Source organism: Saccopteryx bilineata, chromosome 4 (assembly GCF_036850765.1).
Source record: "Saccopteryx bilineata isolate mSacBil1 chromosome 4, mSacBil1_pri_phased_curated, whole genome shotgun sequence".
Lineage (NCBI taxonomy): Eukaryota > Metazoa > Chordata > Mammalia > Chiroptera > Emballonuridae > Saccopteryx > Saccopteryx bilineata.
The window spans coordinates 41,849,022-41,993,200 of record NC_089493.1 but is presented as its reverse complement, the minus strand read 5'-3'; the positions used below and the strand labels follow the sequence as shown (position 1 = coordinate 41,993,200).

The 144,179-nt window shown below is 43.3% G+C and overlaps 1 pseudogene; it reads right to left on the bottom strand.

Moving 5' to 3' along the window:
* Positions 1-32,568: 32,568 nt before the first annotated feature.
* Positions 32,569-111,478, bottom strand: LOC136335413 (cyclin-Y-like protein 1; annotated as a pseudogene).
* Between the last annotated feature and the right edge of the window lie 32,701 nt (positions 111,479-144,179).

The following is a 144,179-nucleotide window of genomic DNA, read 5'->3' as shown; positions in this document are numbered from 1 at the left end:
ATCCAAAGTCATACTGTTTATCAGTCAGGGTCCAAACAGAATGTAGATGACACATAAAAATAGTTAACTTGGAAGGGTTCATTTACAAAATGGGCTAATTACAAATGTGGGTTTAGGGGAAGCATTGATGGGACAAGGAGCAGGCAAGTGGTTGCTGCCCCCAGGACTGAGCGAGCGAGAGGAGGAAGCAGTCAGCATCACTCCGAAGGAGAAGGAGGTGCTTGAAACCAACTGAGACTTGCAGGAAGCAGTGACCTCTGGTTAAGGGCACTGTTGGCCCAGGGCAGCCTTGCAGAGAAGGAGCCAAACAAGAGACAAAACACTCTAATTGCTCTTTCTTCAGTGGTAGACTTGGGCAGAACTTCAAGTTTATTGAAGCCTGTGCTGTTACTCACAGTCCAGTATCAGGGCTGATAGCAGGGTCTACCTGCCATACACCAGATAGTAAGTAGCAGAGCTGGGATTTGAACCCAGTCATTTTAACTCCAAAGTCTGTATTTTTGTCTGCTGTACCGTATAGTGCCTGTAGATTGAGGAAGCCGTACAGCACACTGTTACTAGCATATAATTGCAATGTGTGGAATAACTCATCTAAGAAGCAATGACTGGTTCAGTAGATCGTTGGGCAGGTTTACATGATGCTAATGTTTGTCCAGAGGACAAAAGAACCATAAGTATCATGTTGATTTCATTATTTACTTATTTTTATGTACCTAGTTTGATGTGGAAAGGTTTCTAAAGCAGTTTGGCTCAACTTCTTATCATTAATCATATATTGGCCTGACCTGTGGTGGTGCAGTGGATAAAGCATCGACCTGGAAATGCTGAGGTCGCCGGTTTGAAACCCTGGGCTTGCCTGGTCAAGGCGCATATGGGAGTTGATGCTTCCTGCTCCCCCCCTTCTCTCTCTCTGTCTCTACTCTCTCTCTCTCTCTCTCTCTCTGTCTCTCCCTCTTCTCTCTAAAATGAATAAATAAAAAAAATTAATCATATATTGATCTTTGCTTTATAGGTTGAGCAAAAATATACTTATTTCCCTCCAATTACATATTCTTTCCTTATGGAGTTGTATTTTTTTGGTCGATTATTCCAAAATAATTGGATTACCATTGATCTGTGGTTGAAAGTTGCTAAGAGTTAGATTGCTTCCTTTTAGTTACCAGTTTGGGAGGAGGTCACATAAATTGAGTTGAATACAGGATCAATTTTTTTTTTTTAATTCAGTGAGAGGAGAGGAGAGGAGGCAGAGACAGACTCCCACATGTGCTCTGACCAAGATCTATCCGGCAAGTCCCCTAGGGGGCAATGCTCTGCCCATCTGGGGCATTGCTCCATTGCTCAGCAACAGAGCTCTTCCTAGTGCCTGAGGTGGAGGCCATGGAGCCATTCTCAGCACCTGGGACCAGCTTGCTCCAATCGAGCAATGGCTGCAGGAGGGGAATTGAGAGAGAAAGAGAGAAAGAGAGAGAAGTGAAAGGGGGAGGGGTGGAGAAACAGGTGGGTGCTTTTCCTGTGTGCCTTGACTAGGAATCAAACCTGGGACATCCACACGCTTGGGCCAATGCTCTATCACTGAGCCAACTGGCCAGGTCCAGGATAAATTTTATAATCAATTGCCTATTATTTCAAGAATTACCCATCCCTGGGTTAAAATATTTAGATTTTAGTGCTATTTCAAACTTAGTTTCTATTTTACATAATGGAAAAATCCTGGGGCATTGTGTGTTCATTCTGGAATAGGAACACTTGGCTGAGGAATTTTTGGTTCTGTATGAAAAGTACCAGTAATTGAGGCGGAGCATGGCAGCGAGTTCCTTCCTGGGAAAGTGGCCTGAAGGCATATCTCATATCAGAGGCATCATCAAGGAGGTAGCCCCAGGGAACGCACAGCCTAAGGACAAAGGAAAGAAAACAGAGCCAGGAGGAGTACTCAGAGTGCAGTTTTGGAAAGATGTGTATGCCTTTGATTTTCTTTTTTAATCTTTGGGAGTTGAAAAATTGCCAACGGGAATATGAATGTATGGTTCAAATGCAACTATCTGAGTTGCAGTTTACTCTGCAGTTTCAAAAACATAGTGTCAGAAAAGCAGTGACAAGACTCCAGCTTCTGTAACTTGTACACACTGCCAGCCTCGGTCCAGCTGCTCCGGAGGGGAAGCACCCTGGCACTTGGGCAGCAGAGAGTTCTGTTTAAACGAAGGAACTCATTATATGAGAAAATAATAGGTAAGGTGCTAGACTCGAAGATCTTTCCTCTCAATTACTCACACACAAAGCATGGCATAGAAGCTTGATTCACTCTCCTTTTCTTTCTTTTGTGAGGTGTAAACAACATTCAATTGCCAAAGAATGTGGAGAACAGTTTCAGGGTCACAAACATGACAACTGGTGTGTTTTGTGGGTGGTGCCCTGTCACGGAGCTCTGCTGTGGGGAGCGTAGGCTCTGTGGGGTGTGGCAGGCTGCTCTACCAGAGATATTTCTGTGTTCCCATCCTCCTCTTCCCTTCCTTCAGGAAGAGAAAGTTGTCAGCTACATCACATGCAGGCAAGGACAGAACGTAATTTTAAAACACATTTCTCTTGCTCTTTTAAAAGTATCCCTTGGGCCCTAGCCAGGGAGCTCAATGGATTAAGCATCGTCCCAAAGCACCGAGGTTCGATCCCTGATCAGGGCATGTACGAGAAGCAATCAATGAGTACACAACTAAATGGCATAATGAGTTGATGCTTCTCTCTCTCTCTTTCTCTTTCTCTCTCTCTTTCTCTCTCTCTTTCAAATCAATGGAAAAATGAAAAGTAACCCTTGTGTGGCTTCCATTAGTTGTGTGCATGAATGAGTGCCTGTTCTGGACAGAGGGATAGGAGAGATGCTGGAGCTGGTCCTCACCCAGCCTTTCTGGGGTGTCCTGCTCACTTGAAAGTGACTGTTTACGTAAAATGAAAGAACTGATCATTAAAAGGGTAACAGCTGTGGCTCAGGGCTTTTGAGGAAGGAATCTGGTGCGGGATAACAGGTTGCTATGCCTCAAAGAACTACCACGAGTAATTCTCTCTGGCATTCTTGGTGGCGGCTAGAACGCAGGCCCAAGCTGTGGCACCTTGCTTTGGCCCCACGTTTTGGAGAGCTTTGCTGGTGCAGGTAGCACTTCGCCTCCCTTTGGCCTCACTCTTCCTGGATGGTCACAGCCTGCATTTCCACTTTCTCATGCTGGTGAGAACTGACCTATGAGGCCTTTTTACCTGGCTCAGCAGGGAGGAGTTGGCTCCTAGTCATGCGGCAGAATAAGGAAATGAAAAAGCCTGGATCCAAAGGGTCCTGGCTGATTTGGCAGGAAGCTTCTTTCTTGAACTTAAACATGGGGAGTGTACAGCCCGGCCCTGAAGTACGGCCACCATCTTAGCTCCTGTGGTTCCTATGGGAACTGGAGACATCGCCCAGTCTCTCTGCAGTTGGGAAATGATTTATCAATCGTACCCCACCAGCAGCCCTCAGCTTCATCTGTGCCTTGTGATGGGGCTCTGCTGGGTTGGACTTGCTCTCCAGACACCTGAAGGGCCTGAGCAATTCCATGACAGGACACAGAGCAGAAGGGGTGTTGGTCCTTGGATAAATCGGAAGTCCTGCTATTTACTGCCACATGGATGCTTCAGTCTCACTCGCTAGGAATTCCTGGTGAGTGTTATTTGCATCCCAAACCATATTGCTTAGTTGTGGTTTATAGAGCATATAATCTCACTTCCATAAAAGGTCACCTTATTTGTAAAATTGTTTGCAAAAAGTATAAAAGGCAGACATTTTATCCTGGGCCAAGTGATTTGAATACCTGGGTGCAAAGCACTGGATGAGTTCATTTTTTAACATATGTTTTAAACTAAAAAAACTATAGAACAGGGGTGCTGTCTTTGCAGACATTTATTTGAAATTGGAGTCAAAAGCTGTCAGGCTTCTCTTGGAAAGTCTTGTGCTGGGTCTGAATTTCTTCAACCAGCCTTTGCGGGGAGCTGGTTGGTGTTGCCTGGTACAGATTCCTGTGGCAGACGTGGCAAAGAGTGTGTATTCCTACTTGACCGAGTGGCTTAGGCACACAGTGTTAAGCAGGTGTGGCGGGGATACCCAGATTGGAATGGAGCTCTGCTTCATGCTTTGGGCCTGAGCAGCGGCGCAGTCTCCAAACAGGGCTCAATGAGAGGCTCCTGCATTTTTAGCACTACTGTTCTTTTCCACGAGATGTTTAGATCAGAGAGAAGCCTAGAGCATTAGGACTTCAGGGCAACGAGACTGGGCTAACATGTACAATTGCTCACTGGGCTGAGGGGAAAAAAAAAATCACCGGGTGTGCTCTGAACAAATGAGAGAAGATCACTTTCCTGTCGCTGAGAAGGGCGTGGGCTTGAGTCCCATGGTTCCTTCTTTTGTTTCCTTAAGTTAAAAGGGCAAGTGTGATCTCTTTGGAGGTGACCCAGAGGCTCTGTCCCTGGATTTTTATTAAATAAGAGCTTTTCTACATCAGACCACTCGCCCCAGACATGGGCATAGGATACTTTTTTTTTTCTTTGTAAAGTAGAGAGCTTATGAGAGATTGTAGGAGAGAAAATGTAAAGCCAGGGCCGGTCTGGCGAGACGGACAGGCTGTTCATTGCCAAGTCCCCGTGGAATGCCTGCTCTGTAGCAGGTCCCAGTGCGGCGGGCATTTATTGGTCCTCTGTGTGTCCCACACATCCATGTATCTGTACCTCTATGTGCAGATTATAATATACTGCCCTTGTCCCCAAGGGACTTATGACCTTTGGCTCTCTCCTTACAACTTTCTTGGAGACCAGAAGCCATTGCAGCTTCAATTTGGTGATATCAGGATTCAATTAAACTCGAAATATTGATTGGGTATCTGCCTTGTACCCAATTCTATGCTAGTACTCTTTAGGTACTTTATCAGAAATTATTCTAGCCTTCCAGAGACCCGAACACGAGACAAGAAAGGCTCAGAAAATAGGAGTAAATGTTATTGAATGCTCTAAGAACCAGGCACCCCAAGGCTGCTCTGCCTGAAGATTTTGTCCACGAGCAAGGCGATACCATACTTTGTTGAGGAAATCAAATCTCCTTAATCTTTTCTTCCTCAATTTGTTCTGCGGTTGCAGGGTTGCTTCAGTGGCTTTCTTTGTGTTGGTAATTGGTTCTGAATACTTTCTATTTATTCCTTAATTAATTTATTCTTGAATATGTTTAACAACTATCTACATGCCTCCCATGTGTGAGGTATGGTGGTAGGCATGGGAGGGGGAACAGAGGGCAAGGCAACGTTCCCCTGGCCCACGGAGTTTACTTTCACTCAGGAGAGATAGCTGTTAAACTAATTATGTATTGAGTTAATTGTACATGCTAAACAGAGGAGGCAAAACACATGTTAGAGGAACATATAACAAAGCATGCGCCCTGGTTCGAAGAATCAGAGAAGGTTTTTAAAGTGAAGGATGTTTGAACTGAGCTTTGAAGGATGAGGAGGAATTAATTAGACAAAGGAATAGGGAGGAGCATTTGAACCTGAAAGAATAGTATATGCCAGGGGTCCCCAAACTTTTTACACAGGGGGCCAGTTCACTGTCCCTCAGACCACTGGAGGGCCGGACTATAAAAAAAACTATGAACAAATCCCTATGCACACTGCACATATTTTATTTTAAAGTAAAAAAACAAAACGGGAACAAATACAATACTTAAAATAAAGAACAAGTAAATTTAAATCAACAAACTGACCAGTATTTCAATGGGAACTATGCTCCTCTCACTGACCACCAATGAAAGAGGTGCCCCTTCTGGAAGTGCGGTGGGGGCCAGATAAATGGCCTCAGAGGGCCGCATGCGGGGACCCCTGGTATATGCAAAGGCCTGGGGCGGGTAAGATCGTGGATGTTAGTCTTTATCTTTGCTTTTACAGTGAGAAGTGTTTGAAGGATTTTAAGTATCACAGTGACATGAGCTAACGTGCATTTGGAAGCTACGGTTTTGGGCACAGTGTTGAGAACAGGTTGGAGGGAGGAGAGAGTGGAGCCAATTGTGTCAGCGCAGGGAGGAGCTGAAGGCTTCATAACAGTGTGGTAGAGATGGAAAGAAGTGAACAGGTAAAATAGGACTTGGAGTCTAGGGGTGAGGGAAAGAAAGGCATCAAATGCCCTGGCTAGTTAGTTCAGTTGGTTAAAACATCCTCCCAAAATGATAAGGTTGTGGGTTCGATTCTTGGTCAGGGTACACACAGGAAGCAACTAATAAATACACGACTGAGCGGAGCAACAACTGAATGCTTTCCTTCCTGATCCCCTCTCTCTACCTTCTTCTCTCCATCTCTTTAAAGAATAAATTAAAAAATTAAGCCTTGGCCAGATAGCTTGGTTGGTTGGAGCACTGTTTGGAAGCACAGATGTTGCTGGTTCTATTTCCGGTCAGGGCACATACAGGAACAGCTCTGTGTTCCTGTCTGTCTCTCTAAAACAAACACACAAACAAACAAGGTATCAAAGAAGTCAGGCTGGGATGCACCAGGCTTGGTGTGAGGGAGGGGTTGATGAGTTCAGAGTGACACATGATGATTTGGAGGTACCTTAATCCTTAATCCTCACATTCATTACATATAGATTTGGCAACATGGCTCTATTTGCTTAAAGGTTACACCCTGTTTCCCTTTTCAGGCATTCAGCAGAGTGTTTTTAGAATCCAGCCATTCCACACTCAAGAAGTAAAACTAAGCTCAGTTCTCTTGAACCGAATGCTTCCTCAGTTACACCTGTTGACTGGTTTTTTGGTTTAGCTTTCACATATTTACCGCCAGATACTTGTTGTTCACGGTATTTCAGCATGGATGCTAATACCAGGGTTCTATGAGATCAAGAAAATAAAATAAGTTTGATTCCCTTTTGTGGTGGCTTTAGTCCATTCCTTGGAGACTGTTTTGGTAACTTCCTGGAGTACTGAGTGTCATGGTGTAGAGGCTTTCCCAAACTACGGCCCGCAGGCCGCATGCGGCCCCCTGAGGCCATTTATCCTGCCCCCGCCGCACTTCCGGAAGGGGCACCTCTTTCATTGGTGGTCAGTGAGAGGAGCACTGTATGTAGCGGCCCTCCAATGGTCTGAGGGACAGTGAACTGGCCCCCTGTGTAAAAAGTTTAGGGACCCCTGGTTTAGAGGTAAGCATGTTTTGTTTCAGTAACTGGATTGCACATTTCTTTGGTGTGATGTTTACAGCATATAACTCCTGATCAATTATTTAATTAGTGAGAGTGGCCAGTAAATCCTGCTAAGTTTTATACATTATTACAGGATCAAAATGGAACTCAAGGTCATTGACAAAAGCGAGGTGTTTAAATATCATTTGGGTTGTGTTCAATCAATAACCAAAGCAAACACACATAAATTTACACACATACAATTGGATATGCTTGTCATATATTAATTGAACATTTACCATTGAGCATAATGCTAGGTCCTGGGGATGCAAAGTTATGCAAGGCATACGCCTGCCTTTGAAAGGCTCAGTCGCTCTGGAGATGTGGAACCTACATGCAGAGAGATGACCATGTGAGGGAATGTAGTCTGTGTCATCTGGGTTCATGAGAAGTTCTGTTTCTAAAATCCTGGCCATAGAAGGAGACATCATGAAAGGAAAGGTTTGTGAGGTCTTTCAAGCAAGTGTGGGGCTTGGGTAAGGTAAGTCGTGAGGTATAAGTGGGAGAGTGGGAGAAAACCATAGGGCTAGGGGAGGCATTCTGGCATTTTGAGAGAGAACGAGGGAATGTGTTTGCCTAGTTTCCTGAAGGGCATTATATAAGAGGGAGTGGGAGAAATAGGCCTCAGATGCCTTTGACTTCTAGGCTGTGGCATTTGGAGCTTCATCTGGTATGTGGATGCTCTCTGATGATAGTTTGTAGATGGCATTTTGAAAATATCAATCTATCCAAAAAAGCTGTGGTATGTATATACAATGGAATATCACTTGGCCATAAAAAAATGAAATCTTACCATTTGCGACAGCAAGGGGGTAGACCTAGAGGGTATTAGGCTCAGTGAAGTAACTCAGTCAGAGAAGGACAAATACTATATAATTTCACTTATATGGAGAATCAAAAGAACAAAATAAATGAATAAGCAATTGAAACAGATTCATAGACACAGAAACTAGACTGGTGGTCACCAGAGGGAAGGGCAGTGGGGGGCTGGGAGAAAAAGGTGAAGGGATTAAGAAATACAAATTGGTCGTTTCAACATAGCCATGGGGATGTAAAGTACAGCATAGGGAATATAGTCAATAATATTGCGATAACTATGTATGGTGCCAGGTGGGTGCTGGAGATATTGGTGGGAACGCTGTAAAAAGTATATGGTTGTCTAGCCTAGTATATGTGTGGTATACCTGAAACCTATACAAAATATTATTTAGGGTAGACTGTAACTAAAAAAAAAAAAAAAAGACTATCTGTCAGTGTTTATTTGGCGTGCTGGAGAAACTAGATGTAGGGGAGATATTTAAGAGACATTTAGCTACAGCTGTCATTGCAAGACTTACAAAAATTAAATCTAAGGACAAAGAGGCAAGCTGATTGTCATTAAGCAGCTGGGATGAAGCAAAAGCCAGGTCGCCAAGAATTTATCACTGTGAAATGTAGTTTTTCTTTTTGATTTCCTATTGTGGAAAATAAAGAAGGATTGGGTCTGGACTGTGATAGACTTGCACATCCACAGATCATCTCTGGTTGCAAGTGGGTGTTAGTATGAGAAGAGAGGCATTCCTGTTCACTGGAAGGTGAGTCCTTCAGTGAGAGCACGCTGTGTCCATCTTATACCCTCTGAACACAGAATGCAGTGCCTGATGAACTGGTGGTTTTTGACAATCTTCCTGAATAATTGAAAGTCATTAAAGAGAAAAGTGGATAAACAACAGAATTGCCAGAGGAAAAGTAAAAGAAGAAAATAAGGAGGTGATCCAGAGAAACAGGAACTTTCTTGAAGTTTCCTTCGAGTGGGGGAAACTGGAGAAGAAAAATTATTATATAATGTGTCAGGGTCACTGCTTTGCAAGTGGCAAGGATGGAGCCAGACCTGCCAACCTCAGTTAAAAGGGATTTATGGTAAGGATTCAAGGGAGAGTCAAGGAAGACAGGAAATGACCTCGGGATAGTTAGTCCTGGAAGATCTGGTCACCTGCTCACTTATTCAGCAAAAGTAAATAACCTCTTACTCCAGGGAAACCGCGCAGTTGGGATGCTTGGACTGAGGGAGCGGCGTGAGCAAAGGCATGGAGGTATGAGAAGCAGGTGACAGCAGATACCGCAGGTGTTTGGGACTGGCTGGAGCAAACAGAAGTTACACACTGGCAGCTGGCCGAGGTGTAATATTTGGCTGGAAGGTGTTTTGTTTTGTATTTTAAATTTATATTAATTGTCAATGCTATAATTAGAGGATTTCACACAAAATACCCATTTTGTTTATCTATTATTGTATAAGAAATCATCCCATACTTAGTGATTTAAAATTTAAACCTACTTTTTTTTTTTGTATTTTTCGACGTTGGAAACAGGGAGGCAGTCAGACAGACTCCCGCATGCGCCCGACCGGGATCCACCCAGCATGCCCACCAGGGGGCAATGCTCTGCCCATCTTGGGGCGTCGATCTGCCGCAATCAGAGCCATTCTAGCTCCTGAGGCAGAGGCCACAGAGCCATCTTCAGCACCCGGGGCAAACTTTGCTCCAATGGAGCCCTGGCTGTGGGAGGGGAAGAGAGAGACAGAGAGGAAGGAGAGGGGGAGGGGTGGAGAAGCAGATGGGCGCTTCTCCTGTGTGCCCTGGCTGGGAATCGAACCCGGGACTCTTGCACGCCAGGCCGACGCTCTACCACTGAGCCAACCGGCCAGGGCCTTAACCCTTATTTTTTTAAACTTTCATGGTTCTGGGAATTGACTGGGCTCAACTAGGAGATTTTCATCTGGGTCTTTCATGTGGTTGCAGTCAGAGGGTGGCTGGAATTGGAATCATCTGGAAAGCTCACCCACATCTCTGGTGGTTGCTAGGACTTCAGCAGGACCTGTCAGCCAGAACTTCTACATATGGCCTCCCCATGTGGCCTGGGCGCCTTCACAGCATGACTGGTGGGTTCCAAGAGCAAGCCTCACAGAGACAGAAAGTGGAAGCTCCATGTTCTTTGTAGGTTGGCCTGGAAATGGATATAGCATCACTTCCACCATATTCTACTGATCAAGCAGTATTATGAGCTGAATCGTTTCCCCCAAATGTTAATGTTCTAATCTCCAGTACTTCAGAATATAAGTGTATTTAGAGGGAGACTTTAAAGAGGTTATTAAGTTAAAACGGGGTTGTTTGCATCATTCTTAATCCAACAAGACTGGTATCCTTATAAGAAGAGGAGATTAGGGCACACAGAGAGAAACCAGACATGTACACACATAGACCAAGGGGTGACTACATAAGGACACGAGCACACATAGACCAAGGGGTGACCACGTAAGGACACGTGCACACATAGACCGAGGGGTGACCACATAAGGACACGAGCACACATAGACCAAGGGGTGACCACGTAAGGACACGTGCACACATAGACCGAGGGGTGACCATATAAGGACACGTGCACACATAGACCGAGGGGTGACCACATAAGAACACGTACACACATAGACCGAGGGGTGACCACATAAGGACACGTGCACACATAGACCTAGGGGGGACCACATAAGGACACGTGCACACATAGACTGAGGGATGACCACATAAGGACACGTGCACACATAGACCGAGGGGTGACCACATAAGGACACGAGCACACATAGACCGAGGGGTGACCACATAAGGACACGTGCACACATAGACCGAGGGGTGACCACATAAGGACACGAGCACACATAGACCTAGGGGTGACCACATAAGGACACGTGCACACATAGACCTAGAAGTGACCACATAAGGACACGTGCACACATAGACCGAGGGGTGACCACATAAGGACACGTGCACACATAGACCTAGGGGTGACCACATAAGGACACGTGCACACATAGACCGAGGGGTGACCACATAAGGACACGTGCACACATAGACCTAGGGGGGACCACATAAGGACACGTGCACACATAGACCGAGGGGTGACCACATAAGGACACGTGCACACATAGACCGAGGGGTGACCACATAAGGACATGAGCACACATAGACCTAGGGGTGACCACATAAGGACACGTGCACACATAGACCTAGAAGTGACCACATAAGGACACGTGCACACATAGACCGAGGGGTGACCACATAAGGACACGTGCACACATAGACCTAGGGGTGACCACATAAGGACACGTGCACACATAGACCGAGGGGTGACCACATAAGGACACGTGCACACATAGACCGAGGGGTGACCACATAAGGACACGAGCACACATAGACCGAGGGGTGACCACATAAGGACACGTGCACACATAGACCTAGGGGTGACCACATAAGGACACGTGCACACATAGACCGAGGGGTGACCACATAAGGACACGAGCACACATAGACCGAGGGGTGACCACATAAGGACACGTGCACACATAGACCGAGGGGTGACCACATAAGGACACGTGCACACATAGACCGAGGGGTGACCACATAAGGACACGTGCACACATAGACCGAGGGGTGACCACATAAGGACACGTGCACACATAGACCTAGGGGTGACCACATAAGGACACGAGCACACATAGACCGAGGGGTGACCACATAAGGACACGTGCACACATAGACCGAGGGGTGACCACATAAGGACACGTGCACACATAGACCGAGGGGTGACCACATAAGGACACGTGCACACATAGACCGAGGGGTGACCACATAAGGACACGAGCACACATAGACCGAGGGGTGACCACATAAGGACACGTGCACACATAGACCGAGGGGTGACCACATAAGGACACGTGCACACATAGACCGAGGGGTGACCACATAAGGACACGTGCACAGATAGACCTAGGGGTGACCACATAAGGACACGAGCACACATAGACCGAGGGGTGACCACATAAGGACACGTGCACACATAGACCGAGGGGTGACCACATAAGGACACGTGCACACATAGACCTAGGGGTGACCACATAAGGACACGTGCACACATAGACCTAGGGGTGACCACATAAGGACACGTGCACACATAGACCGAGGGGTGACCACATAAGGACACGTGCACACATAGACCGAGGGGTGACCACATAAGGACATGAGCACACATAGACCTAGGGGTGACCACATAAGGACACGTGCACACATAGACCTAGAGGTGACCACATAAGGACACGTGCACACATAGACCTAGAGGTGACCACATAAGGACACGTGCACACATAGACCTAGGGGTGACCACATAAGGACACGTGCACACATAGACCGAGGGGTGACCACATAAGGACACGTGCACACATAGACCTAGGGGTGACCACATAAGGACACGTGCACACATAGACCGAGGGGTGACCACATAAGGACACGTGCACACATAGACCGAGGGGTGACCACATAAGGACACGTGCACAGATAGACCGAGGGGTGACCACATAAGGACACGAGCACACATAGACCGAGGGGTGACCACATAAGGACACGTGCACACATAGACCGAGGGGTGACCACATAAGGACACGTGCACACATAGACCGAGGGGTGACCACATAAGGACACGTGCACACATAGACCGAGGGGTGACCACATAAGGACACGTGCACACATAGACCTAGGGGTGACCACATAAGGACACGTGCACACATAGACCTAGGGGTGACCACATAAGGACACGTGCACACATAGACCGAGGGGTGACCACATAAGGACACGTGCACACATAGACCGAGGGGTGACCACATAAGGACACGTGCACACATAGACCGAGGGGTGACCACATAAGGACACGTGCACACATAGACCGAGGGGTGACCACATAAGGACACGTGCACACATAGACCGAGGGGTGACCACATAAGGACACGTGCACACATAGACCGAGGGGTGACCACATAAGGACACGAGCACACATAGACCTAGGGGTGACCACATAAGGACACGTGCACACATAGACCTAGGGGTGACCACATAAGGACACGTGCACACATAGACCTAGGGGTGACCACATAAGGACACGTGCACACATAGACCGAGGGGTGACCACATAAGGACACGTGCACACATAGACCTAGGGGTGACCACATAAGGACACGTGCACACATAGACCGAGGGGTGACCACATAAGGACACGTGCACACATAGACCTAGGGGGGACCACATAAGGACACGTGCACACATAGACCGAGGGGTGACCACATAAGGACACGTGCACACATAGACCTAGGGGGGACCACATAAGGACATGAGCACACATAGACCTAGGGGTGACCACATAAGGACACGTGCACACATAGACCGAGGGGTGACCACATAAGGACACGTGCACACATAGACCGAGGGGTGACCACATAAGGACACGTGCACACATAGACCTAGAAGTGACCACATAAGGACACGTGCACACATAGACCGAGGGGTGACCACATAAGGACACGTGCACACATAGACCGAGGGGTGACCACATAAGGACACGAGCACACATAGACCGAGGGGTGACCACATAAGGACACGTGCACACATAGACCGAGGGGTGACCACATAAGGACACGAGCACACATAGACCGAGGGGTGACCACATAAGGACACGAGCACACATAGACCTAGGGGTGACCACATAAGGACACGTGCACACATAGACCGAGGGGTGACCACATAAGGACACGAGCACACATAGACCGAGGGGTGACCACATAAGGACACGTGCACACATAGACCGAGGGGTGACCACATAAGGACACGTGCACACATAGACCGAGGGGTGACCACATAAGGACACGTGCACACATAGACCGAGGGGTGACCACATAAGGACACGTGCACACATAGACCTAGGGGTGACCACATAAGGACACGAGCACACATAGACCGAGGGGTGACCACATAAGGACACGTGCACACATAGACCGAGGGGTGACCACATAAGGACACGTGCACACATAGACCGAGGGGTGACCACATAAGGACACGTGCACACATAGACCGAGGGGTGACCACATAAGGACACGAGCACACATAGACCGAGGGGTGACCACATAAGGACACGTGCACACATAGACCGAGGGGTGACCACATAAGGACACGTGCACACATAGACCGAGGGGTGACCACATAAGGACACGTGCACAGATAGACCTAGGGGTGACCACATAAGGACACGAGCACACATAGACCGAGGGGTGACCACATAAGGACACGTGCACACATAGACCGAGGGGTGACCACATAAGGACACGTGCACACATAGACCTAGGGGTGACCACATAAGGACACGTGCACACATAGACCTAGGGGTGACCACATAAGGACACGTGCACACATAGACCGAGGGGTGACCACATAAGGACACGTGCACACATAGACCTAGGGGTGACCACATAAGGACACGTGCACAGATAGACCTAGGGGTGACCACATAAGGACACGAGCACACATAGACCGAGGGGTGACCACATAAGGACACGTGCACACATAGACCGAGGGGTGACCACATAAGGACATGAGCACACATAGACCTAGGGGTGACCACATAAGGACACGTGCACACATAGACCTAGGGGTGACCACATAAGGACACGTGCACACATAGACCGAGGGGTGACCACATAAGGACACGTGCACACATAGACCTAGGGGTGACCACATAAGGACACGTGCACACATAGACCGAGGGGTGACCACATAAGGACACGTGCACACATAGACCTAGGGGTGACCACATAAGGACACGTGCACACATAGACCGAGGGGTGACCACATAAGGACACGTGCACACATAGACCGAGGGGTGACCACATAAGGACACGTGCACACATAGACCTAGGGGTGACCACATAAGGACACGAGCACACATAGACCGAGGGGTGACCACATAAGGACACGTGCACACATAGACCGAGGGGTGACCACATAAGGACACGTGCACACATAGACCGAGGGGTGACCACATAAGGACACGTGCACACATAGACCGAGGGGTGACCACATAAGGACACGAGCACACATAGACCGAGGGGTGACCACATAAGGACACGTGCACACATAGACCGAGGGGTGACCACATAAGGACACGAGCACACATAGACCTAGGGGTGACCACATAAGGACACGTGCACACATAGACCTAGAAGTGACCACATAAGGACACGTGCACACATAGACCGAGGGGTGACCACATAAGGACACGTGCACACATAGACCTAGGGGTGACCACATAAGGACACGTGCACACATAGACCGAGGGGTGACCACATAAGGACACGTGCACACATAGACCTAGGGGGGACCACATAAGGACACGTGCACACATAGACCGAGGGGTGACCACATAAGGACACGTGCACACATAGACCGAGGGGTGACCACATAAGGACATGAGCACACATAGACCTAGGGGTGACCACATAAGGACACGTGCACACATAGACCTAGAAGTGACCACATAAGGACACGTGCACACATAGACCGAGGGGTGACCACATAAGGACACGTGCACACATAGACCTAGGGGTGACCACATAAGGACACGTGCACACATAGACCGAGGGGTGACCACATAAGGACACGTGCACACATAGACCGAGGGGTGACCACATAAGGACACGAGCACACATAGACCGAGGGGTGACCACATAAGGACACGTGCACACATAGACCTAGGGGTGACCACATAAGGACACGTGCACACATAGACCGAGGGGTGACCACATAAGGACACGAGCACACATAGACCGAGGGGTGACCACATAAGGACACGTGCACACATAGACCGAGGGGTGACCACATAAGGACACGTGCACACATAGACCGAGGGGTGACCACATAAGGACACGTGCACACATAGACCGAGGGGTGACCACATAAGGACACGTGCACACATAGACCTAGGGGTGACCACATAAGGACACGAGCACACATAGACCGAGGGGTGACCACATAAGTACACGTGCACACATAGACCGAGGGGTGACCACATAAGGACACGTGCACACATAGACCGAGGGGTGACCACATAAGGACACGTGCACACATAGACCGAGGGGTGACCACATAAGGACACGAGCACACATAGACCGAGGGGTGACCACATAAGGACACGTGCACACATAGACCGAGGGGTGACCACATAAGGACACGTGCACACATAGACCGAGGGGTGACCACATAAGGACACGTGCACAGATAGACCTAGGGGTGACCACATAAGGACACGAGCACACATAGACCGAGGGGTGACCACATAAGGACACGTGCACACATAGACCGAGGGGTGACCACATAAGGACACGTGCACACATAGACCTAGGGGTGACCACATAAGGACACGTGCACACATAGACCTAGGGGTGACCACATAAGGACACGTGCACACATAGACCGAGGGGTGACCACATAAGGACACGTGCACACATAGACCGAGGGGTGACCACATAAGGACATGAGCACACATAGACCTAGGGGTGACCACATAAGGACACGTGCACACATAGACCTAGAGGTGACCACATAAGGACACGTGCACACATAGACCTAGAGGTGACCACATAAGGACACGTGCACACATAGACCTAGGGGTGACCACATAAGGACACGTGCACACATAGACCGAGGGGTGACCACATAAGGACACGTGCACACATAGACCTAGGGGTGACCACATAAGGACACGTGCACACATAGACCGAGGGGTGACCACATAAGGACACGTGCACACATAGACCGAGGGGTGACCACATAAGGACACGTGCACAGATAGACCGAGGGGTGACCACATAAGGACACGAGCACACATAGACCGAGGGGTGACCACATAAGGACACGTGCACACATAGACCGAGGGGTGACCACATAAGGACACGTGCACACATAGACCGAGGGGTGACCACATAAGGACACGTGCACACATAGACCGAGGGGTGACCACATAAGGACACGTGCACACATAGACCTAGGGGTGACCACATAAGGACACGTGCACACATAGACCTAGGGGTGACCACATAAGGACACGTGCACACATAGACCGAGGGGTGACCACATAAGGACACGTGCACACATAGACCGAGGGGTGACCACATAAGGACACGTGCACACATAGACCGAGGGGTGACCACATAAGGACACGTGCACACATAGACCGAGGGGTGACCACATAAGGACACGTGCACACATAGACCGAGGGGTGACCACATAAGGACACGTGCACACATAGACCGAGGGGTGACCACATAAGGACACGAGCACACATAGACCTAGGGGTGACCACATAAGGACACGTGCACACATAGACCTAGGGGTGACCACATAAGGACACGTGCACACATAGACCTAGGGGTGACCACATAAGGACACGTGCACACATAGACCGAGGGGTGACCACATAAGGACACGTGCACACATAGACCTAGGGGTGACCACATAAGGACACGTGCACACATAGACCGAGGGGTGACCACATAAGGACACGTGCACACATAGACCTAGGGGGGACCACATAAGGACACGTGCACACATAGACCGAGGGGTGACCACATAAGGACACGTGCACACATAGACCTAGGGGGGACCACATAAGGACATGAGCACACATAGACCTAGGGGTGACCACATAAGGACACGTGCACACATAGACCGAGGGGTGACCACATAAGGACACGTGCACACATAGACCGAGGGGTGACCACATAAGGACACGTGCACACATAGACCTAGAAGTGACCACATAAGGACACGTGCACACATAGACCGAGGGGTGACCACATAAGGACACGTGCACACATAGACCGAGGGGTGACCACATAAGGACACGAGCACACATAGACCGAGGGGTGACCACATAAGGACACGTGCACACATAGACCGAGGGGTGACCACATAAGGACACGAGCACACATAGACCGAGGGGTGACCACATAAGGACACGAGCACACATAGACCTAGGGGTGACCACATAAGGACACGTGCACACATAGACCGAGGGGTGACCACATAAGGACACGAGCACACATAGACCGAGGGGTGACCACATAAGGACACGTGCACACATAGACCTAGGGGTGACCACATAAGGACACGTGCACACATAGACCGAGGGGTGACCACATAAGGACACGTGCACACATAGACCGAGGGGTGACCACATAAGGACACGTGCACACATAGACCTAGGGGTGACCACATAAGGACACGAGCACACATAGACCGAGGGGTGACCACATAAGGACACGTGCACACATAGACCGAGGGGTGACCACATAAGGACACGTGCACACATAGACCGAGGGGTGACCACATAAGGACACGTGCACACATAGACCGAGGGGTGACCACATAAGGACACGAGCACACATAGACCGAGGGGTGACCACATAAGGACACGTGCACACATAGACCGAGGGGTGACCACATAAGGACACGTGCACACATAGACCGAGGGGTGACCACATAAGGACACGTGCACAGATAGACCTAGGGGTGACCACATAAGGACACGAGCACACATAGACCGAGGGGTGACCACATAAGGACACGTGCACACATAGACCGAGGGGTGACCACATAAGGACACGTGCACACATAGACCTAGGGGTGACCACATAAGGACACGTGCACACATAGACCTAGGGGTGACCACATAAGGACACGTGCACACATAGACCGAGGGGTGACCACATAAGGACACGTGCACACATAGACCGAGGGGTGACCACATAAGGACACGTGCACAGATAGACCTAGGGGTGACCACATAAGGACACGAGCACACATAGACCGAGGGGTGACCACATAAGGACACGTGCACACATAGACCGAGGGGTGACCACATAAGGACATGAGCACACATAGACCTAGGGGTGACCACATAAGGACACGTGCACACATAGACCTAGGGGTGACCACATAAGGACACGTGCACACATAGACCGAGGGGTGACCACATAAGGACACGTGCACACATAGACCTAGGGGTGACCACATAAGGACACGTGCACACATAGACCGAGGGGTGACCACATAAGGACACGTGCACACATAGACCTAGGGGTGACCACATAAGGACACGTGCACACATAGACCGAGGGGTGACCACATAAGGACACGTGCACACATAGACCGAGGGGTGACCACATAAGGACACGTGCACAGATAGACCTAGGGGTGACCACATAAGGACACGAGCACACATAGACCGAGGGGTGACCACATAAGGACACGTGCACACATAGACCGAGGGGTGACCACATAAGGACACGTGCACACATAGACCGAGGGGTGACCACATAAGGACACGTGCACACATAGACCGAGGGGTGACCACATAAGGACACGAGCACACATAGACCGAGGGGTGACCACATAAGGACACGTGCACACATAGACCGAGGGGTGACCACATAAGGACACGTGCACACATAGACCGAGGGGTGACCACATAAGGACACGTGCACAGATAGACCTAGGGGTGACCACATAAGGACACGAGCACACATAGACCGAGGGGTGACCACATAAGGACACGTGCACACATAGACCGAGGGGTGACCACATAAGGACACGTGCACACATAGACCTAGGGGTGACCACATAAGGACACGTGCACACATAGACCTAGGGGTGACCACATAAGGACACGTGCACACATAGACCGAGGGGTGACCACATAAGGACACGTGCACACATAGACCGAGGGGTGACCACATAAGGACACGTGCACAGATAGACCTAGGGGTGACCACATAAGGACACGAGCACACATAGACCGAGGGGTGACCACATAAGGACACGTGCACACATAGACCGAGGGGTGACCACATAAGGACATGAGCACACATAGACCTAGGGGTGACCACATAAGGACACGTGCACACATAGACCTAGAGGTGACCACATAAGGACACGTGCACACATAGACCTAGAGGTGACCACATAAGGACACGTGCACACATAGACCTAGGGGTGACCACATAAGGACACGTGCACACATAGACCGAGGGGTGACCACATAAGGACACGTGCACACATAGACCTAGGGGTGACCACATAAGGACACGTGCACACATAGACCGAGGGGTGACCACATAAGGACACGTGCACACATAGACCGAGGGGTGACCACATAAGGACACGTGCACAGATAGACCTAGGGGTGACCACATAAGGACACGAGCACACATAGACCGAGGGGTGACCACATAAGGACACGTGCACACATAGACCGAGGGGTGACCACATAAGGACACGTGCACACATAGACCGAGGGGTGACCACATAAGGACACGTGCACACATAGACCGAGGGGTGACCACATAAGGACACGTGCACACATAGACCTAGGGGTGACCACATAAGGACACGTGCACACATAGACCTAGGGGTGACCACATAAGGACACGTGCACACATAGACCGAGGGGTGACCACATAAGGACACGTGCACACATAGACCGAGGGGTGACCACATAAGGACACGTGCACACATAGACCGAGGGGTGACCACATAAGGACACGTGCACACATAGACCGAGGGGTGACCACATAAGGACACGTGCACACATAGACCGAGGGGTGACCACATAAGGACACGTGCACACATAGACCGAGGGGTGACCACATAAGGACACGAGCACACATAGACCGAGGGGTGACCACATAAGGACACGTGCACACATAGACCTAGGGGTGACCACATAAGGACACGTGCACACATAGACCTAGGGGTGACCACATAAGGACACGTGCACACATAGACCGAGGGGTGACCACATAAGGACACGTGCACACATAGACCTAGGGGTGACCACATAAGGACACGTGCACACATAGACCGAGGGGTGACCACATAAGGACACGTGCACACATAGACCTAGGGGGGACCACATAAGGACACGTGCACACATAGACCGAGGGGTGACCACATAAGGACACGTGCACACATAGACCGAGGGGTGACCACATAAGGACATGAGCACACATAGACCTAGGGGTGACCACATAAGGACACGTGCACACATAGACCTAGAAGTGACCACATAAGGACACGTGCACACATAGACCGAGGGGTGACCACATAAGGACACGTGCACACATAGACCTAGGGGTGACCACATAAGGACACGTGCACACATAGACCGAGGGGTGACCACATAAGGACACGTGCACACATAGACCGAGGGGTGACCACATAAGGACACGAGCACACATAGACCGAGGGGTGACCACATAAGGACACGTGCACACATAGACCTAGGGGTGACCACATAAGGACACGTGCACACATAGACCGAGGGGTGACCACATAAGGACACGAGCACACATAGACCGAGGGGTGACCACATAAGGACACGTGCACACATAGACCGAGGGGTGACCACATAAGGACACGTGCACACATAGACCGAGGGGTGACCACATAAGGACACGTGCACACATAGACCGAGGGGTGACCACATAAGGACACGTGCACACATAGACCTAGGGGTGACCACATAAGGACACGAGCACACATAGACCGAGGGGTGACCACATAAGGACACGTGCACACATAGACCGAGGGGTGACCACATAAGGACACGTGCACACATAGACCGAGGGGTGACCACATAAGGACACGTGCACACATAGACCGAGGGGTGACCACATAAGGACACGAGCACACATAGACCGAGGGGTGACCACATAAGGACACGTGCACACATAGACCGAGGGGTGACCACATAAGGACACGTGCACACATAGACCGAGGGGTGACCACATAAGGACACGTGCACAGATAGACCTAGGGGTGACCACATAAGGACACGTGCACACATAGACCGAGGGGTGACCACATAAGGACACGTGCACACATAGACCGAGGGGTGACCACATAAGGACACGTGCACACATAGACCTAGGGGTGACCACATAAGGACACGTGCACACATAGACCTAGGGGTGACCACATAAGGACACGTGCACACATAGACCGAGGGGTGACCACATAAGGACACGTGCACACATAGACCGAGGGGTGACCACATAAGGACACGTGCACAGATAGACCTAGGGGTGACCACATAAGGACACGAGCACACATAGACCGAGGGGTGACCACATAAGGACACGTGCACACATAGACCGAGGGGTGACCACATAAGGACATGAGCACACATAGACCTAGGGGTGACCACATAAGGACACGTGCACACATAGACCTAGAGGTGACCACATAAGGACACGTGCACACATAGACCTAGAGGTGACCACATAAGGACACGTGCACACATAGACCTAGGGGTGACCACATAAGGACACGTGCACACATAGACCGAGGGGTGACCACATAAGGACACGTGCACACATAGACCTAGGGGTGACCACATAAGGACACGTGCACACATAGACCGAGGGGTGACCACATAAGGACACGTGCACACATAGACCGAGGGGTGACCACATAAGGACACGTGCACACATAGACCTAGGGGTGACCACATAAGGACACGAGCACACATAGACCGAGGGGTGACCACATAAGGACACGTGCACACATAGACCGAGGGGTGACCACATAAGGACACGTGCACACATAGACCGAGGGGTGACCACATAAGGACACGTGCACACATAGACCGAGGGGTGACCACATAAGGACACGTGCACACATAGACCTAGGGGTGACCACATAAGGACACGTGCACACATAGACCTAGGGGTGACCACATAAGGACACGTGCACACATAGACCGAGGGGTGACCACATAAGGACACGTGCACACATAGACCGAGGGGTGACCACATAAGGACACGTGCACACATAGACCGAGGGGTGACCACATAAGGACACGTGCACACATAGACCGAGGGGTGACCACATAAGGACACGTGCACACATAGACCGAGGGGTGACCACATAAGGACACGTGCACACATAGACCGAGGGGTGACCACATAAGGACACGAGCACACATAGACCTAGGGGTGACCACATAAGGACACGTGCACACATAGACCTAGGGGTGACCACATAAGGACACGTGCACACATAGACCTAGGGGTGACCACATAAGGACACGTGCACACATAGACCGAGGGGTGACCACATAAGAACACGTGCACACATAGATCTAGGGGTGACCACATAAGGACACGTGCACACATAGACTGAGGGGTGACCACATAAGGACACGTGCACATATAGACTGAGGGGTGAACACATAAGGACACAGCCAAGGAGAGAAGCCTCAGACGAAACCAAACCTGATGATTCCTTGATTTTGGACTTCCAGCCTCCATAACTATGAGAAAATTAATTTCTGTTCTTTAAGCCATCCAGTCTTGGTTATTTTGTTATATAGCAGCCTGAGTGGACTGATAAGCATACCACTGATGGGTTGGGGTCATAGGGTGACAAGACTGCCTCTCTCCATCCGCTCACCATCCATCTCTGTGGTAGCAGTGTAGAGGTTGTGCTGAAGGCTAGTGCTCAGAGGCAAAGGGTCCAGCTAAGGAGTCCTTTCAATAGTCAGATGAGTGGCAGGTGATGAAGAGGCATATTGGGAATGGGAGAAACAAAGCTTTAAAACTTTAAAGTGTAAAATTGGCTCTATTTAGTATTTGGGTATTTTGGGTGGGTAACACCAATGACTACCAGATGGGAGTAATACCAGATGGGTGTCCCACAGAGGGGGAGATTTGGTTGGCAACATTCCAACAGCACCCTTCACTGATAGGAATTTATCATGGCATGAAGTAATATAAGATGCATATGGCTGTGCCCCAGAAATTAGAGCCCCTTATTTTACCTTCTTTCTAGGCAAGGTGAGCTAAGGCTCTGTGCTGTGGGGGGATGGGAGAGGGTTATTGGCAAAGGTCACTCCCTCCTTTTCCAAGGGGGCCCTGGGCATACACACACCTCACCAGGGTGCACAGAGTAGCTCTGTGTCCAGCTGGGTTGGGCTCTGGCCCCACAGACATGTCCAGGACCAGGGACAGAGATGGTACCTTCTCTGCGTCCTGGCAGCTGCCACCAAGAAAGCCCTAAAGATCCCAACATCCTCATTCTCTTGTGCCCAGTGGACTTTGTTCCCAGGGGAGCTTGTTAATAAGTCACCTCTCTAGAACAGCTATGATGGTAAAACCATATGTGTGTGGGGCAATATTTGACCAGTGAAAATGGATTAATTTACAGTTTGTGATCATTTGTACTAGGAGCTGAAGTTGACAATTTCTTTAGAAATATCAGAGAGGAAAAAAGAGGGGGGAAATAACCAAATGAGAATAGACAAGATATCAAGAGAATGCTTACCTCCTTGAGGAAAGGAAGTGCTTCCTAGTGCTTTAGAAAAGTCATTTGCATATAAACAAGTCCTTTTGGGCTGAGGCCAGCACAGCTCAAGCTGCCCTCTCAGAGTTAATTATAAGTCATTTTTCTCCTTTAATTAAAACCATGTCTCTTCCACTGCACCTTCACTGCTGTGATGACGCGTGCACTTGAAATTAAGAAAATCACATTTCCTTGTTCACAATTACCATTTCAGACTTTCTTTATTTAAGCTGGTCCACTTTCTCAAATACTGGAATACAAATTGGGGGTGAAAAAAAATGGATGACAAGAATTTACAGCCTGACCAGGCGGTGGTGCAGTGGATAGAGCATCGGACTGGGATGCGGAGGATCCGGGTTCGAGACCCCGAGGTCACCAGCTTGGACCCAAGGTCACTGGCTCGAGCAAGGAATTACTCAGTTTGCTGTAGGCCCACGGTCAAGGCACATATGAGAACGCAATCAATGAACAACTAAGGTGTCACAATGAAAAACTAATGATTGATGCTTCTCATCTCTCTCCGTTCCTGTCTGTCTGTCCCTATCTATCCCTCTCTCTGACTCTCTCTCTGTCCCTATATGTAAAAAAAGAATTTACAAAACTTTAATACAAATGAATGTTGTTAGATCTGTTATCCTACCATCCCCATCTCCCTTAGTTTCTGTTTTCCTGCTGGAAGCCCGAGCTGGGCGAGGGCCCTGGGCTTCCACGAACATGTTAACAGCCAGCCAGAGTGGTCCTCTTCTCAAAGTGTATCTCCGGCAAGTTTCAAACCCTCCATGTCTTATATGGCAACTGTACTGGGAATTTTCCCTCTAAAAGATGCACAGAGATTATTTTGATTAAGAGAAAAAAGAAGTCTAGATAGTTTCATTTGAGATTACAGCACCCTCCACTCACGTCATGCACATCCACAATGCCACCGCTGTTTTCTTTCCCTGACCTTTGGGTTCCTGCTCTGGCACTTCCACTCTAAGGTTGGAACGTGAACACAATGGCTTCTTGAATCACCACGCTGGGCACACACAGCCCTCAAGCTCTCTCTATGTGTGTGTGTGTGTTTTTCTTCTCATATCTGTTTAAATATTTCAGCTCAGCATGCAACGTGTTTGAAAATGGCTCAGATGTAATTACTAACAGTGTTACTTCTCTGCTGAAGCCTGTAATTCCCTCTTGATTAAGACGGCGAAATTGATTTGGCTGCGATTGCATGCAAATAAACTGACATTGGGAGAGGTGTGGTTTTTCAGTTTGCAGTACGTCTGTGATTTCAGTCTAGTAGTCAAGTTCCCCCCACCCATATGGTTTGGCTACAGCATGTATGTGGATTAATACCTGTCTCCTAGGCTCAGATGGAAACTACAGCCTCAAAAGTTCTCATCTGGAGCCTTTGTTAGTTGTGCCTATCAACCACAGCCATCTCCGTTCTTACATTTATCAGAGTAATTGAAGAGGAATGGGCTCTCTCAGTTGAACTGGCTGACAAAAGGTCATGGTACTTCAGAAAGACACAAGTGGAGGAGGGGACTAGAAACATATTGTAAGGCAGTGAACTGATTTGATAATTCACTACCACAAAAGAGTCTGTGCTACATTCTCCAGTCAGGCATTGAAGACTATTGTTTCTTAAAGTAATTGGTCACCAGTTCATATTTATTTGGAACACAATTTGCAGCCACACGGCCTCTTAAGGCTAAGAAAAAAAATGCTTTTGGAGGACATATTCTTCCACCCAAACGGACTTTGTGTTGCCTGGAGTGCCCATGTAAGAGGGTTCAGAAGGCTGAAGGCTGAGGAGGGCAAATCTGGGGCAATTGGTTGGCAGGGATTTCTTGGCAAAATTAATATGGAAAGTGTATAATTCAAATGAATTGTCTGAATCAAGAGGAATGCCTTTTTGAGTGTGTGTATGTAATTATTCTGTGGAATTAATTTGTTCCAAATCAAAGGAGACTAAAGAGACCTGACAGCTAAGTACAATACCTGACTCCAGGCTGGATCTTGTGTTAGAGGAGAAAATTGCTACAAAGGACATTGTGAAATCACCAGGCAAAATTGGGATATGGAGACAATAGATTAAATAAAATTATTTCATCAATGTTAAAATGGCAGACATTGATGACCATAGTGTGATTACATAAGAGAATGTCCTGCCTGACCTATGGTGGTGCAGTGAGTTAAGTGTCAACCTAGAATGCTGAGGTCGCTGATTCAACCCTGGACTTGCCTGGTCAAAGCACATATGAGAGTTGATGCTTCCTGTTTCTCCTCCCTTCGCTCTCTCTCTCTTTAAAATAAATAAATTCATTTAAAACAAAAAGAAAAAGAGAATGTCCTAATTTTAGGAAATACGTGATGTGCTTAAGTGATTAACTTGCTCTTAAGTGATTAAAAAACTATATATATGTATGTTACATGTATATAGCTTATATATATGAGATAAAGGGGAAAAGAAAGCAAGTGGTTAAATAAATAGGTAAAATAGGTGAATTTGGTAAAGGGTATATGGGTGTTCTTTTCTCTGTTCTTAGATTTGCAATTTTTCTATAAGTTTGAAATTATTTCCAAATAAAAAAAGGGAGTTGTACCTTTAGATATCTGACCCAAAGCTTGTCTAATCCAAAGCTCTTTTGCCATGGGGTAAGTAAAAATGCTGACTTTGCTTTTCTGGTGTCATTGAACAAGTTTTAGTGTGCTATGTCTTTCCCGTGTCCTCTTTTCTACACAGACCCTTCACTGGGAGAAGATACCAAAACCTCGTTTGTTGATGAGATAGATGTTGAATTATCGGGATGTATGACAAGAGCAGCCGTATTTTGCTAAAGTCAAAATCCTGGCAGAATGAAAGAAACATAAATCATGGATGTGTATCCATGTGCCTGCTGACTCCACTGCCAGGAATGCTGGTTTAGGACAGCAGCCCTCTGGCTATTCCCCCTTTCTCTCCTCTCTCCACCAGGCTCCCTCCTCGCACTTAGAATTACCTGCATCCAACATCGGCTTCCCCTTGTGATTTCCTCTTTCAATCAGAATTCTTCTGTCCAGGCTTTGTCCATTCTCACGGTCAAGTTCCCATAGTTTCTCATACTCCATCCCAAACTACAACTTTCCTTAATTTCCATTCATCATTTCAAGCCAAACTTCATACAATTCAACCAACCAAATCTCTCTGATTACTTGTATTTTTTTTTCTTTTACATAATGTGACTTTTTTCTGATAACATGAAAATAATGCATGTTTGTCATAGATGATTTGGAAAAAACAGAAAAGTACATAAAGAAAATAAGTCACCGATAACACCACCAGTTAAGACTGATAATCCCATCACTCAAGACAATATTATATTTTGATATATTTGCTTTCCCTTTTTTGTATGGATATATTTGTGTATGTATATACATTGTATATTATATAAGGTCTTTTCTCTTTTTTCCCCATTTAACTTTCCACTGTAATGTCATTAAACATTATTTCAACACATAATTTTTTTAACAGTTGTATGATTTTCAGTTACATGGAGGAACTCCTATGCTAACATCCAGCTGTTACACAATATAGTAGCTATAGGGAGGGTGTCATTCAACAAGTATTTGCATCTTCAATCTAGTTGGTTGGTACATCTCTTATGATTGGTTGAGCTGTTGGTTTTGATTGGTTGATGTGTTGATTATAATTATAATTGGTTGTGCCTGTTTTAAAATATTTTGAATATCACTTTTACAGTTTTAAAATATTTTGAATATCACTTGAAGTTATGCTATCAAAGAGTTAATCTTTCTTATACCATTGGTCATTTAAATTGTATTTAATTCATGCTATTATTAGTAATTCTATTTAAAAAACTTACATGTAATTTTTTCTTATAAACAGCTGGTAATTTTCTCTTGTTAAATTTTTATAAATTCAATAACAAGCCAAATATATGATTATTTTAGAGGCTTGTTTCTATGCATATGTCTGATGCATATTTCCCTGCAGACAGATTAGTATACTGCTGCCAGAAGGACATGGGTTTCACTGAACCCTGCAAGCCTGAATGTTATCATTTTACAAATGTCTTTGCTAATCTGATAGCTGAAAATAGTATCTTCCTTTAATATATATTTCTTTGGGTTATATTCTTTTTGTTTTCATGATGGAGCAGACAGCTTTTTAAAAAATTAAATCTATTAGCCTGACCTGTGGTGGCGCAGTGAATAAAGCGTCAACCTGGAAACGCTGAGGTTGCCGGTTCAAAACCCTGGGCTTGCCTGGTCAAGGCACATATGGGAGTTGATACTTCCTGCTCTTCCCTCCTCCTCTCTCTCTCTCTCTCTCTCCTCTCTATAATGAATAAATAAAATCTTTAAAAAAATTAAATCTATTGGGGTGACATTGGTTCACCAAACCACACAGGTTTCAAGTGTACAACTCAACAAAACATCATCTGCACACTGCATTGTATGCCTATTGCTCCAAGCAAAGTCTCTTCTGTCCCCATTCCCCCCGCCCTTTGCCCACTGCCACCTACCCTCAACCCCCTTTCCCTTTGGCTAACACCACACTGTTGTCTGTGTCTATGTGACATATATGTATATATATATATATTTTTTTTCTTAATCTCTTTCCCTTCTTTTATCCAACCCCTTTCCCTCTGACAGCTGTAAGTCTGTTCCATGTATCCCTGCCTCTGTTTCTATTTTGTCAGTTTATTTTGTTCATTGGATTCCACATATAAGCGAGATCATATGGTACTTGTCTTTCTCTGACTGGCTTATTACCGTACTAACCTTCAGGTCCATCCATGCTGTTGGAAAAGGTAAGATTTCCTTTTGTTAAATGGCTGAGTTGTATTCCATTGTGTAAAGGTATCATGGCTTTTTATCCACTCATCTACTGATGGGCACTTGGGTTGCTTCCAAATCTTGGCTATTGTAAATAATGCTGCAGTGAACATAGGGGTGCATATATTTTTTCAAATTAGTGTTTCAGGTTTCTTTGGATATATTCCCAGAAATAGGATCATTGGGTCATAAGGCAGTTCTATTTTTAAGTTTTTAAGGAAACTTCATACTGTTTTCCACAGTGGCTGCACCAGTCTGCATTCTCACCAACAGTGCACGAAGGTTCCCTTTTCTCCACGTCCTTGCCAGCACTTGTTGTTTGTTGATTTATTGATGATAGCTATTCTGACAGGCATAATGTGAAATCTCATTGTGGTTTTAATTTGCATCTCTCTGATGATTGGTGATGTTATTTTTCATATGTCTATTGGCCATCTGTATATCCTCTTTGGAGAAATATCTATTCAGGTCCTTTGCCCATTTTTTAATTAGGTTGTTTGTCTTCTTGATGTTAAGCAGTATACATTTTTTATATATTTTAAAAATTAACCCCTTATTAGATGTATTATTGACAAATATGTTCTTGCATTCAGTGAGATATCTTTTCATTTTGTTCATGGTTTCCTTTGCTGTGCAAAAAGCTTTATAGTTTGATGTAGTCCCATTTGCTTCTTTTTTCCATTTTTCCCCTTGCTCTCTTCTGGTTATATTCTCAATGTGAACATTTGAATATTTTTTACAACCTGTTTTGCGATTTTTCTCTCCTCACTTTTCTGCTCTATATTTCATTAATGTTTCAGCTCTGTCTTTACTCTTTTATAGTAGATGTGACAGCTGTCCCTTCACTGATTGCCAGGATTTGTTTGGCTACTCTCCTTGGCAAGGCTGGTGCCACTTTCTTCTTTTACAAACCCAGTTGCAGGCCTTCTAAAGCAGTTCCTAGTTGGAAAAGGTTGTTTTTGCGTTTGGAGATGAGTTATGTTGTGGGGCAACTATGTTGCTTTCTGTGGCTGTGTTGCCGCCTCACCTATAATCTAAGTTCTCCAAGGGCAAGACCTTTGTCTTTTAGTAAAAAATAAAATATTTCTTTGGAACTGGTTAGATGATCTCTGTCAGTATAACAAATAGACCAAAACATAGAGGTTTACAACAATTCATTATCTGGCATGGTTTTGTGTGTGTGTATGAGTGTGCATGCTAAGTTTGTGTATGTTAGCTGGGCTATTCTTGCTTGAGATCTCTCTTGCATTTGTACTCAGATGGTGGAAGACACTAGAGTCATCTGAAGTTTGATTGGGTTGGACATAGAAGATAGTTTCATTTTCTTTTTTTTTTTTTATTAAGTTAGAGGTGGGAAGGCAGAGAGACAGACTCCTGTATTTGCCCTGACCAGGATCCACCTGGCAAGCCCCTTATGGGGCATGCTCTGCCCATCTGGGGCCATTTCTCTGTTGCTCAGCAACCGAGCTATTTTAGTACCTGAGGTGAGGCTGTGGTGCCAACCTCAGCACCCAATGCCATCTTCAGCATCCAGGGCCAACTTGCTTGAATAAGCCATGGCTGTGGGAGGAGGAGAGAGAGAGAGTGAGAGAGAGAGAAGGGGAGGAGGAGGGGTGAAGAAGCAGATGGTTGCTTCTTCTGTGTTCCCTGACTGGGACTTGAACTAGGGATTTCCACCCACTGGGCTGATGCTCTACTGCTGAGCCAACAGGCCAGGGCCAGAAGATAGTTTCTTATCTCACATGTCTGACTCCTCATATGAGATAGCTGGAACAGCTAAGGGCTGTCTGAGCATCTCTTTCTCTCTCTCTCCCTCTGTCATGTGGCCTTTCACATGGTTAGCTTGGGCTTCTTCAGTGCATGGAAGTCTCAGGGTTTTGCCTCTTTTACCTGGTGATTCTCCCAGAGCAAGCACTCCAAAGAGATCAAGGTGGAAGCTGCAAAGTTTCTGGTAATGTGGTCTTAGAAATCATGCAGCTTCTCTGCAGCTACATTCTATTGTTCAAAAGCAGTCACAGGGTCTCAAAAGTGAGAGCCCTAATTACAGAGGAGGGAATGGTGTAGGGGAGTAAAAACCAGGAGGTAGGGTTGGAGGGGTGTCTTTGGAGACAAGCTCTCACGGGTGGCTAGTGTTGATTATGTTAGGTCCATATTTAGCATTCAATAAATTCTTATTAAATGAAAACCTAAAAACTTGAGATAAATTGTTTTCTGAAAATGCCATTTGACCTTTAATTTCCTTTGCTGATGGGGTGGGCCCAGGGAGTGAGCATGAAAACTGAGACTTTGGCATAGCTGCGATCTCATTTCTGAAGACCAAGTAACCTCAAAGAAGTTCACTTATGGGTGTAATTATATCCTACTGACAACTGGATGTTTTATTCCAACGTTCTATTATCCTTAGTTATCTAACCAACATTTTCCTATTTATCCTCATTTTTTGCCTCTGAATAGGGAGGCAGCTGTGTCGATGCCAAATTGCCCATCACACACACTGTTCTTAAACATTATAAAGTTACTGCAATGCCATTGCATAGCCTTTCTAATGCATACCATTAGAAGTTGGGTGTTGGTTACAGTGACCGTCCGTCCACTCACAAGAGACCTGGAACTCAAGGTTTGTTTCTGAGTATGGGTAGGGGGCAGGGGACAACCATGTGTCTCTGCCTAACTCAATCAGGGATGTTTTTGGTCAACTCTGCTTTGGCCTAAAGTGTAAAATCGATCCATTCATTTCCCACACAATAACAACTTCTGATTGCCTTCAAATAGAAAACACATGTTACTTTAAGATTGTATTAATTCTGTTAAAGATGCTTCCTCATTAACCTCATTTAAGATTGCTGTATATACTACATGCCTTTCCAGAAACATACCGCAGAGGAGGGAAGGCCTGTATGTCTAGATGCAAAACCTCTCAGCCTACACTGAAGGCCGTATCCATAACATAGCTGTGAGGCAGGGATCCAGAGCTGGAAGAAACCACTCAGAAGACTTGAGTGGCATTTATGGACTTCTGAAAAGGGTTGCAATAAATAACTTTGTCTAGTTTCAGCACTAAGAACAGTCTCAACACCGTACCCACACAACTGGGAAAGGGATGGAGCGCCATTTCTCTGGCAGCATTTTCTGAGCGAGCTCAGGCACACCGGGAGACCAAAGTGGGTTAACCCCCTGCATGCCCTCTCCACGGAAATCAGGCAATCAGAGGAGGAGCCTCTGCGTAGGCCCATGGAAGGCGGCTTCACGTCCTCTACACGTGTGCCTGCCGGTATCTGAAACATCAGTAGGTGTGGCGGTTTCTCTGCTGTAAGCTTGCAGGTCTCCTGCTGCACGGGGAAGCCTGGCAGTGGAACAATTCTCGCACACATTTGGAAACAAACGCTCCCATGTTCCTTTGGGGGACTTGCACAGCACACATCGGTTTCAGCTCCGCAGCCTGCAAAGGCCCCTAGCAGGGAAGCGGTTTGTGTCACAGCCCCTTTTCAAAAAGCCAGAAGAATCTCACCACCCCTTCCCTCCTCTGGGGCTGGCTTCTAGCTGAGTGGAGGGGATTTGGAGGGGATTTGAGGTGGGTGTGACTCTGGTGGTTCGGTTTCTAGGAAATAAAACAATCCTTTCCTTTGACCTTAAATGCGATTCCGATCAGCCTCTCCCTGGCACGCAGCCTTCTCTGTGCAGCCTGTTTGCTGGCAGTGTAGCCTGGGCTTCAGCGTTAGGCTTCTTCCGTCACCAGCAGCTTGAACTCTGAGTGGGAAGCCCCGGGATTCAGAGCTCAACTTCTGACTCTGCTATTGGCTGACACCGGAGAAGTTCAAAACCCGGCTCAAAGCCTGGCTCCTCCGATAATTGCTTCTCCTCCCTTATCTGTAAATGAGGGAAGTGACTAGGTCTCCTTTAACACTCAGTAGATGGCAAAATTACAGGGGCTTAAGGAAGGACTTACACCTAGTGATTGGATGGTCTGGAGCCACGCTTTGGAATTATCACCTGATCCCAAATGGCACGCATCATACTCTCCGGAGGGAAGTTGAAAAGCAAGAATCAAAGAAATTAAGGACGAAAGGAATGTACAACAAACTCCCTCACAAACCAGGGATTTGATTAATCCCAATGGAGTCACGAATCCGAGGGGAGTTTTGTTTTTCACATACTCCACGACGCACGGTGCCCCTGTGCAGAAACAGAAATCCTGTCATTTATCTGGCGCTGCCTTTCCCCCTCTGATCTGAGGTTTCATAGATTTTGGCTGTGCAATTGGTAACTAAGAAAGCACACATTTTTATGTAGCACCTGCAGTAAAGTCTAGGCTAGGTTATCAGGTAGCTTTTGAAGTCTAAAAACTCAATATACGAATGATAATTCTTTTTTATTGTTAAGGAAACACAGATTTTGTTTAATCAATGGAGATAAACAAGTTTAACTACAAAATCAACAGAATTAGAGGCAGACAATCCATACGGAGTGATAATGAAGCGTGCAAACCGAAGTCGATGTGCAGAGGAGCGTTGTAAAAAGCAGGGAGGACTAGGCAGATGTCAGGAGGATGTAAGAACCCCCATGGGGCTTTGTTAAACATGTAAATTCCCGGAGATTCTGATTCAGCAAACCCGTTCTGAGGGCAATGAACCAGAGTTTTAAGTCAGTACCCCAGGACTTCTGATACTCTGGGGTCTGTACTGAGAAATGCACTAGGATTCTAAAGTGGATTTTGACCTAAGCAAAAAAAGCCAAAAACAGAGATTTAGAACCCAGGTAGTTTAAACTATACTCAGGATCCATTCATGAAATCCTATTGTCCTCAACGAGTGAAGCAATCTATGTATTTGTTAGGGAATGAGTTTGGCTGTGAGTTACAGAAACCTGCAAAACCGTGGCTTACACTAGTGAGGATTTTCATTTTTTTTGGAGGGGAATGGGTAAAGAAGAGGTGGGCAGTCTAGGTATGGTGGACCCCCAAAGGATATGTCCATATTCACATCCCTGAAACTGTGAATATTACCTTATATGGGAAAAGGGTCTTTGTAGGTATAATTAAGCTAAATATCTTGAGATCATCCTGGGTTATCCGGGTGGGCCCTAAATCTAATGACAAGCGTCCCTTATAAAAGTGAAACAGAGGTTGATAATGTTAGACAGGACAGGGTCTCAAGGTCTGGGCCATTCTTACTGTAAGGTATTTTTCCCCGCCGAGAAGGAAGGAAGAGGGCTCGGAGCCGCAAAGTGTGGAATAAGTAAATAGCTTTATTGAGTACAGAGCGCACACCCCGCCCACCCGGCAAGGTTCCCTGGCCCCGAGGAAAGAAACATGGAGGCTAGGGAAGTTGCACTGATTAAACCGTGTGGGAGATATTTAAAGGGTCCCTCTAGGGAAGTGGAGCTACTATGACGTGGTAAAATTTCACTGGCTGGCAGACAATCGCTTCTTTCCAAATGGTTCCTGGGAAGCTTCCTTTGGCGGGCTTGATTGTGGGCAGTCCTAGCCAAAGTGGGCGGGTCTGAGTCCCTACGCGACCATCCCTCCATCCACCGACCTTACACTTACTAAGTGCTCTTCTTGCTAAATGTTAAAATGTAGCATAGCATTTCTTAGATGGAGCTATAAACAGGATGAGCTGACAAAAACTCAAGGGAATGAAAGTAGCCAACTGTAAAGAAAAATCAACATGTAATTAACAGAATAGTGTATACGAGCAATGGGTAAGCCTCCCTTCAGGGAGGTAGGCCTCTGCATATATGTAAACCCCCAGGTTCCTCTACTTGCTGCAAGTAAATAAAACTACCTTGTGACAAGCTGTGTGTCATTCTTGAATAGAACACCCCAAGCAGTGAACCCCTGGAGTTTGGTAACAATTAAACTGAAGAGAAGGCCCTGATGTGACTACAGAGGCAGAGGTTGGAGCGATATGGCCACAAGTCCAGGAGCAGCCACCAGAAGCTGAGAGAGGGAGAGAATGGATACTCCCCTAAAGCCCCCGGGGTAACGGCCCTATTTGATTTCCCACTTCTAGCCTCCACAACTGTGAGAGAACAAATCTCTGTTGTTTTGAGTCACCAAGTTTATGATAATTTGTTAAAGCAGCTTAAGGAAACTAATACACCAGCATTGGTATAGAGGCTCTAGCAGGTCTCATGTTTCCTCATGTTTCCTCCTTTCTGCTAAGCCATCCTCAGCCTGGGCTTGTTGCCTCATGGTCATGAGACAGCTGTTACATCTTCTCTATGATGTCTGTGTTTTAGACAAGAAGAATAAGAAAGAACAAAGGGAAAGGCATAGGTAGTTAGTCTGGCTCTATTTTAAAGAGGTTTTTGGAAGCCTCACCTAATACTTTTCTATTATATCTTATTGGCCAAAGCTGGGTCAAATAGCCACCCCCACTGCAAGGGAAGTTTGGAAAAGTTCCTTTTTTAAATGTTATGTAAATTGTCAAATGCAACAAAATTGGGATTTTATTAGGAAAGGGGAGGATGGATGAATGGATGTTGCATGGTTAACTGGATTACTACCAAAGCAAGTGTTCCCAACTAACCCTCGTGTCCTGGTAAAGTGGTTCTTATTTTGAACCTGGGTAACAAGAGGCTAAAACTATCTGGTTTGAGTTACTTGAAAACACGAAATGAGGAGTAGATATTCCTTCTCGACCAATCCTTGGTGATTAATAATTCATATCTTATAGGGGTCAATCTAAAGTAAAGGAGCTTCTGTGGTCTATTGACTTCATTTTCTTCTTAAAAGAAATTTGTTTTTGTTCTGGCCGGTTAGCTCAGTTGATTAGAGCATCATCCTGAAACACCAAGGTTGTGGGTTTGATCCCTGGTCACATATGGGAGGCAACCAATGAATGTATAACTAAATGGAACAACAAATGAATGCTTCTCTCTCTCCCTCCTCCTCTCTCTGTCTCTCTAAAAAAAAAAAATTAATCAATAAAAAATAAAAAAGGACATGTGAGATAAGAAACATCCTACTGACATCTGCCTAGTCCTCCCTGCTTTTTACCACGCTCCTCTGCACATTGACTTCGGTTTGCACGCTTCATTAGCACTTCGTATGGATTGCCTCTAATTCTGTTGATTTTGTTTTTTACTTAACATGGCAATTTTCTTGCCTGTGACCTACATATTTTACAAATTTGGAGCCCTAGAATTCTTAATGAAAACATCTTTTAAAATCACAGTGGCCAATGCCCTGTCTGGATAGCTTGTTGGTTAGAGCATTGTCCTGAAGTGCAGAGGTTCCTGGTTCATTCTGGGTCAGGGCACATACAAGAACAGCTCAATGTTCCTGTCTCTTTCTCTCTCACCCTTCTTCTCTTGCTAAAATCAATAAATAAGTAAAAAAAAAAAAAAAATTACAGTGGCCAAGACATGGAAACAACCATAATGTCCCTTGATAGAAGATTGGATAAAGAAGATATGGTACAGCCTGACCAGGTGGTGGCACAGTAGTTAGAGCAATAGACTGGGATGCAGAAAACCCAGGTTTGAAACCCCAAGGTCGCTGCCTTGAGCATGGGATTATGGCCATGACCCCATAGCTGCTGGCTTGAGCCTTAAGGTTACTGTCTTGAGGAAGGGGTCCCTCACTCTGCTGTAGCCCACTGGTCAAGGCACATATGAGAAAGCAATCAATGAACAACTAAGGTGCTGCAACGAAGAATTGATGCTTCTCATCTCTCTCCTTTCCTGTCTGTCTGTCCCTATCTGTTTTTCTTTCTGTCTGTCTCTCTCTCTGTCACATACAAAGAAATAAAAAGAAAGAAAGAAAGATGTGGTATTGTTGGGCAAATGAGTTTATAATATTTGTATTTTTTGAGTTTGCTCCCTTTTAGTGTTAAAAAATGGCACTGGGCAGCCCTGGCCGGTTGGCTCAGCGGTAGAGCGTCGGTCTGGCGTGTGGGGGACCCGGGTTTGATTCCCGGCCAGGGCACATAGGAGAAGCGCCCATTTGCTTCTCCACCCCCCCCCCTCCTTCCTCTCTGTCTCTCTCTTCCCCTCCCGCAGCCAAGGCTCCATTGGAGCAAAGATGGCCAGGGCGCTGGGGATGGCTCCTTGGTCTCTGCCCCAGGTGCTAGAGTGGCTCTGGTCTCGGCAGAGCTTCGCCCCTGGTGGGCGTGCCGGGTGGATCCCGGTCGGGCGCATGTGGGAGTCTGTCTGACTGTCTCTCCCCGTTTCCAGCTTCAGAAAAATACAAAAAAAAAAAAAAAAAAAAAAAAAGAAGAAAAAAAAATGGCACTGGGCAGTGCCAGGTATGTGATCTGTGGAATTGCAAATTACCTTCCTGCTTGGGAAGGGCCATTGTCTTGCTAATGTTTGCTAGAGGAGAGAGAAGCCAGTTTTGCAGAGAAGGAAGCCATGTTTGCAGAGTTTGTGCGGAGAGAAGAGAGAAGGTGTGCAGCTGGGGAACCAGAAGTGAGAGGCTTTTGCGAGCTCCGCTGAGACTGATGAGGTCTTTGATTCTGGGAGAAACCAGAGAAGATTCTCCTGGTTGTGGAACCAGATAATGTGTCAGGGTTTTGTGAGCTCTGAATGAAGAAGGAAGTGTTTTTCCTCGTGTGTGTTGCTTGTCGACTGGTACAAGTCTTGAATAAAGGAATGGCCCACCATTTTTTGACTCCACTGTTTCTTTATCATCTGTCTGAATCAAATGGGAACCTGCATGTGCATGGCCATGACAGCAGCGACTACTGGCTGTGCGGGTATATACAAGGGAATACTACTTCAGCCATAAGAAACGATGACATATTGTCATTTACAACAACATGGATGGCACTTGAAAACATTATACTAAATGAAATAAGTAAATCAGAAAAAACTAAGCATTATATGATTTTATACATAGGTGGAATATGAAACTGAGACTCGTGGACATAGATAAAAGTGCAGTGGTTCCTGGGGGTGAGGGTGGGAGGGAGGGGCATAAAGAGGGACAAATATACAGTGATGGAAAATGATTTGACTTTGGATGATGGGCATGCAACACAATCCACAGTTCAAATGCTATAAAAATGTTTACCTGAAACCTATGTACTCTTATTGATCAGTGTCACCCCATTAAATTTTCTAAAACCAAACAAACACCTTTTTAAAACAAATTCTTTTTGTAGATAATCAATAACAAACACTTTCTCTTATTATCCCAAACATGCTAATATGCTGTAAGTAGTGCTTGCAAAGATTTTGAATAATGTGTTATTCAACAGCTCTTTGGTTTAAACTGATTGCCAGTAATGACAAGCGGTTTCGATGATGCAGTAGGAAGAATCCTTCAATACATAACAATGTCACAGTCTGTTCCTAACTGGTCTTATGAGTTGTTAGGAGTTTTATGTTTCAATGGTAATATGGCATTGATTTTAAAGGAATGTGCAGCAATAATGATTCTTTCTGTGGGGGGTTTCTTTTTCTTTTTTGAAGGGGGAATTTCAGAAAAATAGAAAGACATATAAGTTATAGAGTAAGTGTCTTTCAAGTCTCAAAATGTAAATTTTAGTTAAAAAATTCATATAGTTCACAGCTATCAGCCTTCATTGTAATCAAAGACCTGTGTGTGGATTTGGAGCTTCTGCTTGGGAGTGGCTTTTGTAACTGTTTATATTAAAAAGGACTAAGAGCGTTACATTGATACGGTCCCATTCTTTCCTGTGAGCACAGTCCCTGCTGTCCACGAGTCTCTTGAATTCAATGTCTGTCTTTTAGGTGAAAATACTAACATTGCTGGTTTTTGAGCAGGAGAGGTTATATTTCTCCAGGCCTGGTACATGAGGGGCTTGTGATGTTACATACAATGCCTCACGTCTCCCTTAGAGAAGATGGCTTCAGAGCACTGAGCGCCAATGAAATGATCAGCGCCGAGGCCTGCTCATAGCATCTCTGCACAGGTCTTTGTTTCCACACAGTCTGGAAATGGTCTCCAGGCTCTGTGCTCTTTCTTTGTTCAGAGGAACAAATACAAAAGGCAGGTCATTGTCACGTGCTAAGGAGTAAAGGTCAAAGTAGTATTTGGCATAAACACAGGCAGGGACATTAATATTAAACTGAAGTACTATAGCTACAAAACAATGTCTTTCCATCTCATTCATGTCCTCAACTAAAATGTCTTTGAGGATCTGGCAGTGGTCCACATTCCATATAGCCTCATCGTCCCAGACCTTGGAGGGAACAAGAATGCCGCCCAGACAATCTTTCCCAGTTAGTGGGGTAAACGTCAATCTCAGTGTAAGTCAAAAGCCTTTCTAAGTAAGCCAAAGCTACCACTGCACTTTCAGCCGTGAGCTGTGGGCGCTGAAAAGAGTTGGGACAAATCTGCATGTAAGTGTGTGTTCAGGATCACGCTTACAGTACTCCTCTGAAACGGTTTCTCTTATGAGTGAGTGTGATTTCCCATCAGACATATCCAATGGTCAGTTTGTGTCTGTTCTTTTTTTTTTTTTTTACAGGGATAGAGAGAGCGTCAGAGAGAGGGATAGATAGGGACAGACAGACAGGAACAGAGAGAGATGAGAAGCATCAATCATCAGTTTTTCGTTGCAACACCTTAGTTGTTCATTGACTGCTTTCTCATATGTGCCTTGACCGTGGGCCTTCAGCAGACCAAGTAACCCCTTGCTGGAGCCAGCGACCTTGGGTCCAAGCTGGTGAGTTTTTTGCTCAAGCCAGATGAGCCCGCGGTCAAGCAGGCGACCTCGGGGTCTCGAACCTGGATCCTCCGCATCCCAGTCCGACGTTCTATCCTCTGCGCCACCGCCTGGTCAGGCTGTGTCTGTTCTTTATGTGGCACTGTATTGCTAAGGTCACACACTTTGCTGGGATTCTAAGATTATGCTGGCAAACTGTGCTTTCATCTAGAAATACTGTTGAGCGTGAGCTATACTTTTTAGTAAGGCGCCTTGGAGAATCATGGTTTAAATAGTTGCTCTTCCTCTTTCCTTGCACAACCCTGTGAGATTTGCTTAGGAAAACTGTGTTTGTCCTCAGGCGGTCAGAAGGGTTAGATTCCCCAAAACGAACTCTTCTGGTCATAGATGTGCTGCACGTGGTAGCCCTGTCGGCTTCAGATCCAACTCAGTGGGCTCCAGGGCAGTGGGTGGCGGTGCTACCGCCACTGTGTCCCCTGCTGCCGCCTCATCCACCTCAGCGTGGGTAGCCCCACATGTAGGCACAGCTTTGCCCGCTGTTCACCTGTTCCCCAGCTGCTACCGCCTCACCTGAGCTAGGTAGTCTACAGAAACACTTCCTTTTAACTTTATTTATTAATTTTTAGAAAGGAGAGAGAGAGAGAGGGAGAAGAGGGGGAAGAGCAGGAAGCATCAACTCCCATCTGTGCCTTGACCAGGCAAGCCCAGGGTTTCGAACCGGCGACCTCAGTGTTCCAGGTCGAAGCTTTATCCACTGCGCCACCACAGGTCAGGCCGTTCATTGTTTCCTTTAAATTAAAAGATATGAACTTGGTACTGCCGTTGCCCAGTAGGGCTGATATGGTTGAAAATAGTAAGGTAGTCCTTTTCCCTCAGCTGTGGGGAAAGGACTGTGGTTTTAAAAGGAGGGAATGTGGTTAAGGAGCTTGTGTTTTTCAGAATTAAAGTTCAACGTTTCTGGCCAGCCTCTGCTTATGAAGCCCTGGGGTCCCTAAAGGGCCATTGCAGTGGTGGTACAAGCTCTGGTCCCATTGCGGCTGCACTGTGAGCAGAGCTGCCCAATCAATGCCCTGCTAGAGGCAATGGCTGCTGATGGCCCCTCACTGCCTCCGTTTCCTGGTTTGACAGCCATATTTTTATCTTGAAGAACTTTTTTTATATCAAACAGAATTTCTTGAGTCAAGTGTTTATGTTGAATGGTTCTCAGTGGGGAGACACTTGACAATGCTTGGAGACATTTTGGTTGTCACAGCTCCGAGCGGGAGGTGTTACTACTGGTTCCTAGGAGGCAGAAGCTGGGGATGCTGCTAACTCTCCTACAGTGCACAGGACACCGCCCATAACCAAGGATTATCCAGCTCTAGATGTCAGCAGGGCTGAGGAAGCCCTAACATAAACAATAACTCTTAAAGGTAAAAATAAAAAACTTTCAGTTAAACAACAAAACAAACTACTTTTCCTAATGTCCTTCCAATTCTTCCATGAAACAGAAAAAGGCAAGTGAGACGAAAGCCGGCTGCTGGCCGGGCATGAATTATTGTTGTTGCTGTCTAAACGAGGAAGATTTTATTTCTAAGTAAGCTGACAGCAGGTCAAGTTTTTCAAAAATAAGGAGTGGCTATTTTCACAGTGTTATCTTGCTTTACTTTTGTACAAGTTTTAAATGGAGAGCATTTGATCACTGCCTCAACGTTCTGCGTTAGTCATCCCGACAGCACTTCCTGGGAGGGGAGGGGCGTGGCGGAGAGCAGCCCGTCAGGATCTTCTGACAAGTCCCAGACCACCGGGAGGGGTGCTTCGCTTCCTACTCAGTACAAGGAACAATGAATTTTGAGCCAAGCAGTTATTAGTTATTATGAATGCATCAGCACATATTGGTCAAAGGGGTGAAGGCTGTTGCACAATAGAACCAGACGTTGTTGAGAAAACTTGTATAATGCCACGGACTAATGGTGTTAATCTATATTGTGTGATTCTTTTCTTTCCATTTGCTGGCCTCTTCAGTCCACAGTCCAAGTGAGGATCTGTTAAGTAGATCAATTTAAACCCAAGAGAGATACCATTACTGCTTGTAGCACTGCATTACAAACAAGCAGGAGATGGCTTTGTCTTTTAAGTGCCAGTTAATTTACAATAACAGTTGTATTCCAATGAGTTGATTGCATACAACTCAAGTGCATCAAACACTGTTTCCTTGACAGTTTTCCAGTTGCTTCATGATCTTTCCACTGCAGCTTTTGTCCACAGTTCTTCGGGTTTAGTAGACAGACAGTCCAATCAGATGCTTAAACATAGTCACACCTACTTGGATGCTTCAAGAGAAAAAGTTGGTAAAAACATCTGTGAAGAATCCAGTCCTTCACTGACTGGAAGGATTAACCACATGAGACAACCCTTATGAATCATATTTATTCCTCTTTTCGGCATCATTTGTGTCCAAGCTTTTCAAAGCTCAAATCCAAAAGATAAGTTTCTTTTCCTGAGTGTTGTTATTTACATAACTCTCTGGACCTTGGAGTTTTAAGCTCATAAAAAAAGTCAATAAGTAAATGTCCTTCTTAAGCATTTTAAAATTGTAGATGATCTTTGGCTACATTAGAACATTTGCATTTTGGGAAGAGAAGTCTATTAAACATCTGCTTTTGCCTGTAAACTCTAACTGAGATTGGCTAACTGCTTGATGATTAAGACTGAGTTCTCTCTGGGCAGACCTAAGTCTATTCGAGTCTCTGACCCATGGTCAAGAAATGCAAATATGTGTGAGCTTATATGGAAAATCATTTCTATACCAATGGAGACAAATGTGGAATTGATTTTTCCCCCTAGTCTCTAAGTAAATGCATCTTTTCTATTTTTCCTCCCCCCTTTTTTCTTCCTGTCTGTTTCCCACCGTTTCTGCTAACCTATTGACCTGATGTTGAGTGAACTCCTAGCTTTGAGAAAACAGACTCTGTTGCTGCTTCGAGTTGCAGAGGGACTTGATCAGCCACATTTTGACTCAAAGATAAAAACAGTTATGGTTTGGGGGACTTTGGTTTGATATAAAAGATTTCTTAAACCCCCTAGTACTTTGCATCCTTGGGTTATCCTACAAATTCCCCCACCTGGAACATTTTATAGTCTCAGTTCTCTGAACGCAAATGGAACAGTTTGTGCTGATTTAGGGCATCACTTCTCCAATTAACTACAAAAGGTCTGCATCTTAATCCCTAAGACTTCAATTGAGAAAGATTTTCACAATTTGCACAGCTAGAACCATGTAATTTGGGCAAGTTATTTAATCTCTGTGGGTCTGCTTTCTTATCTATAACATGAAAGAAATTGCACTAAGTGACCTTGAATGTTTTTCTTCAAGGTCTAAAATTATATGATTCTGTGATTTATTTTTCCATATGCACATTATCCTTTGTTGAATAGAAGTTCAAGGTCTGTAACACACACCATAAGTAAATAGAGTCCAGTTTACAGACTTGGGGTAATAGCCTAGCTTCCCACTACTTATTTGAATTTAAATTACTTATATACTTCTCTGGGATGGATTCTTTTATCCATGATATGGGGACAATATTAACCTAGCCCATAAGATTCTTATGAGAATCAAGAGGTAATTTTAGTTAAAGAACTCATTTTAATTAAAGAGATAATTTTCAAGTGCCTGAAATAGTGCCTGGCACTTAGTAGATCTTCAATAAATGTTACTTCCCTTCTCTTTTGGAGCATTATAATAAAACTCTCCTAAGTGCCCTGATTTCTTCCAAATTTGTAAATCATTCCTCATCAAATAGACATTGGCATGGCTGTGCCTATTTATTAACGATAGGCTAAGAGGGACACAGTGAAATCCAAGCCAAAGGGTCTGTCTCTTGCTGCAGACAAAACTTCCTCATTTTTGTCATTAAGAGCTCTCGGCAGTAAAAGCATCTTGGGATTTAACAGGAAACAGCTATCAGCCAGATTGACCCCTGTCAAAAACTCCATGTCAATAAACATTTACAAAGAGTGAAGTTTGATAAATGTGGCTTTACTCTAAGAAATATGTGGCAATGGCAACTTTGTGTCTGGTGTTAAGATCTTTCAAGGTTATTTTCCCATTCACCATCAGCTTCTTTCCAGCACCGAAGTAATTGAAACTGAGCATCTATGAAGAATTTTACACATAGCAACACTAACTCATTTTTAACCAGGAAAACAGTAACAAATTGGATAGCTCAGTTGGTTAGAGCATCATCCCAAAGTGCAGAGGTTGCCAGTTTGATCCCTGGTTATGGCACATACAGATCCATATTTCTCTCCCTCTCTCTAAAATCAATAAATAAACATTAAAAAAGGTAGCAGTTTCCTTCTAAAATAAGACAGTTTTCTCTGTGTATCTGAGACCTGAGAATCCTTGCCTTCCTGATGAAGATGAACCTACATTCTCCATGCTGGTCAAACATAGCTGAAATTTACTTTGGCCAAAGAAAACTTTGTTTAGGCTTTATTATGCTGAGGGAATTGTAGGATTCCAGAACTGAAAGAGAACCTGGAAATGGTGCTCTGAATCCTTCTCCTTCTCCCACTTGGAAGTGAGTGAAGTGAGCATAACTGGGATGTTAGTGTAGCAACCAGGGCCCAGCCTAGAGAATGGTCGTCGAGGGTGAATCAAACTCTTCATCCTTTTAGGAGAGTCAAGCAAAGTCAACCACCTAACCAATGAGGTCAAAAGAGAGGGTGGAGATGGAGCCAAGAGAGGGGAACCAAATGAGCTGGAAGAGAAGCAAGGAGGTTCCTGGACCATTGCTCTGAAGAGTGAGCATATATGTGCCTTACAATTGGCAGCTGTCTGGGGTGTAGGAGGGTTTGGCTGGCTTGAAAATTTAGGTGGATGACGTAAATCCTAACCTTGGTTTTTGAAGAGGCAACTGCTGCACAGAGAGGCTAAGAGTTAATGCTAACATTGACACAGCTAGTTGTCACCGCTAGTTGGTGGCAGAAAGGACTTGCTCTGGGATCTCCAGATTTCTTGTTTATCTCTCTTCTTATGTTTTCTTTGTTATTTAGTTTAAGAGCTGCCATTTACACTTGAAATGTTCTGCTTATTCCAGAGATTCTTGGTTTCATTCACATTTCTTGTTTAAGGTGAGTAGAGGATGATCTTCTGTGCAGGGAAGATCATCTCAAACTGTAAGAAAAAGTAGTTATACTGTGTTTGTTTAATAACCTTCCTATTTACAAGTGCATTCTTCACACAGAGCAGCATTCATAAAGATGGAGTGAGAGTGAATTTAGAAATCACAGAATAAGAGTATCTTTTTCTTACATTTTTCTACTATTCTTTCTCTATGACTTCAGAGAGAATTTTATTTTGTTTTTACCTTATACTTTTCTAGGCTCCAGAGTAAGTTATAAAATAAAATAAAAATCTTATCAAAATATTTTCCTTAATTTGTTTTAATAATATAGTTTTATTATTGACAATTTATAACTTTATATTTCAAAATAATTAGTTCAGAGAAGTCTGATTATATATGGTGGAAATTATATGTTTTTATATCCTCTTCCTCTGGACACTTCATGAAAGTGAGAGGAATATTTGAAACTAAAAAAGAGATAAAGCCAAAGAACAAAGATTATGGATGAGGTAACATCACCAGCTGAGAGATGACTACAACATTTGGAAAAATAGAAGCAGTTGAATGAATAGAAACTGACTTTGCAGTGTACAGAACACTCAACTCCTACGTGAGCGGTGGAGAAGCCAACAAGCAGCATCCCAGCTTGTGCTATGGAACCCCAGAAAGGCAGGAGAATTGAAAGCACCAGCTATCTCTGAAGGCAAAGAGCAGAAACCAGATTGGGTGAATATTTATGAGCTCTACCTCCAATATCTCTTAGTTAGTGAGAGCTGCTACATTTCCATCCTCTTTTTTAATTTTTATAGTGGCTCACTTTACATTTTATATAGGACTGTGTTTCCACACACAGAGATGGAATTTGGGGAGAAATTGGATTTAAAAATGCTTATTTTGGCCTGACCAGGAGGTGGCACAGTGGATAGAGCGTTGGACTGGGACAAAGAGGACCAGGTTTGAAACCTCAAGGTCACCAGTTTGAGTGCAGGCTAATCCAGGTTGAGCACGGGCTCATCTGGCTTGAGCGCGGGCTCACCAGCTTGAGTGTGTGATTATAGACATGACCCCATGGTCACTGGCTTGAGCCCAAAGGTTGCTGGCTTGAGCCTGGGGTCATTTGCTCTGCTGTAACCCCCCGGTCAAGGCACAAATGAGAAAGCAATCAATGAACAACTAAGGAGCTACAATGAAAAATTCATGCTTCTCATCTCTCTCCCCATTCCTGTCTGTCTCTCTATCTCTGTCACAAAAGAAAAAGCCCATTTTGGAATTAGTTTAATTTAGCAAACATCTGAGTGTCTACTGTGTTGAGCTGATCCAAAATGACTAAGCCCCAAATTCCTTCCCTCTGAGTCTCAGAATCTAACTGGGGAGACAGACAGCCCAGCTAATTATAAACACGGCAGAATGTGCATCAGGGCTGTGAGAGAGGTGGGAACTACTATAGGATGCAGAGGGAGAAGTCCACAGTCAGCCCGGCGGAGGCATAGCGACGTCAGAGAGAAGGGGTGTTGGGCCGATCCTGAAGTATGGGACTGGGGAGACAGACAGCCCAGCTAATTATAAACACGGCAGAAAGTGCGTCAGGGCTGTGAGAGAGGTGGGAACTACTACAGGATGCAGAGGGAGAAGTCCAGAGTCAGCCGGCGGAGGCATAGAGACGTCAGAGAGAAGGGGTGTTGGGCCGGATCCTGAAGTATGGGACTGGGGAGAAAGAGGCTTTTGAGGAGCAGAGGCCCAGAGGCTTCTGTGTTCCTGGGAATACAGACTTGTCAGATTGTGACTAACAAGCAGCACGAGGCACACTTTACGGAAAAAGTACATGTGAGGCTTATATTGTGAAATAGATATAGAAATTTATCACACTGGATCTAGAGATGGGAAACGGTGTGATGTTTAGCTTCCTCTCAGGCCATCCCTCTGAGAGCACCACGCTGTCTGAATGGAAAGGTCCGAAGGGACGTAAGGAGTTATGTTTATTGTTAGTGGGTTGCCATTGCCATGATCGTTTAGTCAGGGGGTGTAAAGGGTTCTCCCAGGATGAGCAGGCTGTCACAGATAACCTTCTCTGGGAGTGTCTTTCTTTGGAAATCTAGGAACTCATCTGAGGGTGAGTCCACCAGTGGAACTTTTGGACATCACAAAAGCTCTGAGGAAGATATCTTGGGGCACACGGGGCTGACTGCGAGGAACCCACTGGGGAGTCAGATTGGTCGGAACCTCCAGACTGCATTTCCCGGTGTAATGGAGGACAGTAACAAGAAGATAGTGGTCTGATGGAGCCCCATGATCTGCTGCAGTGACTCCTGGAGATCAAGGATCATGGCGTACATAGCTTGGTTGCCCGAGAGCCCATGTTGGTAACCTGCCCCCGAGGAATAGTAGATGTTAGTAGTGATCTTACCTACTCTACTAACTTATCCACTCCATAGTGATTATTGAATTCATTCAGTAAATAATTATTGAATAGCTTCCATGTGCCGGGCACAGTTATGACTCATTCTGACCTCTTAAAAACCACACCTGCCTCCATGGGTCTCATGGCTTTTGCAAGGATGAGCCCATTCCTAAATTATCTTGCTAAAAGGCCCCCAAACCCTAGATAACACAGACTCAAGTCACCATATTATACCTGCCAGATTTTATGTTCTAAAAATTTATTATTTGACCATTAAGTACTGTATTTTATTGGCTATTTACAATGATTTATGTTCTACCTATTTACCTAACCATTGGAGTCATGAGTTGTTCCATAAGTGTCTTAACTGATTGGTCTGGATTAAGTATCCACTTAAAAAGTTTTTAGTATTTGCTGCAAAATCCCAAACTTAATAAGGGCAAGGTTTATTTTGAAATCAGTTTCACATACAGTTTCATAGCAGGGAAACTGTATGGCCTTCAGTGTCCGTGGGGGGGGGGGGGCAGATTTTCCCCTGTGTTCTGGACCACAATTTATTATTGTTTAAATCAATGCATGACTCTTTGCATACCAGCCTGTACGTTGGGTCATACAGACTTAACCTCAGAACAAAATCACTTTGTTCAATGAAAAACAGGGCCCCTCCAGTCCTCTGGATGGACCCCTTTCCATGTATTCCATAAGAAAAAAAAGTTTATTTGACTGCATGATAACCTTAAACATAACTCCTCATAGAAATAAACCTGACCAATGTCTTCCCCACCCTGCCACAGAGGGGAACTTAATGCCAGCCTCAGCTTTATCTCCAGGGCCTTTGTGTCCTGCTAGGTAGACAGCACTCGAAAGAACAATGGCCGATGAGAGTGGGCACAAATTCTTCACAAAATTGCGATAAAGTAAAAATTCTCGTTGTGATCAAAGTTCTTTTATGTACACCCTCCAGTTTATCCTTTTAATAGTTCCAAGTCTTTCATGATTATCAGGCGACTGAAAACATTTTCTGGGATCGTGGAAACTACTGCAGTTTTAATTCCCCTAAGAGCAAGGTTAGTAGATGCGCAGGCTTCAAAAATCTCTGGAGTGTCTGTGGTTTACCGCCACTTTTGAAAAGACATCTGTTTGTCCCATAGCCCCATAGTTTCGGTGTTGTCTTAGAGATGGAGGTGCTGCTCCTTAAGGGGACACTATGTAAATGTGAGCCCACTCTTGCATAACATTTTGTAATTTTGCTTTGGTAAGGGGATCTCAGGTACTTAGGTGTGATGGAAAAAGACTTCCGTATGTTTTGCCTTTACTCTCACACAAATACACTCACAACACCTCTGACACCAGATATGTGGGTATTTCCCCTCACACCAAACAATTCTCTGTGGCACCAGCTGGGTGTCTGATCATTGAATTCAATTCTGACATTACCTGGAGTTGGAGCAGACCCCACAGGGTAAGGGCTCTGTCTCTCAGGACTGTCCCCCACAACTTCCATCTGACTTGACTATAAATTTAGGTCCCACGTACCTCTCCTCAGAGTCTGCCATGTGCTAGCACAGCTCACGGAGCTCAGGAGGACGTTGACTTGTGCCTGTAAGTTTATTCTAGAACAAAGGGCACGGATGAACAGCCGGATGTAGAGGTACATAGGAGAGATCGGGAAGGGTCCGGAGCCAGGAGCTTTGTCCCTGTGGAGCTGGGGTAGGCTACCCTCCTAGTCCGTGGGTGTGTTCACCAACCCCGAGTTCTCTGAACTTTGTACTTTTGGGATTTTTATGAAGGCTTCACCACAGTTTCAGCCCTTCTTGCCTCTCTGGAGAATGGAGGGGTAGGGGAAGGGGAGGACTGAAGTCCCAGGCTTCTAATTATAGCTTGGTCTTTCCAGTGACCAGTCCCTATCTACAGCCCATCAAGGGTCACCTTATTCAAACAAAAGACATTTCTATCACCCAGGAAATTCCACAGGATTTAGGAGTTCTGTGTTGGGAACCGTGGTCCAAACCAAATGTTAGACAAAGGATGCTCCTGGTGCTCTTATCACTTAGGAAATTCCAAGGGTGTTGAGAGTTCTGTTCCAGGAACTGGGAGCAGAAAACAATAGAAGTCTGTTCTGTTTCACATAGGGGAGGTGATTTTATTATTTCAGTTATTTAATTAAACCTTGCAGCTTGGAAGCGCCTGGGCTCGATATGTCTACTATGTCTACTGTTTTGGATCTAGTAACTCTGGGGTTAAGAAGCCAAGTGTAGGACCAGCACTTTATAACACTGCTGTGCAGGCATGGCCTGCTCCCTGCTCTCTCCCCCCGTAGGGGTTCTCAGTGGCCCGAGCCCTTCTGGTCTGGTTTCTCTGGTCGTCACTGTTTGTCACTATCTCTATCATTCAGAGCGTGTGTGTGTATAGTGGGCCCCTAGTGTTCTCTTTGTCCACTACTTTTTTTTGTCTGAGAATAGCACCCCCCCCCCACCCCTACTAAATTTTTTGAGAACCTCCCCTTCTGTCTCTTTCACCATGGGATTCCGGTGAAAGCTGCCACAATCTTTTATGTGCATGTACTGTGGCCCCCTTGGTCACAGCTGATTAGCCCGAAGTTGGCACTGACTGAGTTTGGGCGAATCAGAGTCCTTCCCTGGGAATTTTTAATGTTGGGAAGAAGAGAGTCAGTCTCTTTCTGGAGGTTCCAGTGGTGTGTTGTAAAGCTCGGGAGCGCTCTTGGGCCTTTGTGTCCTGCCAGATAGAGGAGGCTGATGTGCGGTGAGAAGTGGGCAGCTGGGTAGAGAGTGCAGAGATGGGAGCTGGGGCCAGGATTTGCGTTTCTGGTTCCAAGTGTTCCCTAGCAAAGCTGAGTTCTTGCCTTTCTCTCAGTTTGGTCCTTCAGCTCTTCCTTAGAGTTTTGTGAGCTAACAGCCCCCTCTTAATTCTGCTAGTTCAAATTGGATTTCTGTCACTTAGAATCAAGAAGAGTCCTGTCTGGTGCCCCTTCCCCTAAGCCACTCCTTCCATCATTTGAAAGATACCTTCCTGCAACTTGTCTTTTCTGTGCCCAGAACATCAACTATCTAATTTGATTCAGTATCTAGTTACTATGACTTAGAGGAAACACAGGCGAGCTCCCATGAGGTTCTGGAAAAATCTTCTGTGCTTTGTTATCTCATAGATTATTGACACTAAGGTGGGGTTGTCAGGCTTGGCCAAGGGTTGTTAAGAGACGTGGTGATGTGGCTCAAATCACACAAAATCAGCTTAAGGGGTACTAATGCCTCCTGCTCTTGGTTGACTTGGCATGGTTGGCTCACTAAAGTATTGAAGAAATATGACCCTGAACAAGTGAGTCTGACTTAGGTTGGCTAAACTGTGTAGCTTATCCCAATACCATTTCTAGATAATATCTGGCTCAGATGTTAAGGAAGTCCATCTGTTCTATCTGATGACTTTCTTTCTCAGCCTCGCTTACCTTTTTCTTGACCTGACTGTTGTCGCTTTTTAGGTTGACCTAACTTTCTGGGAGTAAAAACATTAATACCTCAAATGAAAGAAAGTCTTGGAAGGACTGAATCAGACAGAGAAGAGAGGAGATGTAGAACTTGAAAAAGACGAGGGAAGGAACACAACAAAGGAGATGGAAAAATGAGTTAAGGTGTGATCACTGTCGTGAAGTGGGGAAAAAGGTTAGAAAGAAGAGATCGGTGTAAGCCAAAAGGAAATTAAACAGGGAACTTGAATCCTCTTCATGTATTTTGAAAGAATTGGAGAGCTTCTCATGCTTCTAGAAGAGAAAAAAACTAAAAAGTAACAGCAAAGTTTCAACCCACGGTTTCCTGTCCATCTGGAGTGAGTTGGGAGCTAACGAATGAACGCCAGCAGTATTAGCCCGATAGAATTTCCCATTCATGGTGCAGGTTGGTTCTGATTGGGCTCTGGACATCCTACCTTGAGCCAAAGTAAGTTCTGTTCAACTTGGGACTGGATCCAATTTCACCTGGATCCTTTGGTCTAAAAAGATGCTGTTGGGAACAGCCTGGTATCCTGAAAGGGCCATTCCCTGGCCTTTCCCGGTAGGAATGATTTGAAGGAAAGGCCTTATGTAGCACCCTGGCAAGCTTCCTCCTAGGCTTAGACCTCTGGGCGTGTATCTGCCCAGCTCTCTGGAAACAGCTCCTAGAATAGGTTTGAAGCGAATGAGCAAAGTACTGGAAGGTGATGTATCTGTCTTGTAGGCTCCTTTTGCTCCTTTGTTTTCCATCTAGTGTGGGTTAGACGGGCTATTTTCTTACTTTTTCATTAATTAATGCCTCTACCAGCTTGTAAAGCACAAAGAATCAGCTGATTCATCTAGAAAACAGCTTTATGCTCCCTCCACACTGTGGATTCAGCATAAATGCAGTTTAATCCTATCACCTCCCAGACAAAGTCAGCCTTTCAGTCCTTGCTTTAAGGGTGAGCAAGAACAATGAGTGTGTTTCAGTGGTTTCGGAATACTTAAGAGCAAGAATGTTACACTCATGGAATATACAAAACCTTTGCCAGCCAATATATTTGATAGATGATAAATGTGTTTGTAGAATAAATCCACGCTTGGGCAGAGACCCATTATCAACAGCTGCAAAGCTTAAAGAGGATATCCTGCAGGGATATCTTTCACAAACACAAAAACACATGAATACCAGGGTTGTTTCAGATGGACTCTGTCACCAGTAAAAAAATCACTTTTCAGAGATAAAATGTCACCATGAGAATTTCATTGCTTCCAGAATGACCTTAGCTACGTTATTTATGGACACGCATAGATGACAAAGCCTTTTCCTCAATGTGCCACTTTATTGAGCTGGAAATGAAGTGGAGCCAAGATGGTGGAGAGGATTTGTTTGTTTTGCGTTGTGACAGAGCATGAGGATCCCAACTGCTTAAACAGCTGTGTCATAAATAACCCACATAGGACAGATGCAATGTGGGTGGGTGGGTGGGGGCCGCAGGATGCATTTGTGAATGGAATGGTTGGACACATAAAACCCTCTATAAATATTGAAAGGTAACTAAAATCAACCACACGTATTAAAAAAACAAAAAACAAAAAACAAAAACAGAGTTGGAATGTTCAAACCAAGGCTTAATGTTGATGAAATGGCCAATCTTCACGGAGTTGGTATTTTAGTGAATCTGCATTCCATTTTATACAGTCCTCCAAGCCAGAGATCTGAGCAGGAATCCTCTTTCTTCCACATCCTCCACATCCAGTCAGTCATCAGGTCCAACATTTCTACTGCCTAGTTATTTATTGAGTCTAGTTTTATCCATTTTTCTCTATTTAGTATTTCTTGACCATCCCTGCAGAAGTGGGGCAGCATAACGAATGTTTATTAACTTTGCCATTCAGCATTTGCACAACTTTTTTGAGGATACAGTTTTACTTTGACGGCACCCCCTTTCCCATTCTCAGTCCATGTGCTTCCTATGAGGCTGACTTCATCCCTGGAGCCTGTGACTTAGGTGAAACCAATCTGAGCAGTTTATTCCCTTGACCATAGCCATTGTTCAGGCATGAGCATGTGATTGAAAGTAGAACAAAGTCAAATGAAGTTCAATTATGGCCCTGTGTTTGATCTACAGGAAAAGCAGATTTTCTTTTTGTTGAACTAAGAGTTATGAAGATAGGAACCTGAAGTTCCTAAAAACCATCCTTTAGATTCAAAGATTGGAGCTTATCTAGAGGAAGAGCTAGAAGGAGGTGCCCAGAAACATTGTTTGTGACTAAACCAAGCTCCTCCAGGAGGCAAGATTAAACACGGACTCTTCAGTTTTGTGAATTCATGAAATACCCTTTTTCTTCTGCTTAAGCCATTTGGGGTTAGGTTTTTTATTACTTGCAAGCCAAAGCATCTCAACTAATACTCCAATCATTTCCCTCTACGACACAGCACCTTTTATATCCTTGTAATTTTTCCCTTGCCCTACTGTGAAGTTTTGACTAAAACCTAGTGACTGAGTAAAGATGACACACCTAGGACTTTTCTGTCTGAGGGACGGAAGTCAATCACCAGGGTCTTCCCCAGGCATGGGCAACATATGGCCTGTGGGCTGGATCCGGCCCGTGTAATGAGTTTATGCGGCCCGCGATTAAATTTGTAATGTTCTCCGCATGACGCACTGTAGAAATGAAATAAATGGTACTTTTAAATCATTATACATAAACTACGATATCTACAGTAATCTTCAGCTCAACTTATATTTGTGAACAAACTTTTTCTTTAATGAATCTAAATAAAGTACAAGATCAAGATCGAATGATTTACATTTGGAGGCTGTGTTAAAAATAGCTACTACAAGTATAGAGCCAGATATTAAAAAAATAATAGGCGATGCAAAGCGCCTCAACACATCACATTAGTTTCTTTGTTAATCTGTTATTCTAAATTACTTACATTTATTCATAAACAAATTACATAATAAAATTTTATTTACTTAAATGAGTCATTTTTGTATTTAGCATTTTTTAATTTTAATATTTCATCCGGCCCTTGATAAAAGTTTTCTTCCTAACCTGGCCTGGGGGCAAAAACTGTTGGCCATGCCTGGTCTTCCCTCAGTGCTAATGATTGAGCAGATTATATATCTGGCATAGAATTGTATACCTGGAGAAAGAATGGATAAAAACTAGAGAAAACAAAAACAGAAAGAAGTAGGACAAAGAGAGAGGTGGTTACCATAAAACATGGGAGAAGATTGTTCTTTGCTTCTATCCAGCTACAAAGGAAAGGAAGGACTTAGTTGGAGAGGGAAAGAGCATGAAGGTTACTATTCCAGCCACTCACAGTAGTGAGAACTAGGGGGAATATTGCCCTTCTGTTTATATTTGCAGAGAATATGGAGACGAGAGTCAGATGAACCCAGCCTTGACCTGTGGTAGTCATGGTTCCCATAGAAATTGACCATGAACATAGGCAATTTCACAGCTTTCACAAGGAGAGTCCTTGACTAAGGCGATATGATTTCCTAAGGTGGCGATCTAAATACCAGGGGCTGATTTAATAGGTCATTTTAAGAAAAATAGCTTAGTCTTTACGATGATGCTCAGGAGGGCCGTGATGGCCCTCTTCCAGTATTTGATTTGCTCCAGATGCCCTCAGGAGCTTTGCTTGATAGTCTTAAACTTCTCAAACTAAGCCCAGGATTTTTTAATTTGGGAATTATGAGTTTGGATGTATCCTCCACAGATCATATGGTAGATGCTGGAATAATAATAGCACATGAAGAGGAAGTATGTTATTTCAAAATTCCCTTGGATTAAAGAAGAGGCCAAAGACTGTTAGATGTCATTGCTAAAATATCCAATTAATATTCCATATTCTGGAAGGAAGAGGTACTATAGTTAATAACAAAGACTCCATAGTTAGCTAGTCAAGCACACACATGGAATCAGAAATACTTTTAATCGACCGTGTCAGATCCAAGTGCTCTTATTTTATTTCCTTCCAAGTCTTCAGGGTGCTGGAAAGTGGAAAATTCATAGTTTTAAATACTTGGGACACAATCATGTGGTCAACCACATGGGTAGCTACGACTCTCTCTTCTGCTCCCTCTCCCTTATGATCTCTCTGCCTCTTTCCCTGCCTTATAGCTCCTCAGTGCTCTGGCCCCTTGTTCTTCCTTTCCACCCACCTCTTCCTGTCTAATTTTGTGCTAGCTTCGGGGGAGGGCTGTTTGTTATTCTCTGCTTTTCTGGGGGTGGGAGCAAAAATAAATTGGGGGCTTTGGGTCCTAATTGCAGAAGTGAGATGGGAAATGTTCTTTTTGGTGATGAACTTAAGGCAGAGGAGTTAAGGGATTAGATGGCAAATATTTATTTTCGGCTAGCACTTTCTCTGTTTATTACATTAAAATAATTTTTTTTTTCCTACTCAGCCTTGAGTGATCTTACAGAAACACCATAATAGGGTAAGTACCAGGATCTAAGAGCAAGTATGGAAAAGACCTGTCCCATGAGAAAAGCACCTACACAGAGAAGAGGATCACCACATGCTGAGATTTAGGGCAGGAGACACTCAGAGACGCTTTCAGGCTTGCACTTGGCTGCATGGCATTTGCCGTGTTTTATAGCTTTTGTATTAAAATTCCTAAACTGAGAAATCAGGGCTGGGGTAACTTATCGTTTCTTGGCTTCCATTAGGAAAAGGAGTCAGGGTCTCTGCAAGGGTAGCCATAGTAGCTTGAATTTCTTCCATCTCAAAACAAATGGAGCCCTTGCACAACACTCTTCTTGACTGCACTTAGCAGTTAGTATATGGAAGGTGAATGTAGCTCTACTAAATATTTATCCCCCCCCCTTTTTTTTTGTATTTTTCTGAAGCTGGAAACGGGAGAGACAGTCAGACAGGCTCCCTTATGTGTCTGACTGGGATCCACCCGGCAGGCCCACCAGGGGCAATGCTCTGCCTACCAGGGGGCGATGCTCTGCCCCTCCCGGGGCGTCGCTCTGCGGCGACCAGAGCCACTCTAGCGCCTGGGGCAGAGGCCAAGGAGCCATCCCCAGCGCCCGGGCCATCTTTGCTCCAATGGAGCCTTGGCTGCGGGAGGGGAAGAGAGAGACAGAGAGGAAGGAGGGGGGGGTGGAGAAGCAAATGGGCGCTTCTCCTATGTGCCCTGGCCGGGAATCGAACCCGAGTCCCCTGCATGCCAGGCCGATGCTCTACCACTGAGCCAACCGGCCAGGGCCTATTTATCCCATTTTTAAAATTAGTTATTTACTTATTTGTCTCTTCCTATTAGACTATAGGCCACTGGAGGTCTGACTTTTCTCCTTTAAGTCCCATCTGCCCAGCACGATCTGTGGGGCATCCTTGGTGCTTAAATCTGTTGGATAAAAGGGTGAAGTAACCATACGGTAGGGAACATCAGGAATGTTTGAAATTTTCAAAAGAGATTTGGGGAATTTTGTTCGTTTGTTTGCTTTTCTCATGTGTGGAACATCTTTACTGGCAAAACTTTGGTTTAAAAGAAGCAATGATGAAAAATAAATATAAAGAAGTTGAAGAAGCTGATAAAGTAGTCACCGTTGAACATGCTTCTCAATACATGACCCGCAGACCACCAGCTTCTTCCGGAAAGCTTACTCTCTCATTCTATCTGTGACCCCATCCCCAAAATGTCCCCCTATAATTTATTACATTTAATTTCTTCTTGCTTCAAATCAAGTATCTACTTTCTGCTTATCATTTTTAGAGGAAAGAATTGATGCTGCGGAAGTGCAATGCCTGGCCCTAATGCCCAATGAATCCCTAGACTCGGACTTTCAGACCTTACTCTGTTCTTCACCACACTCTACCCCTCACCCCGACCCTATTTTAAACATCCTGTTTAAGATAGGGCTGAGTGTCCTCCCTGTACTCATTTTGTGGCAGATGGAAGAAAGGGAAGTGAGAATGATGTGGAGATATTTGAGTGTGTTTTCAGAAAAACGAATGTAACTCAAGGCTTTTTCTATTCTGTATTCTATTAATGCGATCACCACAAATGCCCATCTGAATCAATGAATAGTTATATTGCAAAGACAAAATAGTATATAAAAAAAAGAAGGATGAGATGTATATTTTATATTTTTACATACACATATTATTTGTTTCCTAAGTTTCTTCTTGGTGAGCGATAGAATTATTTTACTTGGCAAATTATTGGAATAATTGCTTGACAAGCTCACAAATGGACAAGATAACAGTGGAAAAGGATTAGTTCCCAGGCATACAAATTTTGCTTTAAGTAACAGTAGAGTTGAGCCTGACATTTTTAAGGATCAGTAATGACCAAAATGTGCCCCATCTGCTTAATGCTTGCAAAAATGAGTTAGCATTGGGAGAGGAATGCCCTTTATACCTTTCCCTTTTCTCTCTTTTCTTCTCCTCCTTTCTCTCTTTTTTTTCTTGTTTTCTTTTCAACAATGCAACATATATTAAGAAAACACACTCATCTGGTTATTCGTCTGCAGTAACATCTTTACTTATTTAAGGACCCCTTTGTGGCCCAGGCAGTTAGGCCGTCTCATGCCTTTCAAGTGCCCCCCCTGCCCTAGAAGAGAAGCATCCAGATTTTTCTATTTTCTATTTTTAGTGACTGTGGGGTTGAGTATAATGGGTGGGGTGAGAAATGTCCTTTGGCTTGAAACAGAATAGTGTTGGAAGGGATAAGGAATATTTCACTGATAACAATGTTAAGGTAGGGTTAGAACTTTATATTTTCATCAATCAATTAAAACAAAAAGTTTTGATAACTCAAGAAAGCAGTGTGTAACCTCAAGAAGCTCACAGTATCACTCTCTTCTATTGGTTTTATGTTTTCCTGGACAAGAGTTTCAATAAAATGTATGTACCATTGACCTTCCTTCATGGGTGTCTGGAGGAAAACAGAGGAAACAAAAGAGTTTTTCCATTCTTGCATGAAAAGTGCTATAATACTACAAAGTGCTGCTCTATTTTGTAGGGGGAATCACGTGATAATAGAAGCTTTATGGTGAGGTTTCTTGGAATTTTTAATGCATGTAGGATTGGAAGATGCAGATGGGATGTAAGTTATTAAACATCAAGATCATGGCAATAAAGATGCCAGTGTTCTTTTGATAATGTACAGAACTTTATATTCTTGTGTGTGTGTATCTGTGTGGGCCTTCATTTTAAAATATAAATATGCTTTTAAAGTTTTGACAAATGAAGTGTTTTTTGACTGTGAGTTAAGGCAAAAAAATAATAATAATAACCCCCTCCCAAATCAATGGCATAAAATCAATTATGTGCCCAGTGATTAAGTGAATTCCACAATCATATTGGGAGTCAAGCCCTCATAAGATGCCCCTATGAAAAAGTTATTCCATATGATATATTCAGAGTTATTTATATGTCTATATTTTTTATTTTACTCCTATAAATTTTTTCTCTTATAAAATATTTTTTGTTAACTTCTCTGTCTTGGAATAATGTTTAAAAAAGCATTTAGGTCCTGATTGGGTGGTTCAGTAGGTAGAACATAATCCCAGTGTGCCTAGCTTGCAGATTCAACCAATGAGCGCACAGCTAAAATGGAACAATGAAGTGGAAGAACTAGTTGTTTTTCTCCCTCTCTCTTCCACCTTCCTCTCTCTCTTTCAAATCAATGAAAAAAACTTAAAAAAAAAAACATTTACTATATAGGTATGGGATTTAAATATTTTGACATTTTCTTGTCTTTTTTCTTCTTAAAAATCAAGAAAACTCTAGAGATCAAAGGACTCTCTTTGTAGATCATCCAGGAGTAGAATTTGGGATTTTACTTTATGAGAAGTCCAGTTAGAGAATGTAAAAAGTAAAACAACAAAACTCCCAGCTGGAGTGATAAATATCAAACCCTCACAGACATTTTTGTGAGGCCAATCTCTGTGGCCAATTGGTGACTTTGGCCAATATGGTCTGTCTTTTGAAATCTGGTTTTCTTTCTTCAAAATTAAATCCCTGTTATGCTTTAAAAAGGAAGGGCTTCACCACTCTGTCCATCATGACTCTCTGTCAACTTCCTTTTATGAAGGAAAAGGAGAGTGTTCTGAGAGTCTTGGGCAATCAAGGTGAATTCACAGTTGAGTTTACATTCTCTGCATTTTCCCCTGTGATATTTCCTTAGCCTAAGATAAATTCTATATTGAAAGCTCAATAGTATCAGAAATCTTTCTTGAAACCAAGAAGTCTTAACTGTTCATGGTAACATAGAATGTTCACAGAGTGTTTACATGTTCCCTTTAAATTTTGTATTATTAATCATAACTGATGATCTGTTTGGTTCACCAAACTTTGGTCTAGTGAAATGTTTGAGGATATTCTGCTATCAGGGGAAGGTAACCAATCCAGCTGAAGAGAAAAAGCAACCAATCTATTTGTATGTATCATGTATATTCTCTGTATCTGCCAAAGTGCAGGGTCTATCGGGACTATAGCAGATGGCATAGTCCCTGTCTATGAGAAATTGTAGTCTGGAAGGAGATTCAAAGGCATAAGGTATTAGCATGTTTAGAGGCAGAGATTTCAGTTAATGGGAAGAGAAAGGAAGGCGAGAAACAATCCTCAGATGTCAGGAGACATATAACTGTAAAATATTAAAGTCTTACTTTGAATGTAACACTCTTTGAATTTGCTTTTAGAAATTAACAGTCACCACATTTGGCTTTTCAAATGGCTGCAGCTTCCTTTTGGCATTGTTATGAGTTGATCCCCTTATAGCTAATATTTTTCTTATTAAGGACCCAAGGAGCTTAGGTAATGAGTGTTTGCAAGTATCACCAGTAATTACTACCCTCCTTGCTTGATAGATCTGCTCTGCTGTAGGGCAGGTGAGGGGTTAGTAGAGACCACCATTATCAGAAATAATTAGCCATTTAGCCAGAGGGGAAGGCTTAATGGGCTAACTATGGGCTTTACTCATCCAGGGGCCCTATTCTAGGGGACCACTTTAGCCTCATAATCTAAGAACCAGCAAGTTTGCTATTTGTGTTGTTTGGCTAAGAATTTTTCCTTCCGCCAGAAATCTTTGAAAAGTCACCAGAGGACCAGCTAAGAGAAGCACACCTGACTTTGGAGGCACAAGAGCAGTTGCCTCCTTCATTAAGGTACTCAGCCTGACCTGTGGTGGTGCAGTGGATAAAGCGTCGACCTGGAAATGCTGAGGTCGCCGGTTCAAAACCCTGGGCTTGCCTGGTCAAGGCACATATGGGAGTTGATGCTTCCAGCTCCTCCCCCCCTTCTCTCTCTCTGTCTCTCCTCTCTCTCTCTCCCTCTGTCTCTCCCTCTCCTCTCTAAAAAAAAAATGAATAAATAAAAAATTAAAAAAAAAAAGGTACTCAGTGTGTGTTGTCTTATAGCCCCTCTTGCAGTGCTCAGTTTTCTGGTTTAACTGCTCCAACAGAGAAGCTTCAGGAGCCTGAGTGACTACAGTCATGCCTGCAAGGACAGCAGAACAGGAAAACAACGGGCAGCCTGTGGGACAGCTACAAGGAGACATGTGCCATCTGTACTAAGTCTTCAAGGACAGAGAAAATGAAGAATGGGGTCATAATGGAATCCCAAACTGAAAGGCATGCTGAGATACAGTAGTTCACTTAGCATCAAGCCATTTCTCCCATAGACATTTCTTTCTTTCTTTCTTTCCTTCTCTCTCTCTTTCTTTTCCTTCCTCCCTCCCTCCCTCCCTCTTTCTCTCTCTTTCTTTCTCTCTCTTTCTCTCTCTCTCTCTCCCCCTCTCTCTCTCCTTCTCCCTCTCCTTCCTTCCTCCCTTCCTTCCTTCCTTCCTTTTCCGTCCTTCCTAGATGAAAAGCATCAACTTATAGTTGCATCACTTTAGTTGTTCATCAATTGCTTTCTCATATGTGCCTTGAAGGTGGGTGGGGGTGGGGAGGTGCTTCAGCTAAGCCAGTGACCCCTTGCTCAAGCCAGCAACCTTGGAGTCATGTCTTTGATCCCATGCTCAAACTGGTGACACCACGCTCAAGCTGGTGACACCATGCTCAAGCTGGTGACTCCACGCTCAAGCTGGTGATACCACGCTCAAGCTGGTGACTCCACACTCAAGCTGGTGAGCCAGCGCTCAAGCTGGCAGCCTCAGGGTTTCGAACCTGGGGCCTTAGCATCCCAGACTGACCTTCTATCTACGGCACCACTGCCTGGTCAGGCTCCTATAGACATTTCTATGTGGGTGCTCCAGGGGGAGTAGTCACAAGTACTTATTTAATGCACATTAATCATTTTTAAGCTACCAATCTCCAACAGAAATAAAATGTGTACGACATAAGTAATTTTAATTTTTCTAGTACATGTACTAAAAATGAAAAAGAACGGTAAAACTAATTATAGTAATCTATTTCATTGAATGCAATATATTCAAAATATCATTTCACCATGCGATTAATATAAAAATTATTAATGAGATATTTTACATTATTTTTTCTTCTGTACCAGGTCTTCAAAATTTGATATGAACTTTACACTTACAACACATCTCAATTTGGTCATTTTAAATATTTTATATACTGTTCCCATCAGCTCAACTCTATTTGGAGGGTTCCTGGGTAACAGTAGCAATGTATTAATTTATCTCTGGTTGGAGGTTCTGGTAAGTGAGGTAGAGAAAACCAGCCTTCCATAGTCAGGCAGACACATAGGCCCCTCACAGTCAGTGGGAGAAGACTAAGTCAAGTTTATCTTCTTTTCTGCCCTGCGCTGAGATTCAACCCTGTCGACCAGGGTCTGTATGCCCATTGTCTTTGGCTGAGGGATGGCATGTTGTTGGAATCACTTGGGGGATGAAAATGGTGAGGGAATGTGGATTAAAGGATGTTAGCAGCCCTGGCCAAATAGCTTGGTTGGTTAGACCATCATCCCAAAGATGATGCAGAGGTTGCTGGTTTGATCCCTGGTCAGGGCACATACAATGGCAGATTGATGTACCTGTCTCTTTCTCTCTCTCTTCCTTTCTCTAAAATCAATAAAATAAACATTTGAAAAAAAAAAGGATGTTAGCAGTAGAATGAAAAATAGTTGTTGACTTGTTATCCTCCCCCGCCCCCATACCAAAATACCCAGAGTGGGTATTTTAAATTAGTTTGTAACCAGTTGGAGAGAGAGGAGCCTCATTAGGTAAGTTGTTGCAGCACTAATTCATTGGGCACCATCACATCGTGATTCTTCCTCAGAAAACCCAGATAGTAAAAAATGATAAAGTTGGTTTTTGTATTATTGCTGATTAAGAATTTGAGTTGTAGTAAAAAGTGTTCCCCTCTTACAAGTGAATTTTTGGTTTTGTTTTCCTGTTATAAAAGTAATTTTGTAGAAAACTGGAAAATTCTGCCTGACCAGGTGGTGGCACAGTGGATAGAGCATCAAACTGGGATGCAGAGAACCCAGAATCAAAACCCCAAGGTCGCCAGTTTGAGCACAGGCTCATTTGGTTTGAGCAAGGCTCACCAGCTTAAACCCAAGGTCGCTGGCTTGAGCAAGGGGTCACTCAGTCTGCTGTAGCCCCATGGTAAAGGCACATATGAGAAAGCAATCAATGAACAACTAAGGTGCTGCAACAAAGAATTGATGCTTCTCATCTCTCTCCCTTCCAGTCTGTTCCTTTCTCTGTCTCTGTCACAAAAAAAGAAAACTGGAAAATTCTGAAAAGAATAAAGAAAAAGAATAAAATAACTCATTATCTCACCATCCAGTGATTATGCCAATATGCTATCAGTCATTATTTTCTTGAGTTTTTTTCTCTCTGAAAATGTACATATATTTAAGAGTTGGTATTACAAATAAATTTGTGGTTTTTTTTTTCACCTGGCATAGCATAAACATTTGATCATGTTTGAAATCATTCTTTATAAATTTATGTTTACATTGTATGACAAGGTATTCATTTTTTCCCCTTATTGTTGGGGCTTTGAGACACTTTCTAATGTTTCCTAAGTGACATGAAGAAAAAACTTAACTGACTTGATTGAAACCTTAAATAGCTTTGTTTAAAAATCACTATTTGGCATTTAATAGTGAAGTAATAAGCTGTAAGGAGAAATAAAATAAAAAAACATCTTATTTCATAACCCTTGCCCTGTCTCTAGGAAATTTTCACTGAAGTCAAGTTGTACTGTGTCTTGAAAGAAGCAACTCCCAATTTTATGCAAATCAACGATAACTTTTTTTTTTTTTTTTGGTCATGGGCTTTTTGAGTCATTAGACAAAATAATGGTGGACAGCGTATGTTAAAAGGAAAGCACTTTGAATCATGACATGCTCTGCCTTGTGCCCAGGAGGTAGCTAGTTGATGGTACTTCTTCGTACAGTAGCCTTTGGTTCTTAAATGTACATTTTCTGGAAAAATACCTTTTTAAAAAGTGCTGATGACATTGAGTAAATGGCAAGAGACTTTTATTTATTCTCTAACCTTTTATTATAAAAAATTTCAAATAGATACAAAGTAAATAGACTAATATAATGACACTTATGTACTCATCATTCAGCTTCAGCAATGGTTAATCTTCTGCCATTCTTGCTTCATCTATACTTTTACCCATTATCCACACATTCCACTTGATACACTTCTGTTACTCACATCCCTGTCACAGTCTCCCCAGAAAATTCCCTCATGTTTTTTCCCATGCAAAATTCCTGCCCATCCGTCTCTCCCATGAGGCACCCACCATTCTGACCATTTTCATCTTAGCTTTGCTTTGTCTATTTTAGAATTTCATGCAAATGGAGTCATACAGTATGTGCTGTATATGTCAGTTTCTGTTTGTGGGATTCATTAGTAGTTTGTTCATTTTTATTGCTGAGTAGTATTCGATTGTAGAAACATATGACAGTTGGTTTATTCATTCTCCCACTAACCAATATTTGGATTAATTCCAGTTCAGGGCTATGGATATTCTTGTTTAAGTCTTAGTGTAGACGTATGTTTTTAGTTTTTTGGCATAAATAAATATGTAGGAATAGAATCGCTGGGTCAAAGCCTATGTATATTTAAACTCTAAAAGAAATTTCCAACTCTTTTTTCATTCCTGTCAGCCATGTATAACAGTTCCGGTTGTTCCGTATCCTTACCAACATTTGCTGTTGTCACTCTTTTTAATTTTAGCCATTCTGGTGGGTGTGTAATGGTATCTTATAGTAGTTTTATTTTGCATTTCCCTGATGATTAATATCAAGCATATTTATTTTCATGGGCTTATTGTCCATTTGTGAGGTGTCTGTTTAAGAAAGATTTTTTTTTTAAATCTGCTGGACCAAGCCTTTGTCGTAGGCACTGTTTCTTTGGCTGTACCAGGGTACAGGCTAGACATATATTTCTTTTTTTTTTTTTTTTTTTTTATTTTTCTGAAGCTGGAAATGGGGAGAGACAGTCAGATAGACTCCCGCATGTGCCCGACCGGGATCCACCCGGCACGCCCACCAGGGGGCGATGCTCTGCCCCTCCGGGTTGTCGCTCTGCTGCGACCAGAGCCACTCTAGTGCCTGGGCAGAGGCCAAGGAGCCATCCCCAGTGCCCGGACCATCTTTGCTCCAATGGAGCCTTGGCTGCGGGAGGGGAAGAGAGAGACAGAGAGGAAGGAGGGGGGGAGGTGGAGAAGCAAATGGGCGCTTCTCCTATGTGCCCTGACCGGGAATCGAACCCGGGTCCCCCGCACGCCAGGCCGACGCTCTACCGCTGAGCCAACCGGCCAGGGCCTAGACATATATTTCTGAAAGCAGGATGCATAGGAAAATCCTGTAGGTCACAGCTTGCTTCTATGCTTTGTTATAGATTTCTCTTTCATTTGGAGCCCCTCTTCCAACTCTCTGATGTTACTCATTTCCTAGTACTTACCTTCTGTGATTTCTCCTTTGGCTGGGATTGTGAATCCATTTGCTTTTGTTCTGTCTGCTTCAGGCAAGGTTCAGTGGGCAGAAATCAATGCCAAGATCTTTGGTGCTGTGTAGCTCTAACTCATAATGCATTAGGATCTTTAAAAAGTCCACTGAGAACTCAGGATCCCATTCTAATCCAGAGTCATGAGAACAAAAATACCTCAAAGAACTCTATTTTGAAACATTGGAATTGAATCAAGATGTAATATATTTTGGGATTGCCAAGTGACACCAACATTATTCATAGAAACTTAAGAGCATTTGAAGAAAGGTTTGATTTATATCTAAATCACTGTGCTTACGCTCCAAGGCAAATAATGTTCCTTAAATTCTGCGGCGAAGGATAAGATTTTTTTTTTTTATTCCCAATTCTTCACGGACCAATACTATTATAAATAAAAAAAAATGTTGCAACAATGTCAGCTTGCCATGAAGGTTTCTAGGTATGGACTTTCAGTTTCTCCCTGCAGACAGTGAAGAGTTTATAGACTGGAACCAGTCTGCAGGTTACTCTTTGAGAAGCCCTGATTCACAGCACTAGCTCTGCAGGTGGACTGCTTAAGTTTGAATCCTGATTTCATCAATTGTTAGTTGGGCAGCCAGAAGGCAGCTTTTTGTCTCAGTTTTCTCATTTGTAAAATGAAGATGATGTTGATAATAACAACACTTGCTGCATAGGAGCACGGCAAAAATTAAATGAGTTAATATATGGAAATAGTTTACAATAGTAAATGCTGTGTAAGCGTTAGCTATTATCATCATGATCATTTCCCAAGTCGTAAATCAGCCAGGATACTTTCAGTCATAACTAATAGAAACCCAGTTCAAGTTAACTTAAACAAATAAAAAAGCATATGTTGGTATTTGTAAACCATTGCTCACAGAGTATTATAAATATGATACTTCACTTCTTTCTTCTTTATGGGCTCTGCTCTCAGATGGGCTCTCTCTGTGGGTGCCAAGAAGACCCCCAGCTGGTCCTAACTTATATCTTACCAGCTTAGCCACCTAGTGAAGACAGAATCCTACGTTCTTACTCTCTTCAACTTTAGCTTATTACTTTTGTTGACCTGGTTCAGTTCATTTCATGAACTGACAAGGACCACAAGAACTAAGAATTCAAGACAGGTAACCCTCTGAAGAAAAATGTAGTACTGTTACCAGAATAAGAGATAATGGTCATTTTTATCAAGTAACTAAGGGTGTTAGAATTTACTAGCTCTGCGGGTGGATCATGGTTTTGATCCATGGTGGATCTTTTAGAAAATGATGCCCAACAAGAGGAGAACACCATCCTTCCTTGGGAGAAACCCCCACTATCTGAGGTAGAAGGGTGTCCATAGGAACCTAATAAGATCCATAATATGGGTTCTCTGAAATATGGTCTTCTTAACAACAGGACATGGTGTGAGTGGGAAATATTTAGTAAAAAATGCTGTTATAAAATCAGTCAACAGGATCCAGAAAAGCCGAACTTTTTACCAGTAAGAAATGTAAGAAGTTTTATTTTGGAAAAGCCGAGTCCAGTGGCCACAAACAAGGCACCTGCAATGTGAGGGAAAGGAAGACATGGACATTTTCTTCCTATGAGAAGGCGAGTGGGCGCCCTTCCCATCACATCATCCGTTAGGAAAGTCTGTGCTGAGAGCTCTGTGAGTTCTCTGTATGATGTTGTGGAGGAAGTGATCAGAGTTGTCTGTGTTCTTCTCACTTCTGCCCTTAGCACCTTGCCAGGTTATGAGAGGTTGGGAAAAAAGATTGATTGAGGCCTGACCTGTGGTGGCGCAGTGGATAAAGCGTCGACCTGGAAATGCTGAGGTCGCCGGTTCGAAACCCTGGGCTTGCCTGGTCAAAGCACATATGGGAGTTGATGCTTCCAGCCCCTCCCCCCTCTCTCCCTCTCCGTCTCTCCCTCTCCGTCTCTCTCTCTCCCTCTCTCTGTCCTCTCTAAAAATGAATAAATAAAATAAAAAATTAAAAAAAAAGATTGATTGATGCAGGGTATGGAAATTTAGTTTATTTTTTCTGTAGGCAGATGGCTAGGTGATGGAAACTTGTTGGAAAGATGGACTTTTTTTGAGCGATTTTCTTAGATCAAGGGCTTTTGGGGAATTGAGTGGCTCTTAGAAACATAATTTATTGGGTCTCAGAGACTCACAAGATTATACTTCCTTACTGATGAGAAAAGACATGTGAACACATTCAACTTGAAACCACTGAGGGAAAAACCAAGACTTGCCGATCTAGTTAAGATGTATAGGTGTGCACACTCACGTACCACAGCTAACTGGACACTAGCAGTTATTTTCCATTGCCAAATTGCTTTGAGCTCCCAGAATTACAAAATTTGAAAAACTATATTGGCTATTGAATAGCTAAAGGCCTATTTGCAGACTGATTTCACAAATTTTGATCCATTTGAATCCTATTTTAAAATTCTGTACCTGTAAATTGGAGTATAAACCTCAGGGTGTATCTGCATTATCACATGGAAAATACTGAGTGATTTTCAAGCGTGATTTAAGACTCCTTGCTACTCAAAGTATGGTCCGTAGACCAGCATCATAGGTGTAACCTAGGAACCGGTTAGAAATGCAGAATCTCAGCGTGTCCTTCTTTTCTGCAGAGCTCCTTGTTCAGAATCTGCACTTTAACAAGATTCTCAAGTGCTTCCAATGTGTGTCAGAGTTTGAGAAGCGTCGGCATATGCTTTTGTCACTTGGGATGATGATGAAAAGGAACTGCTTTAGGAGCTGCCAAGCTGATATATTTTTGGATAGTTAACAAGTAATATTTTAATAATGTTAGCAATAAAAATGTGAACCCCTTCCCACATCCCTCTATACATACATTTATGGTGATTACTATTGGAAAAAAAAATTGAGATATGTTGGCTACCATGAAAATTTCTGATCATAGCTACTTAGATACATTTCATCTTTGCTTCTAGATTCTAAGGAAGGTACATACATTTTATTGCAGGTTATTGTACAGTTATTATAAATAACTCAAGGAAGAAATTATTAAAGATGTTTTAAGTGCAAGCTCTGGGTATTCAAAGCGGAGAGAAGAAAGATCACTCCTGATTAGTGTGGAAGAACAGGAAACTGAGTTGGATGTTGCAAAGGACATTTCAGACAGCAGAACCATGAACAGAGACACAGAAGATGAAAGCATGATGGTTGTTCATGGAACAAAAAGCCATGTAGTGTGATGGCTGTATAATAAGGTATAAATAAAATAGGGTGGGATTTAGGTCGCGAAAAGTAAGTTAAGGTCATTTTTTAAAGAGTATATAACAATAGGATGAGGAGTGTGTACTTTATTTTTGGGCAGTTAGGAGCTGGAAGTTTTAGGGAGTGGCATGAGCAGTGGTCTGTCTTTGGAAAAATTTATCTGGCAAAAGGACTTTGGAAAAATGGAAGATGGGAAGAAATGGAGGAAGGAAGATACTGATATTATTGTAGTGTTGGAAGTGAGAATTGAAAAGAGGGAACAGATTAAAGGTCCACCAAGGATTTGAACTATGATAGTGGTAGTAAGAGTAAAAAGAAGGGGGGAGAATGTGAGACATATTAGGGGAGCTTGAAGCTATAGGATTTGTTGTCTTTTGGATTTCAAGGGCTAAGGGGGTGAGATGACATAATTTAACTGTGGATGAATGAAAAAAATAGTGATATCCTGAATAGAAATTGTAAAATCAGGGTTAAGACTTTGTTGGTTTGAAGGCATATTGCTACTTATAAAATCCTAAGTGGAAATGTGAGTCCGGAGTCAAGAAATTTTCTACTCAAAACATGATAACCACAGCAGGAAGAACTCATCAAAGGAGGGTGTATTTGGAAAACAGAAATGGGTCAATGATGAAAGTCAGAGGCCATCCACATTCAGGGGTGAGAGGAAGAGCAAGAATCTTCAAGAATGTGAAAGAAAGACCAGAAAGGTTGGAATGAGATGAGGCACTGCTATGTTTTGAAAGTCAGAGGGAGCTTTTCAAGATGAAGCAGGTGAGTAACAATATTAAATAGTGTAGCAAAACTGAGAAGGATCAGGCATGAGATCAAGTAGTTAGAGATAAAAGATGACTAAGTGATTTCCGTGACCAAGGAGGAAAACAGTTTTAACAGAGCAGTGAGGGCTGAATCCAGATCGCAGGGACTTAAAGCAATGAGTGAATACTTCCGCTGTGAAAGCAAAGAGCAAAGATGGCTACCTGAAGAAACTGTTGGTGAAGTAGAGGGGAAACAGAGGAAAGGAGAAGAAAATGGGACTACAGCACTGACATAACATTTTTAATGGAATAATTAAGAGTTTATTAGAAAATAGAGAAGAAGGACCTAAAAGTGGGAGAAAACTGATATACTCATTCTTGGGGTCCTTTATGGTGCACAGATCTCAGGTGACCTGGAAGGGTGGGAAGGGATGTAATGAAACTCAGGCTGAGCGCTGTTTCTCCTGCAGAGACAGGCTGCTCTCAAGGATTCCCACCTAGGAAAAGAGATCAGAGGTGCACCAATAACAATGCCAAAGAAGGGTTTCACTACATATCCTATACACTCTCCTCTCCCCTGTATTCATGAAGAGTCTCCCTTTGTTTTTTTTTTCTTTTTCATTTTTCCGAAGCTGGAAACGGGGAGGCAGTCAGACAGACTCCCGCATGCGCCCGATCGGGATCCACCTGGCATGCCCACCAGGGGGCGATGTTCTGCCCCTCTGGGGCGTCGCTCTGTTGCATCCAGAGCCATTCTAGCGCCTGAGGCAGAGGCCACAGAGCCATCCTCAGCTCCCAGGCCATCTTTGCTCCAATGGAGCCTCGGCTGCGGGACGGGAAGAGAGAGACAGAGAGGAAGGAGAGGGGGAGGGGTGGAGAAGCAGATGGGCGCCTCTCCTGTGTGCCCTGGCTGGGAATCAGACCCGGGACTCCTGCACGCCAGGCGGACGCTCTACCACTGAGCCAACCGGCCAGGGCCAAGTCTCCCTTTGTATCTAAAGCCATGAATGTAGCACACTGAGATTTATTCTCTTGGGTCACATCTGTTTTTTTTTTTTTTTTTTAAGCTTCATTAAAGACAGAATCTCCTTTCAACCTCTGGAACTCTTGCGGGTTCCTCTGTTTTTCCCTAGTGTTTTGGTAGCTTGTGTGATAACAGAGACCTGAGTTTATAGTGGGAAATGGTGAATGGAATCCTACTTATGAATTCTTTAAAAAATTTTTATTTATTAATTTGAGAGAGAGAGAGAGAGAGAGAGAGAGAGGAGAAAGAAGAGAAAGAGAAATATTACTTTGTTCTTCCACTTATTTATGCATTCATTGGTTGAATCTTGTATGTTCCCAGACTAGGGATCAAACCTACAACCTTGGCATATTGGGATGAAGTTCTAAACAACTGACTTACCCAGCCAGGGTTGACTCTTCTTTATGTGAATTGCTAATTGTCTTGGTAAAGTTAATTAATTTCTCTGAGCCTCAGTTCTGTTTGTAAAGTTGAAGGTGGCACTTCAAAAGTGGTCATGAACATTTCATAGGGTGTATATATGGAGAGAGTACCTGGCCCATGCACTTCATGTCAGTAGGCACTCAATAAATGTTCTTTGAGGGGAGATTCAGTAAGCTCCATGATGGCACAGCCTGTGTCTCTGTTCTTGTCTCCTGTGGTAAGGGGTTGCCCATCTTCCTTGCAGAAGTATTCTATCATGTTAGCCTTTTACTGGGTCACTTTCTCTTTCAACCATGGCCTCCCACTTCCCTTCCTTTTTTGGTGTCATTCTCTCCCTTTGCTTTCACTACTCTCAGCCTGCACATTCTGAAATTGTCACCAATTCACTATCCTGGATGAACTCCTGGATTCCTTCAAGGAGTGTTTTCATTTTAGGAAAGGATGGTGGGAAGAGGGCAGTGCTTGACACTGGCAACCAAAATGCTCATTGTAGGCAAGCTTTTCTCATCAGGTTCTTAATAACATAAAAGTCCTGCCCCTGTCCCAACACAAGCCAGACCTGCAAGTGTGGCCCCGGGGCATGTGTCTCTAGCACCACCTGGGAACTTGTATGAATGTTGATTTTCAAGCTTCATCCAAAACCACTGGATCAGAATCTGTATGTTAACAGGATCACGGGTGATTTTTTATGCACATTCAGGTGGGAGACAACTGTTCCAGGGAAAGAGCTATTTCCTAAGGTGACTGTGAGGATTTAATGAGAAGGCATGCACGGAGCACTTAATACAAACAGGTACATAAGTGCTTAATAAATATTCTTGGTAAATCCCAAGTGAGCAGAAGGAGTCTTTTGTCTCCAGAATCTATGACGTGTAATGCAGATAAAGAGAAAAAAAAATGTAGCCCTCTTTAGAAGACTGGGAAAAAAAAAAAGAAGAAAAGACGTTTGTGTGTGTGTTTTGCCAGAGGAAAGGAAAATAATAAAGGCAGGGAAGGAATGAACATAACTAGCAAATAAGAGCTATGGAATGGAAAAACAAGGTACTTAGGAATCAAATACTATGAGGTGGTAAAATAAGAAATAAACAAGGGGTAAAGGGATCTTAATATGCACACTGCTGAAAATCTGGTGAAGGGAAAACTGGGTTTCTGCAGACTGGCAGGGAGGTGTGAGCATGTGATGTGGAGAGAGGGACAGCCAAACCAAGTGATTTAGCAGAAGGCTGGCTTCAGCAGTTTAATAGTCCTCGTGTAACATAGTAAGCTTGTGTTTTGAATTTTCACTCAAGGACATCTTTGTACAGAAGAGCAGCGTGGTTTGGTTTTGTGCCCAGTTGACAGGAATGAGAGGGAGGCAAGTGGCCAAATGGAGACTGTGGGGTTGTGTTGAGGTGTCAGTAAACAGGCAGGGGAAGTGCTGGCCTTCAGCAGCAGACCCTTATGGGGGAGGGGTTCAGATGACCTGGGGAGTCTACTGTTAATCTCCTCCACACGAATGATGGGAACTAAATTACAGCCCCCCGCCCCCATCATGGAATGATGGCAAGCATAGGGTGATTTGGGGACATAGAGACTTCTCTATGTCAGCAGGTAGTGAGATAGGGTGGTCAGCATTTGGGAAGGGTGGAAAGAGGCATTCTGGCTCCCTTCTGTCCCACCTCAAGGTATCCCAGGGCGGGGCGGGGAAGAGGAGGGTCTGGAAATACAGAAGACGCGAGAGACGTGAGTTTTGGGCCCTGTGATGAAGCACTAGGTGAGGCACCTAACTTCTGACTCTCTGCTTTTCATCTGCAGGGGGTCATACTTCTTCAGGGTGTAATGAGATGAGTTAGTGTCAGTTCTGAGACATCTTAGACTTAGATCAAGATGGCAACTTAGACATCTTATAGAACCAAATTCCTTCCTGTTGCAGGTAAGAACTGAGGCCAGGACAGTCAAACAACTTGCTTAGGGACACACAGTTACTTTATAAAAGATCTAGGAGTACAACCCAGGTCTCCAGGTCTCCAGAGTCCCAGGACTTAAAACATTTAGAATCTTATTCTACTGTCTTCTGTGTTGCATTCTGGAGATAAAGGGACTTGCCTTTTAGTTTATGGATTGTTGACTTTTTGACCTGCAGAGCTAAGGCAAGAATGGTTTAATAATAAGTGTTTTAACAGCTAGTAATTCTGAGTCTGACTTTCCACTTTACTGGAAGAAATAACCTTTACATTTTACTCAAATTTTAACTTTTGGCTTGCCTCATTTTTTATTTTAAACTTCAGTGAACTTGGTGCAGTTTACTGCTGTGGGTCTTTGGTGGTATCTTGAAAAGAGTGTAGACTGGCTTTGGAGTCACATAGGCCTGGCTCAAAGCCTGCCTCTGCCTCTTCCTTGCTGGAAGTCTAGGCAAGTCCATTGATTGCTCTGAGCCACAACATTCTTTCTAATGGAGTATTAGTCAGGGTTCTCTGGAGAAACAGAATCTACAGGATTACATAATCAAGGAAGCTGAGAAGTCCCATGACCTGCGGTCTGCAAACTGGAGACCTAGGGAAGTCAATGGTATAATTCAGTCTGAGTTTGAAGGCCTGAGAACCAGGGGAGCTGATGGGATAAATCCCCCGCCTGAGGTCTGGGGAAGATGAGAGAAGATGACCCAGCTAAATCAGTGAGACAAGGAAAGGAATTGGCATGTTCATCCTTCCCCACACTGAATGATGCCCATCCATACTGGGGAGGTCTTCGCTTTACCGAGTCCACAAATTCAAATGCTAATCTCATCCAGAAACACCTTGGCAGACATACCCAGAAACAACTAATCTGGGTGCCTCATGGTCATTACAAATTAACCAATACAAATAGGTTCTATGTCATCTTATGGGGCTGTTTGGTAATTATTCACGATAATATTTAACAGTGCTTAGAAGAGGATCTGAAACATAATAGGAGCTCAATAAACATTAGCTATCACACTCAGCAAGTACTTTCTGAGAACTAACCTTAAGTGTGAGGGCTGATTGGGAGTTCAAGCTCACAGTTAGATATAAAATATCTACCAGGTTTCTGTCCTGATATGCCCGAGTGTTTACATTACAGGTAGCAAACCCAATATATATTTTTTAATTTAAGTGAGAGGAGGGGAGATACACTACTGCATATGCCCTGACCAGAATCTACCCGGTGACTCCCGTCTAGGGCTGATGCTTTGCCCATGTGGGGCCATCCTCAGAACAGAGCTATTTTTGGTGCCCGAGGCAGTGGCTGCATGGAGCCATCTTCAGTGTCCTGATCCAACACACTAGAATCAATTGAACCTGGCTGTGGGAGAAGAAGAGAGAGAAAGAAAGAGAGAAGAGGGAGGGGAATGGGGGAGAAAGCAGATGGTCACTTCTCCTGTGTGCCCTGACCAGTAATCGAACCCAGGACATCCATACACCAGGCCGATGCTCTATCCCTGAACCAAAAAACCAGGGGCGAACTCATTTAATAGCTACCATCAAACCCCATTCAAAAACTGAGGGTGAATCTCTGATTGCAGGTATTTTTTTTATTATTATTTTTATTTTTTTTTCTTTCTGAAGCTGGAAATGGGGAGAGACAGTCAGACAGACTCCCGCATGCGCCCGACCGGGATCCACCCAGCACACCCACCAGGGGCGATGCTCTGCCCCTCCAGGGCGTCGATCCGCCGTGACCAGAGCCACTCCAGCGCCTGGGGCAGAGGCCAAGGAGCCATCCCCAGCGCCCGGGCCATCTTTGCTTCAATGGAGCCTTGGCTGCGGGAGGGGAAGAGAGAGACAGAGAGGAAGGAGGGGGTGGGGGTGGAGAAGCAAATGGGCGCTTCTCCTATGTGCCCTGGCCGGGAATCGAACCCGGGTCCCCTGCACACCAGGCCGACGCTCTACCGCTGAGCCAACCGGCCAGGGCGGTAATTTTTTAAATACACACCATATACACATTTCTGTGGCAGTTTTGCCGCTTTCTTTTCCATAGTTCCTGCAGATTTTCCTCCTCAAGCTATCCTGGTGGCTCCCACATCAGGTTGGGCGATTGCTGTACCCTCCAAGAAGGAGGATAGGGTGTTGCTATTTTCCTGGGTCATCGTTGCTTTGTTGCTTTTTCTGTAGAGACATTTTCCTTGCATCTTAAACATCAGTTTCTCATTTCCATGGGAAATTTCCTGTTTGGTTCTGATATGGGTAGGCTGGACGTAAAGTTTAGGAGATAAAACTACAGAAGCAGCTGCCTTTACAGAAAAAAAAAAAGGGCAGAAGTGGTCTACTTGTCTGCTTTTATTTTTTTAAAAAGAAAGGCAAATTCCCTTTTACTACTTTGCATAAAGTGGGTAGTTTGGGCTTCATCCATATGGATAAGAGGCAAAGGGGCTCTTCATGTGGGACAACTGGGAAATGACTTTTTGTGACCGAAATAGGAAGAGACATGCTAATGTGACATTGAGCAGAGTGTGGATTTCCGTTTCACCCTGTGATTGGTCTCTCTGCCCAGGAAACACACAGATGCAGCCAAGAGTACTGGTGAACGGTAGCATTAGTATTCAGTGAAAAACCCTGATCTGTTGGTCTTGGAATAATAGTGTGAAGAGGGATATAGAATGAATAATTAGAATGTAATCTAATATTAGCAGCTATGGGCTAACTTCCTGTGAGGTGGATTTAGGGATGCTTCGATTCTTAATACCATCAACATGAAATTGAAACACACACACACACATCAGACACTGGGTCACAGCTGGTATGCCATTGGGTATTTTCAGGAAAGGAAATAAAGGATTTACAGGGGGCAGAAATAAGTAAGCCACATTTCCCCTTGTCTGTGTTGCACCAGACAGGGAGACACTATATTTGTAAAATAATCCATTTCACTGTATATTTCTTAATGTCTTAACGTGCACAGAGGAAACACTGCCCATTCCTTTTCAAATAAATGTTATACCATTTGCCTTCAGAACTTAGGGTAAAATGCTCTTTCACCCTCTAAGGCTGGGTAAGTGCCCCATTAACTCTGGGGAGGGGGCGGTTAATGTATCAAGATATATTCTCATCTGATGATCTAAGGACTCACAGACCCAATTTAAGAGTATCTTACTCATAATCAAAAGCTTGATTCAAACAGACACTTGAAAAATAGATGTTTGAATTTCAGAAGCAATTCCATTTGATATCCTAGATGACAGTGACAGTTTAAGGGAATACACAGACTTGCTTACGGGAGGCATCTAAGAAAAGAATTAGCTCTTGGTTTTGCTCTGCATTTAGAGAAGAGTGAAGGGGGCGCACCTCGGGCTCTCGTGTCATTTGCACCCAGCATCAGACACTCAGCACGCTTCAGAACGCAGGCCGAGTTGTGACTAGCATCCAGTGTGACTGATTTATGTCTAAATGAGGCCATGAAAACTGTGGTAAGTATGAGGCAATTCGGGAAGGATCAAAACAAAGTTAGCTCTCAGACATCTTGTCTCAGAAAATATAATCAGTTCTGCGACGGTTTTCTGTTCTGGCTAATGTATTGATTGTGCCAGTCTGATGTATTTCTGGAAAACTTGTTGATCCATTACTCAAGCAGGTTGCTGCTAGCCTTGATTAATTTGCTCTTTCCCAGACACATTCCACTGTTGCTCACTTATGGAGCTGTTGGAAAGCCTGCTTGGTGGGTGGTGAATACTCGAAACTCCAATCCATCAATCTCTTACTTTTAGGAGGCAGAAGATGCCCTGGCATTACCTTCTCTTCAACCGCCAGATTTTAGGAGGATAAGCCTGAGGACATCTTTTACCTGTGTCACCTGGAACTGATTCTGGTATTCTCCAGAAGTTGTCGTGGGGGTTGGAAGTATGATAGAGCATACCTGAGTGGAGCTTGTTTCTTAGGTGCTGCTCAGGCCATTGACATCCAGAACTCCATTTGTGGGACTGTAGCTTAGTGATTTCTCATGTCTTTTCCTGACTATAAATAATAGTTTACATAGTGACAGAACAAATATAAATGACCCTGGTGCAAAATCTAACATTCCCCTGCTGGGACAACCAAAATGCCTCCCTACCCTTTTCTCCTTGGAGCTGGGGTAGTGGCTTTGGCTAAGCAAAGATGAGGTTCTATATGGTGGGTAGGCTGGTTGTCCTTTGGGGAGGAAGGGAGTCTTGTGGGATAAGGAGAGACCTGGATGGGAGGGAGGAATGCTAAGATGGAGAGGACAGACTTGCCCTCCTCATTTCCATCCCCAGAGAGGGTGAAGAGGCCCCAGGATGATCACACAGCAAGCTTTAATCAAGGCCTCTCACCCTGACACTGTTGTCCCATTGCCTCACCGTCTGTGCCCAGGGCACTGCTGTCTTGGCTTGGTTTCATCCTTGGGTTTATGCAAGGCCCAGGCAAAGTTAAGACAGCTTACCAGCAGGTTTTGAATCTAGCTAGTTTCTGAGGCTGCTTCTGTTCTGGTGAAGTGCCTTGTTTGGGATCTACCCTTAGGGATCCTGTTGGAAATCTCTGTCTCTTCTTATTGTAATTATGTCATATGATCCAGAGAAGTCATTTGTACAGCTGTTCACCTCCTCTCCCTGGAAAGGCATAGTGGGAAATACCCAGGGGTGTCTCAGACTCATCTGGTTATTTATAGCAAGACATCAATTCAAAGTAGAGGCCACTGTGACTATGAATGGATCCCTTGCAAGAGATTTCAGGAAGATTGATAGGAACTTTTCACACCTCAGGGCTAAGAATATAGTCTCATTTGCTGCATTTGGCTTTCTTGGAGAAGTGACTTGAAGTGTATTCTATGCATAAGAAATGATAAGGATTTAGGTAGTTCACAGATTACAAAAGTGTCATCTGGGTTTGCAAGTATCATAGAATCCTAGGTGACAGTTGTCACTGCATTATTGTGGCTTTCATTCAAGAGCTTCACAGCCCCATCAGCTCATTATGCTCAGAGCATCTTGATGAACAAGCAGCACATAGGAATGCCCTGGTTTTGCAGATAAGATGAAGGCAGAAAAAGGAATTCTTTGGTCTAGGCAACCTGGATTTGGGCCCATTTCTTTCTCTTTCTTTTTAAAAATCTTTTTAATTTATTGATTTTTAGAAAGAGAGGAACCGAGAGAAGAAACAATCTGTCTGTATGTGCCCTGACCTGGGATTGAGCCGGTAACCTTTACATTTTGGGGTGATGCTCTAACCAACTGAGCTGTCTGGCCAGGGCTTGTGCCCATTTCTTATTAATCATAGATGTCCAGAAAGCTCACTTTCCTTATAGGGCTTCTTTGCTCCAAATAGCAAATATTGCCACTGGTAACATGGATTGCTAATAGTGCTTATATTATTCACATGGGGATTCACTGAGAGAAGATATCAAATTTCTGAATAGCAAATTGGCTCCTAAGTGGCAGAGACTAATTATATCCAGCACAGAGTCGGAGAGAGTATAAGAATTTCTATTTTTGTCATTAACATAGTACAAGAAATAGGTCAATTGGTCATTTTTTTATAAAGTAGACACAGACTAAACAGTTCTAAATCAGGCAATTATTTCTTTTAAAAAATTTTTATTTATTTTTTTTAGCAAGGGAGAGAGATAAGAAGCATCAGCTTGTAGTTGAGGCACCCTCGTTGTCCACTGATTGCTTTCTCATATGCTCCTTGATGGTGGGGGGTGGACGCTCCAGCCCCAGTCATGATCCCTTGCTCAAGCCGGCGACCTTGGGCTTTCACCAGTGACCATGGACTTCAAGCCAGTGACCTGTGGGCTCAAGCCAGTGACCCTGCTCTTGAGCCAGAGGCCTGGGACTTTGAATCTGGGACCTCATCTATCCAGGTTGATTGATGCTTTATCCACTGTGCCATCCCTGGTCAGGCCAGGCCAGGCAATTATTTTAGTAATGATAATTTTAGTTTCTTTGAGTGATTTAAAAATGTTTAATGAAACAAATATTTTTTCACAACCAATATTCTCCATTCAACCATAAGAGTATTCATGAATTTACTAACCTCTGGGATGGGGATGAGCAGAAAGGGGGCCCTGGTGAGCAGCTCTGGATGATGTGGGGGCTGGACAAGCCTTTCTTAGAGGAGCAACTTCCCAGCCACCACCTTGCTCCCTTCTGGGTTCGCTCACCCTGCTTTTATTCTGCTAGGTTTTGCCAACTATGCCAATCGTGAACAGACCTCCTTGAATCTTGAGTAGCCACCGTGGCTCAGAAGTCAGACACAGAAGCTGATTTTATTTGCTGCAAAAAAGCAAGAAGACTTGGGTTTATTGAGTGATCACTGAGTTCTGTAAAACGTGCTTTAACATTTCTTAAGACCAACAAAATACGCATAATGATAAAGAGTGACCGATTTTTCATTTTTCTGTGTTTGAGGCTGACAAAATTGTCATTGACAAAATTTCAGCTGGATAAGAGGTCTTGAACTGTTGGGGCCTTTCCCCGTTCTGTATGACAAATCCTGAATGTTAGTTTGATTTTATTGTAAAGGATGAATTCTGAGCACGCCAGGGAAAGAAACAGTGCGGAAACTACCTACTGAGGTTTTAACCTTTTTACCTTCTCTACAAAGATGTTCTTGTTAGATTTATATTCAACACAAAGGCTCATTGAGTATTTGCGGAGTAATTGCTTGCTTATTACTTATTTTACACATTATAATCATTTGTACATGCATGACCCTTTTAAACCCTAATTAATGCCATGAACTCCTGAAAAACCCTTACCCATGCCAGATCTAGGGCATAATCCAAACTTTCATCAACTCAACTACTTTTCCTTTTTGTGTCTTCTTCCTTCACCCCATGAGGTATTTCTTACTTGCTTGACTTTTTTTTTTTTGGTTTATGATAATGTATTATTTAATTTACTCATTTTTAAACTTTATATAAAGAGCACCACACTATATGAGGTCTTTTGGCATTTGCCTTATTCATTCATCATTGTGATACTAAAAATTTTCTGTGTATTGAACCTAACTATAGTTTATTTTCTCTGCTGTGTAGTATTATATTACATTGATACATTACTATTCATTTATTCATCCTACTTTTGACAGGTATATGATTATTTCCAGTTTTTTAGTATTACACCGTTTAATGCTATGAGCATTCTGTTTCTGTACATATGTGTGTTTCTCTTGGATATATAACTAGGAATGCAGTGCTGAGCTGCGGGGTATAGAAATGGTCGACTTTAAAAGATAAGGTCAGTGGTCTTCCAGGAGTTGTATTTTTTACTTAAGAACAAATCTTAACTTAAATTCTTCACAGCATGCAACAGATCTGTTCTTTCTGAGATCTCATGAGAAATGTGAATATAATGCTGAGGGTGAGTGCTCACTGGGTTATGGTGGTGGGCAAATAAGGCAGTACGGAAAATTTGGCAACATTTTCAAAGAGGTCTTGTCAGACAGATGTTTTCAGAGTTTAAATGAGTCTGAGTTGTTTACCTTTGGACCAAAGCCAATGTCTTCTGAGCCTGCAAGGACTGATTAGGATGGAGAGGGACGAGTAAAGCCTCTGACACAGAAGTTCTGGCAAAATGAGGGTTGGCATTGTGACATGAGTAGAGTCGGAAACAAGGGCTTCCACAGACTTGATCACCACAACTGACTACTCTTACCATGCAGTTAAGCTCCCTACTTTCAAGTCATAGGGATGCTCAGAGATTTATCACATACTCTACTGAAACTTCACAGCCTGCCAGGGACAAAAATCACATGAGGGGAAATCAAAGATTTATCTTCTTTTTTCTTTTCTTGTGAAATAGTTAGAAAAGATTTGAGTTAGTGAGGGGAACCTATAGCTCTATCACAACCTCCTTTTTTTATTGGTGGGTCTACTCTTTCCTCCTTGGTAATTACCTTTCCATCTCCTGGGGCCTTCTAGGGGTAAACATCAATCTGTAGGGCATTTTCTCTCTCTTTTTATCAATTTTCCATGGGTCAGTGGCCAATGGTCTGTGTATTTTCTGTCAAACAAGGGGACCAAGTTTCTTATTTTTCTCTGTGTCTTCTTCCCATACAGCAGACATCAGTGGTTCGGTGGTCCATGAACATTTGAAATAAAGGCATGTCATTGCAAATCCAGGTCGAGACCTGGAACCACTGGGCTGAAGTAAAGTTTGAATCAGGGGAAATAAGTAGGATTGTTGACTTCTCCCAGGGATCCGTAAGGTCTGAAACAGACCACCCTTTGGTTGGGAACGGTTAGAGTTAGATATAGTCCTGCTTGAAGACAAAGGAACTAAACGTGACCACTGATTTTTCCAGCTACAAGATTTAAGAGTTTCTGCATGGTCTGTTCTGAGACCTTCCTTGAGCCCAGCCAAGGAACTGCCTCTAGGTCTCCTCCTCCCCACTCCATGCCTGCTTCCCTCTCCCTTGCCTGCCTCCCTCTCCCACCCCTTCTTCTCACCCCCATCCCTCTCCTTGCTTTCATTTCCTCTGGAAGCTAGAGCAGAAGCCAGAAGAAAAAACAATTAGCTAAGACAGTCATCAGTTTGGACAGTATTCTGTTCACCTAATTGGGTCTTGTTTTGTAGTGTATGTGAGCCTACTCAGAGCATAAAAGAAATAGAAATGATGGAACACTTCTGTCCATATGTTGTTAGCTTTTAGGGTGTGTGTGTGTGGGGGGGGGAGGAGAGAGTAAAAGCTGTGAGACTGAGCAAATGGAATGGAATTTTCTCTGTGCTTAAGGCCAGGGGTATCGCCCAATAGCCAGCATCATACCATGCTTCTTTTCTTCATTCTGATCAGACCATCTTATAAGCACAATCTCATGAAACCCTCACAGAAGTCTTACAAGGAAAATATTAATATTGCAGCCATTTTACAGGTGAGGAAATCATCTGTAAAGTTAAGTACCTTTTCTGAAGTTATCTATCTGGGTAAGGGAAGAGCTAGTTTATTGACCTTAACCAAAGCCTGGCTTAGTAAAGTTCTCTCTGAGTGGGTTTCTGTTGTTAGGAGGCAAAGGAGCCTAGTGGTAGGTGGTGGAGAAGGATCCTTCTAGTTTACTTTTGAACTAGCAAAGGCTGGTCATGAGAGAGCTGGGGCCCGCCCTGATCCCAAGGCTGTTAACTCAAGCCTGCTTCAGTGTGTTTCTTAATTCAAATCAGGAATACTTTATTTTTCTCCATAAAACAAGTCCATTAAATTATGAGTGTACTGGTTCCATCTAAACAATGGGAAGGAACACCTCTTTCCCATTAAAGCAAATACAGTTGATCCTTGAACAATGAGGGGGGTTAGGGGTGCCGACCTCTTGCACGGTCAAAAAATCCATGTATAACTACAGTACTGTGTTTTGAGAAAAAACATTTGCCTCTTGTAAGCTAAATATACTAAAGAATGTGATCTTCTAGTGAAAACCTTAGTAAACACGCAACTATTATGAGTCCAGTGTTTATTCCAAGCTCCAAGTATGGCCCACACTCATTTGGGTTTTATTCTTACTTCCAGCCAAGTGCCATGAATCAAGGAGTGTTTCTGGCAAGGTCTAGGCTCAGTTACAGGCAACAACAGAAAACATGGTTCCAAGCAAAAGTCAGGAGCAAATGTGTTGCTGACAAAGAGCAGATTTGGCAGGCAGTGGCAGGGCACTTTCAGAAACTCTGCTCAACAGGCTCCACATTACACCCAGGGTCCCATGAGGGAGGCTCTTAAAACTGGAGGAGGGGACCCCACTTGGTCAGTGAGTCCACTGTGTGTCTGCTGAGGAAGGGCTATCACATGTTCTATGAAGGAGGCTCCTCCTTGTGCTACTAGTTCCTGTTTTTCTATTACGTGTTACTGTTTAACAGAACAACCTTCCTGGTGCTGACTTCACTAACAAAAATAAACAGGGAGCTCTTAAACTGTTAAGAGTCGAGTGAAGAAGAGGAGACAGAAATTCTTACAACAAAATGTGACTACCTGTAAGAGCAAGGAGGCTAGAACTTTGCATTTGAATATAAAATTTAAAAAAATACCTTTTTTCCCCCTTAAGTGAGAGGTGGGGAGGTAGAGATAAATTCTTCATAGGCCCCAACCAGGATCCACCAGGTAAGTCCCCTATGGGGTGATGCTCTGCCCATCTGGGGCCATTGCTCTGTTGCTCCTCTCTTGCTTGGCAACCGAGCTATTTTAGTGCCTGAGGTGAGGCCATGGAGCCATCTTCAGCACCCAGGGCCAACTTGCTCAAACTGAGCCATGGCTGTGGTAGGGGAAGAGAGAGATATATAGAGAGAAGGGAGAGCGGGAGGGTGGAGAAGCAGATGGGTGCTTCTCTTGTGTGCCCTAACTGGAAATCGAACCCAGGACATCCACACACTGGGCCCACTGTCTACCCCTGAGCCAATTGGCCAGGGCCAAAAATATCTTGATCTTGCAATTTTTCCAAGGCAGTTGTTACTTAATTCTGAACGCTTGCATTTTATAGTTTTAAATTATGTTTGCCTCACAGAAGCAATATTTAATTTACAAACATCTTCTGTTCTAAAAAATTATATGTAATCTGTTAGTTGGGAATGCAAAATACATTTCTCATAGAATGCTATAAAATAATAGTTACAGCCTGACCAGGCGGTGGCACAGTGGATAGAGCGTCGGACTGGGATGCAGAGGACCTGGGTTCAAGACCCCGAGGTCGCCAGCTTGAGTGCGGGCTCATCTGGTTTGAGTAAAAGCCCACCAGCTTGAACCCAAGGTCACTGGCTCCAGCAAGGGGTTACTCAGTCTGCTGAAGGCCCGCGGTCAAGACACATATGAGAAAGCAATCAATGAACAACTAAGGTGTTGCAACGCACAATGAAAAACTAATGATTGATGCTTCTCATCTCTCTCCATTCCTGTCTGTCTGTCCCTGTCTATCCCTCTCTCTGACTCACTCTCTGTCTCTGTAAAAAATAAATAAATAAATAAAAATAGTAGTTACAATCTCAATGGATCATTAATATAGTAAAACTTATCTTCATGGTAATATGTAATTATTTCTATAGGAAAATGAGTTCCCCCATTCTAATTCAATTAAATCTCCACCGAATTAATCAACTCATCAAAACAAACAAACAAAAATAATTAAATGTTTGTGTGCATTGCAACATAAGCTTAATGAGTGCCTCAGGGGGAGGCACAACTTCATCTAGGCTTTGGAGAATGGGTAGGATTTGAATTGATAAGGGGTGAAGGGGTGAGCATTTCAGGCAAAATGAGCAAAAATATGAAAATTGTAATAATCGTGGATAGGAAACAGTTCATATTAATGGGAAAGTTCTGGTGAAACCAAAGATTTGTATTGGAGAGAAGACCATACTTGGGATGGCTCAGGATTTGATCTGCTTCAAATGAGGAATCTGGAACTGAAGAATGGAAGAAGGTATATTACACTTGTTGAAACATTTAGTGAATGAATGCCTTACTTATATTCTGGTCCCTTCCCTTTTATCCCTTTGGTTTATTTCATCTGACTTCTTCTCTTCTTGGCTTATATAAGACTTTTCTCATCTTCCTAGGTAAGGGCGTGGGAGAATTTTAATTATTTTGATTTAGATCCAGTGGTTTTTTTTTTTTGTAAATCTTCTTCAAGATTTTTGTAAATCTTCCTCAAATAAATCTGGCCCTTTATTTCTCCAATGGACCTCTATTCCCCCTACCATGGATCTGTGCCCTGGGAGAGAGTGTGTGTTGACACCTCTGGGTTTATGAGCAGGTTGTGAGCAGTGGACCCTTCCTGCAGGTCCTCAGCAGTCCAGTGCTCTGTAGCTTTGCTTACACGGCAGATTTTAGTGGAACAAAGCTCCACTGACCTCAAAGGGATGCGTGCACTATCTTTTGATTCCGGCCATGACATTGGCAGTGGAGAATGTATAGGAGGAACTCTAGGACAATCTTCCCCAAGCGTCATCATGCCCCCACTGCTCCTACCCTGCTGCTACTTTCAATCTTTTTGACTCAGATGCCCAGCACTTTGCCTTTATCGCTACCCCCATATGTCTTGCTGCTTCTAGCTTCCCCCAGCCATGAACTCTATTGATTTGAGGTTTTATAAATTGGTTCATAGGGTCATCTTAAAGATATATGTAATTCATGATTGGATTACATGCATCTTGAATGGTATGTAATTCATGATTGGTTCCTCATTTGAGAAAAACAAGTCAATCTTTTTTTTTATTCTACTGTTTTTTTGCTTATTTGTTTTAGTTGTGGTTCTTGATTGCAGTAAAATATATTGATGGGAGACCTTAAGTAAATAAAGGCCACTTACAGGCATGGGAAACATACTTTCTATATTCCCAGAACCCACGGCTTTTAAGCTGTGAATGCTTCTGGGAACTTTGGAACAAAATATTTGAAATTGGGATGGTTGAGTTAAAGCTTACATGTGTCTGTGCTATATCTTCTCCGAAACAATCTCCATGCACCCTATAAAAGGGTCTGAGTTTCCACTTTTAGAGTCATTTCTTTCCTTTAGGGCAGAGTCCAGTTATAATTAGAAGCCTATATGTTTAAGCCTTATTGTTCATTCAATCCCAAATGTGAATTTGCTCTAGATGTTTTTAGCTGTTAGAAGTTTGAGAAACAGGCTCCAAGGGGTATGAGGGGCCACAAAAGTTCTGTGAATTAGCCCTAAGCTGTTGTGCTCAAACTGGGGAACTCTAAAAAATACAAATTCTTGGACCTCACTCTTGGATATTCTAGTTTATTAGGTCTGGGATATATGTGGGCATTTGTGTTATAAACTCCCCAAATGATTTCTGATACTTAGCTGAAGTGTAGCCACTGATCCAGTGCCTTTCCCTTAGCATAGTTTCATTGATTGATTGATTGAATGGTGGGCCACAGCCTGAATAGGTGGACAGACCTGTATGGGATTCTGTAACGGGGGGCTTGTCTTGAAGTGGGGTTCTGTGTTAAAATGAGAGTAGTCTTTTTTTTTTTTTTTTACAGAGACAGAGGGAGAGTCAGAGAGAGGGATAGACAGCGACAGACAGACAGGAATGGAGAGAGATGAGAAGCATCAATTATCAGTTTTTCGTTGTGACACCTTAGTTGTTCATTGATTACTTTCTCATATGTGCCTTGACCGCAGGCCTTTAGCAGACCGAGTAACTCCTTGCTCAAGCCAGCGACCTTGGATCCAAGCTGGTGAGCTTTTGCTCAAACCAGATGAGCCTGCACTCAAGCTGGCGACCTCGGGGTCTCGAACCTGGGTCCTCTGCATCCCAGTCCGACGCTCTATCCACTGCGCCACCACCTGGTCAGGCACGAGTAGTCTTTATGGAGGATTTCTGGCTAGTTTGGGCTATTCATATGGAGGATACTTTCTTTAGGAGAAGGGGAAGATTTGTTACTACTTCAGAGGATTCCTTTGGGGTGTGGCAAATTGAGCGATATTTCGGCTCTGTGCTCTTTAGAGCAGGTGGGGAGAGGAGGAGCTAGCAGCTAGCAAATGGCCCTGAAACTAGCATCAGTATATAAGTACAAGGTACCTATAAACCAGCAGCTTTGGTGCCTTTTGTCATAACCTCCTCTCTTGGACATTTCTACCCAGTGACTATTATGCCTGCTGGCTGCACATTGGTCCATTCATCAGGGCTCAGAGTCCCTAGACTTTTTTAGTATAGAAAGGACTTTTCCCTGCATAGAAATACCTGGTCAGAAGGGAGACTTGAGCAAAATTATTCAATAATCTCACTGGGGATGGCTTTTTGCTCGACCTTTCTCCTCTTCTTCCCCCATGACATCCATATTGCAAAAATAAAAACACATTCAGCCCTCTTTCTGGATCATTCTAATTGGGAGGGTTTGACCTGGCTGGGTGGAGACGGAGGGAAGGAATCCTGATTCAGAGCAGATGTGCTATTCTTATGTAACCTGAGCTTGGGGCACCAAAGGAGAACTTTTGCATCACTCTGGTGCTGCAACTGCACCTCTGAGGGTCTGTTTTCCTGACAACCATTTTTCTTCCTCTACTCCAACCCCACCCAGGCCTCAGGAGAAAAGGCAGTTGTAAACTGTTGCCAAGAGAGAATTCTGCAGGGAAAGTTCATCAGAGCTGGGGTTGGTTCTGCCTTCTGCACCAGCTACAGGGTGGGGGTATTGGTATGGCCAGCAGAGTGGCCCCCAGAGATGTCATACCTCCACCGTTCTCCTGCCTCCGTTTAAAGAACTGGCCTCCTTTCATTTGTGAATGTGTGTGTGTTTTTCAAAAACACATTCCACTGAAGGCTTAGGGGAGACATTCCAAAACTTTGGAGGGGGATGGTGGCATGTTTGTCATTGTTTCCCAACATCTACCATGGGTCTTGGCACATAGTAGGTGCTTTAGAATGTTTGTTGAATACATGGTAATAACTCATCTACCTTCTAGCTCCGGTTCTATTAAGGATGCTTATTTTTCTGTTTTATAGCTACTAAGGTTTCCTCCTTATCTCAGCAATGATCTTTGTGCCTTGCCCATTCCCTTTGAAGACCAAGTCTGGGTCCTTGGAGATGGAGTATAATTATTTTTATATGACCTTGAGGAAGGACTGCAACCTGTCACTGTGGGGACACGTGGATGCAAGTCTGATTTCTCATTTTACCTGTTTTTGTTTTTTTTAAGGAGCTCTTTGCCCACCACTGATAAGCTGAGACTTGTAAAACACTCCTTAAGTAAGCCAAAGCTGGCTATCCCCAGCACAAGAAACATGAGTTCCAGTCCCAGCCTCTAGCCAAGCTTCTTGGACCAAGACCAGGTGTAAGCACACATTCTATATCTGCAGAATGGAGGTAAAAATACCACTTCATTTGTGGTGAGAGGACAAATGTGTTTAACAATTAGAATACTGTCATGGCTGATCCAACTGCCAGGGTGTGAATATGGGCGCCATCACTTCCTAGCTGTGTGACTTTGAGCATGTGACTTAATCTCTTAGTGCCTCAGTTGCTACTGTAGTAAAACCAGGTTCATAATAAGGTTCATAATACTACCCAAAGGTCATAGAGCTAATATGTGGTTGAATGTAGATTTGCACAGAGATTTACCTGACTTTTAAGACCATGAATTTAATTTTTATTCCTATCCCAAGCTGTGAGCTGAAAAAAGAATTTGAGGCAGAGGTTGAACTATGAAAAAAAGAAAAGAAAGACGTTTGATGACTAAATAATACATAAAGTAATAAGAAAGAAAATATGACAAAAATTATATTTTTGAAACTTGGGACATCATCTCTCCCTTTATCATAAAATGAAAAATATTTATTTGACTCTAGAAGTGAAAAATAAGAAACAAAAAACATAACAAAACTTAGTCCTCAATAGGAATTGGTATTACAAGCTGGAGCTGATGTCATGATGGAGACATCCCAGGGTGATAGAACTTATGACTTAAGACCTCCCCCATCCCCCACTTCTTTCATGGTATGGATTCCCTCATCCTTGATGGGAATACATTTTGTTGGGTACATTTCAGAAAGAACTTAGGAGTTCAAATCAAAACTGATTTTCACTGGCATTTTAGTTGCTTAATGCCTGGGACTCCAGATTTCAAATCATTCAGAATCATTCCTTAGATAACCCTATTCTTTCCCCAAACTTTAATTTCCTTCTCTGACTTAATCTTTCTCATCCTTCTTTCCTCAACCTGTTTTTTTCTAGGCATACCTCTTCTTTCTTTCTTTTTTTTAAAATTAATTTTACTAGGGTGACATCAATAAATCAGGGTACATATGTTCAAAGAAAACATGTCCAGGTTATCTATAGTCAATCAATTATGTTGCATACCCATCACACAAAGTCAGATTGTCCTCCGTCACCTTCTATCTAGTTTTCTTTGTGCCCCTCCCCCTCCCCCTTTTCCTCTCCCTCCCCCCCTTCCTGTAACCACCACACTTTATCAATGTCTCTTAGTCTCGTTTTTATGTCCCACCTACGTATGGAATAATGCAGTTCTTGGTTTTTTTCTGATTTACTTATTTCACTTCGTATAATGTTATCAAGATCCCACCATTTTGTTGTAAATGATCCGATGTCATAATTTCTTATGGCTGAGTAGTATTTCATAGTATATATGTGCCACATCTTCTTTATCCAGTCTTCTATTGAAGGGCTTTTTGGTTGTTTCCATGTCTTGGCCACTGTGAACAATGCTGCAATGAACATGGGGCTACATGTGTCTTTACGTATCAATGTTTCTGAGTTTTGGGGGTATATACCCAGTAGAGGGATTGCTTGATGTCATAGGGTAGTTCTGTTTTCAGTTTTTTTGAGGAACCACCATACTTCCTTCCATAATGGTTGTACTACTTTACATTCCCACCAACAGTGAATGAGGGTTCCTTTTTCTCCACAGCCTCTCCAACATTTGCTATTACCTGTCTTGTTAATAATAGCTAATCTAACAGGTGTGAGGTGGTATCTCATTGCAGTTTTGATTTGCATTTCTCTAATAGCTAAAGAAGATGAACATCTTTTCATATATCTGTTGGCCATTTGTATCTCTTCCTGAGAGAAGTGTCTGTTCATGTCCTCTTCCCATTTTTTAATTGAATTGTTTGTTTGTTTGTTGTTGAGTTTTATGAGTTCTTTATATATTTTGGATATTAGGCCCTTATCTGAGCTATTGTTTGAAAATATCATTTCCCATTTAGTTGGCTGTCTGTTTATTTTGTTGTCAGTTTCTCTTGCCGAGCAAAAACTTCTTAGGCTGATATAGTCCCATTCATTTATTTTTGCCTTCACTTCCCTTGCCTTTGGAGTCAAATTCATAAAATGCTCTTTAAAACCAAGGTCCATGAGCTTAGAACCTATGTCTTCTTCTATGTACTTTATTGTTTCAGGTCTTATATTCAGGTCTTTGATCCATTTTGAATTAATTTTAGTACAAGGGGACAAAGTGTAGTCGAGTTTCATTCTTTTGCATGTGGCTTTTCCAGTTTTCCCAGCACCATTTGTTGAAGAGGCTTTCTTTTCTCCATTGTGTGTTGTTGGCCCCTTTATCAAAAATTATTTTACCATATATATGTGGTTTTATTTCTGGACTTTCTATTCTGTTAGATTGTTCTGAATGTCTGTTTTTCTGCCAATACCATGCTGTTTTGGTTGTCGTGGCTCTATAATATAGTTTGAAGTCAGGTATTGTAATGCCCCCAGCTTTGTTCTTTTTTTTTTTTAAGATTGCTTTGGCTATTTGGGGTTTGTTATAGTTCCATATAAATCTGATGATTTTTTGTTCCATTTCTTTAAAAAATGTCATTGGAATTTTGATGGGAATTGCATTAAATTTGTATATTGCTTTGGGTAATATGGCCATCTTGATTATATTTATTCTTCTTATCCAAGAGCAAGGAATATTCTTCCATCTCATTGTATCTTTTTCGATTTCCCTTAACAATTTTTTGTAGTTTTCATTATATAAGTCCTTTACATTCTTTGTTATGTTTATTCCTAGGTATTTTATTTTTTTTGTTGCAATCGTGAAGGGGATTATTTTTTTGAGTTTGTTCTCAAATGTTTCATTGTTGGCATATAGAAAGGCTATGGACTTTTGTATGTTAATTTTGTATCCTGCGACTTTACTCTATTAGCTTATTGTTTCTAGTAGTCTTTTTGTAGATTCTTTGGGGTTTTCGATGTATAGGATCATATCATCTGCAAAAAGTGATACCTTTACTTCTTCTTTTCCGATATAGATGCCTTTTATTTCTTTGTCTTGTCTGATTGCTCTGGCTAGAACTTCTAGCACCACATTAAATAAGAGTGGAGAGAGTGGACAACCCTGTCTTGTTCCTGATTGAAAGGGGAAAGCCTTCAGTTTTGTGTCATTTAATATGATGTTAGCTGATGGTTTATCACATATGGCCTTTATCATGTTGAGATATTTTCCTTCTATACCCATTTTGTTGAGAGTCTTAAACATAAAATTGTGTTGTATTTTATCAAATGCCTTTTCTGCATCTATTGATAAGATCATGTGGTTTTTGTTCTTTGTTTTGTTGATATGGTGTATTACGTTAACCGTTTTACGTATGTTGAACCATCCTTGAGATTCTGGGATGAATCCCACTTGATCATGATGTATTATTTTTTTAATGTGTTGTTGTATTCGATTTGCTAGTATTTTGTTTAGTATTTTAGCATCTGTATTCATTAGAGATATTGGTCTGTAGTTTTCTTTTTTTGTGCTGTCCTTGCCCGGTTTCGGTATGAGGGTTATGTTGGCCTCATAAAATGTGTTTGGAAGTATTGCTTCTTCTTCAATTTTTTGAAAGACTTTGAGTAGAATAGGAACCAAATCTTTTTTGAATGTTTGATAGAATTCACTAGTATAACCGTCTGGGCCTGGACTTTTATTTTTGGGGAGGTTTTTAATAGTTTTTTCTATTTCTTCCCTGCTAATCGGTCTGTTTAGGCTTTCTGCTTCTTCATGACTCAGTCTAGGAAGGTTGTATTGTTCTAGGAATTTATCCATTTCTTCTAGATTGTTGAATTTAGTGGCATAAAGTTTTTCATAGTATTCTACAATAATTCTTTGTATATCTATGATGTCCATGGTGATTTCTCCTCTTTCATTTTGGATTTTTTTTATATGAGTTCTTTCTCTTTTTTCCTTGGTAAGTCTTGCCAAGGGTTTGTCAATTTTGTTGCTCTTTTCAAAGAACCAGCTCCTTGTTTTATTGATTTTTTCTATAGTTTTTCTGTTCTCTATTTCATTTATTTCTGCTCTGATTTTTATTATCTCCTTTCTTCGGCTGGTTTTGGGTTGTCTTTGTTCTTCTTTTTCTAGTTCCTTAAGGTGTGAAGTTAAGTGGTTCACTTAGGCTCTCTCTTGTTTGTTCATATATGCCTGAAGTGATATAAACTTCCCTCTTATCACTGCTTTTGCTGCATCCCATAGATTCTGATATGTCATATTGTCATTTTCATTGCTGTATATATCTTTTGATCTCTGCGCTTATTTCTTCTTTGACCCATTCATTTTTTAAAAGTATGTTGTTTAGTTTCCACATTTTTGTGGGATTCTTTTCCTCTTTTTTGCAGTTGAATTCTAGTTTCAAGGGTTTATGATCAGAAAATATGCTTGGTACAACTTTGATTTTTCTGAATTTGCTGATGTTGATTTTGTGGCCCAAGATATGGTCAATTCTTGAGAATGATCCATATACACTGGAGAAAAATGTATACTCTGTCACTTTGGGATGATATGTCCTGTAGGTGTCTATCATATCCAGGTGCTCTAGTGTTTTGTTTAAGGCCAATATATCTTTATTGATTCTCTGTTTGGATGACCAATCTAGAATCATCAGCAATGTATTGAGGTCTCCAAGTATGATTGTATTTTTGTCAGTTTTTGTTTTAAGGTCAATAAGTAGCTGTCTTATATATTTTGGTGCTCTTTGGTTTGGTGCATATATATTAAGAATGTTATGTCTTCTTGATTCAGCATCCCCTTAATTATTATGAAATGACCATTTTTGTCTTTGAGTACTTTTGCTGTCTTGTAGTCAGCATTATCAAATATGAGTATTGCTACGCCTGTTTTTTTTTTTTTTTTTTTTGGATGTTATTTGCTTGGAGTATTGTTTTCCAGCCTTTCACTTTGAATTTGCTTTTATCCTTGTTGCTTAGATGAGTTTCTTGTAGGCAGCATACAGTTGGATTTTTTTTTAAATCCATTCTGCTACTCTGTGCCTTTTTATTGGTGAGTTTAATCCATTTACATTTACTGTAGTTATTGACACTTGTGAGTTCCCTATTGCCATTTTATAAATTGCTTTCTGTTAGTTTTGTGTCTTGTTTGATTCTTCTCTTTCGTTTTTCTTTTTCTTTTTTTTTTAATAAATTTTTATTAATGGTAATGGGATGACATTAATAAATCAGGGTACATATATTCAAAGAAAACATGTCTAGGTTATTTTGTCATTAAATTATGTTGTATACCCCTCGCCCAAGGTCAGATTGTCCTCCGCCACCCTCTATCTAGTTCTCTGTGCCCCTCCCCCTCCCCCTAACTCTCTCCCTCCCTCCCTCCCATGTCCTCCCTCCCCCCACCCCTGGTAACCACCACACTCTTGTCCATGTCTCTTAGTCTCATTTTTATGTTCCACCAATGTATGGAATCATGTAGTTCTTGTTTTTTTCTGATTTACTTATTTCACTCCTTATAATGTTATCAAGATCCCACCATTTTGCTGTAAATGATCTGATGTCATCATTTCTTATGGCTGAGTAGTATTCCATAGTGTATATGTGCCACATCTTCTTTATCCAGTCTTCTATTGAAGGGCTTTTTGGTTGTTTCCATGTCTTGGCCACTGTGAACAGTGCTGCAATGAACATGGGGCTACATGTGTCTTCACGTATCAATGTTTCTGAGGTTTTGGGGTATATACCCAGTAGAGGGATTGCTGGGTCATAAGGTAGTTCTATTTGCAGTTTTTTGAGGAACCACCATACTTTCCTCCATAATGGTTGTACTACTTTACAGTCCCACCAACAGTGAATGAGGGTTCCTTTTTCTCCACAGCCTCTCCAACATTTGCTATTACCCGTCTTGTTGATAATAGCTAATCTAACAGGGGTGAGGTGGTATCTCATTGTAGTTTTGATTTGCATTTCTCTAATAACTAATGAAGCTGAGCATCTTTTCATATATCTGTTGGCCATTTGTATCTCTTCCTGGGAGAAGTGTCTGTTCATGTCCTCTTCCCATTTTTTTTATTGGATTGTTTGTTTGTTTGTTGTTGAGTTTTATGAGTTCTTTGTAAATTTTGGATATTAGGCCCTTATCTGAGCTGTTGTTTGAAAATATCATTTCCCATTTAGTTGGCTGTTTGTTTATTTTGATATTAGTTTCTCTTGCTGAGCAAAAACTTTTAATTCTGATGTAGTCCCATTCATTTATCTTTGCCTTCACTTCTCTTGCCATTGGAGTCAAGTTCATAAAATGTTCTTTAAAACCCAGGTCCATGATTTTAGTACCTATGTCTTCTTCTATGTACTTTATTGTTTCAGGTCTTATATTTAGGTCTTTGATCCATTTTGAATTGATTTTAGTACACGGGGACAGGCTGTAGTCGAGTTTCATTCTTTTGCTTGTGGTTTTCCAGTTTTCCCAACACCATTTGTTGAAGAGGCTTTCTTTTCTCCATTGTGTGTTGTTGGCCCCTTTATCAAAGATTATTTGACCATATATATGTGGTTTTATTTCTGGGCTTTCTATTCTGTTCCATTGGTCTGAGTGTCTATTTTTCTGCCAATACCATGCTGTTTTGATTATCGTGGCCCTATAATATAGTTTAAAGTCAGGTATTGTAATGCCCCCAGCTTCATTCTTTTTCCTTAGGATTGTTTTGGCTATTCGGGGTTTTTTATAGTTCCATATAAATCTGATGATTTTTTGTTCCATTTCTTTAAAAAATCTCATAGGAATTTTTGATGGGAATTGCATTATATTTGTATATTGCTTTGGGTAATATGGCCATTTTGATTATATTTATTCTTCCTATCCAAGAACAAGGAATATTTTTCCATCTCATTGTATCTTTTTCGATTTCCCTTAACAATGCTTTGTAATTTTCATTATATAGGTCCTTTACGTTCTTGGTTATGTTTATTCCTAGGTATTTTATTTTTTTTGTTGCAATCGTGAAGGGGATTATTTTTTTGAGTTTGTTTTCTAATATTTCATTGTTGGCATATAGAAAGGCTATGGACTTTTGTATGTTAATTTTTTATCCTGCGACCTTACTGTATTGGTTTATTGTTTCTAATAATCTTTTTGTGGAGTCCTTCGGGTTTTCGATGTATAGGATCATATCATCAGCAAAAAGTGATACCTTTACTTCTTCTTTTCCGATATGGATGCCTTTTATTTCTTTGTCTTGTCTGATTGCTCTGGCCAGAACTTCTAGCACCACGTTAAATAAGAGTGGAGAGAGTGGACAACCCTGTCTTGTTCCTGATTTAAGGTAGAAAGTCCTCAGTTTTATGCCGTTTATTAGGATGTTGGCTGATGGTTTATCATATATGGCCTTTATCATGTTGAGATATTTTCCTTCTATACCCATTTTGTTGAGAGTCTTAAACATAAAATTGTGTTGTATTTTATCAAAAGCCTTTTCTGCATCTATTGATAAGATCATGTGGTTTTTGTTCTTTGTTTTGTTGATATGGTGTATTACGTTAACCGTTTTTGCGTATGTTGAACCATCCTTGAGATTCTGGGATGAATCCCACTTGATCATGATGTATTATTTTTTTAATGTGTTGTTGTATTCGGTTTGCCAGTATTTTGTTTAGTATTTTAGCATCTGTATTCATTAGAGATATTGGTCTGTAGTTTTCTTTCTTTGTGCCATCCTTGCCAGGTTTTGGTATGAGGGTTATGTTGGCCTCATAAAATGTGTTTGGAAGTATTGCTTCTTCTTCAATTTTTTGGAAGACTTTGAGTAGAATAGGAACCAAGTCTTCTTTGAATGTTTGATAGAATTCACTAGTATAACCGTCTGGGCCTGGACTTTTATTTTTGGGGAGGTTTTTAATAGTTTTTTCTATTTCCTCCCTGCTGATTGGTCTGTTTAGGCTTTCTGCTTCTTCATGACTCAGTCTAGGAAGGTTGTATTGTTCTAGGAATTTATCCTTTTTTTCTAGATTGTTGTATTTGGTGGCATATAATTTTTCATAGTATTCTACAATAATTCTTTGTATATCTATGATGTCTGTGGTGATCTCTCCTCTTTCATTTTGGATTTTTTTTATATGAGTTCTTTCTCTTTTTTCCTTGGTGAGTCTTGCCAAAGGTTTGTCAATTTTGTTGCTCTTTTCAAAGAACCAGCTCCTTGTTTTATTGATTTTTTCTATAGTTTTTCTGTTCTCTATTTTATTTATTTCTGCTCTGATTTTTATTATCTCCTTTCTTCAGCTGGTTTTGGGTTGTCTTTGTTCTTCTTTTTCTAGTTCCTTAAGGTGTTAAGTTAAGTGGTTTACTTCGGCTCTCTCTTGTTTGTTCATATAGGCCTGAAGTGATATGAACTTTCCTCTTATTACTGCTTTTGCTGCATCCCAGAGATTCTGATATGTCATATTTTCATTTTCATTTGTCTGTATATATCTTTTAATCTCTGCGCTTATTTCTTCTTTGACCCATTCATTTTTTAGAAGTATGTTGTTTAGTTTCCACATTTTTGTGCGTTTTTCTCCCTCTTTTTTGCAGTTGAATTCTAATTTCAAGGCTTTATGATCAGAAAATATGCTTGGTACAATTTCAATTTTTCTAAATTTGCTGATATTGTCTTTGTGGCCCAACATATGGTCAATTCTTGAGAATGTTCCATGTACACTAGAGAAAAATGTATACTCTGTCGCTTTGGGATGAAGTGTCCTGTAGATGTCTATCATATCCAGGTGTTGTAGTATTTCGTTTAAGGCCACTATATCTTTATTGATTCTCTGTTTGGATGACGGCTCTCTAGAGCCGTCAGCGGTGTATTGAGGTCTCCAAGTATGATTGTATTTTTGTTAGTTTTTGTTTTAAGGTCAATAAGTAGCTGTCTTATATATTTTGGTGCTCCTTGGTTTGGTGCATATATATTAAGGATTGTTATGTCTTCTTGATTCAACTTCCCCTTAATCATTATGAAATGACCATTTTTGTCTCTGAGTACTTTTTCTGTCTTGTAGTCAGCATTATTAGATATGAGTATTGCTACGCCTGCTTTTTTTTGGGTGTTGTTTGCTTGGAGTATTGTTTTCCAGCCTTTTACTTTGAATTTGTTTTTATCCTTGTTGCTTAGATGTGTTTCTTGTAGGCAGCATATAGTTGGATTTTCTTTTTTAATCCATTCTGCTACTCTGTGTCTTTTTATTTGTAAGTTTAATCCATTTACATTTAGTGTAATTATTGACACTTGTGGGTTCCCTACTTCCATTTTATAAATTGCTTTCTGTTAGTTTTGTATCTAGTTTGATTCTTCTCTTTTGTTTTTCTATCATTTGTTTTTGTTTGTTTGTGTTCCATACTTCTTCCCTCTGTTGCTACCTTTTTTAAGTCAAGTGTTTTTGTGGTGGTTTTTTCAAGGGTGGTTACCATTAAGTAATGAAAAGGGTACCTACCATATTCATCGTAGTACCCTACCTTATGAGTATTTCTGCACTTCATCGTCCTTTGCTACTGTTAATCTCCATCCTCTCTCCCCTTTTTTTCCTTTGTTGTCACAGTTTAAGTTTGGTTTTATTGTGTTCTTGGTGGAGCTGTTACTTGTGGTGTTGTTTTCTTTTGTTCTTTGAATCTGGTTGGAAAACCCCCTTTAGTATTTCCTGGAGTGGGGGCTTTCTGCTGATAAATTCTCTCATCTTTTCTGTATTTGTGAATGTTTTTATATCTCCTTCGTACTTAAAGGATAGCTTTGATGGGTATAATATTCTTGGCTGAAAGTTCCTCTCTTTCAGGGCTTTAAATATTGGGGTCCACTCTCTTCTAGCTTGTAGAGTTTCTGCTGAGAAATCTGATGATAATCTAATAGGCCTTCCTTTATATGTTGTACTCTTCTTTTCCCTGGCTGCCTTGAGAATTTTTTCTTTGTCATTGGTTTGTGTCATCTTTATTATGATGTGCCTTGGAGTGGGTTTGTTGGGGTTAAGAAAACTCGGTGTTTTGTTTGCTTCTTGAATTTGAGGCTTTAGTTCTTTCCACAGGCTTGGGAAGTTCTCGTCTATTATTTGTTTGAGTATATTCTCCATTCCATTTTCTTTCTCTTCTCCCTCTGATATACCTATTATTCTTATGTTATTCTTTCTGATGGAGTCAGACAATTTTTGTAGGGCTTTCTCATTTTTTATTATTTTTGAGTCTCTTTCTTTTTCTCTCTGTTGTGCCTCAAGTTGTTTGTTTTCTATTTCACTAATCCTATCTTCAATCTGGGCTGTTCTGTTAGCTAAGCTTGTTACCTCGTTTTTCAGCTCGTGAATTGAGTTTTTCATTTCTGTTTGATTTGTTTTTATAGTTTCAATTTCCTTGGTAATATATTCTTTGTGTTCATTGAGTTGTTTTCTGATCTCCCTATATTGCCTTTCTGTGTTTTCTTGTATATCTCTGAGTATTTTTAAGATTTCTATTTTAAATTCTCTGTCATTTAGCTCCAAGGCTTCCAATATGTTAAGTCTTTTCTCCATAGATTTTTCCACATCTATTTGTGTTACCTCTCTTTCTTTTGTATCCATAATATTCGATTTCCTCTTTCTTATTGGCATCTGAGGGTGGTCTTATTGATAGCACTAATTAGAATTAATAAAGAGTAAAAAGTAAAAAAAAAAAAAGGTAAAACACCCCACAAAAAAAAACAGTAATAATTTATTATTTCCCCCTTTTTTCTTTCTTCTCTTTCCCTCCTCTCCTCTCCTCAGGGAAATATCATGATGACCTGTGAATTATATTATGCTAAATGGAACAAAAACTGCCTATAATGGAGGGCCTGATTTGAGGTGAAGAGTTCAAGGGGCAAAAAAAGGGAGTAGGGACCTACTAAATGCAAAAAAAAAAAAAAAAAAAAAAGGAAGAAAATCTTAGACAAGCATAAGATGATTTGCTTGTAAGTGATGGTGGACTAAGAGATATAATGAGAGGGATAAGAGGGAACCAGAAAAAAGGAGGAAAAAAAGAATAATAAAGAAGAGAAAAATAAAAATAATAAGTAAAAATCTGTTGTATTAAGTGGAGCGAAGACTAAATACAATGGAGACCTTGGGTTGGGAGGAATGCTAGTGAGTTAAAAAGCAACGTAAAAAGTACCCAAAATGCCACAAAAATAAACAAACAAGAAAAAAACAAAAACAAAAGCAAAAAAGAAAAATAAAGCCCCAAAAAAACCTTGAGTCCCAAATTAACTAATTTGTTTGTGATTGAGGATTAAATGGGAGGAAAGTAAAACGAGAAAAGAAAAAACGAATAGAAAGGAAAAAATAAGAAAAAGAGAAAAACGAAGGAAGAAAAAAAAAGGAAGAGAAAAAAACAAAATAAAGCAAAACAAAAAAAAACAAAAGAGGAGAGAGTGAGACTTAAGTGTTTTGGAGTATAACCTTAAAGGAGGGTGAGGATGAAGAAGAGAAATAAAATGTAACACTCATGGGTAGTGTAGTTCAAGAAAAGGGAAGCATAAGATGGGCAGAGAATAGAAGGACTGAGGTGGAGGAAATAGAAATAATAATAATAAAGGCAATAAGATAGAAGAAACAAACAACAACAACAAAAAAATTAGTGAACAAGTTGTAAAGTCTATGGATTTTTCTTGATTTTGAGAGGTTAACTTCTTCCTTTTTCTTTTCTCTCCTTCTTCTTGGTCAGTGAGTCTGTACCCCAGGCTCTGCCCCTGTGTCACACTTAGGTAGGGATTTGCAGTTGGTGGGATTTTATGGCAATGTCATATAATTGGCTTTAGTCTTGCTGGTAGTCAAGGCTTGTTGGCGTTTGCAGAGTCCAACAATGAAAGAGTTTGCTTTCCTGGAGTCTCTCTCCTAGTTCCCCCTTCCTGAATTAGCAGCCTGGTGATCCAGCTATAAGGCTGCAACTGCTTCTGCCTGGGGAGTAAGAGGCTCAAAGAGCTGGGAAATCCCCACTCTATCCCCACTCAGCGCAAGGCTTTGGGAAAGGCTCTGGCAGTCAGAGCCTCCAGTGTAATCAGGCGGGGGTGGGAGTCAATTGTTGTCAAGGTGACTGTTCAGCGCCTAGCATTCAGTTGGACCACTCAACCCAGGCTTTCCACACTTTGTAGCCTGTTTTGGCTGGGAAGAAGAGGCACTAGTCTCTGCTTGCGACTAGTGTAGTATAGATCTTATTATCTGCCAAGTCCCTCTTGTTAGCGTTTATCCCTGAATATGGAGGCTCTATCAATCAGAAGTTGCCCCCGCCCCTTTAGCGAGAGGCACTAAAAAATATCACGCCTCTTGTCTTGGATCGCTGAACTGAGAGAGATCTTATCAATTAGAACCCGTGGGTGCGCAGATTTCATGGGTTAAGCTAATTTCAGTGATTGGGTCCGCAGCTGTGCTCCCGAAGGTATTTCAGGCTGCCTGCGCGCCCCTCCCCCAACGCTTGATTGTTAGCTTGAATGGCTGGGTGAGGTGCCCCACCCACGGAGAGAATCTCCCAAGTAGGGAAGACCGCCCTGGCGCCTCTCCCGCTCACCCCGCTGCTGGCGGCTGGGGCGCACCGGGCGCAGGATAATGGGGCACCCTGGGTGTGCGGGCCAGTAGGGCGCTCTGGGCACGTGGAATGCCCAGGGCACGTGTGCGAATGGGGTGCTCCGGGCACCGGTGGCTGGGGACTCTCACTCTCAGTGCGTGTGCCGCTGGGAACGTTAGCGGTGCTCGCTCTGCAACCGGACCAGGCGCGAACCGATGGCTGCTCGCTGCTCCCGAGTGTGGGCTGACTCACCACAGGCGCACTGCCTCCGCGGCTTGAATGAACGTCCCTGCGGTAGCTTCCTCCACACCCTCGTCTCTCAGATTCAAGTGATAACAGTCCTTTCGCTTTCAGTTTGTGTGGAACTCCGGAATGCTCCGAGGATAAATTTTTCTGTTTCTAGTTGATAAATTTGTTGTGATTTTGGGGAGATCTGTCGGACGCGCTGCTCACGGCGCCATTTCCATGACGTCACTTCTTTTGTTTTTCTATCTTTTGTTTTTGTTTGGTTGTATTCCATACATCTTTCCTCTGTTGCTATCTTTTTTAAATCATGTGCTTCTGTGATGGTTTTTTCTTTTTTTTTTTTGTATTTTTCCAAAGCTGGAAACGGGGAAGCAGTCAGACAGACTCCTGCATGCGCCCGACCGGGATCCACCCGGCACGCCCATCAGGAGGCGATGCTCTGCCCATGTGGGGCGTTGCTCTGTCGCGACCAGAGCCACTCTAGCGCCTGAGGCAGAGGCCACAGAGCCATCCTCAGCGCCTGGGCCATTTTTGCTCCAATGGAGCTTTGGCTGCGGGAGGGGAAGAGAGAGACAGAGAGGAAGGAGAGGGGGAGGGGTGGAGAAGTAGATGGGTGCTTCTCCTGTGTGCCCTGGCTGGGAATCGAACCCGGGACTTTTGCATGCCAGGCTGACGCTCTACCACTGAGCAAACCGGCCAGGGCCTGTGGTCGTTTTTTCAATTGTGGTTACCATTAAGTAATGAAAAGGGTTCCTACCCTGTTCATTGTAGTGCACTATCTTGTGAGTACTTTTGCATTCCATTGTCCTTTGCTACTGTTAATCTCCGTCCTCACCCCTTTTTTTGTTGTTGTTGTCACAGTTTAAATTTGGTTTTATTGTGTTCTTCTTGGAGCTTTTACTTGTGGTTTTATTTTGTTTTGTTCTTTTAATCTGGTTGGAAAACCCCCTTTAGTAATTCCTGGAGTGGGGGTTTTCTGATGATAAATTCCCTCATCTTTCTGTATCTGTGAATGTTTTTATTTCTCCTTCATATTTGAAGGATAGCTTTGATGGGTATAGTATTCGTGGCTGAAAGTTCCTCTCTTTCAGGACTTTAAATATTGGGGTCCACTCTCTTTTAGCTTGTAGAGTTTCTGTTGAGAAATCGGGTGATAATCTAATGGGCCTTCCTTTATATGTTGTATTCTTCTTTTCCCTGGTTGCCTTGAGAATTTTTTCTTTGCCTTTGGTTTGTGCCAATTTCATTATGATGTGCCTTGGAGTGGGTTTGTTGGGGTTAAGAAAACTTGGAGTTCTGTTTGCTTCTTGAATTTGAGGCTTTAGTTCTTTCCAGGCTTGAGAAGTTCTCATCTATTATTTGAATATGTTCTCCATTCCATTTTCTTTCTCTTCTTCCTCTGATATACCTATTATTCTTATGTTATTCTTTTTGATGGAGTCAGACAATTCCTGTAGGGCTCTCTCATTTTTTTTTTTAATTTTTGAGTCTCTTTTTTCTTCTCTCTGTTGTGCCTCAAGTTACTTGTCTTCTATTTCACTAATCCTACCTTCTATCTGGCCTGTTCTATTAGCTAAGCTTTTTACCTCGTTTTTCAGCTCGTGAATTGAGTTTCTGTTTGATTTGTTTGATTTGTTTTTATAGTTTCAATTTCCTTGGTAATATATTCTTTGTGTTCATTGAGTTGTTTTCTGAGCTCCCTAAATTGCCTTTCTGTGTTTTTTTGTATATTTCTGAGTATTTTTAGGATTTCTATTTTAAATTCTCTGTCGTTTAGCTCCAAGGTTTCCAATATATTAAATATTTTCTCCATAGATTTTCTCTCATCTATCTGTGCTACCTCTCTGTCTTTTGTATCCATGATATTTGATTTCCTTTTCCTTAATGGCATCTGAGGGTGGTTTTGTTGATAGTATTAATGAGAATTAATAAAGAATAAAAAGTTAAAAAAATAAAAATAAGAAAGAATAAAAAAAATTATTATCTCCCCCCTTTTTTCCCCTCTCCTCTCCTCTCCTCTCCCCTCCTTCTTGAGAAAATCTTGTGGTGAACTGTGAATTATATTGTGCTAAATAGAACAAAAACTACCTATAATGGAGGGCTTGAGTTGGGAAGAAGTGATAAAGGGGCAAAAAAGCGGGCTTGGACCCACAAAATGCAAAAAAGGAAAAAATTTGGGTCAAGAATAAAATGATTTGCTTTTAGGTGATGGTTGACTGAGCGATATGATGAGAGGAATAAGAGGGAAACAGGAAAAAGAGGAAAAAAATTACAAAATTACTATTGTATTTAGTGGAGCTAGGCGGACCTCTTCATTCACCATGTCTGCTCTCAGCACCCTTTGAGGATGTCTCAATGTTTTCCTCACCTTTATTGCATCTCATTTTAACCAGCCTCTGTTTCATTAGAAATCAGTACTTCTGGGTTTATGTGTGCATCTATTGCTTTGAATGATGCCTAATGTGGTTAAAATCAGAATTTTATCTGAACTATTTACCCAAGTTTGAATATTATCCTACAGGAGTGGGGAGGGGGTTATATATGGGATAGTTCATTCATTTCCTTGACTTTTCTGTCATTAAGAGCTTTGGTTCACCAGTCTGGCTTCCCTTTCTGCTGCCCTGTTATTAGTTAAAAGTTTTGATCACAAAAAAATTTCTAGCTTTTACCATTATACACACACAAATACACTAATTTTTGACTTAAGGTAGCAAACTTAGAAATTAAGTTTTATAATCTCATGCAGAATGCTATTTAAGGTCTATTTATATATTTGTGGTTTAAAAAATAACAGAACTAAAATGAAGAAAATTTGGACTTGAGAATAAGACACTATTCAGTTGATTGTAGAGGACCCAATTCTTTCATGTAGATATTCTCAGTCCTGATGGCTCTTCTGTGTAGGATGATATAGTAGGTATTTTAGTGCCTGGAAATGGATTTTCAATTGATCTCTAGTGGTGACCAAATGACACGGAGTCATAGAGGAGTCTGCAGACATCTCTCATGGAGATGGTGAAGCCAATAAAGTGTGAAGATGTGCTTACCTTTTCTTTAAATTAAAGCATTTACTTGAAAAGATCCAACAAGTATTAAGACCTTTAAACTTAATTTTATTTTAACATTGGTAGGAATAAGAGTTTTAGTTCTTCTTAGCCTGGAGGAAAATGTCTGATAAACTTTTCTGGGGACCTAAAGAGAATGCTTCTTATTGTGAACACAAAACGTGAAAAGGGATATTGGCCTGTTTTTCTACTTTGAACCAGAAATGTTTCCTAGACAATATCTAGAATTTCTTCTTGCCCCAATCCTGATTTGGTATAAAATTGAGTCTTTAGTGTGACATGCAGAGTCTGAATCTTGAGTGGCTATTTTTTTCTCCTGGCTTCTCCAGTTTATGATGGTCAGGAGGTGTCCCCTGTTCAGACTTTCAGGGATGTTAGAAACCAACCAACCAACCAGCCAGCCAGCCAACCAATCAACCAAACATACAACAAAATGGCCTCTATAGGCCTCCTTGTTCTATACAGGTTAATGCTGGCCTGATTTGGGAGAAAGGTGATTTACTTCAGAACTAGCCACCTGCAGGATAGGTAGAAGAAGATCTGATTGCATAATGAATTCCAAAGGGCAGTCTTAGGGTAGGGGTGGGGGGTGGGGGAGTGGGGACGGGAAATGCTTGGAACCAGGATGGTTTGAGGTCAAAAAGGCTGTGCAGATCTCACAGGGACGCTCTGGCAAACGGGCTATTGATCTGTTCCTCCTCCAGTCTACCACTCAGACTCCATCTGGCTTTTGTCTTTTCCCTCAGAGGCCATGTATAAATGATTTGTTTTTGCTTTCTAAGTGAAGTCCCATTATGCTAACTACTACGTACCTACTGAACTACTGTATACTTGAATACATGAATAAAAGACAAGGACCAAAAAAAGTATTTGGCCAATTTGAAAAGCCTTGATATACTTTTATGGATATAGATGAGCTAGGCAAACACTAACTGATATTAATGTATTAATATAGATATTCATCTATATTTAATATAATACATCTAAAATAATATGTTAATATTACTTTTTTCCATTCCTAGTTTTCCTAAACAATTTTATTCAAACTCTCTCTATATATATTTTTTCATGACTTTTCCTTGAGTGACCTAACAGAGCTTTCCTGAGTTCATTGTTCTCCCTTCTAAATTGTTTGAAAAATAGCACTTTTGAACCTCTGTTTAATATGATGACCACAAGAACCATTGTGCGAAGCCACAAGTGCCTACCTGGTGAATATTCAGTGGCTGGTTTTTCATTGTGATGTAGTATATATTTCTGATCTCCAAACTGTGATGGACCACTTACAATATTGCTTTTAAAAGTTATTTTTTAAAGGTCCTTCGGTTTATTTTTAAATACACTCAATAGTCACAAATATTAATCTTGAACTACAGGAACAAATGACTAAATCTGGTTTAAATTTCTTTTGTTTCCTTTTTTATTGACTCGGCACTGACAGATATCAGTGTCCCAAACGTGCATGAGCGGAGGCTGTTTGAAGGCTTTTGTGTTTCCCACACTTTGCACGGCACTTTGTATTCAAACTAAAAAAATGGGGAAAACACCTTGTTATTTGCAAGCTTTTGTAAGGAATCTATATAAGACAACTTCTTTTATAAGGGACAATCCTGGGAAAGTAAAAGAAAACACCCGCCTTGTAATAGGGCATTTGCAATATAACAAAGTGAGTTTCCTAACAAGAGATAGAAGAACTAGAAGAACTCCATTTTCCTACTTAAAATGTCCATTTAGCACTGACTGGATAGCTCAGTTGGTTAGAGCATTGTCCTGAAGTGCAGAGGTTGCTGGTTCAATCCCCGATCAGAGCACATACAGGGACAGATAGATGTTCCTATGTCTCTCTTTCTCCCTTCCTCTCTCACTAAAATCAATCAATAAATTAAAAAAAAAAAAAGTCCATTTAATTTGTCTAATATGTGGAAGTACCTGTTAATCCATTCCCTCATCTTACTTTCTACTTACAGGTTAGGCTGATAAACCAGTGGGATGAAACTTGGAAAATGCCTCTATGTTTACTTAATTCTTTTTTTCTTATGGATTCATCCAAAAAATCCCTTTAGAAAAGTGACAAGGAGGATTATGCTTGATCAGCAAACCCTTTTGAACACAGCACTTTGGACAAAGAAAGAAACTGGATCATGCTAAAAATATTAATTGTTGAAAATATGAATACAGGAAGTCCAGTGGTGCACCTGTCAGGTTGCATATAACAGTTTTCTACGCAATGTTTTAAAGTGACCTTGGACTATTTCTTTTTTTTTTTTTAGAGAGGAGAGAGAGAGACAGAGAGAGAAGGTGGGGAGGAGCTGGAAGCATCAACTCTCATATGTGCCTTGACCAGGCAAGCCCAGGGTTTCGAACCGGCGACCTCAGCATTTCCAGGTCGACGCTTTATCCACTGCACCACCACAGGTCAGGCCGGACTATTTCTTGATTCGATTCTCACCATTATTGTCATTATCATCCTCATCATTACTGTAATTCACTGATCACTTACAGTGCCAAGGACTGCACACATTGATTGACACTCGTCTTTCCTGGCTAGCACAGTTCCATTCCAGCTTGCCTAGGGTAGGAAGGTTTGGAGAGGAAAGCAGTTTGTATGTAAGAACAGTCTTGCCCACTGTGGTAGCTTGTTTTCAGCCCCATGTTAACCTTTGCAATATTAAAACCAATAAGGTTGTGAAAGAAACTAGCTTTATGCAGCCTGACCATGTGGTGGCGCAGTGGATCGAGCATCAGAATGGGATGCGGAGGACCCAGGTTCAAAACCCTGAGGTCGCCAGCTTGAGCGCGGGCTCAACTGGTTTGAGCAAGGCTCACCAGCTTAAGCCCAAGGTCACTGGCTTGAGCCAGGGGTCACTGGGTCTGCTGTAGCCCCCCTGGTCAAGGCACATATGAGAAATCAATCAATGAACAACTAAGGTGCCTTAACGAAGAATTGATGATTCTCATCTCTCTCCCTTCCTGTTTGTCCCTCTCTCTCTCTCTCTCTCTCTCTCTCTCTCTCTCTCTCTCACACACACACACACACACACAAACTAGCTTTATGCACAGTGACAAAGTAAGACAAAGGATTTATCAGTCCCCTTCACTCTCCTTTCCTTGTCCCTTGGGCTGCAGACCCAGCTGCAAGTCTCATCCTTTCTTAACTTTCCTTCCTACCCTCTTACTCTCAATTTTTTGGAGGGAGATTCTGTCCCTGTGAATCTGTGCCTATTGCTTTTTATGGAAAAGGTCTAAACTTGAAATTGTGAGGATTTGGTCTTGAAACCTGGCTTTCCCACTTAAGAACTGTGTCATCTTGAGCAAGTCACTTAAATTCTTTTATCCCTGTTAAAAGTGGTTGTGTGTGAATTAAGAAACTATTAGCTGAGGCTGGAGTGTGAGGATGGCTGCAGGCATCATTTACATTTTAATGTGGAGAGGTGTCTGTTGTGGGAATTTGAGCTACTAAAGCCTTATGAGGAGACAGGGTGTGTGTTTGGGAGAATGGAGCTGAGTACAACACCCTTAGAATAAATTATGGTTGGAAGGTAGTGTTTGCTACCTATCCATATCTGCTCTGTCTTCTTAATTTTCGGATTAGAACCATAGACTCTTATAGTTTAAACTTTTGAGGTTTCCTAGGCCCAGATTATGTAAGCGTGGTTTGGAGGGGTCAAAGGTCTTGGCCAACGTGACATAGTTTGCTAGCGGCAGGGCTGGGGTAGAATCAGATGTCATCTCTCCCTGTGGTGGAACTGACAATTAAATACCAGAGGCTTGCAAGTGTCCGTGTTTAGTCTAAAGGAAGCTTGTTAAATTCCATTTCCTCCTAAGGGTTCCTAAGGGAGGCTTTTAGATAACTAATGCCTGCTTTTTCGTGAATCCTCTGGGTAAAATGATTCCACAAGAGCTTTAAAAAAGGTCTCTGGCCCTGACACTCCTTACCAAAGGCTGGTTAGGACCTTGCGAGGTTGGCGATAGCATTTCTAGGGCTCCAGACGCCCTATCTGAAGTCCTTCCACGTATTCCAGGAAGAGTGGGAGCCCTATGATTGAATCCAGTGGATATCCAAAGTTGTACACTGACTTCCATATGAGGACAATGGTCTGAGATTCTTAACATTTTTATGATGACATGTTTCAAGTATGCAGTCAAATGTTCAAAAACAGTGATGAACACTGTTACTCATTGCAGCTTTATTTTTTGACATGTCTGTTTTATGTTACTTTTAAAATAAATAATACAGGTACAGTAGACACACTCTGAGTATTCCTTCTCCTGCCTTCCTCCCCTGGGGAAACCACTACTCTGAATTTGGCATTCATTTTTTTGCATATTTGATACTTTACATATGTATCCATAAACGTCTGTACTTATCCACAAATAGTATAGAATCAAGTTTTGCATGTTTTTAAACTTTCTATAAATAGCATTAGACTGTATGATTCCCATCTTTGCTTATTTTGTTAACACTATGTTTTAGGGATTTTCCCATGTTGAAACATGTAGTTCATAATATTTTAACTACTATAATTTACATTACATGGATACGCCACTACTTATTTATCCATCTTTTTGTTGCTCACTTGTCTCGCTATCTTCCCACTGTGCTTTAATCTTTGCTCAATTATTATTGCATTTTGTTACTCCGTAAGAGTTATATGCCATAAATCGGAGCTCACCATCATGACAGAAACACACAGGTCATGACGTGGGAGCTGAGGGTGAGGAGCTTGTAGGGTTTGGAATGGGAAAAATGTGAAATTCTATTCCGGATATAGTGAGGGCTACCTCTGTGATTTGTGAAAGAAAATTTGTTTTTATACTGCTAGGTTTCCTTTTTCCAAAAGCATATTTAAAGCAGACCTCAGAATGACTTTAAGATTGTATTTTTAAGAAATGTTTTTTTCTTCTCCTTTTCTTAAACAAACCATTTCTCTCCCTTATTCTTGTTTTCCTCTTCCTGCTCATGAAGGGGTCCCAGTTGGACCTAAATCATTGCCCAGGAACTTGGGGCTGATTCATTCTCTATTTACCACATATTCTTGAAAAGTCAATAAAAACAGGGGAAGAAAATGCTGTAGGAAGTTTTTTATGGTCATTTCAAGGAGGAGTGTCAGGAAGGACTGGTCTCCCTCCCATAGCCCCCACCAAGGAACTTCCCGCTTCTCCCTGACCCTGGTCCCCACTTTGCATGCCTCTCCCTGAGCAGACAGGATCATTTAGGTTAGCTTTATCCCCACAAGGTCCCCTGATATCCTCCCCTTGCTCTCTCTTCCTGGATCCAGGAACCCCGCTGAAGTTACCCATCTGGTTACGGCACACCCATGATCTCCATTATATAGATCTCTCTATATTTAGTGAAGCTGGAATCCTGTGTCCCATTGCTCTTTGGGGAGAGCTATTTCCAGGAAGGCAGAGGCGGGGTTGGGGCGGGGTGGGGGGGGGAGGAATAGAGCAGACAGCACAGCTGCAGGGATGGTTGTTAAAAAGATTAAACCCTCCCACAGCTGAGTGTATTTACCAGTGTAAATGTTGATCTCTCTTTTTTTTAAACCCTCAAGGGACTCTGAAGAGAGGGATGTGTCTCTGGAACCTTAACTAGGCAAAAAATAGTATTATGGTTGGGAATGCTGCTTACCCCAGGCCAGAAGCTGTAGGGGTTGAGAGAGGGTCACAGAAAGGTCAAGGGGAAGGAAGGTGGGGAATGAGGGGGCTCAAATGGAATATTTCAGGCACTGTAAGCTTTTAAATAAATATTCCCACCCCTGTCCTTGGCTTATCAAGTTCTCCTAGCCTTTTGAAGTTTACTGATCTTGTCACTATCAAACTCGCTGTGTTCTAGTTGATAAAGTCTGGATCTGGTTTGAGCTGTCACATTGTCCCAGAAACAAGGCAAATGAGTGCTGGGAGGTGTGTTATCAAGAGGGAGGTTTCTGTGAGGGCCTGGGGCCTGCTAGAAAGTCAAAGTAAAGGTAAACGCCCTTTTGACCTCCCAATCAGATCACTTAGCTCTTCTCTGGGGCTTAGAGACTGGGATGCTCGGATGGCCTCTGGCTGGGGTCTTAGGGCTCCTCTTACAACTTCTTGTTTTCTCTGACTGGTGTAAGCTAATGATTTATATATGGTATTTCATCAAAGATGCTCCTAGCTTAATTGCAAGATTATCAAAACCAAAATGACAGGATGCAGGTATGCTAAGGTAGTGGTCTAGAAATGGTCAATAGGATTGAAAATATTTGAGAGTCATTATTTTCAAGTGTTTCCCATAGATCATGTGGATGTCATAGTCCACTTCAGAGCACAGTGAATAGTATTTAAGAAGGGTTAACACTTTCTGAATGCTCACCACATGCCCCACGCTTTGCTAAGCCCTCTGTGTGTATTGTCATGTCATCTTTCCAACAACAATGTAAGTCCTTGTAAAGCCAGTAGCCATGGCCACCATCGCAGCCGCCTGGCCCATGCAGGTTCGCATTAGATTCAGACAGACGGTAGGGAAACAATGGAGCCAAGAACTGGTGGGCCATCATCTTTATCCTAGCTTGCACCCGGTGGGCAAGAAATACACACAGTGAGAAAACACTTCCCTTTCCATTCAGGGCTCCCAAAGCCACTGACTTATCTGAGTTTCCTAGGATCAAAGGTTTGTACCTCACCAGCCTTATTCACCTCTTTTTCTCATCTCCTTCTCTCTGCACAAACTGGCTTCTCCTTCAGCACTCCACCATCTTGGCTGCTTCTCCTCTCCTCCACATGGCCTCTCTGCTCTCCTTTCTCTGCTCCCTCCTCTAATGCTAATCTCAGGAACTGAGAGAGCAAGCTCCCGATCTGCCCCCATTTTATAGAGTAGAAATCAAAACCTTTAATCCAATATACAAAATAGGGAAGTGTCTAATACAAAGTCACCTATCAGAGACATGATGGGATTGTACCACCCACATCAAAAAGGGTGGGAAAGGCTTAATCCCAAAACCAAGCCCCAGGCTACAAGGATTCTGCCTGCCCACAGACTGCCCCCAACACACATTAATATCACCTGGGTGACAGCATTCACGTGGGCAGCGCCATCTTTAACAAAGTGAGCATAATATATTTTATCTGCCCAACAGCAAGCTAGGATTAAAGCTAATGGTCCATGTAGAGCCAGAAGCCACGGCCACTATCAAAGCAGCCTTCTGGCCCATGCAGGTTCGCATTGGATTCGGACAGCCAGTAAAGAAACAACGGAGCCAAGAACTGATGGGCCATAGTCTTTAATCCTAGCTTGCACCCGGCGGGCAAGTAAAAACACACACTGGGCTCCAAAACCCACTCACATTCAGTGCTCACAAAGCTACTGACTTATCCGAGTTTACTAGAATCAAAGGTTTCTAGCTCACCAGACTTATTCACCTCTGTTCCCCATCTCCTTTCTTCTCCAGCATCAAACTGCACAAACTGGCCTTTCACTCAATACTCCGCCATCTTGGCTGCTTCTCCTGGCCACATGGCCTCTTTCTGCTCTCTTCTAATGATAATCTCAGGAACCAAGAGAGCAAGCTCCCTTTCTGCCTCTATTTTATAGTGTAGATTCAAAATCTTTAATTCAATATACAAAATAGGAAAGTCTCTAATACAAAGTCACTTCTCTGAGGCATGATTGGATTGTACCACTCCACATCAAAAAGGGTGGGAAAGGCTTAATCCCAAAACCAAGCCCCAGGCTGCAACGATCCTGCCTGCCCACAGCCTGCCCCCAACACACATTAATATCACCTGCGCAACGGCCTCCACGTGGGCAGCGCCATCTTTAACAAAGTGAGCATAATATATTTTATCTGCCCAACAATCCACCCCTATGCTCACTTTACTACCCACAATTTACATCACCAGCATCCCCGTGCAAGGAAATTAGGCACATTACACAAATTACAACAGCACAAATCATACAGTTTCAACAATTACAAAGGTACATTTCAGCAATCTCTGAGCACTTTGCCAAAAAGCGCAAAATGTCTTCGGCCTTCTTTCTAGCCATGGGAAAAGCTTCCCGGGGCAGGGGAGTGCTTCCAGCAAAACCACCCCCACCCCCATCAAGGTATATCACATTGTCCAAAATCCGTAATCCGTAAGTCCATCCAACAAAGGAGTCAGTGCCCACTCCGGTCGTAGTCCAGGAAATCAGTCCATGCACATGGGGTCTCAGCCACCCCCCTCATCCTTGCCATCCTAGCAGGTCTTACACTGTCCCAAAGAGGAGCACGTGGCAATGGCAGTCAGCATTTCCATCTTGGCTCTGGAGAGCATGATAACGTCCATCCTATGTCCCCAAAATCGCAGACCCACCAGGAGCATAGTAATAACTCCTTGCTTCTGGGCTCTCACCTTCTGGAGACTGCGGATCACAACTCCAGTCCAATTCTCCTCATCCTCCAAAGAGGAACTGAAAACACCAGCTCCCGCTGCCAGGTTCAAGCCCCGGGCTGCTGCCGCCTTCTGCTCCGTAGACCTTGCAGCTCCGTACCCGGCCTCAGCTTCAGCCTCAGCCTCAGCCCCGGCCTTCTGCCGCTGCTGGCTCTCCACAAAGTCCAGGGCAATCTCCAACTCACGAACCTGTGAATCCACCTCCAGTAGCTGCTCTATTTCTAGGCGAATCTCGCAAACCTGGTCGGCCTCCTCCTCCAGCGCTTCCTCCAGCTCCAGGGTCAGCATCTCTTTCTCCCACGTTTGCTCCAGCTCCTTCCAATGCTTGGTTTGCAGGTCCCAGGCAGCCTCTTCCACAGAACTCTCGGTTTTCTCACGCATGGCTGTAAAAGTCAGCCAGCCTATAGTCCCCAAAAGGACAGCCATAGGGAACCCTAACACTAGCCAGTCCTTTACTCCACCACTCAAAGGCTCCTTGCTGATCTGTATCGAATCCTGCCACAGACTACGCCAAATGTAAAGCCAGTGGCCAGGGCCACTATCACAGCAGCCATTCCTCTATTGTTAATAATCCCAGGAACCGAGAGCAAGCTGGCGTTCTGCTCCTATTTTATAGTGTAGAAATTCAAAACTTTAATCCAATATACAAAATAGGGAAGTCTCTAATACAGTCACTTCTCTGAGGCATGATTGGATTGTACCACCCCACATCAAAAAGGGTGGGAAAGGCTTAATCCCAAAGCCAAGCCCCAGGTTACAACGATCCTGCCTGCCCACAGCCTGCCCCCAACACACATTAATATCACCTGGGCAACGGCCTCCACGTGGGCAGTGCCATCTTTAACAAAGTGAGCATAATATATTTTATCTGCCCAACAATTTGCTATTTATTTGTGTTGGCCAAATAAGTTTGTAAATATGATATATGTTTGCTCGCTTATAGTTTGCATTGGGTGTGGGGGACAGGCTGTAAGCAGGCAGGGTGGTTATAGCCTAAGGCTTAGTTTTAAGACTAAGTTTTTCCCCACACCCTTGACTGATTGCATGATGTGGGGTTGGTACACTCTCATGAGGAATCCCATCATGCCTCAGATAAGTGACTTTGTATCAGAGACTTCCTTATTTGTATTGGATTAAGGGTTTTGATTTCTACACTATAAAATGGGGCAGACCGGAAGATTGCTCTCTCTTGGTTCCTGAGATTAACATTAGAGAGGAGAACAGAGGAGGAGAGCAGAGAAAGGCAACTTGGAGGAGGCCAGGAGAAGCAGCCAAGATGGTGGAGTGCTGAGGGAGAAGCCAGTTTGTGCAGAGAGAAGGAAGGAGATGGGAAACTGAGGTGATTAAGTCTGGTGAGCTAGAAACCTTTGATTCTAGGAAACTCGGATAAGTCAGTAGCTTTGTGAGCACTGAATGAGTGGGTTGTGGAGCCCAGTGTGTGTTTTTACTTGCCCACCAGGTACAAGCTAGAATTAAAGATGATGGCCCACCAGTTTTTGGCTTTGTTGTCTCTTTGCCGACTGTCGGAATCAAATGCGAACCTGCATGGGCCGGGTGGCTGTGATGGTGGCCGCGGCAACTGGCTTTACAATTTGTAAAAGCATAATTGTAGGCAGCTTACAGTATAAAGTCTCACTGTGGTAGGCTGAATAGTGGCCCCCACAAAGATGTGTGTAAAGCCAGTAACCATGGCCACCATCACAGCAGCCTGGCCCATGCAGGTTCGCATTAGATTTGGACAGACGGTAATGAAACAATGGAGCCAAGAACTGGTGGACCATCAGCTTTAATCCTAGCTTGCAGCTGGCGGGCAAGTAAAAACACACACTGGGCTCCACAACCCACTCATTCAGTGCTCACAAAGCTACTGACTTATCCGAGTTTCCTAGAATCAAAAGTTTCTAGCTCACCAGCCTTATTCACCTCTGTTTCCCATCTCCTTCCCTCTCTCTGCACAAACTGGCTTCTCCCTCAGCACTCCACCATCTTGGCTGCTTCTCCTGGCCTCCTCCAGGTGGCCTTTCTCTGCTCTCCTCTCTAATGCTAATCACAGGAACCAAGAGAGAGCAAGCTCCCAGTCTGCCCCATTTTATAGTGTAGAAATCAAAACCTTTAATCCAATATACAAACAAAGAAGTCTCTGTTACAAAGTCACTTATCTGAGGCATGATGGGATTCCTCATGAGAGTGCACCACCCCAGGGTGGGAAAGGTTTAGTCTTAAAATTAAGCCTTAGGCTATAACAACTTTGCCAGGTTACAGCCTATCTCCCACACCAAAAGCGAGCAAACATATATATCATATTTAAAAACTTATTTGACCGGCCCTGGCCAGTTGGCTCAGCGGTAGAGCGTCGGCCTGGCGTGCGGGGGACCCGGGTTCGATTCCTGGCTAGGGCACATAGGAGAAGCGCCCATTTGCTTCTCCACCCCTCTGCCACGCTTTCCTCTCTGTCTCTTTCTTCCCCTCCCGCTGCCGAGGCTCCATTGGAGCAAAGATGGCCCGGGCGCTGGGGATGGCTCCTTGGCCTCTGTCCCAGGCGCTAGAGTGGCTCTGGTCACGGCAGAGTGACGCCCCGGAGAGGCAGAGCATCGCCCCTGGTGGGCGTGCCGGGTGGATCCCGATCGGGCGCATGCGGGAGTCTGTCTGACTGTCTCTCTCCATTTCCTGCTTCAGAAAAAATACAAAAAAAAAACAAGAAAAAAAAAAGTTATTTGACCAACAATGTGTACATCCTGATCCCAGGAACCTGTGACTCTATTATTGAATATATATATGGTATCTTAATCTGTTTGTGTATGGCCAGGGGCCACCATTGTGGCCATTCACATGCAAACATATAAATTATATTTACAAACTTATTTGACCAACAGGCTGCTATAACAAAACTTCATAGGCTGGTGACTTATAAACACTGAACATTTACTTTTCACAGTTCTGGAGGCTGGAAGTTCAACACCAAGATGCTGGCAGATTCAGAGAACTTGCTTCCTAGCTCATGGACAGTTGGCTTCTTGCTGTGTCCTCACATGGCAGAAGGAAAGAGGGAGCTCTTTCATAAGAGTTCTTAATTCATGAGTTTTGAGGAATCTTTGGATGCTCTAGGAATTTCTCGTGTGTTTTTTTTTGTTGTTTGTTTGTTTTTGTGTGTGTGTGTGTGTTTTGTTTTCTTAGTCAAGATTAGCACTTGTACCATTCACCCATTTATTCAATATTTATTAGGAGTCTGCGCTAAATGCTGGAGAGATGCTAGTAAGCAACAGGAGACATAAACCGTGGGCCCAAAGAACTAGAATCTAGTGTGATTAAAGAATGAGAAAATTAGGAAATTTTTCTCAGGACGACGTGCTGTGTGAGAGAGGTGTTTACAGGGCGTGAGTATTCAGAACACGGGGACACGACTCTTAAGAGAGGTCAGGGAAGGCTGCTTGGGATTGGCTTCAGGAGCAGGTGTTCCTGGGGGGATTCCAGGACTATTTGGGGTACTTTCTTCCGTTGTTCAGCAGAGGAGCACCCTTTGGGAAATTGCTTGGATTAGGCCTTGGCTTTTGGCCTGGAGGAAAAGAAGCTCAAGTTTTTCGGAAGTCCAGGCCTGTTAGGAAAGTGAGCCAAGCACAAATGAGTGCAGATGCCCAGGAGACAGGAGGCTCCCACTTGTCCAGCTTCAAAATGGACCTGAATATCTCTTGTCTGTTGGAGAGCGGTTATAACAGGGACCTGTACTGTAAACCATTCTCTCTAGAGTAATCTAATATTCATTCAGGTTTTGTGAAGATATGTCCGGTGAAATTTCTTCCACACAGAACAGCTATCACAGAATCCTGGAATGTTAATGGTGGAAGGATGTTTCTGAATATTAATGGAGAAGTATCATTTTTGGACTAGCTCTCCATTTGGCCAATGAGAGAAGTAAAAGGCAGTGGTCAGACTTACATAGCTAGGCTCACTCATTCATTCACTTACTCGCCTAGGTGCTGTGGCCACCATGGTGATCCAACCAGAAAAGAACCCTGCCCTTGCTGGGGTATAATCTAGTGGGTCTCCAGTTTCTCAGTCTCAGCCCAGTTCTTTTTCATGACACATTCACTTTCCAGATCTCACTCCTAACTGGAAATGAGTTAGTTCTCCCAGAGGCAAGAATGCAATATTTTGATCAACGACTTTTGAAATTTGAAGCTCAGAGTTAGAATGACTAAGGTAATGTCTGTGAGAATCTTTTATAGTAAAATGATGCCAACATTTTTCTTAATGAACATACAGTTGCTATCTTGAAAAAAAAATTTTTCCCCCTTTTTTCCTGAGAGTAGTGGAGACAGTGAAACAGACTCCTGCATGCACCCCGGCTGGGATCCACCTGGCAACCCCTTGTCAGGGGCTGATGCTTAAATCCGCTGAGCTATCCTCAGTGCCTAAGGTTAATGCTTGGACCAACTGAGCCACTGTCTGTGGGAGGGGAAAAGGGAGAAGGAGGGGGAGAGAGGCATATGGTCACTTCTCTTGTGTGCTCTGACCTGGAATTGAACCTGGATGTCCATATGCAGGGCCAATGCTCTATCCATGAGCCAACCTGCCAGAGCTGCTCTCTTGAAAATTTGAACATGATCACCCCATGGCAGAGCCATGCTCTTTTTTGACTCCTAGCATTTCCTAGTTTGAGCTTCAGCTGAAGATTTTTGGGGGGAAATACTGATTTTTTTCAATTGCTATTTAAAAAATTGCATCAATGACAAAAGAACGATTTCTAATGTCTGTTTTTGTTTCTTTTCTTAGAGTAAGACTAGTTGTCTCCACTGGAGGTTGAAAAGTCATCTATTTCTTTTTAGAGTCATCTAGGCCCTTTGCAGATATATTGTTTTTAATTTTATTTCTGTGTTAAGTGACGAGTCAGGTACAAATAGATTTCCCCCCATAAATGTCTATCCCTGAAAAGTAGTATAGTATGTACTGCTGAGTGATTATCACCAGTTTTAAATTAATATACTGTTTTCAATGAATGACTTTCCTGAGGAGGCCCATACATTTTTATATAGCTCATGACACTTGTGTGTTGGAACTAGATTCCTGGATATCCCCAATCAATGGATTGTCAGCTAATAATAATGATAAATTATACTTAAGTAGTGTTTGCCATGGGTTAGAAACTGTCTCGACTGCTTTAATAGAACTCATTTTCATTTTCATAAGAACCGTGGGAAAGATGTGGTTTATTTTTCCATGATGCGGATGAGAAGGATGTGGTAAAAGATTAAGGACAGGGTATTAGAACATCACCTTTAGCTCTACAATAACTCTCATCCCTTGCCTCATTCCCAAGTCTGCACTAAGTATGCAGAACCCGTCAATTTTTCAATCTCTCAAAGTCAGAGCTGATAATGACTTTGGCCACCAACAGGTCTCACTGCCCTCCTTCTGTGACTTTTCACCAAACTTTCCAGGGATATCCAGAGCTTCAGGGAAAAGCCCAGGACATTATTCATCCTGGTTCAGTGGCCTTTTATCTAAATCTCTCTAATGGTATGCTCCTAATGAGCTGATCTTTGCCATTGAAATTCTGGTTTTGTTTTGCTTTACGTTGTTGTGTTGGCTCTAAAGGGAGGTAATTTAACACATGAAAACACCTCTAAACCCCTTCAGGGCTACACACCATGCCACATTTTATCTAGTTAGGTTTCTGCCCTTTGGCAAGAAGAGATGGATGTGGTGGGGATTCCGAGGTCAAAAGTTCTACATCTTTGCTGCTCAAAATGTGGTCCACGGACTGGCAGCATCAGCATCTTCTGGAAGCTTGTGAGCCATGCAGATTCTCAGGCCCTGCCCTGCCTCTTTGAACCAGAATCTGCCGTTCACAGGTGTCTCATGAAAGTCAGAGGAGTCCGGAGGATGGGATTGGTTGGGTTAATTTCAGTATTCTACCCTTCTTTACTTCTGTTTATCTTCTGTATCCCCACCCCCAAGTGTCCAGGGCAGATCATACCTCCGATAATTTCTCTCATTAATATGCAGCACTCTAAGCCTTAAAAGTGAAAATGGATGTCCCTTTTTGAGTTTAACACCTGTTCTTACTTCATGAAGTCTAAACTGTCTCTTGGCAGCTTACAATTAAAAAAAAAAAATCTGAACTGCCATGTGTGTTTCACAATGTGTCCCTACTTATTTCTCTGAAGTTTTCAAGAAATATTACCCTTGTTTTCCCATGCTTCATATTGGTTGAAAAGAGTTGTTTTCTTTTCATAAGCCGACACTGCTTTTGATGTGAGATTAGAACCAACATCACAGAGCCAAATTATTTTGCTTTGAAGTCCTATAATTGCAGCTTGATTTCGACTAGATGTATTTCTTATCTAAACAAACCAACAGTTAATACTTCATTGGGAGTATTCTACTGTTATGATATGTTTGGAGTAGCACTATATTTATCAAACTACTTACAGCTGACCCTTGAACAACACGGTGGTTTAAACTGTCGGTTCCACTTATGTGCGGATTTTCTTCAATAAATACAGTAAATGTATTTTCTCTTTCTTATGATTTTCTTAGTATCACATTCTTTTCTCTAGCTTATTTCATTGTAAGAACACAGTATAATACATGAAACCTATAAGATATGTGTTAATCGACAGTATATGTTATTGTTAGGGCTTTCAGTCAACCGTAGGCTATTAGTACACTGTAGTTATGTTTTTAGAAGAGTCAAAATTTATATGCAGATTTTTGATTGGGGTGGATGTCAGTGCCAGTAACCCCCATGTTGTTCAAGGGGGTTACATCTTTAACAATATTTTAAAGTTCCCAAGATTTAAGTGAGAATTCTCAGGTTTTGGTTTTAAATTTAGTATTAATCTGAAAAAGGAAAGTGTACACAGTAAGGCACATAGAAAAATCAGCATAGTCCTGGAGCCTAGAAGAATTTAGGATTTAGAAACTCCTAGTTGCAGATAAGATTTTTGAAAAAAATTCAAGCCCTGGCCGGATAGCTCAGTTGGTTGGAACATCGTCCCAAAGCGCAGAAGTTGCCGGTTCTACCCTGGTCCGGGCACATACAGGAACAGATTGATGTTCTTCTCTCTCTCTCTCTCTCTCTCTCTCTTTCTCTCTCTCTCTCTCTCTCCCCCTTCCTCTCTCTCTAAAATCAATAAAATAAACATTTAAAAGAAAAAGAAAAGAGAAAAAATTCAAAATGCCTTGTGCGAAGCTGTTGTGGTTTTCAACACAAGCATTTTTTAGGCCCTGACTGTGTACATTGTCCCGGGTTGCTACAGCTCTGGAGAATGTATGTCCTAGATTTTCTGGAACAGTCATAATTTCATTGTTTTCAAGCAGACCGTGTGTCTCAATTTTTGGTCCAGCAAATATGTTCACAACAGAGGAAGCCCAGAGCAGAAGGTGAGAAAGCCTGAATTTCCTTCCTCAGACGAGACCTTGCTCCTCCTGACAAGGCAAGGGCATTGTTCAGAAAGCACACCAGGCTGGGTAAGATTTATGCTCATGGGAAGATTTTTAGGGACTCTACCACCCCCCATCTCAGACACTCCTTTCCAGAAAATGATGCAACCCCATTTTCTGCAAAGCTCCATGATAGGCCAGATTAAACTTCCGTTTGCGTTGGGCCTTGGAGATTTTTGCAAACAAATTGTGCCGTTAGTGAACCAGGCACCAGGCAGTAAAGTACACAATAAAATATTTCTTGTTAATTTATGTACAAGACTAACAGTTTGAACTTTTATAGCTTGATTTTATAGCCCATTTAGATTAGCGGGAACGAGAGTTTCAAGACAGCGTGGTTAGTCTAAATTTAAAGAAAATCATGAACATCTTTGGAAACACCGTCCTTTCAACTGTCTCCCCTGTCAGTACCCTCCTGACACTGCTTACTTCTTTAAAAACAGAAACAAACCTGGGCTTGGTTACAAACAGTAATAATTTCCTCTTTGAATTTGTTTGTCCATTTATTTCAGAACAGGGTTCTGCCAGATCTCTGCTGCCTTGGAATGTTCCAAACAGAAGGGCTAGGAACTTCCAGTTTGGACACAAATTGTCCTCACTTTCATTTTAAGTGGCTTTAGTTCCTTTTATTTTAGCAAAGTTCTTTTTTTTTTTTCTTTTAGTCTTTCTCCCCCCAGAGTTGAGATAGTCTGCAGCGTTTCTCAGAAGGAAGCAGACCCCTTCAGGTAAGAGTGTGCTCCGGAACCCAGCATCGTGGTCAGGATTGGGGCTTCCCTACTTTCTTGCTCTGTGTGTTTTGATAAGTCACTTAAACTTGATGCAACCCCATTTCCTCGTTGTAAGATGTGCACAACAGTGTAGATTTCACAGGCACGTTGTATTAAATGAGAGAACACGTACATATTAATGTACCTAGACAGCTACAAAAGAAAGTCCTTGTCAAAGGTTATTCTGTCCCCTTGCGAATGCACTTACAATGGCTATCTGCTGTGTCATTGGAACCACACCTCCCCTCCACCACCACCCGCAGCTGGGGCACATCCCAGGAGAGGCGGCTGCGTGGGAAAGCCTGTAAATCATTCATTCAGGCATCAGCTCATTCATTCTGCATCTAGTATTTATCAGGCATTTGGAATATAAAAACAAACAAGACAGCCTACTCCTGTGGGGTTCTTTATGTACCCCTCGCAACTTATCTAATCACCTGCTCTTACAAAGACTTCTTTTATGGTCTCAAATGTCTGTCCTGCCACCTGAATTGGCTGCTTGCTTTCGTTCTGAGTCCATTGATGGGCCAACTGTGCTGACCAGCAGACCATTAAATAAAGACTATTGACTTCTCTTTGGTTCAAGTAATTTTAATTCATACTGATTGTTCACTGCTTATCATCTTCAAAGAGAATTATTGTTTGTTGGAATCAAAATCTGTGCATTCCGGGGAAAAATACATACTCTCATTTGTCTAATAGAGCTGCCTCCTGTAGTATTTATGGTTTGGATTGCATAATTAATGGGGCCTGGCACAGAATGGGTATCTAGTATTCACTGGAGTGAAGTACAGTTCTCAGAGGGCAGATGATACAGCATTTACTATTCTGCTGCCTAATAAATTAAGATTTGAAATAAAGAATCCAAGAGCAGTGCCATTTATAACTTCTGGATGAACTGAATTGTTTTTTTTTAAAAAAACAGGTAGCTTCCGGCGACTGTTGTGGGTGGGATACAGGTAGCTTCCGGTGACTGTTGTGGGTGGGATGCATAGGCTTTGGACATGGGCTTTGCTCTCAGCCTGGCTGCTCACGCCGGTGAACAGCTTGTCTCATCCTCCAACAGTGACTTTGGGCAGGTCACTTGATCTCTCTGAGATTTTGTTTCCTCATCTGTACACTGAGCGTCCTAACAGTCACAACCTCTCTGGCTTATGGTGAGGTTGAAGGGGACACTGCGTATAAAATGCCTGGCCCATGGGAGCAGCCAGTGAGGGGTGGCTGTTCTCAGTAAGTCAGGTGTGGGGACCCAGGAGGTTGGAATTTTGGATGAATGGTTTTGCCTTTTGAGATGAACATTCCCATTATTGTCACATAAATCAAATGGACAGTCTTTGAGGGTTTATGGCCCTTCCATCTTCCTAGGAGGCACCGCTTCCTCCAGATGTAGTCCTTAACTCGGAGGCCACCTGGAGGGGTTCCCCAGGCATCATCCATTAAGGGGCTCTGGGTTGTATATACTCAGGAGGGAGGAGGCGGCCATTCCCTGGGGAGGGGCCAGCATGTCTGGGGCAGCTCCAGGTCCCTGCCTCTACCCCCACCCCTTACCCCCACCCTTTATTTAGCTTTAGTTCAGGGACAGGGCGCTCGGCCTGCAGATGGGAGCTGTTTCATCTCAGCTGGGTCAGAGGTTAATGGAGATAAGTAGTGTCTTCTTACCAGGAGGCCTCAGGAAAGCCCAGTGTGTTGTTGGAGTTCAATCAGAATCTCGGAGATTGAACAGACTGATATTCTCCTACCTTGGGGAGAGAGTGAGGCCCAGTGAGAGAAAGCCGCAGTGGGCCAGGCTGGAGGGAGGGGGTGGTGAGGGGTGTGTCACTCACTGAATGGATTGGGGTGAAACAGGCTAATCGCCTCCTGAACAGTCAGAAGTCTGGGATCAGTGTACTCTGCTGTCCTAAATCGGGAGCGTCTGGCTGCCCCTTGCTGAAGGGCCATGGGACTGTGATGTTCTTTGTACAGACTGCCACTGTGGTGGCTCGTGGTCTGGCTGCCCTGTGACCCATGGGAGCAGCAGCCTGGGGTCTGAGACAATGTTCCTTCTGGCAAGAAGCTGTTCTGACAAGGGCAGCCAGTCTGGGATTCACACCTGGGGCTTCTCTTCTGAGACAAGCAATCTCAACAGGTCAAGCCAGGCTACTACAGAGGGGAAAGGATTTGTGTAGCAGGAATGCTTCTAAACACCCAGCAAACCTCTTCTCTTCTGACAGGCTTTGCCCTGGTCACCTACATAGAAATATTCTTTCACAGGTCCTCTGAGGGCACTGGTGGCCTTTTCTCTTAGTGGCCTTGATCATCCGCTGCCTGCCTGTCAAACTCTCATCTCTTGCTTAGTGTCCTTTGGAACTGAGGCAGCCTCCCTCCTTCCCTCCCCCCTTCTACCCATTCCTCCCTCCCTCTTTCTTTGATCTTTCCTTCCTTCCATTCAATAATATGTATTGGCCAACTAGATGCCAGGTACTTTCTAGGTGCTGGGGACAATGGTGAACAAAACAGGCTAGTCCCTGACCCTGAGGAGCAGTGTTTGGGTGGGCAGTTTGCCCCCACACTGGACCATCTCTCTGGGAAGCAGAAGCCATGTTGCATTTCTTGTATCTCCGATATCCCTTGTAGCAGCTTCTGCCTTGCCAGTGAAGGGGGCCAAAATGCTTGTGGAATGAATATATGCTTCTTGGTATATGTATATACAGGTTTCCAATTCAGAAAGCTCCTGGGACCAGAAGACGAATAACGCGGACAGAATGTCTGGGAAACCCTCGGGAGTGGTGGTGACTTTGGCCAACTGGAGAATGTGGACACTGGCTGACAGCTCTTACTGTCGCTTCGGCTGGACGTGGCCATCTGGGAATGTGGGTACTGTCTCTCTGAATTTTCTGATTTCTTAAGAGAAGCTGGAAATTAGAATTTTATTGTGAAATCTCATATTTAAATGTTTAAATTTAATTCAATTAGGAGGTTCAAGAAAATACATCTGTGGGCCAGATGAAGAGTGGGGGCTGCCAGTCACATTATTCCTGTTGGGAGGGATTTACTGCTTTGTAGTGAAGGAGATTTTTGTTGGTGAAGAGGTGAGATATCATATCCCAGGCCATCACGCTAGAATCTATGCTGACACAAATTCCTCTCTCACTCCATCCCCTCAAGCCAAGCAGTCACCTCCTGGCCTGTCGGCTGCAGAGACATGCTTATCACCTGTCTGTCCTTTTAGCTCCTTTCACATTCTCCAGTGGACACGCAGACTAGTGGAGGGGGAAGGGGTCTCTGGGGAGGAGTGCAGCAGGGCAGTGGCAGCCCAGGTGTGGCAGCGTCGCACTTGCGGGCACTACGTTTGTTTGGGGGAGAGGCAGATGTGGGTGTGGATCTTGGCACCGCCTGCTATAGGATATTTTACTTCACTTCTCTGGGCCTCAGGTTCTTGATCTGTAAAATGATCATAACATCTTCCTTGCAGGGTAGTGATGAGAATTAAATTATATGTTAAGGTTATAAATTACGTATAAAAAGGGTGAAAGATGAAAACATCTAATCTCCTTATTTTTGGTGTTCAAGAAAGCGCTGGAGGGCTACTTATCTTCTCAAGGGTCGTGACCTAGACAGGGCTGGCCTTGGATTGGTCTTGGGGTTTGAGTGATGTAGTGGGGGTGGGGTGACTAAGGGCACACTGAGGGGCTTGGGAACAAACTGGGAGATAAATTGTAACTGACTCACGATTGGGGCTCGCTTTCCGCTTTGCCGTGGCCTTGAGTATTATCAGTATTTTTGTTTCTAATCTGTGATCAGAACACTGCTGAAACCACGGAGGTAGAAAAAATGGTATTCTTTCCCTCTCTTTTATTAGTCATGGCCGGTTTTTCTCTGTGTTTCAGACAGACCCTATAGTTCCTGCCGGATGACGAACAGGTTGCTGGCGCTGGAGAGCGGATATGGTGGGAAAGTTGGAGGGGTCTCTTTCATGTATTCCTTGGGTGCTATTGGGAAGCAGGGAGACTGTACAAACTTTGTTTAAGTTGTGGGATTAGAATTCAGTACATAGAAGACACCCCAGGTAGGTGGATGATATTTTACAACATCTAGAGTTACCTTTGTGTGTGTATGTATGTGTATGTGTGTGTATGTGTATGTATATGTGTATGTGTGTATGTATATGTGTGTGTATGTGTATGTATGTGTATGTGTATGTGTGTGTGTATGTGTATGTATATGTGTGTGTGTGTGTGTATGTATATGTCTATGTGTAGGCACACACACATTCTGGTTTTCTTTCTTTTTTTTTAGTGAGAGGAGAGAGGCAGAGAGAGGGACAGCTAGGGACAGATAGACGGGAAGGGAGAGAGATGAGAAGCATCAATTCTTCATTGCGGCACCTTAGTTGTTCATTGATTGCTTTCTCATATGTGCCCTGACAGGGGGTGGGGTGAGGAGGGCTATAGTAGAGCGAGTGACCCCTTGCTCAAGTCAGCAACCTTGGGTTTCAAGCCAGCAACCTTTGGGCTCAAGCCAGTGATCACAGGGTCATGTCTATGATCCCACGCTCAAGCCAGTTACTCTGCACACAAGCCTGCGACCTTGGGGTTTGGAACCTGGGTCCTCAGCATTCCAGGCTGATGCTCTATCCACTGCATCACTGCCTGGTCAGGCACATTCTGGTTTTCTGAAGATGCTGATGAATCAAGATACATCTGAGAAAATAAATACACCAGGTACAATGAGAGAATAGGCCCTTGTTTACACAAGTATATATTTCATCTCAGGGTTACTGGCTCTTTAAGCTCAGCCTGAGAAAGAAACCTCAGCAAGCTGTTTGGATAATGTGAATTTATTCTCCTGGCTTCTAACATCAGTACAGAATACACAGTGTGGGTGAGAAGTGGTAAGCGTCTCCCAGACTGAATGATGGGCAATCTCTCTCAGCACTGCCGACTTAGAGTCAGACAGGAAGCTCTACTACTTTCTAACTGTGAGTCTCCATGAAGATCACTTGCCCTGTCTGGGTGTCCCCTCCCCATCAGTGGACCGGAGGCGATACTACCTGTTCTGCAGGCTGTGGCTAGCACCGCACGGAACACGGGATGGAAAGTGCTTTGTGTGTGGTCCCCACTCTTGGGAAGACAGGAGAGTATGTCTATGTTTAAAGTCAGGGCTGATCCTAGTAAAACACAGAAATGTATAAGAGTATTACTTTAATAAACTGAAGAAAAAAAATTACTATTTTTATCCCAAGTCTTATCTACTCCACATCTTCCCTTGAAAAAGCCTAGAAACAAAGTCTCCAGAGCTGGGAACTAAGAAGGATGGAAAATGTGCGTGGCCAATGAGGTGGAAATCCAATCGGGTGCAGAGAAAATGCCCAGCCCAGCAGCTTCCTGGGGCTTCTCCGGAGGCGCCTGCTGGAAGGACAAAGCCCCAGCGCCGGCCAGTTGACTGAGCAGCAGCGCTGGAGTTCCCGTGGCTGCCACGGCCTGGGAAGTGGAGATGAAGACACTGGGCTGTGAGAGCCTCTTGGGGCTCCTCCTGGTGACTTCCTCCTATAAATCAGCCACAGACAGCTGCGTCCACTTGCGCCATGGGATAGAAAAATAGACCCTGTTGCTAGACAGCAATGCAGGCTCCACAAACATCGTGGGATCAGAGGGCAGGGGGCTTGGCCCAGGCACTGGCCAAACAGGCCTGCAGCCCCAGGGTCGTTTGTTTATTTTCACAGTGGCATTGCCTGTCTGTGCCACAGGAAGGAGCATGCCCCCCCTGCCCCCCCACCCCCACTCCGCATGTGTAGACCACTTACTGCTCACCCTGCAAAGGCAGAGGCTGCAATGGGGCCCTCTGACCTGCCGGCTAATTTATTTATTTGAGTTGCACATAGACTTGTCTGCTAGGTCCAAGTTTTGAAGCTGGGGAAACACACAGTCTACCACAGAATATTCACTAATTTGATTTTATTTATTTGGTCTGCCAAATATCTCACTGAGCAAGAAAGAGGAACTTGTACTTACATATCTACCCGCTTCCCCCCTGCGCCCTGCCGTTCTACACCCCGCCCACCACTTTCATCAGGGTCCGCACTTTCCAGTCAGCCTCTGGCCCACCCAGATGAACAGACTCTGGCAGCTGTAAGGTTAAGCCCTCTTTCCTTTGACTTGAATCGATCTCTTCTAAAATAAAACTACTTTTCCAACCTTTTTAAATGAAATTTTAAAACATATGTTAAGTAGAAAGATTTTTACAGTGACCTGTATGTTCCACATCTATGTTCTACTTTTAATGTATCAACATACTTGCTTTATCATGTCTTTATTCATGAATCCATCTTATTTTTGACACATTTCAAAGAAAATTGCAGACATCTGCATCCTTTCCTTTAATTACTTTGTTATGTATGCTGGTAACTAGAACTCAATATTTGTTGGCATTTTTATTTTTTTTTTAAAAATATTTGCCTTATATATTTAGGTGCTTCTAGAGTGGGTGCATAAAGCAGTTTTTTCTTTTAATGTAAAACTTACAATGAAATGCACATATCTTTGGCTTATGTTCATTGAGTTGACAAATATATACATCTGCATAACCAGTGGTGGGATCCAAATAATTTGACAGCTGGTTCTCTGATCTAAAGACCATTTTAAGTATAAAAACCCCCGCTATACCAAAAGGTAGTTTATTATTTCATGCATTTAATACTTAAATAAGAACAACAAAAGAGGTAACACAGAACTAGATCATGTTATACGAAAGAGCTTTAAAATAATAATAAAAATATTAAATAATACCTGACAAAAACAATAAAACTGTTAAGAAATTTCCAGATTGCTTCTTGATTGGCGTCTTCATTTGCAATTTTTTTTCACCAATGGACAGAATGAAATTACTACGGGCGCTTAGAGTACGCTGTTGCTCAGATGAACATTAAAAAAGAGTAAGGAATATAAATTTGTGATTTCCACATTGGGCGGCTGCCCAGGCGCCCACCTTAGAGACAACCCTGATGACAAGTGCCATTTTAACAACCGGTTTGCCGAACTCAACAAAAAATTAGGTATCGGTTCTGCTGAACAGGTGCAAACCGGCTGAATCCCACCACTGTGCATAACCCAAACTTTCTGGCATCCCCTCAAAAGTTTCCTCATGTCCCTGCCTAATGTAAGGTCTCTTTCACTCAGTATAGCGTTTCTGAGGTTCTCCCATGTCATCATTGGTATCAATAGTTTTTTCCATCTAATTTCTGAGCAGGATTTTACTCCTCCAGCTCTTCCACAGTATGTTCCTCTCTTCCTCTGATTATTGAACCTGGGCTGTTTTCAGTTGTTGGATGGTGTTAAAAAAGGTTGGTATGAATGTTCTAGTTCAAGTCATGTTGGAGACATATATTTTCATTTCTCTTGTTATAAATATCTAGAATTGAAATGACTGGCTTATAGAGAGTATGTGTAGACTTGATTTTTATAATAAACCGCCAGACATATTTTCCAAAGTGATTTTAACATTTTATACGCTACCATCTGTTTATGTGAATTCTAGCTGATCTGCCTCCTTGTCACCGTTTGATGCTGTCAGTCTTTTCCATTTTAGCTATGCTGGCGGCCGAATGCTAGTATTTCATTATGGTTTTAATAACTTTAAATATCTATATTTGTTGTTCTAAATTCTGAGACTTGATGGATCAATATCCTTGGCCTGACTTTCAACTTTAATTTTTATTTTCTAGAATTTGGTTGGAGCATAAAAGTACTTGCCTTAAATTAGCCTGGGCTTAATTAAATATATCTCTTTTTGAATTATTATAATCACTACCCATAACATACTCATCTGGCCTGACAATTTCCATCATAATACTTTTTCTGGGAGAGAGGGATATCTTAGGAAGTGAGTAAGGGACGCATTTTTATGACTAGGGTTTGATAAAGCTAGACTCTTGGAGATGTAGTCTCTGAAGGAATGAAGTCAGCAAGCGTATTTGTTTCTAGGAATGTTGACATCACATGCTTTGTGGCAGCATCACAAATGTCCTTTACTTAGTTCTTGGAGCTTTTTCTTCTGTCCTGGTCTGAATTCAGAATGGGACTCGACTCTCCCTTGCAGGCACCTTCGGCTTTCCTAGCAGCCTGTCTGACTTCTGTCCCGGTCTGAATTCAGAATGGGACTCGACTCTCCCTTGCAGGCACCTTCGGCTTTCCTAGCAGCCTGTCTGACTTCTGCCCTGTCTTGTCTGCTTCTGCTGCTCAGACTGTTTCCTTTCTCTGTTCGCTCTACCTATGCTTCCAGCCCCAGACTCTAGGTTACAAACCTCATGTTACCCGTACATTTCTCTCTAGCTTTAAACTTTCTCCTCTAAGGGGACATCTTATCAGAGCTATTTTCTAAAAAAGCACAACTCTTTATGATTATTTAATGATTCCTCATCATCTGTAAGAGTGAGCCCATCAAAGCTAACTGCTTTTGGAATGCCCACACCCAATCCCAGCTCTGTACTAAGCATTTGCGTGCATTGTTGCATTTAATATCCACAACAATATCCACGGGGTAGTTCGTAGTTTTATATTCATTGTTAGATGAAGAAACTGAGGCTTAGAGAGGGTAAGCAGCTCACCTGTAGTCACATAGTGGGTACGTTGTGGAGTTGATGGTCAAAGCCAGGCAGCCCGACCCCAGAATCCAAGCTTTTAAGTTATTTATGGTTCTGTCGTAATGTGACCTCATCCTGTTTTCTGAGCTTCAGTTCTGACACTTCCTATCTCCCCTTTTGCCTCACTCTGGCTCCAGCCACACTGACAGATATACTGTAACTTGAAGCAAGCCAGGTGTTCTCATACCTTTTTGACTTGGCAAATGCTATTGCATCTGCCTAGGAGAGTTGCTCCACTCGCCACCTTTTCCAGGTTGAACTTAACCGTCAAGAGTGAGTCCAGCCCTGGCTGGTTGGCTCAATGGTAGAGCGTTGGCCTGGCGTGCAGGAGTCTCGGGTTCAATTCCCGGCCGGGGCACACAGGAGAAGCGCCCATCTGCTTCTCCACCCCTCCCCCCCTCCTTCCTCTCTGTCTCTCTCTTCCCCTCCCGCAGCCAAGGCTCCATTGGAGCAAAGATGGCCCGGGCGCTGGGGATGGCTCCTTGGCCTCTGCCCTAGGCACTAGAATGGCTCTGGTCACGACAGAGCGATGCCCCGGAGGGGCAGAGCATCGCCCCCCCTGGTGGGCAGAGCTTCGCCCCCTGGTGGGCGTGCCGGGTGGATCCCGGTCGGGCGCATGCGGGAGTCTGTCTGACTGCCTCCCCGTTTCCAGCTTCAGAAAAATACAAAAAAAAAAAAAAAAAAAAAAAAAAAGAGTGAGCCCAGGCATCGCTGCCCCAAGGGCCCCTCCAGAGCGAGTGCTGCTGCTTGCTGCTTGCTGCCTGGTTCCCTACAACATGTGTGTGTTTGTGTTGTTTTGATGTGTCAGCTTGTGAGTTCCTTGAGACAGGGACAGGACCTTGTTCGACTCATCTTGTACTTGAAAGTTAGCTTAGAAACTGAAAAAAACACAGTTACTCGATTTCTTAGATGGAATTCCCTGGGAAACGAACGCTGAGAACCACATCTGGCAGGGAGGGAAGGGAGCAGAATTGGGCAGAGGAGAAACTGAGCTAACTGCAGTTACTCCAGAAGCCTCAGCTGGTCCACAAGGAGCTCTCTGGAGATGCAACTGTCTTTGGCATTTGTTCCTCATTGGGGCACAGGGTCAGGCCTTGGTCCACCAGTGTCTACCAATCACTAGATGTGGGCTGCCCCAGGAAGGGGCATAACCTTAGGTGGCACCTAGAGCAATTCTGGGAGAAGAATTTAGTTATGAGTCTGCACCACCCAAAGTACTTTGGGAAGCTGAGAAAAAGAGTGTCTTGGTTCTGAAGGGGGTGGCACACCACTGCGTGCACCCCACGCGGCACGCGTGTGTGGAAGGTAGGGATACTGAAGACAGTCTGTCTCAAGTGTCTAGATTCAATATACTGTGTAGCTTCTTATACACATGACCGTCTTTATAAAATAGAGGGAACTTTTTTTTGGAGAATTTGGAAATAAATTAGTAGATCATTAATGGATTAAATTTGTATTGAGAAAATAGATATTTGTTTGATTTTAACAGAATAGAAAAGTTCCTTGCCTGATAAACATAGCTTAGCAATGCATTTGATATTTCTGGAGGACAGAGGATGTATGTTTCTAAAACACACAGGCTTTTATTTTGCTTTGTAATCTGCTAAATGTGTTCAGTGATAAGAAGTGTTTATTAGTCATTACTAGATTCTGAGATCATGAATGTGACTTTCGTGCATCCTTTTTCTTTTGTTAAGAAGGACACTTAAGTGAGCCTGTCATAGGTTTTTTCTGGTAACTTCCTTTCTCACCTAGAACTGCTCTGAGTGTTAGGTTTAGCTTTATTCCACAGAGTGTACATTCAGCAGGCCTCCCCTCTCCATTCCTATAGTTTTGTGGAGTTAATCCTGGATGTGATTTGGTTAGTTTACAGCCCCTTTAAGATATTATCCTCAACCAGAATTATCCTGACTCTTCTCCTGCATAAGGGGGCAGAGGTAGCCCTTGGGGTTAAGACTCTGGGCCCAGAAGCCACAGAACCTTTGACCTCAAGCCACCCCGTGGAATCTAAGCCTCTTCTGGAGATTCTCAAAATGATTGAGCCTGTTAATGGACTGTCCATCCCTTTGTGGAGTATTTCAAATTGTGGTCATTTAGAGCATTATTATGGAATTGTTTATTGACCTGTTTAAACACATGCACCATTTATCACTGTAAATGTAACAGGTGCTTCCTGGGCTGCCAGCTGGAGATGCTCTAGGGTCTCCAGAATAGTGACAGAGCATTTTTCAGGCTTAGCTGACCTTACAAAGAACTGTAGAAACCTTAGCCCCTTTTCAATTCTTCCTTTGGGTTCCAGGCAGAGCAGACTGGGCAGAGAGACTGTGGTATCTTGAAAACTGCTCTTTCTCCACATTCTACATCATCACCTGATTTTGCATGGAAAATGCCACTTGTGGAGTATATACCCATGACCTCATAATACCTTTTTTTTTTTTTTTTTTAGTGAGAGAGGTGTGTGTGTGTGTGTGTGTGTGTGTGTGTAGACAGACAGACAGGAAGGGAGAGAGATGAGAAGCACCAATTCTTCATTGGGGCATTTTAACTGTTCATTGACTGCTTTCTCATATGTGCCTTGACCAGGGGGCTCCAGCTGAGCCAGTAACTTCCAGCTGAGCCAGTGACTCCTTGCTCAAGCCAGCGACCTTGGGGTCATGTCTATGATCCCATGCCCAAGTCAGTGACCCTGTGCTCAATCTGGATGAGCTCGTTCTCAAGCCAGTGACCTTGGGGTTTTGAACCTGGGTCCTCTGTGTCCCAGGCTGACTCTCTATCCACTGTGCCACTACCTGGTCAGGTGATAACACTCTTATTCATCTTTTTCATCTTAATGGAAGATGGGGTTCTCAATATTTCATACCAGTGGCCTCATTCATTCATTCAACAAAGACTTCAATTGAATATCTGTTATATGCTAAGCATTGCTCTAGGAAGTAGAGAACACCTAATAAACAAAATAGATCAAGTCCCTGTTCTCATGGTGCTTATAATCCAGTGAGGGAAAGAGATGCTTTATGAACAGACCTGTACAAGTCAAGGGTGAGATGTGCTACAAAGGAGAGTAAAGCACAGAAAGGTGACACAGAACAATGGTGGAGTGAGTGCTGTTTAATATATAGATAAGGTGATACCTGAGTAGAGATTTGAAGAAAATTAGGGGGTGAAATGTGTGGATATGTGATGAAAGAGCAAAGCCAGCACATTCAAAGGGATACAAGCATGCCTGACACATTTAAAGAACAGAGAGAGGGCCAATGTATATGGAATGGAGTGACTGCAGGAGAGAAAACTGGAAGGTAGTAAGAGCTGGTCATGGGACCTGATAAGTCTTGGAACAATTTTGAGTCTTACTCTGAGTGAGACAGGAAGCACCGAGGGGTCCTGAGCAGATGAATAAGATGATATGACTTCTAATTCATCAACATCACTCTGACTACTGTGTGTAGAATAGACTCTAAGGATGAGGCACAGAGGTAGAAGAAGAGAGGCCACTGCAATTGTCAAGGGGAGGGAGGATGATGGCTTATCATAGGAACATACTGGAGGAAGGGCGTGCAGAGAAGTGGCCCTGTTCTGAAAATATTTAGAAGGAAGGGTATTGGTCAAATAAGTTTGTAATTGATATATATGTTTGCTCACTTATAGTTTGCATTGGGTGGGGGGGACAGGCTATAAGCAGGCAGGGTGGTTAGCCTAAGGCTTAGTTTTAAGACTAAGCTTTTCCCCACACCTTTGATTGATTGCATGATGTGGGGTGGTGCATTCTCATGAGGAATCCCATTATACCTCAAATAAGTGACTTTGTATCAGAGCCTTCCTTGTTTGTATATTGGATTAAAGGTTTTGATTTCTACACTATAAAATGGGGCAGACCGGGAGCTTGCTCTCTCTCAGTTCCTAAGATTAGCATTAGAGAGGAGAGCAGAGAAAGGCCACTGGAGGAGAGGAGAAGCAGCCAAGATGGCTGAATGCTGAAGGAGAAGTCAGTTTGTGCAAAGTTTGTGCAGAGAGAAGGAGATGGGGAATAGAGGTGAATAAGGCTGGTGAGGTAGACACCTTTGATTCTAGGAAACTTGGATTAGTCAGTAGCTTTGTGAGCACTGAATGAGTGGGTTGTGAAGCCCAGTGTGTGTTTTTACTTGCCTGCTATAAAGCCAGGAGCCACGGCCAGGGCTACTATCACAGCAGCCGCCTGGGCCATGCAGGTTTGCATTGGATTCAGACAGTCGTAAAGAAACAACGGAGCCACAAACTGGTGGGCCATAGTCTTTAATTCTAGCTTGCACCCGGCGGTCAAGTAAAAATACACACTGGGCTCCAAAACCCAATCACATTCAGTGCTCACAAAGCCACTGACTTATCCGAGTTTCCTAGAATCAAAGGTTTCTAGCTCATCAGACTTATTCACCTCTGTTCCCCATCTCCTTCCTTATCCCAAATACAAACTCTACACAAACTGGCATCTCACTCAGCACTCCGCCATCTTGGCTGCTTTTCCTGGCCTCCTCCACATGGCCTCCTTCTGCTGCTGGCTCTACTCTCTCTGCTATCTCATGCTAACCTCAGGAACCAAGAGCGGAAGCTCCCGCTCCGACACCATTTTATAGTGTAGAAATCCAATCCCTTAATCCAATATACATAATAGGGAAGTCTCTAATACAAAGTCACTTCTCTGAGGCATGATTGGATTGTACCACCCCACATCAAAAAAGGGTGGGAAAGGCTTAATCCCAAAACCAAGCCCCAGGCTACAATGATCCCCAACACACATTAATATCACCTGGGCGACGGCCTCCTCGTGTTATCTTTAACAAAGTGAGCATAATACATTTTATCTGCCCAACACCTGCCATGTGCAAATGTAAAGCCAGTAGCCACGGCCACCATCACAGCAGCCTGGGCCATGCAGGTTCGCATTGGATTCGGACAGTCGGTAAAGAAACAATGGAGCCAAAAACTGATGGGCCATCATCTTTAATCCTAGCTTGCACCCAGCGGGCAAGTAAAAATACACACTGGGCTCCAAAACCCACTCACATTCAGTGCTCACAAAGCTACTGACTTATCCGAATTTCCTAGAATCAAAGGTTTCTAGCTCACCAGACTTAATCACCTCTGTTCCCCATCTCCTTCCTTCTCCCTGCACAAACTGGCTTCTCACTCAACACTCCGCCATCTTGCCTGCTTCTCCTGGCCTCCTCCACATGGCCTTTCTCTGCTCTCCTCTCTGCTCTCTCCTCTAATGATAATCTCAGGAACCAAGAGAGCAAGATCCCGTTCTGCCCCCATTTTATAGTGTAGAAATCCAGACCTTTAATCCAATATACAAAATAGGGAAGTCTCTAATACAAAGTCACCTATCAGAGATATGATGGGATTGTACCACCCCACATCAAAAAGGGTGGGAAAGGCTTAATCCCAAAACCAAGCCCCAGGCTACAAGGATTCTGCCTGCCCACAGCCTGCCCCCAACACACATTAATATCACCTGGGTGACAGCCTTCACGTGGGCAGCGCCATCTTTAACAAAGTGAGCATAATATATTTTATCGGCCCAACAGCAAGCTAAGATTAAAGCTAATGGCCCACCAGTTCTTGGCTCCGTTGTTTCATTACTGTCTGTCTGAATCAAACCTGAACCTGCATAGGCCAGGCGGCTGTGATGGTGGCCATGGCTACTGGCTTTACAAAGGTTATTATAAGCAATCTTGGTAAACTGGGGTGAATTGAAGAAGGAATTAAAGAAGAGTGAAAATAACAGGTACATACAAGTAAGTCTTTGTGGTTGCTTTGCTGTGAAAGGGAAGAGAGAGATGTATCTAGAGGGGGGATATAAAGTCTAGGGAAGCTTTCTTTCTTTCTTTTTAAAGGTGTGGGTACAGTAGAATGTTTGTATGATAGTGGGATGATCTGGGAGAACAGAAAATATTGGTGATGTAGGAAGAAGGTAATGATATAACTATAGGAGCTGTGTCACTGAGCAGATGAGAGGCAGTGGGATTCTGTGCAAAGTGGAAGCTTTGGTCATTGCTAGAAATGGATAACTTACCCATTACAACAAGAGAGAAGGCAGAATATGGGCGCAGATGCAGGTTAGATGGTTGACTGAATGGTGGGGGAGTGTGCAGAACCTCTTGTGCTTGCTTCTATTTTTTTGGTAAACCAAGAAAGAAGCAACAAGCTCAGGGCTAAGAATGAGGAAGAGGAGTGCTGGAGATTTGAATAGAGGTGAGAAGGAATGAGCTAGTTGTTTAAAATAAATTGACAAAGAAAAGATAATAAATTTGCTGCACAGCCAAAGCCTCATCAGAGAATTTAAAGAAAGACCTGTCAGTGTGGTTTTGTGTAGGGAATCAACCATTGAACCTTGAACCCTCTATGACTTGGATTGGGGAACTTCAGTTAAAGGCCCTGAGTGAATGTCTCTTGGATGCAAACACCAAGAAGCTGTGTGAGTGAGTGACCTTTGTGCAGACACAAAGGAATGCATGTGTCTTTAGAATGCACAAGGCTTTAGAAAATTAGCCTAGAGGTTCTAGATTGCCCCTTCCTTTGTGCTTGTTAATTAGCAAAAGAAAAAGAATGTATTGACCCAAATTAGCCCTTTCTCCTTGTCAGCAAAATCGCCATTAGCCATTCTTTCCCCTTCTCACCTTGTCTCCCTCCCTTGTAATCTTGTTATCTCTGTTCTGCTTCTGATCAATAAAAGCCAAGGGAGAAGGAGATTCAGGAGGTCCTCTTTCCTCCCTTGGCAGGCCTCTCCCTCTTCCTCTTGACTTCAGTTTGTGTATTGAGTAGGTTTTTTTCCACGTGACACTGGTAGTTTCCAGTGGGCTGGAGTACTACAGTTGTACACTCTTTCCAGCCATGCCCAGTTACCTAGGCAGATATGTGGAGGAGGTGGAACACTGGGAGTGTTGTCAGGAGATGGCAGAGGTAGACAGAGACTGAGTGCCTGTAAAGCCAGAAGGCAGGGCCAGAGCCACCATCAGAGCAGCCTGGTCCATGCAGGTTCGCATTGGATTCGGACAGTCGGCAAAGAAACAGCGGAGCCAAAAACTGGTGGGCCATAGTCTTTAATTCTAGCTTTGCACCCGGCGGGCAAGTAAAAATACACACTGGGCTCCAAAACCCAGTCACATTCAGTGCTCACAAAGCTACTGACTTATCCGAGTTTCCTAGAATCAAAGGTTTCTAGCTCACCAGACTTATTCACCTCTGTTCCCCATCTCCTTTCCTTATCCCAGATACAAACTCTACACAAACTGGCATCTCACTCAGCACTCCGCCATCTTGGCTGCTTCTCCTGGCCTCCTCCACGTGGCCTTACTCTGCTCTCCTCTGCTCTCTCTTCTAATCTCAGGAACCAAGAGCCCAAACTCCGGTTTTGCCCCCACTTTATACTGTAGCTTCACAACCTCTAATCCAATATACAAAGTAGGGAAGTCTCTAATACAAAGTCACTTTTCTGAGGCATGATTGGATTGTACCACCCCTCATCAAAAAGGGTGGGAAAGGCTTAATCCCAAAACCAAGCCTCATGCTACAACAATTCTCAACACACATTAATATCACCTGGGCAACGGCCTCTTTAACAAAGTGAGCATAATACATTTTATCTGCCCAACAGTGCCTCTAGACCAGGGGTCCCCAAACTATGGCCCGCGGGCCACATACGGCCCCCTGAGGCCATTTATCCGGCCCCCGCTGCACTTCCGGAAGGGGTACCTCTTTCATTGTTGGTCAGTGAGAGACGCAAAGCATGGCATCGGTCACGCACAGTACTACTTCCAGTGATGTGCACGCCTCACGGCTCCGGAAGCACATCACATCACTTGTTACATCTAGCAGTGACAAATATGGAACCGGACATTGACCATCTCATTAGCCAAAAGCAGGCCCATAGTTCCCATTGAAATACTGGTCAGTTTATTCATTTAAATTTACTTGTTCTTTACTTTAAATATTGTATTTGTTCCTGTTTTGTTTTTTTACTTTAAAATAAGATATGTGCAGTGTGCATAGGGATTTGTTCATAGTTTTTTTAATAGTCTGGCCCTCCAATGGTCTGAGGGACAGTGAACTGGCCCCCTGTGTAAAAAGTTTGGGGACCCCTGCTCTAGACTCTAAATGGAAAAACAAAACAAAACAAAAACAACAATGGAAAAGATACATCTCATTACTAGTTGTTTGTCTACATAATAAGCACAGAGCGCACCTACTTGTGGCCTCTGAAATTTGTCCAAAGTGAATGGGACAAAAACATGAGTGTCATTTCATCCAAAGGTCCTCCCCTTTGACACCAAGGATCATACTACTTCTGCACAGTCACATGCCCCAAGCTTCTCTCCTATCCAACACAGGTATGGTATTCGGGTGATCCAGGAGCCCAGAAAGAGTGTGACTATAGAATAGTCCCATTGCCCGGTGGCAGGAGGGGCTTGTCCCAGGGACTGTGTTACCACTGTCCTCACCCTCCCCAGCCCAGCTGAGACGTTGGTTCTTCCAGGAGCAGGAGCCCTTCGGTTGTGCCAGGAACATTCCTCGGCTCCATGCACACAGAAGGAATCCAAATGCCGAGACTTCTGTCATCAAATTACCCTATTGATTTGTTTTCCTAGTGTGTGGATCCTATAGTTCCCAGGAAACTTGAAGAATAAATATAGCGGCTATTTATTTATACGGCTGCGGTAGAGATCCACTTGCATTTACTTAGTGAGAGACTTAAGAACGACAAGAAAGTCTTCCTTTCTTTTGAGAGCCTTTTGAAAATGTTTGTCCCAAATAAGATTTGTGTTTAAAACAGAATGCTATTCCTGTTCCATGAATTGAGAGTCGGGTACATCACTGGAAAATAATTCTTCTGTCATTCTGAGGCTTAATCCATATTTTTCTCCTAAATTAACTGGAACTTTCCATTAAATAATGTGATCTTATAAAAAAAAATTTTCTTTCGCACTTATAATGTCTTGACCCAGTGTCCAGTAGGAAGTAATGTGAACTTGGAATCACAGAAACAGCCTTCTATTATTGTCCTGGGGTTAGAAACCCCAAATTTTAAGTGTGACTCTGATTTTTCTAATTGTCCTTAAACTTTTTTCTTATTTGTGCCCAAGGCAGTTGAATTCTTGTGTGCATGTTTTCTTATACTGGAATTACACGTTGTTTGTCATATCAGATGTGTCTTGTGTTTGCATTGTTCAAGATTTCCTTCCCCAAAACCAGTCTTCTTCTAAACTGCACGCTTTCCAAGAGTTAGAAATAGGGTCGTGGTATGGCCACTATGGAAAACAGCATGGTGGTTCCTCAAGGAATCAAAACCAGAACTACCATAAGATCTAGCTAGCAGTTCCACTCCTGGCTATTTTTTTTTTTAATTTTTACTTATTTATTTATTTATTTATTTACAGGGACAGAGAGAGAGAGAGTCAGAGAGAGGGATAGATAGGGACAGACAGACAGGAACAGAGAGAGATGAGAAGCATCAATCATCAGTTTTTCGTTGCAACACCTTAGTTGTTCATTGATTGCTTTCTCATATGTGCCTTGACTGCGGGCCTTCAGCAGACTGAGTAACCCCTTGCTTGAGCCAGCGACCTTGGGTCCAAGCTGGTGAGCTTTTTTTTGCTCAAGCCAGATGAGCCCACACTCAAGCTGGCAACCTCAGGGTCTCGAACCTGGGTCCTCCGCATCCCAGTCCGATGCTCTATCCACTGCACCACCGCCTGGTCAGGCCCATTCCTGGGTATTTCTAAAGGAAATGAAATGTTTATCCCAAAGAAATATTGGTCCTCCCATGTTCATAGCAGCATCATTGACAATTGCTGAGATATGGAAACAACCTCAGTGTCATGGATGAATGGATAAAGACAGTTGCATATACAGTGGGTTATTGTTCAGCCTTAAAAAAGAAGGAAATCCTGTCACCTGTGACAATGTGGATGAACCAGAGACCATTATGCTAAATGAAATAAGCCAGACACAGAAAGTCAAAATTGGTTGGTATCATATGGAGAATCAGGAAAAAAAAAAAGCGCCAAACTTCTAGAAAGTAGTGGCTGGGGGCTGGGGGGGAGGGTGAGGGGAAGTAGGGAGAAGTTGATAAAAGTACAAACTCTCAGATGAATAAAGTCTGAGGATCTAATGCATAATATGGTGACTATAGCTGATAATACTGAATTGAGTCACTGAACTTTACTAAGAGAGAACTAAAAAATTCTTTCTCTGACACACACACACACAAGGTAAATAAATATGTGAGTTGATGGGTTAATTAGTTAATGAGTGTTAATTCAAAGGTGGGAATTATTTCATAATGTATATCAAATCATCACATTGTATACTTTAAATATCTTACAGTTTTATTTGTCCATTATGCCTCAGTAAAGTTGGGGGGAGGGTTAACTGGGCCGAGCTGCTTTAGAGCGGAGCGGAGCCGGGCCCAGCCCATCACTGCGTGGACTCCTGAAGCCAGACCTGGGCCTCGGCTATCCCACAGCTAAGCCTCCACAGTGGGCCTTGCTGGAATATCTGTGGTTTCTGTGACTGGATGTTGTTGAGGGATCAAGACAGAGGGGGCCTGTGTTGGGCAGATAAAATGTATTATGCTCACTTTGTTAAAGATTACGCTGCCCACGAGGAGGCCGTCACCCAGGTGATATTAATGTGTGTTGAGAATCCTTGTAGCCTGGGGCTTGGTTTTGGGATTAAGCCTGTCCCACCCTTTTTGGTGTGAGGTGGTACAATCCTATCATGCCTCAGAGAAGTGACTTTGTATTAGAGACTTCCCTATTATGTATATTGGATTAAGGGATTGGATTTCTACACTATAAAATGGTGTCGGAGCGGAGTTTGCCCGCTTGGTTCCTGAGGTTAGCGTGAGAGAGCAGAGAGAGTAGAGCCAGCAGCAGAAGGAGGCCACGTGGAGGAGGCCAGGAAAAGCAGCCAAGATGGCGGAGTGCTGAGTGAGATGCCAGTTTGTACAGAGTTTGTATCTGGGATAAGGAAGGAGATGGGGAACAGAGGTGAGTAAGTCTGGTGAGCTAGAAACCTTTGATTCTAGGAAACTCGGATAAGTCAGTGGCTTTGTGAGCACTGAATGTGACTGGGTTTTGGAGCCCAGTGTGTATTTTTTACTTGCCCGCCGGGTGCAAGCTAGAATTAAAGACTATGGCCCACCAGTTTGTGGCTCCGTTGTTTCTTTACCGACTGTCCGAATCCAATGCGAACCTGCATGGGCTGGGCGGCTGCTGTGATAGTGGCCCTGGCCTTGCCTGCTGGCTTTACAGCCTGTTTGTCACCATTAAAGAAGTCAGAAAAGCAGAGGGGAAGGGAAGAGGGGCGATGGATGACCTTGCAGTGTGGAGTTCTGGGGGAAGGGTTGGAAGGAGACTACTGGAGGTGCTGCTGTTAGTGTCGGAGCCTGAGCCTGTCTGCTGGTGAGTGTGGGGGTGAGGGGTGGGGGCAGAGGTGGGCAGGGAGGGGGTGCTCTGCTCCCCCCGCCCCCAGGCTGTACAACTAGGGAGACAATGCGGTTGCCAGAGACAAAGGCTTCTCAGTCCACCTCTGGAACAGTCAGTGTGGAGTGGGAATGGTGAAAAGACAATAGTCTATTTAACAAAGCAGATCCTTTCAGCGCCCGTTTTAACCTCCTTCACATCCTGTCATCACTCTTTAAAGTGCAGAGTTTTCACAGATTGGAAAGGAATTGTCCGGAAGAAAGGCCTATCGCTGTGTGTATCGGGCATGGGAGTACAGGTAGCGATGGGCCTAGAAGGGCACACGAGGGAGAGCCCCAGCGCCTACACAGGCCTGTTCGCGGGCTTTCCACTGTGATCCGTGTACAATCCAGCCGTTCTGCCACAGCTCCTTCCCGGACCTGTCCAGCTCCCTCCTGCTCAGGCCCTCGCAAATGTTCTTTCTGGAAGCAGAACCTTCCCATGATTTCCACAGCACCTGAAATGTTGGCTAACATCTATCAAGTGCTGACTGTGCATCAGGCTAAGAGCTGTTTATGATTATTTCATTGAATTCCCACAGCTATGAAATAAGAATCATATCACAAATGAAGAAACACTCTCAGAGAGGTTAAGAAAGCTGTCAAGGTTTCACAGCTAATGAGCAGCCGAATCAGGATTTCATTCTAGAACTGTCTGACTTCAAAACCTGAGCTCTGTTTCATTTGTTTTTTATTTTAAAAAACCCACTTAATCATTTTATTTTACTTCATTTTATTTTATTTATTTCACTGGATCAGTTCTATGAGGTCAGGGACTGTGACTGTTTTATTCAACACTCTTGGTCCCAGACCAAGCATGGTCCCAGAATGTAGTCAATATTTACAGAAACAATGAATAAAAAGTGACATGAAGCATAGTTGCAACCTTGGAATGCTTCCATATAGATGTGCTGATATTTTATTATAGGTCCTATTCTTAGGGAACGCAACGATCAGGCCCTGATAGGCTCACTACCATCTTGTTTGAGCAGTAATTTGGAAAACAGATTTGGGGAAGCATTCCTCTCTGGAGACCCTAAACCACATATCCATTTACCACTTGGACATCTAATAGGTTTCCCACATTTAATATATTTTAAATGGTCCTTCCTCATTCTTTTCTACCCTACTCATTGACCATTATACCCACCCGCTTGCCAAACTGCAGAAACCTGAGAGATATTCTTGATGCCTTCAGGATGTTATTCTTCACTGCAAGTCCTGTTGATCAACCTCCAGGGTATATCTTTACACTGTTTACATCTCCACCACCATCCTAATCCAAGGCACCTTTGCAGTCGCTACCTTACCTAGAGGATCTCTGCTATGGTTTCTGGATCTTTGTAGATTGTCACTGGCTCATTCATTTCTATGAGAGGCTAATGGTATATCACGTCACAAAGGCATGGCCAGTTAGGGAAGCACATAGCAGAAGTGGTTGGGTTGTTCGTTTGAGCCTAATATTGGTCAGTGTAGGCTGGAGCAAATGATAGGAGAACATAGTGATTAGAGCACCCCTCTGCTTGGCAAAAGGAGATCACAGCTCAGCACCCAAGCACTGGGATGGCCATGGGTGCTCCTCTTCTCCTTTTCCCATTATCTCAGTGCATCTCCCCTTGGTTGGAGTCTCCTTGGAGCCCCTGAGATCCTGATGGTGACAGCAGAATTATTCCTACTGCCTTCCCCCCTCATTTTATTTTATTTTATTGTTTTATTTTTTATTAAGTGAGAGGCAAGGAGGCAGAAAGACTCCTGCTTTTGCCTTGGCTGGGATCCACCCAGCAAACCCCCTATGGAGCAATGCTCTGTCCATCTGGGGCCACTGTTCCATTGCTGGGCAACCAGGCCTGAGCTGAAGCCATGGAACCATCCTCAGTGCCCAGAACTGTCACGGTCCAGCCACAACAAGTCTATTATGGGGTCTTCAAACTGGAAAAGGTATGGAATTGAAATAAATGATAGACAGGGACTTAAAGATATACACATACAGATGAGGAGCCACTGAGCCATTTTACCCACAGGTGTTGTAAAGTACCAAAGGCTACAGAATTAATATTAATATTTTAAGAGGCTTGGAGAACATTTTATTAATTTGGGTTAAGGTGTGCAGAGAAATTGTGAGAGTGGAGTCTCTGTACTGTGTAATTGGCATAACCAGGATGGCCCTTGGCATTGTATTGTAAATGCAAAGGGAAGGAAAACATGGATTCCCAGACATTCCACCACACCTGTTAGGAAAGCGGTGAATGGCTAGCCAGGTGCAGGAAGAGAAAAGCCAAAATAAATCTTTTCTTATAGCAATGAGCCATTTGCGGGCATTTGTCCCCACGGAAACTACCTCTCCTATGTAAATGCGTGTGGTTAACACATGTGACTCTGGACAGAGAGATGGCGGATAAACACTAAAAAATATAGGAATGTCTTTAATATGTAAAGAGACATCTTTCTACCATTGTGTTGACTTGTAAATTTTATTTTCTCCAAAATGATGTATGGCTTGCAAATTGAACATGGTCCTATCATGTTAAAGGACATATGACTATAACCACTAGTGGTAAAGGGATCCTAATTGCAATTTTTGTTTCTGTACTTCCCACTTACAAAACTATAAAAACTAAGTAGAATAAAGGGCGGTACACTCTCCCTCAGATTTCTGTCGGAGTTCCCGCCGCTTGGCCAAGCTAGACAATAAAGCTTTGATGTGTAAACGACGGACCTTGTTCCTGTCTTTCATGTTTCGGGTCCCTCCGAATTTGGCTTAACACAGACACACATACAGATGGGTTCAAGGAGGACACCACAGCAATCAGTCTCTACTGTTCCTTAGTCATATGTGCCTGCTCCCAGAAACACATCCCCCCCCCTTTTTTTTCACATCCACTTTTATTCCTAGAAAAAATGTGATCCATTAGCAATTCAATTAAGTTTTCAAGGCAACTCAAAGACAACCCCCACCATACCATCCAAATCTACTTTACACTAATAAGAAATTAGCTTCCAGCCTCCTCTGGAGAACATGGGTGAGACAAATGAGAATCAGGTGTAGCTCTTTGTTAACTAGGCAAATGAGGTGGGGTTTGGGCCCAGCACCTCTGTCCAGATTGCAAAAATACCCTGTTTATTTATTCGGTCCCCAACATATCCCCCTTTTTATTTTTATTTTATTTTTTAATTTCAATTTGTGTGCTGTGATTCATACTCATCTGAATTCCCCTGTTCCAATTTGGGGGCAGACTGGAAAACTATAAAATAAACAACAAAATTGAAATAGCCAATGCTAACAGATACTATAACAGGTGTCCTAACACAATTAAGTGATTAGATTATCAAACAAAGTCTTAACTAATACAACAGGATCTATAATAAAATTCTTACAGTTTTAAATGTCCTTAACATGTTAATGTAATTTCACCAAGTCCATGTTGACACTATCATCACTTCATATTATTTGTAAATGTAATCCAACCTCACTTCAGTGTGAGAACTATCCCAAGGAGCAGAAGTCACATACATTCAGGAAAAGTCCACAAGGCACTGGAGTTGTGGTTACATTTCCACAATTTGCAGCTAGAGTCCAAGTCCCAATGACAACTGCTTCTAGCTGATAACAATTGAGATAGACTGGTAAACCCCTCTGCAGCACATATGGAGATGGAGCTTCTGTTTTCTTTAAACTGGAGAGATGAACCCAGGGTGCCTTTCCCTGGAGCTCTGCAGCCATGGCAAGGTGAAGAGGACCTTGGGATAAACTATACTGAGTGGCAGAGGTAAATTCATCTAAATTAGGAGCTGATTCCAGCCTAAAATAGGCATGGGACATTAAGGCAGGAGGAATAAAGGAAACACTATATATTAAACAAAGCAGCAGGAAATAAAGACTATCAACACCCACAGAGATCTTTGAGGGATGAATAAAAATCCAAATATTCAGGCAAGGCATAGTAAGTGGCTCTCTTGTCCACAAGAAACGAGATCAGTTTACCTGCTACTTGGAAGAAATACTCTAGGCTCGTCCATGGTGAGATGGGGGCTGATGGCCCTGGGCACCTTTAGCCTTCATTGGAAAGTCCCAGCAGGCTGGGCAAGGTTAGGTCACAGGTGGCTGGAGCAAGGCTGGAAGAGACTGAACCCTTCCTTAGAGGAGTGAGGGGGCAGCTTACCTTTCAGTGTCCATTTTTTCTACAGCAAAGGTATGTCCCTTGTAGGGGCAGAGAAGCCTGGCAGGCTTTAGCTCAATGACCTTCCTTTCCACTCTTGAAGCAGGGCCCTGATGAGACCTATAAGGCAACTTTGGGGCATTGGAGCCTTTAAGGGTATATGCCAAGAGCTGGTATTTTTCCTGATCTCTTTTGGGCTTTGTCCACCTTTTTTTTCCTCTTGGTCATTACAGACCTTAAAAGAAGATCTCACTGAGGGTTTTGAGGGTCCACATCCACCTATATAAACTTTTTATGTATATCTGGAACTATTTAGAAAAAGACAAAACAGCATTACTAGCTGGATCAAATAAAAGAGGGTAGAAGTTTGCAAAAGAAAGAGGTTTGGTGTCTCCTGTACATCAGCATTCAAAATAAAAATTTTAAAGTAAATAGATTTGCAGGAGTTCCAGGATATGATAAAAATATAGTAAATGCGTTTTCAAGTAATATTTCCATGCTTATCAAAACACTTCTACCCAATCAATCAACAGGCAATTCAAAGAGTAAAAAAAAAAAAAAATTTACACCTTTGTTAAGCAAATCCACCCTGCTTCAAGCT